This window comes from Puma concolor, chromosome C1 (assembly GCF_028749965.1).
Source record: "Puma concolor isolate L17-30 chromosome C1, mPumCon1.1.hap2, whole genome shotgun sequence".
Taxonomy (NCBI): Eukaryota; Metazoa; Chordata; class Mammalia; order Carnivora; family Felidae; genus Puma; species Puma concolor.
Window position 1 is genome coordinate 204451796 of NC_141674.1, and position 119849 is coordinate 204571644.

Genomic DNA, 119849 nt, shown 5'->3' on the forward strand with positions numbered 1-119849 from the left:
CAACCTAAATCAAAGTTAGAGACACTCTAAAATGAGGTGACAGGACTCAGAAAAGAATTAGAAATGAAAGAAAAAAGTAATTTCAGAAGGAAAGGCTGCATTGGAAAAATGCTTGAGTGAATTAACAAAGCAGATAATACCTTAAGAGAAGTAGAAGGGTGAAAAGGAAGAAAACATTAAATATTGAAATGAAATTTAAAGAGAAAAAGGATTCAAAGAAGGAAAATTACAAATATTGAAGATAAGCAAGTAAGACTCAATGCACAGTAAATAGAAATCGCTGAGGAGGAAAATCAAGGTAAGGGCCAGAACAGATAGATGCATGTGTCCCCTTTCCCCACCCACCCCTACAGTGAGGCCTCAGACCAACCCCCCAAAGAATTGAGGCCTCCTGCCAACAGCCACATTAAATGAGCTTGGCTGTGGGTCTTCCAGCCCTATTCAAGTCTCCAAATGACTGCATTTCCCTCTTTGCAACCTTCATTGTAACCTCAGAAGAGACCCTTCCTTAATCAGGACCATCCAGCTAAGCCACTCCCAAACTCCTGATCTAAGAGGCTGGGAGATAATAAATGTTTATCATTTTAAGCTACTAAGTTTTAGAGTGATTTTTTTTAATGCAGCAAGAGATAACTAATATAATGGGCATTAGGGTAGTTTCCAGTATAAGGCCATTTCAGTATCCCTGCTAAGCTTAATATATGTCTTATCATGAATATATGTGCATTTCTTGGGTATAAACCTAGCAGTGAAAATGCCATTATCTTATGTAAGGGGCAAGGATAGATTTTGGTGGGGCCTAAAGGTTATATAATCTTGGAGTCCTTAAGAAAAAGATTATAAAATTATGAGTATAATACTAGGCAGGAAAGTGAATATTTAGAATAAGAAAATCATAACAAATTATGAATTCTAAAAAGCTGACACAAATATCACAAAATCTAGAAAAATTAACAATATTTTAATATCCTATAATATTTTTGTTCTACATTTCTTGATTGGATACTCTGTGGTCACATGTTTACATGACAATTTTATAGTATCAGTGTCTAAGAAAGACTGGAAAGAATGTAGTCTTTCCTCTAGAATGGGTGATTAAGATAATTTTTTTATTATTCATAGCTTTAAAGAATTGGCTCTGGCTTCAAAACTGATACTGTCATGTCAGTTTTTAAAATTGTTGTCTGATTTGGAAAAACTGCTACCATGTTTCTTTCATATATGAGCCATATGATTTCAGGACATAGTCAAATACATTCCTGACAAGAGGGAAGTTCCATTTTGGTGTCTGAGAACTGAATTCTCCATTTATAGTTTTACACACCTGATTGGAAGAATCTTCCACAGGCAAACTTCTGGGTCCCCACATTTCAAACCTTGTTTGTCTTCCTTACACACTTCTGGTGCTAGGTACTATAGGACATGTCCTTTTTGCAACATAAGCTCTGATCGGACATATGCATTTGTTGGCATAGTGAATGGGCACTGGTCATCGTTCTGGAAGACAGTCTCACACCAGAATGAATTAATAATGAACTATACAGAGAGATGCCTTTAGATTACACAACTATAGTTCAGCATAGGTTGAACAGTACTCCCCCACCAAACGATTTGTCCATACCGAAACCTCCAAGACCTGTAAATGTGACCTTACTTAGTAAAAGGGTCTTTGTGGTTGTAATTAAGTTAAGGGTCTTGAGATGAGATCATCCTGGATTTTGAATGGGCCCCTAATCCAGTAACAGGTGTCCTTACAAGAGAATGGTAGAGGGAGACTTCAGAGCCAGAGGAGAAGTTGATGTGAAGACAGAGGCAGAGATTAAAGTGAAGTGTCTACAAACCAAGGAATGCCAAGTATTGCCAGCAACTACTGGAAGCTAGGAAAGAGGCATGGAATGGATGCTCCCTCTGAGTCTGCAGAAGGAATCAAACCTGCCAACACCTGGACTCTGAACTCTAAAAGAGAAATATCTGTTGTTTTAAGCCAGCAAGTTTGTGGTAATTTCTTAAAGCTGTTCTAAGAAACTAACAGAGCCACTGAGTCCCAAATTTAGCTTGATCCCACAAACCACCATAGAGTTTCAATACCTTCTGCATAAGGGAACATAGAAGCGAAGTTGGAGTGGAAAGAAACAGTAGTCTTTTTTAATTTTTAATGTTTATTTTTGAGAGAGAGAGCAGGAGCGGGGGAGGGGTAGAGAGATGGGGAGACACAGAATCTGAAGCAGGCTCCAGGCTCCAAACTGTCAGCACAGAGCCCCATGCAGGGCTCGAACCCACAAACCGCTAGATCGTAACTTGAGCTGAAGTTGGACGATTAACCAACTGAGCCACCCAGGCGCCACAAGACAGCAGTCTTAACCAATTTGGGTTAGGAAAGGTATATAACTCTGACTACATGATTGGACCTCTCCCAGGACTTTGGAAGGGTCTGGCCAAGTGAGAACCCCTGTGGCTTACATTTAATAAGTTTTACAGGGGAGCTACCTCTGTGTAGGAGGCAGCATAATGTTATAAAGACAAGCACCAGAACCAGATGGCCTGGGTTCAAATCCCGACTTTATGACTGGCTGTTGACTTCAGACAAATAAACTTTCTGTTCCCCAATTTCTCTCTCTGTAAAATGTGAATGATGAAAGCCTTATCTACCCCATAGGGTTATTGACCCAGTTAAGTGACATGATACATATAAAGTGCATGATACATGTAACACATGTAATAGTAGATGCCCTAATGTAAGTATTCAATATGTACTGGCCATTTTATGATTTCCTAGGCAAGGCATTGTACTAGGCATTGGGGCACAAAGGCAAATGAGAAATGGTTCTTGCCTTCAAGAAGCTCACCATCTATAGAGGAAATAGATGTACAAAATGATTATAATACAATACTTTAAATGCAACAAGGTGGGCACTCTGTGTCCCAGATGTTATAGGAGCACAGGGAAGGATCCTCAGCCTAGCTTGACAGGGGATAGGGCTCATTCAAGGAAGGTTTCCTGGAGAGGGTGACATCTAACTCGAGACTCTCATTATGTCTGTATAACTGGATGGTTTACTGAGGTATGTTAATTCTTGTAGTTTTCCTGAGTTTATTGATCCAAATATTTATAGAATGCCTACTGTTTGCCACGCACTGTTCTAGGTGCTGGGAATACTGTAATGAACAAAGCTAGCAAAAAGCCTTGGCCTTACTTATTTTGAAGTGTATTTAACAAAATAAGTTGGATAGAGGATTAATATGTGATAAAGCAAATATAGTAAAAGGTTAATTATAGACAGTAGATGGCAAATATGTGGATTTTCACCATAGCATTCTTTCATTTTTTTTCTGTATTAGAAAATTTTAATAAAAAACATTGGTAAAACAGATACCTGCATAATCAAACACTGTGCATCCATTAAAAGTGTTTTGGTGAGATATTTACTCTAATAAGAAGGTGAGTATTATCTATTACAAACAAAACATACAAAATAGTAGTTACAGTTTGATCCAGCTTTATTTAAGTGTATACGGAAGAATTAACATTGGGAACAGCACATGCAAACGTCCTGGGCAGAGGCTTTTTCTGGAAGATTTGAAGAACTGCAAGGAGGCAGCTAGAACTAGACAGGAGTAAAGGAGGTGAAAGGTAGCAGATGAGGTCATAGAGATCATGGGTAGGCGCAAGGTTAGTTAGGCTCTTTTGGTTATCTGTTTCTGCATAAGAAATTATCTCAAATAATTTGCTTAAAACAGCAACCATTTTTTAAACATCTCACAACTTATAGGTCAGGAATTTGGACAGGACTCAGTTGGGTGATTTTTCTGTTCCACGTGGCATCAACTGAGGTCACTCAGCAGTGTTCAGCTAGCAGATGCGTCAGTCCATAGGGTCCCCAAATGTTTCCACCATCATGTCTGGTGCCTTGGTGGGGATGACTGGAAGCTGGACCCCTTTTCCTCTCTCTGTAGTCTCAGGGCTTTTCCATGTGGTGTCTCCAGAAGAGTAGTTGGATTTCCTGCATAGTGGCTCAAAGTGCCAAGAGCAAATGTTTTGAGAGACAGGAAATAGAAGTTGCCAGTCTTTTAAGGCCTGGCCCCTGAAATGGGTATAGTGGCACTTTCTGCCATGTTCTAATAGAGTAGTAATGGAGCCCACCTAGATTCAAGGGGTGGTGGTGAGCACCAATACACCTCTCGATGAGAGGAGTGGCAAGGAATTTGTGGCCATCTTTAACATAGGCCCTTGTAGGTCATAGCAAGGACTTTGGCTTTTACTCTGAACAAGCAGGGAGCCATTATTAGAGGGTTTTAAGCAGAGGAGTAACATGACCTGGCCTCCATTTAACAGGACCACCGTAGCTGTCATTTTGAGAACAAACTGTAGGGAAGGAAGAAGTAGGAAGACCAGTTAGGAGTCTGTTGCGATAAACCAAACAACAGATGATGGTGGCTTGGGCCAAAGTGGAGACAGAGGGATTGTGAGAAGTGGAATTCTGGATATTTTGAAGACGGAACTATTAAGATTTGCTAGGGGATTACATATGGGCATGAAATAAAAAGAGGAATCAAGGATAATCCCAAAACTTTTGCCCTAAGCAATTAGTAGACTAGAAAGGCTGTTAACAGAGATACGGGTGACAGCAGGAGTAGCTTGGGAGAGGGTATCAGGAGCTGGTTTTTGACGCATCAAGATGCTATACATCCAAGTGGAGATCTCAAGTGAGCTGTGTGTGTGTGTGTGTGTGTGTGTGTGTGTGTGTGTGTGTGTGTATTTGCCTTTTTCATGGGATGCAATTCTATGGGATAAAGATCTTGTCTAATTTGTTCACTGCCTGGCAGGTAGTGCCACTTCATAAATATTTATTTGTTGAATATCTAAAGTTCATATATTACCACAATGAGTTATTTCACATAATCTGCCAATATCACAAGTTGATGAGAATGTGGAGCTACAGGAACCTGCACACATTGCTGGTGGGGGGTGGTGTGAGTAATTACAACTACTTAAAAGAACAATTTAATAATGTCTAGCAAAGTTGAAAATGTGCATGCTCAATACCCCAGCAATTTCACTACTGGGTATATTCCTAGAGAAATGACTGCACATGTACACCAGAGACATGTAAAATATAACAACATTGTTTGTAATCATAAACAATTGAAAACAACCTAAAAAGCAGTCACGAGGAGAATAAATAAAATTTACTCATGCAGTGAAATGTTATGCAGTGGCAAAGGCCAACATCAACAAGGATAAATCTTACAAACTTTACATAAAGCAAAAAAAACAAAAACAAAAACAAGTTTCAGATTAACATAGTATGGTTTCACTTATATAATGTTAAAATATCGACAACTGACCTTCAAGAGATAGAAAAATACATACATACATAGATATATAGGATTCGAAGATGCCTCCATGTTCCTCCTTCTCCACATTACTCCCATGAGTAAGTACATTATACACTATGTTATATGGCACAGGGGATTTTTTGCAGGTGCAACTGAAGTTAATAATCAGTTGACTTTAAAATAGGGGTATTATCTGGGTGAACTAACCTAATCATACGAACCCTTCAGAAGCAGGAAGTTTTCTCCAGCTGGTCAAGGAAGTGGAAATAAGAGACATTCCAGGTGTGATAAGGATTCGATGCACAATTGTGGGCAGCTTCCAGGAGCTCAGAACAGCCTCGGGCTAACAGCCCACAGAGAAATGAGGACTTCAGTCCTGTAACTACTAAGTACCGCTGACAACCTAAATCAGCCTCGAAGCGGACTCTTGCCCAGAGACTCCAGATAAGAAAACCGCCCTTGATTTCAGTCCTTATAAAATTGTATGTAGAAAACCAAGCCAAGCCCGCCTGGACTTCTATCCTACAGAAGTAAGCTAATAAATGGATGTTGTTTTAAGCCTCTAAATGTGTAAGTTTGTGGTAAATGTTATGTAGTAATAACACACACACATTTGCTTAATCAAGGACCTGCACATGTAGCAAGAGAATAAAATATATGGAAAGGGTAAACACCAAATTTAGAATGTTGTTTATTCTCTTGAGTGGTTGGCGATAGGGAAGAGGCTATTGGGAAGGAGAAGATGAGGGGATTAAACTGTGCAGGCAATACTTTATTTGAACTAGGGGGTAGATATGTTATTTTATCTTTTATACCTGAAATTTTTTTTTTTGCTTACAATTTCTTTTAAATGTTTATTTTCGAGAGAGAGAGTGTGTGTGTGTGTGTGTGAGTGGGGGAGGGGCAGAGAGAGAGGGAGACGGAGAATCCAAAGCAGGCTCCATGCTGTCAGCACAGAGCCCCACATGGGGCTTGAATTCATGAACCGTGAGATCATGACGGGAGCCCAGCGCTTAACCGACGGAGCCACCCAGGCACCCCTATTTTTTATACTTTTTGTGTGTCACTTATCACATAACAATTTTAAAGATTTCTGACCCTCAGTCATAGCCTAGAAATGGTACAAATGACAGAATTTGAGATGCTCTTTGGGCTTGGACAATGTGTTCCCCCAAAGGACTGTGCTAGACACCTTTTGTTTTCTGGAAAGGTTTATAAACTTTGGGAGTAGGATGGAGTCCCCATGACAACTAAGACTGAATTTCCTTCCACCCAATAGGATCATGCTACAAGTTGGATTTAATTTAACAAAAAGAAGAAGAAGAAGAAGACGAAGAAAAATTTTGCGTACTCAAATTTGTGTTGAGCGAATGAATAAATGAATGAATGGAGAGATGAATTATGAATGAATGCCCAAGTCTCATAGAATCACCATCAAGATTGTGCTTTTGGACCACAGAGTGGGATAGCAAAATATTGTCCCATTAAAGAATAATCCACAATTTGAAAGTAAAAAACCTTGGAGTTAAAAAAAAAAAAAAAAAAAAAAGACAGGGATGCCTGGGTGGCTCAGTCAGTTAAGCAGGTGACTCTTGACTTGGGCTCAGGTGATGATCTATCTCATGGTTCATGAGTTCAAGTCTCGAGTCGGGCTCTGCACTGAGCCTGCTTGGGATTCTCTCTCTTCCTCTTTCTCTGCCCCTTTCTCTAGCACGCGCTCTCTCTCTCTTGAAATAAATAAATAAAAATTTTTTAAAAAGACAGATGTGAATCATACAGTAACTGAAAATTTTGGTTTGACTGGAGCCCCAGCCCCTCCCCTGAGAGAGCTCCCCAGAGGCAGGACAAACAAAGTTCTGGAGTTCTGGCCAAGAATCCTGGGGCAGCTTAAAGCTCAAGCCCACCCCTTCCCTGGCCCTCCAGAGACACTGTGCTAATGGCCCTGATGATAACAAATGGTTCTATGTGACCACAGCTGCCTCTTACACTGGTTGGAGGCAAACTTGATTCAGAACCACGATGGAAGGTGAAGCATCAAATTTCTTATTTCAGCAGAAAATTGATACCTAAGGAATGCAGCCTGGCAGCAGTCCAGAAAGAAGATTTGACAGTCGTGTGGGCTGTAGGGAAAGGGCTTTCCTGTCCCAGGGCTTTTACTTTGAGGAAGGGCCATGATGAAGAACTCCAATCACCAGCTCTGCTTTGGACAGGGAGGTCCGAGGACTGTAGCAGGAAATAGGCATTGGGGTCAGAATCCACGTTGGGTCAACAGTACCTCTTCCAGATTCAGCCTTTCACTGGCAGCTGGATGTGAGAGACTACCCTCCTCAGCCATTAAGACTAAACATGTATTTCTCTGATGTTACCAACGCATTTCCAGAAGGAAGCTTGTTAGGCAGGATTTTTTTAGCTGGCAGATATTAGATTTGCAACTCAAATTACCTTAAGATTAGGAAAAAAGTGGGGAGGAGGGGCATTTATGGGTCATAGACCTGCATCAAGCCCAGCTGGATACAGCAGCTAAAATTACATCAGGAATGTCTCCCTCCATCTGTTGACTCTATTTTCCTGTGTATTAGTTCAGATGACCTCTCTCCATATGGGGGCCAGAGAGTCACCGGCTCCTCAAGGCTTTCCTCCCACCAGCTTAGGGGGATAAAAGCACCTCATTCCCAGTAGTTCTAGAAAAGCTCCAAGAATTGAGTCTCATTGGACTGGTTTTAGTCCCCAGCCCGTGCCTGATCCATTGTGACCAGGACAGCAACTGCTCAAGTCTATCTTGGATCTAGGCAGGCAAACCACATGGATTAGGAGTGTGGAAGAAGCAGGTTTCCCAAAGGCAAATAAGGTCTTTTGTTGTTGTTTCTGTTTTTTATCAGAGGATGCTTGGCCAGCAGCAACCATAGGGGGCAAAACAGAAAGAACAGGTGGGATCTAGTCGTTTCCCGGCATTTTCTTTTCCCTCATAATAATTTCTGATAGTGATGCCACCTTAAGCCCACCTGAAGGAATTATGATTCCACAGATCTGAAGCAGAGTCCAGAAATAGTATTTTCACAAAGTTCCCCGAGGTGGTTCTGCTGAGTAGAGTAGTTTAGGAACTACTAATTAATCTAGTGGACAACCTTCTTACTCTGCTCCCCACTAAAAATCACAAGTGAGTATATACGGGGCTCAAGCTTATAACATTAGAATTGCCTTTTTACTCAGAGGAGGTGAAAATAAAGGATTATCTTTATATTTTGAGATCAAGGAGATGAAAGTATAAATTAATGAACCTATTCCAAAGCCCATCCCCCACCTGCCCCTAATGCTGGACAAATAGGAGATAAATAGAAGTGGCTCCTAAGATGTTGGACCAGGTAGCAGGCCCATAGGAGCTCTTCACCCACACAGTAACTCATTAACTCTCCTGCTCTGAGGGCAATAATCTGTCACTGCGACCAGGGAGTTGCTGAGGCCTGGCTCTGCCTTGGAAAAGGTGTATACCATCATCACAGCTTAGAGTCAGACCGGGAAGGCCATGGATTGGAGAGACCCAAGACAAGGCAAAGGAGCTGGACCTTACTTAAAAATTGATTTTAACTCCCTGCCAGTAGTTGCTTAACCTTGAGGATTCAGGACAAGCTGGATTAGCTGCAACGGTGGAAGGTGGAGGGGGATGGGCGGGATTAGCCAAATCATCCAATTCCATCCTCTGTAACTGATCATAGGACACTGATCAATTACCACTATTATTATTGCTCACGTCTCTATCATCTCTGTTGTATGTTCTTTGAAGGCTGAAACCCAAACTCACACTTTTTCCTGTTCCCAGCACCCAGCCCAGTTGGTTATACTATAACCTCGTAGGTTATAGTTTCTCAAGTAGTATTTGCTAATATGGATTGTATATTTTTTTAATATTTATTTATTTTTGATAAAGACAAAGAGCATGAGTGGGGGAGGGGCAGAAAGAGGGGGACAGGGGATCGATCCAAAGTGGGCTCCATGCTGACAGCAGCAAGCCCGAAGCGGGGCTCCAAGTCACAAACCATGAGATCATGACCTGAGCCAAAGACCAATGCTCGACTGACTGAACCACCCAGACGCCCCTGGATTTTATAATTTTGCAGGACATTTTCTCAAAGCCACAGTCAAACTATGGGGTCAGCATGGTGCCTGGAACATAGCAGGTGTATAGAGGTTCACAAAATTAGCAAGGCCTGCGTTGGACCAGAGAAGGGGAACTGATATGCTGTCAGGTCTTCATTACCTCAGGAATCAAATCAAACAAGCCCCCAGGGACAGTCTGAGTCGCAGTAGCTGCCAGCACGATAGCCAAAAAGAAAGGACAGCTGTAAACTTGGATGTCAAAAACCAAACCAAAGAAATGATGATACTGCCTTGGCCTCAGTGAAGAATGTTCTAATGAGGAAAAAACAAAACAAAACGTGGTCATGGTACAACTCAAGTAAACCTCTCCTGCTCTGTAAAAATAATGGTGGCAATGTAGTTTGTAATAATTCACATTTTATGAACACCAACCACCATGCCCGTGTAGTGTGCAAGCATTGTGAGATTCAATAAAATCTTACAACAACCCTGTGATGGTCTACTTTTATAGACCTCAAGAGAATTAAGAAATTGTCCCAAGTCTCCCAGCTCATAAGTGGAGAAGCTGTATTTGAATCCAGACCTTTATGACTCTAGAACCCACATAGGAATCCCTACACTGTCTCTTTTAAGGTGACAAATATATTCTGTGCTATTTATGAACAAGTCAGATCTCTCCCTGGTCCCTCTGTCTGTTAACAAAGGAATCTGGCCAGTGAGCCCCTTATTCAATCCCAAAGGAGACCTGGACCCCAGGCTCTGACTCACTCAAGAGACAGCTCCTAGAACTTCAGGGCCCCTGGATGCTTCCTGTGTTTTGAGATAACAAAGGCTTTCATGGTCATGACTAGAGTCTAGGGACCAAGTACCAAGCAGGGGTTGTTGGGGCAGAAGAAAGCACACCTTGGGGCAGAGAGATGAAGGGAACATCTGATCTGGAGTTCCCAAAGGCCCTCTTTTCCCCCAAGAGTCTCCAAGAGCAGAGTTTTCAGACCTCACTGGGGCTAGGCCAGGGCAGACCGAAGCACCTACCCCAGGGCACAGAGGTCTTGTGCTCGCAGAGTGGACTTGAGACATAGAAGGACAGGGAAAGGGACATGGAACTAGATGAAGACCCAGCCACAGCAGCAGCTTCCCTGCAGCCACCTGCCTGGTTGAGATGGAAACACTGATTCCAGCTCCAGCCCCCAGACAGGCTAAGAATATCCCAGAAAAGCAACAGCCACCACCCCCGCCCTTCTTGATCTGCTCCTACATCTGGAGTGCTATGCTGGGTGCCAGCAGGGGCAGGGAGGAGATAGAGTGGGGGGTGATGCTTGGGGTGGGTATGAAAGGGAGGAGGGGGAAAAGGGCTTAGTGGAGGCAGGACAAGGTGAGCTGACAAATAAAGCTGGAGGGAGCTGGGAGGATTGGGCCCAGAGAGCTGTGCTCAGGGGGCAACAAAGGAGGTGAAGGCAGGGGCCAGGGAGCTAGGGAGAGAAGATTGAGGGGTGAGGGTGAGAGGATGAGGAGGGCTGGCATCAGTAACCTGGAAGGGAGACCTTCTTTTATGAAAGAAGGAAGCAGAGCTTATGGCAAGGAAAAGGAGCTCCCAGCTCACCCACATCCTCCCCTGACCCCAATCTTGGGCCTCCAGTATCTAGACATCAGTCCCTTCTCTCCCTGCCCTAGGGCACTTCTTCCTCAGCTGTGCTTTCCAACCCTATTCTCTGTTCTAAAACACCTGTTTTGGGCCTCCTCAGTTAGATCCTAACAAGGGGCCTGCTGGAATGGGAAGGAGGTGAGAAGGTGGGGTCTTCCTCCTGACAGCTGGCAGCACCTCCTTTGTCAGGTTCATCTTTCCTCTCTGCTCATCCCCTTTCCCACTCCCCACTGTTGCCTGGGGAAGTCTTCTCCCTCAGCTGCCTCCCCGGACCTTACTCCTCCCCACACGAGCTCTCCTGGACTAAGAGCTTCAGGAGAGGGAAGGAGGGCTGGGAGGGTGCATATCCTTCCCCTTTGCACACCTCAGGAGGTGAGACCCTGGTGGGGACACTGGATCAGTGAAGGAGTCAGAGGCAGCAGGATCCAGGCATTCAGATGCCCAGGCTGAGTCTCCACCCTGGCTGTTTTAAGGAACTTTATTGCCATCAGCCTCTCTGTAGGGGCCCCCTGGAGACATAGGTTGCAATGACCTTAGGTCCTGGGGCCTCCAGCCTTAATGTTCACTGGGGAGACCCTGGACTACCTTGGCATCCTGCCCTTTGTCTCAGAACCTTTCAGGGGCCCCACTAAAGTTTGGAGGGATCTGGGGAGGGAGACCTGTGAGCCTGAGCACCTCCCCTTCATCTCCTGGGCTGAACTGCAGAAAAGCAGGCCTCACATGGATGCTGTGCACACAAAGACTGAGCCCGTCAGGCAGAAACAGACTAGGGAGAACCAGACAGTGCTGGAGCTAGAAAATGAAACAGATTCAGAGGATAAGTTTTATTTAGAGTCAGAATTGTAGAATTGGAAGAGGATTTAGGAATCATTTTTAAGTCCAATCCCCAAGATGTTATCTCCTTTCATTAATATTCATTTTTTTGTCCAATAATAAAAGTAAGATATATAGAATCCCTGCATTTTAATATGAAGGAAAGGAGGTCCAGAGAGCTGAATGACCAGAACTACCTCCTGCCTCCTGGACTATGGCCTCTCAGAAAAGGAGATAAAAGGGTAGAAGAGTCTGAGCAGCAATGCCTGGAAATGTTCCCTTAAAGATGGGGCTCATCTTCCCGGGGGTGGGGGTCAGTGAAGGGCTCATTTCTCAGGTGAAATTGGCGGTAATCCTCATCAATAAGGCTGTGTTCCTACACAGGCTAATACCCTGGTCTAAGCCCTCCAATTCTTGTTTTGAGGTCTGCAGTTCTTGCCTTAAAGAGGCTGCAGGAATAACCATTTATCTGGACAGGGCACTGTTCTAAAAAATCTACAGAGTGATGGAGACAGACAAGGAACCTGGTCTGGGGGAGGCGGGGTTCTCATCTCTGGGAGTCTAATACAGCCAGCACTGTCCCAGAGGAGCACCCGCATCCATGAGAAATGGACAGAGGAGACGTGACATTCAGATACTAATACAGATAATTGAATCAATCACAGAATATAGACCCTAAACATAACCCAACTAGAAAAGTACACTTGCAGATGCGGTGGGAAAGTCACCACCCTTCTATAAAGCCCATCTTCTCCCTGAAGTTTTTCTCTTTTCACTATACCTATTCCCCTTGGCCTCCACCCTGTAGAGACATAATTTCCTTCTCTCCTCCGTAAATGTTTGTTTTTAAGTTGATTTATTTAGTTTGAGATAGAGTGAGAGCGAGAGAGTGGGGAGGGGCAGAGAGAGAGAGAGGGCAAGAGAGGGAATCCCAGCCAGGCTCTGAGCTGTCAGTGAGCTGGACTCTGGGCTCAAACTCATGACCATAAGATCAGGACCTGAGCTGAAATCAAGAGTCAGACGGTTAACTGACTGAGCCACCGAGGCATCCCAATGTTGTTGTTGTTTTTTTAATAACAGAAATGCTGTTGTTTTAGGATCTGTTTTGATTATTTTGTCTCCTTGTCCTTTAAAAATTCCATCCATAGGGGCTCCTGGGTGGCTCAGTTAGTTAAGCATCTGACTCTTGGTTTTGGCTCAGGTCCTGATCTCTGAGTTGTGAGATTGAGCTCTCAGTCAGGCTCTGCATCGGGAGCCCAGAGCCTGCTTGGGATCCTCTCTCTCCCTCTCTCTCTGCCCCTCCCCTGCTCTCTCTCAAGATAAATAAAATTAAAAACTTTTTCATCCATATTCATTTTGCGTATCTTTGATTCAGGACTCAGAGCTCAGCCTTTAATTAACCAAGTTGTTATGTAGCAGTTGCTGTTGGGGAAAGAGTTTAGAAAGATCGACCTCAGGAAGAGCATTAGGTCCCTTCCGATCAGTCCAAAAAGGCTTCTTGAAAGAGGTGGAGTTTGTCAGAAGAAGGCAAGGTAGTAGTTTGAGGGAGGGTTCTGGCCCAGGGGTAGTTGCTCAGAGATTCAAGAGGGATAACCAAAGGAGGAGGGTGGAAAGTGTGTGAGCCAGAGAGAGGGTCTGAGGCAGGACAAGGTGAAAAATGAGAAAGGGAGTAAGACCTTTTAAAGCATCTGTTTTGGGGACCCTGAAGCAGCGAAGAAAATTCTTGATTCTGACCCAGAGGACAATAGGAAGTCACAACCGGGCCTGGAGTGGAGGTACCATGATGGCAACATCTGTGGGTGCTGCATAGAAGATCTTGTCCTACATGACACCAGTAATAGGCCTTGCGTCAATGAGGGACTCCCGGGAGCAGAACTGGGAGGATCCACGTGCCGTTCAGATCCACGTGTTTCTGCTAGGGCAACTCAGTCTCAGTGGGACCTGTCCTTAACTACTGGTGAGCCTACTGTTCCTTGGGTGCCAGATAAAGGCTGACTCAGAAGCCCTTATAGGAGGAAGTGGGACCAATTATAGAAGCTGAAAAGAGGGAACGCTTTTTTGCAACTAGGGGGAGAAGAAGAGGTTGGGTAGGTCATCTGGGCTGCAAAAGTATAATGATCAGATGTAAGGGAGCAGGAGAGACTCTGCTGAGAAAGTGCTCACTGGGTGCTGAGTCAGGAAGGGGGTACAAGTCTGTGTGCATATGGTGGTAAAGAGATAGGGAAACAAGACAGCCACACCATAGGCCTCCAGGAAGGTGTGCGTGAGCAGGGGCTGTGGGAGAGCAGAGAAAAGCCAGTGCCTCTGGTGGCAGAAACTGCAGCCCAAGGCGATTCTGGAACAGCCTATACGGAACAAACCACATTCACATATACTCATACACACAAACCCTGACAGCGGTAGTCCCTGGAAGTCATTTTGGTGGTCTATGAAGAACATGGAGGTGATTCCAGGGATAATTCTGAGGATTTTGCTGAATCCCTAAGCAAGGGCTTCTCTCCCCATCATACCTACCTCCAAGGCCCACTGAAGACTTCTGTGTTGGGAAGCCACAGGGAGCAAGCCTGGAGAAGAGTGGACACTGTCCCATAAAGCAGACAGAACAGACCCAGAACCAGCCTGGATGTGCAGGTAAGGCCCAGAGGACAAGGCCTTATGGGTGCTGAGGAGGAAACAGAGAGACCCAGAGAGCAATGGACAGGACCTAGCCTAATATCTTGCAGCTGAGAGTGGGGACGGCTCGGACATGAATGGCAGGAAGAATTTAACAACGAAAACCCATCTCAACCTGGACCCAGGGCTGGGCTGAAGGTTGGGCCAAACCTCTTGGGCTTGGGCCTCCCTCTACACAGGAGGCGCTGTCTGCTGTCTGAGCCCGAGGAGACCAATCCATCCAATTTCTAGCATTTACGCCAGGAACCAATCATTCATCACCCACCCAAATGTGGGATCAGGGTGTGTTGGTGAGGGAGAAGAACACAGAGGAGCCACCCAGGGACCGAAGCCTAGGGCCTCTCCCCACAGACTCAACTGCAGACAATCAGGCCAGCAAACAGCAGACTCAGGAATATATATCTGAAGGTCTTGCCATCCCCAGAGCAAAGGCCCCCAAGGAGGGGATTGTGACCTGCTGGAAGGTCGGGGCCCTGCCAGCACCCCATCACAGGCAGAGCAAGAATGCACCTGCTGCACTCCTCCACAACCTCCCCGGTGGTGGCTTCATGGGACAAAGGCAGGGGAGGACAGCGAAGAGATAATCTACCTATGGCCAGATTGGGGAAGCCAGAGCAGTTCGACCCAGCAGGTGCCCAGGCGCCTTAATGAAGGTACTCACTGCCCACCCCGCCCCCCCAACACATAATCAACAGCGTGGAGAGTCTCTTCCCACTGCTTCTCTGCTACCACGATCCAATGCATTAAAACAAGCTGACCCAGGGCCTTAGGACTTGGGGCGGGAGAGAGCAGCCAGTCCCCTCTCCCCAGCTCTGACCCTGAGGAGGCCCTTGGAACCAGGGCCACCTCCTCCTCCTTTCCCCTTTCTGGTGAAGGGAAAGGACCAGAGACAGAGGGTAGGGGGTGGGGCGGGACTTGAGATAGGCATGCGAGCTCTATTGGTCAGAGGAGCTGCCGGTCACAAGGGCAATTCGGGCGAGGATTGGCTGCGTGAGGCGGGGCGCGGCGCTGCTAAAGACCGGGCCCAAGGGGTGGGGCTGACGCTGCAGCTGGCGCAGCTCAGACCCCGAGCAACCGCCGCGGAGCAGCCAAGCAACCACCTTCCCCTGCCCGTTCCCGCGCCCGGGCCGGGGCTAGGCCCCCAACCGCCGGGTCTCCGGGGGCTGCAGTAGCGGCGGCGGCGACAGCGGCGCCGCCCGCGGTTCCCGCCGGGGCCCGGGCGCCGGCCCCGCTCTGCAGGATGGGCACGGTGCTGTCTCTATCCCCCGCCTCTTCGGCCAAGGGCCGGAGGCCCGGCGGGCTGCCCGAAGAGAAGAAGAAAGCGCCGCCCGCGGGGGACGAGGCGCTGGGGGGCTACGGGGCGCCGCCAGCAGGCAAGGGCGGCAAAGGCGAGAGCCGGCTCAAGCGGCCGTCAGTGCTCATCTCGGCGCTGACCTGGAAGCGCCTGGTGGCCGCATCTGCCAAGAAGAAGAAAGGCAGCAAGAAGGTGACGCCCAAGCCGGCATCCACTGGCCCTGACCCCCTGGTCCAGCAACGCAACCGCGAGAACCTTCTCCGCAAGGGTCGGGATCCCCCCGACGGCGGCGGCGCCACCAAGCCACTGGCGGTGCCGGTGCCCACCGTGCCCGCGGCCGCTGCCACCTGCGAGCCGCCGTCGGGGGGCAGCGGGGCCGCCCCGCCGCCGGGTTCCGGTGGGGGCAAGCCTCCACCGCCGCCACCCCCAGCCCCGCAGGCGGCGCCGCCGGTGCCTGGCGGCTCGCCGCGGCGGGTCATCGTGCAGGCGTCCACCGGCGAGCTGCTGCGCTGCCTGGGCGATTTCGTGTGCCGACGCTGCTACCGCCTCAAGGAGCTGAGCCCGGGCGAGCTGGTGGGCTGGTTCCGCGGAGTGGACCGCTCGCTGCTGCTGCAGGGCTGGCAAGACCAGGCCTTCATTACGCCCGCCAACCTGGTGTTCGTGTACCTGCTGTGCCGCGAGTCGTTGCGCGGGGATGAGCTGGCGTCGGCCGCCGAGCTGCAGGCCGCCTTCCTCACCTGCCTCTACCTCGCCTACTCCTACATGGGCAACGAGATCTCATACCCGCTCAAGCCCTTCCTCGTGGAGCCCGACAAGGAGCGCTTCTGGCAACGCTGCCTGCGCCTCATCCAGCGGCTCAGCCCCCAGATGCTGCGGCTCAACGCCGACCCCCACTTCTTCACGCAGGTCTTTCAAGACCTCAAGAACGAGGGCGAGGCCGCCGCCGGCGCCGGGGGTCCACCCAGCGGGGGCGCGCCCGCGGCCCCCTCCTCCTCCTCGGCCGCCAGGGACAGCTGCGCGACCGGAGCCAAGCACTGGACTATGAACCTGGACCGCTAAGGGATTCCCAGGGCCGCGCCCGCCCCCCACTCCCATCCCAGCCCCTGACACGCACTCGGAGCCCCCGGGACCATCAAGCCGCCGCCGCTGTTATCGCCGCTCCGCGCCGCGGCCGGAGGAGGAGCCGCCCCTGTCCCGCAGGGGAAGGTGGAGGCCAGGACGCCAGAGGCCGCGGCTCTGAATATGCTAGGCATAGGGTGGGGGATGCGCGTGGGAGGGGAACCCCCAACCTCACCCTTTCTGTCTGCCTGTGCCCCATGTCTTCAATTCTACCTGGGTCTCCTCCTTCCTTTCTGTGTGCGTCTCTAAGTCCATGTCCCTTGGTCTTGACCATTTCCCGGCCTTCTTCCTCTACCTTCATCCTCCGGTCTGCCTTCGCATCTGCCTCTCTGCCTTTCCATTTTCGGTACCTTGGGTGTGTATTTCCGTCTCCATCTTACCCCCCACCTGACTATCTCTCATTGGTCCCGTTTCTCTTTCTGCACCTGTGTCCCCAGCTCCCCTTCTTGTTCTCTTTTTCTCCTCCCTTCTGGCATGTGTCACCATCTTCCCTCCTGTCTGCTCCCCCCCACCCCCACCTATGTCAGCTTTGCATTTCTTCCCCCGACTGAGCCCTCATATCCCTCTTCCCAGACCAAAGGGACTATTAATTCTTGATTTGAACGGACTGAGGTGCGGCGAGAAACTGCAGCCCTAGGAGCCCAGACAACCACCTGGATGGTCCTTCGCCCCACCCCCACCTCCTCTCCCTACCTTTTCCAACGTGTTGCATGCCGGGAGTTGGGGGGTGGGGGAGATGCCGGCTTCAAGAGGCTGAGGTTTGGGAGCAAAATCAACCTAGGAGGCCACCCCGGCGGCGGCGGCGCCTCAGCGGAAGGATGGGAGGAGACAGAAACTCTTCTTACACTGGGGGAGGGGCACCTCCTCTTCCTTATCCTTAGGTGTTTTTGTTCACCCCACCTTTTAATTTATTTGGTTGTTTCCAGAGGGAGGGGGGAGGGATGGGTGTTGGGCTGGGAGCTGTCTGAGGTGCTGATTTGAGGCCGGACCGGAATCCTCCCGGGAGGGTACCAGGGACTGGGTTGGGCCTGGTGCCGTGTCCAAGGTGCCAATGATGCGGGCCGACGGCGCGGGCTGCACTGTCTGTCTGTCCGTCTGTCCCGGAGAGAACTATAAAGCGCTGGAAGCGCCTGCAGATGGTTTTGCGCCGGCCTTTCTTTGGGCCCCAGGAGGGAGGGAGCGGGAGCAGGAGTGAAACTGTCACAGGCACGGCAGGAGGACCCCCACGGGCCTCGTGGGGAAGGTGGGTACCTGAGAACTGTTACTCTTTCCGTCCCCTCGCCCCCCGCATTGGCTTCCGTTTTACAGAGAGTAAAGTAGCCAAAGGTTGAGGCCTGGTGATAAAGCTGAATCCCCTCACCCACTCCACCTCCATCTTGTCTCATCTAGCTCTTCATTAATGCACAGGCTATTTAGGGATTACGTGATGAGGACAGCAAAAGTGGTTCCCTTTACAAAGTAGTCCACTGAAGCAGAACTAGCTAGTTATGATTGCTGCTTTTCTCTTCCTCCACCTCTCCCCACTATATATACTGTCTAGAGTCCAGTCAGGCCTAAGTCTGTGCTCACCACTCTCAGGTGGGGCCTGACTGTCACACTCAGCTCCACACCCTTCTTCCAACATGCTAGGTTGTTTCAAGGCCGTTTCAGTCACACGCCCACCCAGGACAGCCTTGGGAAGTCCATCCCTGCTTAAGATTCAAACCTGGCCCCTTATCCCCAGGGAGGCTAGGTAGGACACAGGCAGCCTGGGAGACAGGAGCCATTCTTTGGGGTTGAAAGAACAGAAGTAAGCTCTTTAGCCTGAGATTCCTGTTCCATTGCCTTCTTAGCCACGTGGCTAAACGCCCCATTCAGTTTCATTGGCCCGAGGAGGCCTGGCTCCAGTAGAGCGCTGGCGTCTCTGACCCTAGTAGCCGCCCAGACATCAAGCAGCAGGAGTCAGAACCCCGCGAGGCCTGAAAAGACTAGGCCCGGGTTCGCTGTCCGTGGTGCTGACCGGCGCGCTTGGGCAGGGTGGGGGCTTGTAGGGGCAGGAGGAGTTACAGGCTCAGCTTCAACTAGATTTTCCGGATAATTTGGGGAGTAGGTTGTGATCTCTTCTGGTGGCGAGTTGCAGGAGTCTGGCAGGATAACCTAGGATGCCGGCTTCCATTTACCCTCCTAAGAGGACAGAACGCGACTCTCCCTCGACCTCGGCCCAGCGCCCTTGCACCCGGCCTGGAGCCGGAAATCCCCAGTCCAGATTTGTGAATCGAATTCCCGGGGGGGGGGGGGGGGGGGGGGAGAAAAGGGAGAGCAGGCGGAAGGGAAGGCGGGAGCAGCCGCCCATTGGCTGGAATTTGGCGCAGTCAGCGCGGTGCCGTCATCTCTCCGGGTTTGGGAGGAGGGAGGGAGGAGCACTCGGGTCACCCCGCGGCTGTCGCCATAGCAACCAGACTAAGCGGGCGGGGCCGCTTTCCACTCTCCCCACTCTAGCGGAGGAAACCATCCTAGTCTGCCTTATTTGGAACTAGTTAGCAAGACTACTTGGTTGGAACTTCTGCGTTAGAAGAGTATAAAGTGGGTGGGAAAGAGAGACGATAGTCTACCGAGACTCCCAAACATTCTGCTCTCTGTACTGCTCCTGAACCCATAGAAACAGCATCCTCCCTTTACTGCACACACACACACACACACACACACACACACACACATACACACACCCGTCCAGGAACCTGTGGTCTGGCACTTGGAGACTTAGAATGAGAAAAAAAAGCCTCAGTGCGTGGTGTCAAATTAAATCTCACTTTCCTTGCCATGCCCCCGAGGCATGAGACACTGCCATAATCCGATTAGGGGGTAAGCGACAGGAGGAGGATCAGCATGAATACACGGAAGAATTAGCCTCCTGGGTCAAACCTGGTCAGACTCCTGTTTTCTCTGGGAGGGGTGGTCACATGGGGGAAAGGTTCAGTCTTCTGAGAAGGCAAGGTGAGAAGGGAGAAGGTGCAGAAACAGTGTCAAGTGCCTTCTTTTTCTGCTCAGAAACGAACCTCACGACAGTGAGTCCAGGCTGAGGAGAGAAGTGGTGAAGAGGGCTCAGAATTCTAGAGAAAGCCCAGCCTGTGTGAGGGGTGGACTAAGGAAAGAATGGAGATGGAGGGTAGGAGACAAAAACCCAGATGGAGCCATGACTCAGCACTTCCCTTGGCAAAGGACCGGGGTGACTCTCCCAGCACAGGAGGAGCAGCAGAGAGGGGAGGGGAGCAGGAAAGCAAATGTGTGGATAAACAGTGATCTGGCCATTTGTTGCTTTGATATACAACCAAAAGCATACATTTTAACCCAGAAAGGAGATACATAGGCATTTACACTGATGAAGGCTCCTTCAGTCATGACATGTACACATCTCCACTGCCCACTTACTTGCCCCTCTTCCTGGAGCAGAGTACATTCTGTCCTGAGAGATATGCTTGCCTGTCCCTGGAATACCTTGGTACTTAATGGGAAAGGAGAAATGCAAAAAAAAAAAAAAACCAAAACAAAAACAAAAACCCTGCAGACGTGGGGGCGGGGGTGTTGGTTGTCATGGTAACTGCTTTGCCTGCCAGACAGAATGCCCAGCAACCGGAGCATCTGGCAATATCCAAGGGGACATCCTGTGGCCTCTACCCATGGAGACTCTGCCTCAGGCACCCAGATGGGCATCTCTGGAAGATTTCTACAACAGAGGCTGCCACAGCAGCCCTTCTAGCCACACCCCCATGAGGAAAGACAGCTGACAGCCAGGTATGGAGGGCTGACCATCTTCACATGTCCACTTTAAGTGGCACTCCTGACCCCTTTATACATGATAGACAACATTTGCTGTAAGTGGCCTCAAGACAGCAGGTGTTAACAGTTTAAGGACCTTTATTAAGACCATTACCTTCCTTCTCAGAACCTTGCTAAACACCCTACAGGAAGGTCACTTATAGCCCCAGACTATGTGTGTAAATGGGTAGAAAAATTGTTCTAGTTCAATGATGAAAGATTGGGTGCAAGATAGGTAAACTGTAGGGGATAGTCTCAGGATTCAATACATTAGTTGACCTTAGTTTAATACATTGATGAGATTTAGAGGCAGTCTTTCTGTTGCACTTGCTGGCTGGATAGCTAACTTTTCACTCCAGCAGCCTCCACCCCTATTTTTTGTTTCTTCTTCCTTGTGTCTTCAGTTTAACCTCTTAATTCCTGCATTAACATTTTCCCAATCTAACTTAGGCTTTCATAGTTTCCCCCCCCCTCAGTTTTCCCCGCTATTTCTTTAGTAATTAGCTTCTCCTAAGGTCTCTTTCTACTTGGATATATTGCCCACAGCAGTTACCCCCCTCTCTTAAGATTACTCCACTTCCATTTCTTTACGCCTCTTGGTCATAGTCTCCTGTGACAGATATTTAGCTTCAAGTCCATAAATCATAAAGTTTCTCTGTGTGCATTTTTATATATGACTACCTAAAAGGAAGCATTTTTATATATGCCTACCTAAAAGGAAGGTGATGATAAACAATATAAATAGGGAAAGAGGTATTCCATTATAATCTTTCTACATTTAACTCCTTAAAAAAATTACATGTAATCCCAGAAAAGCACAGAATATCAAGAAAGCATAAGAAAGAAGAGTAATGATGGAGGGCTTGCCCTGTCAGATATTTAAACATATTAAAGAGCTAAGGTAGTTAAAATATATGGTACTGACATAGGAATAGACAACAGAACAAAATAGATAACCCAAAGCTAAACCCTGGCATACATGGGAATGTAATATATGATACAGGCATCATTTCAACTCCATTGGGAAAAGATGGATTAGTCAGCATATGGTTTTGTACAACTGGGTAGTCGTCTATATTAAGAAAAAAGGCCAGTCCTTCCTCATTCTTTATCCCCAAATAAATTCCAAATTGGTTTTTTTTCCCAACGTTTTTTTAAATTTATTTTTGGGACAGAGAGAGACAGAGCATGAACGGGGGAAGGGCAGAGAGAGAGGGAGACACAGAATCGGAAACAGGCTCCAAGCCATCAGCCCAGAGCCTGACGCGGGGCTCGAACTCACGGACCGCGAGATCGTGACCTGGCTGAAGTCGGACGCTTAACCGACTGCGCCACCCAGGTGCCCCGCAAATTGGTTTTTTTAATGTAAAGAAAAAAGCTATAAAATCCTTAGAAGAGGAGACAGCTTAAAAGTACCTACTAAAAATTTAAATGCACATAACTTTTATTTAGGAATTCTGATTTCTAGTATTGACCCTAGAGAAATACTTGAATATGTGTACAAAGAGACATGACAAACATATTTTTATTGTGTTATTGTTTGCAGAGAGATAAATTAGAAACAACCTAAATATTCACCAGTGAGTTAGGGGTTAAACAAATTTTGATACAGCCATATTACTGAATACTACAGTATTCAGTTAAAAAGAATAGATTGGACTGTATGTACTGATGAAAGATGTACAAACCATGTAGTATTAAAAATTGCATAACAATGTATACAGTATAATTTATGCAAAAGCAAAACAAAACTAAACCTTAATTTGTGTGTGTATGTGTATGTGTATAATAGAAGCTTGAGAAAAATATACATCACTCTTAATAAATGACTTCTTGGAAGAAGTGGGATTGATTTTGTCCAAAGACATTCACCTTATCTATGGAGTTTAATTTTTACAATAAAAATGTACTAGCACATTGTTTGCATAATTAGAAAGTAGTAGTTAACATATGGCAATAGTCCAATTATAATTTAAAAAAACTTGAGAAAATGAAGAATATTTATTAGTATTTTTACTATTGCATATGAGTTGGGTACAGAACATCTTTTTAGGCATAGACATTGAAGGAAAAGATTAATTCATCTGACTCCATTTTTTATTTTGAATCTTAGAGAAATAGAGAAATTAAAAGAACAACCACAAATAAGATCGAAAGACAAATGAAAAGCTGAGAGAATATATTTGTAGCAAAATATATTTTCAGTAGAAAATTAGTTAAAACTTTAAAGAGGTCATTTACACACAAAATATAAATAATCAATAAATACATTAAAAGAGACTTCACTGTTGACCATGAAATTCAGATTAAAACAGTAATGGGAGATTGCATGTCTTATACTGACAGAGATTCTTAAAATGGAAAATGCCAACCATGATAAAAACATGAAGAGATATGCACTTCCTTGTAATGTTTTATATATATATATACACATGTTAGTTCAGTCTCTTTGGAGAGCTATGTGGCTAGGGATCAAAATGTGAAAGGCAGGGGTGACTGAGTGGCTCGGTTGGTTAAAAGTCAACTCTTGATCCCAGCTCAGGTCTTCTGTGCTGCGCGTACAGCCTACTTAAAAAAAAATGTAAAAGGCAGCGTGTTCTTTGACCCAGCTTCACATTTCCAGAAATTTGCCCTAAGGAAATAAGTGGAAAAGGACCTGACACAAGGATGCTTATCCTAATATTGTTTATAATAATAATAAATTGGATGTAACAGTAGGAGATTAAGTATATTGTACTAAATCAGTATTTATTGGGATATTATGGACCATTAAAATGATACATCAATCTATATTCATTGACATGAAAAATGACCATGATAAAGTGAAAATATCTGGTTAAAAACAATATAATGTGGTCCAGTCCTATTTGTGTGGGAGAGAGAGACTAATCTTTAAATAGCTGTCCTCTTAACGTCATTCAAATCTTGGCTTAATGGCCACCTCTTCCTGATTAATGCATCTCAGCCTGCCCCACAGTCACCTTACTTCACATACCCTTGATTTATTTTCTTCACAGCGTTTGTCACCCCTGATAAATTTATGTTGCTTATTTATCTTGTATCATCTCAATAAAAGGTCTGTCTTGTTCATTGCTAGATTCCCTGCACCTAGCATAGTGCTTGGGCACACAGTAGGCAGTCAATGGGTATATACTGAATAATTCTGTGTGTGTGTGTGTGTGTGTGTGTGTGCAGCAACAGAGACTTTTAAGATGTTTACTAAAATATTAGTGATTGCTTTCCCTAAGTAGTGGAATTTTAAATGATCAGTTTTACTCTCTTCTTAGTATTTTTCTGAGTTTCTAGTTTGTTACAATGAATATTATTATTATTACCTTAAAAAGAAGGAAAATCATTATGAAAGAAAAAGAGAGACAGGGAAGGAAGGAAGGAAGGAAGGAAGGAAGGAAGGCTGGAAGGAAGGAAGGAAGAGAAGAAGGAAAGAAGGAAGAAAGGAAAATTGAGGCTGAGTAGTGTCTGGCTGGCCCAGTCCCCCTCCTCTCTCACTCATCTCCAAAGTCTCTTCACTCCCCTTTCCTCAAGCTCTTTCCAAATCCCAAGAATTTAAGAATGTCCTTTGCTGGACAAGTAAGTCAGATACCTATCTAACACAGCAAACGTGTGTGTACACATGCAACACATGTTTTATACATGAACACAGAGCATGGACATACACATAAACATTCTTGCAAGGATCCATTGAAGACCATTTAGGGGCTCCTGGGTGACTCAGTCAGTTGAGTCATGATTTCAGCTCAGGTCATGATCTCACTCAAGCCCCACATCAGGCTTTGTGCTGACAGCGTGGAGCCTGCTTCAGATTGTCTCCCTCTCTCTCCCTCTCCCCTGCTTTCTCTCTCTCTCTCTCTCAAAAATAAATATCTTTTAAAAGACCACTTAAAGAATACTCCTCTGTCTTTTGGCATAACTGCCATAGAAGGCCCATTATCCCTTATTCAAATAATAAACATAGGGGAAATTTTTTGCTTCACATTAACTCACTGATATCCTTTCTTTTAAAATTTATCTTATTTTTTAATGTTTATTTATTTTTAAGACAGGGAGACAGAGCATGGACAGGGGAGGGTCAGAGAGAGAGGGAGACACAGAATCTGAAACGGGTTCCAGGCTCTGTCAGCACAGAGCCCGACACGGGGCTCGAACTCACAGACCGCGAGATCATAACCTAATCCGAAGTCGGATGCTTAACTGAGCCATCCAGGCACCCCAGTTTATCTTATTTTTTTAAGTAGGCTTCATACCCAGCGTAGATTCCAACATGGGATTTGAACTCACGACGCTGAGATCATGACCTGAACTGAGATCAAGAGTTGGTTGCTTGGAGTGCCTGGGTGGCTCAGTTAGTTTAGCATCCTTCCGACTATAGCTCAGATCATGATCTCATGGTTTGTGGATTTGAGCCCTGTATCGGGCTCTGTGCTAACAGCTCAGAGCCTGGAGCCTGCGTCTGGTTCTGTGTCTCCCTCTCCCTCTGCCACTCACCAGCTCACACTCTGTCTCTCAAAAATGAATAAACATTAAAAAAAAAAAAGAGTTGGTTGCTTAACCAACTGAGCCATCCAGGTGCCCCCACATTCTTGCTTTAAACAATGAGAACTAGCACAGTACCTGGCATTTAGTAGGGTCTCAAGAAATGTAAAATAGTGACAGTTTCCATGTTTGTCTTTGGCTGCCAATAAGTATACAACTATTCGTTGTTGAAAGAAAGATTTCATTCTTTAATCTGTTTTGGAATTTATTTTTGTGTGTAATGAGAAGTAGAGATATAACTATATTTTCCCAAATGAATAACAAGTTGTGCCAACTTTTCAACAGTCTTCCTTTCCCTACAGTGAACGTGATCTTTATCTTTTATGAAATTTCCACATATGCATGGGTCTGTTTCAAGGCTCTACTCAGTTCCACTGGTTTACTTAACTATTTTTATGCCAAATCACACCTTCAATAACTGCAGCTTTGCAGTAAGCTTATTGTTTTTTGGCTAACATTGTCTAGGCTACTCTTAAGCATAGTCCAGAAGAACTTTAGAACCAAGCTTATATTACTTTTATAGACCAATTTGGACAGATTTGACATTTTCTGATATTGAGTCATTCTACCCAGCATCATGCTAAGTGTTCCATTTATTCAGGTCTTCTTTTTTGTTCATTAGTGAAGATTTGTCATTTTCTTCATTTAGAGGTTTCCATAGTTTTCATTAGGTTTATCTAAGAGCATATTTTTATTGCTGTTGTAAATCTGTTATTCCCAATTCTTTTCCTTATTTTTATAGAGTTATAGGATGACCATAAGTTTTTGTATGTTAATCTTTGTATGTGACTGGATACACTAGTTTCATTAATTCTAATTGTGTTCCAGTTGGGTCTGTTGGATTTTCTAGGTATGAAGCTGTACTGTCTGCAAACAAGGACATTTTAATATCTTCCTTTCCAATATTTGCATATAGCATGTATCTTTTCTTATCTTATTGCATTGACTAGGACCTATAATAGAATGTTCACTACACTTGATCTTAGCCAAAAGGCTGAGAAGTAATGATAGAATGTTCACTGATGGCAGTGATCACAAGGTTAGAAGGGATAAAACAGATATATTGACCTTGTCCTTGATTTATGGGAATGCCTCTCATAGTTCACCAACTGTTTTTTTTTTATTTGTCTTTTGAAACTGAATATTCTGTTTTGTGTATATTGCTATACAGTAAGTCTTCTCAAATAATTTTTTGGAAGTTGATAAAACCTTTATCAAAATAATTATTCAAATTGCCTTTTCTGAGGCATGTTGACTTACAGGGTACTGGGCATGCACAATTTGGGGATAAAGGATGGAGTGGCTGAATATTCCCTTGCAACTCCTCCTCCCCCCCACCCAGATATTTGAAGGTAGAATGAGGCGATGTACAGAGAAAAATACCAGAAGTCAGTGATTTGAGTCCCTATTCTACCATTAACTAGCTAGTGATCTAAGTCAGTCATTCAACTTCTCTGAACTTCAGTTTTCTCAACCATCAGATGGAAACAAGGACTTCAGATGTCTATCTGAATTTGTGTCTATCAAATGGCTGTAACAGGAATGACAATATTACTGTTGTTGCGGTAAAACCTTTGCTAAGGTAGTCAGCACTATTAATAAATATTGACAGATGGAATAAGTGACCGAGACAGAATCCAGAAAGGAGCCTGGAGCTGCTCTGATGAGCTCTGCTGGCCCCTGAGGCAGTGGGGAGCTCTGGGGACCTGGACCTCCCATGAGCTATCTATAACCTGGGTGACATGTGTTTACTCCTTGCTGCAGGCAAGGGTCCGGTGGGACCCACGTGCATCTCTCTGGAATGCCAGCCAGGGGACTTGCTTCAGCTGCTGGTATGTAGACACTTGTGCCAGCCAGGCCCAGGCCAGCAACATTCTTGAGTTGAGGCCTTTGGGCCAGCAGGCCAGGTACCTCTTGAAACTCCATACTCCAGGGATCCCCTGGCCCCAGGCTGGTTGGGGTCAGCAAGGAAGAACAGCTGAACCCTGCCTCCATATTGCACCTTCTTTTTGAACAGGGATGGGGATGGGTGCACAGGGGACACTAGGCGTGAAGCACCTTCAGACTGTGAGCATATGGAATTGTGTGCACACATGTGTGTGTAGATGCTTGTATAAACATCCATGCTTCAACAGGAAGTGGAAATATGCTGAGATTTGCAGCAAACCTGGGCCCTGCTATTTCCTCACTGGGACCTTGAGACTTTTCTCTCCTGTCTGTCATATAGGAATTAAAGAAACTGTTGTAAGTATTAGGTGAAACTATGTCTGTGGGTGTGCTTTGTAAACTGTAAAGTGAAGTACACATATAAGGTGGTCCTGAGTTTTAGATACATGGTTGCTGATATGGTCATTGCACAGATGTGTGCAAGATGGACCCAGAACTTGTCTTTCTGCCTCTGTGTGCCAAAAGGGAAAAGGGTAGGAGTATTGGAAAGGTGATTATAGGAAAGTAGGATGAGGCCCAGAGATTGCCATCTGACCTCAGACCGGTTCCCACTTGTCCCATTCATTTCCCAATCTAGTGTTGCCTCAGATCTCTCCATACTGCAAAATAAAAAAAGGACAGCACTGCCTGAAGCCTCCCTGACAACTTCCTGCTGTGTTGCTAAGCAACTTGTCCTCCTCTTTCAGAAAAAATGAACCTGATGCTCACGCTCAGGGTCTGGCCTCCCAGCCTCCTTTTAACTACTTCTTCCTCCCCTAATCTCATGGAAATTAAGGAAGGAGCTCCTGACTCATGGAAGGAGACTTGGGCTACCATTGGAGGATTAGACTGGTGGAAGACTGAGCTCACAGGGCAGGTCTCTGTTCTGAGCTGGTTGATGCTGGGGGTATGACACTTATGAAACAGCTCCCTGTGCTAGATTCTTTAGGCACAGTCTCTGCCCTTGCAGCAAACCAACAAGGTGGGTATAATCAGTATCTCCATTCTACAGATGAGGTCACCGAGGCTCAGAGAGAGTAAGTAGCCTTCTCAATTCTATAGGAAGTAGGCAAGGGTTGGGTTTGAATCCATGTCCATTTGGTCTCCTTCTACTCTATCATGTCATTTGAGATAAATGTAAGGGACACAGTTGGCCACAAGACTTCTCTAATTTATGTCTCACTCTATTTGTCTGGAATCCATGGTGAGTGCTGGAATTGGAACCTGTCCTGGGGTTGGGCTGGGGTTTGGGCATATAATCCTGCCACTTCCTGGGCCTCTTAGAATCTTAGAATCTGCTCCTTCTTCCATCAGAGATGATAGTAAAGGGTGGGGGAAGGAGTGGGTTGGGCTGCTAGGGTTTGAATCACGTCTCTACCATTTAGCAGCACTGTGACCCCAAGCAAGTTCTTTAACATCTTGTGCCTTAGTTTTCCTCATCTACAGAATGGGAATAACACTAGAACCAACTCCAGAGGGTTGTAAGGATTAAATGAATGTAAAGCTTTTTAAATAGTGCCTGGCACATAAGTGTTCAATAAATAGTACCCTTATTATTATTATTTCTAGGAAGCTTTAGCATATAAAGCTCTTTCGCATCCTTAGTGGTTAAGAGAACTCACTGCTTCTGAAATGAGACTGGGTTCACATTCTGCTCTGGCCTTTTTCACTGTGTGATTTCATTAACCCCTCTGTGCCTCAGTTTCCTCATCTATAAAGTGGGAGAAATCATAATGTCTATTTCAAAAGATTGTTGTAAAGACTAAATGCAATTTGAATGTTCGCTATGGTAATATTAGTTGCTGTAACAAGAAAACTTCCAAACTTCAAGGAATAGTCTAATGCATGTGAATGGATGACCTCTCCATGGGTGTTTTAGGAACCAGGATTCATCCACATGGTAGCTCTGCCTTCTTTCAGGAACTAGCCTTCATCTGAATCCAGATGGCAGGAAGGGAAGAAGAGAGTATGAAGAAGGGACATCCACTTCTAAACACTTTGGCCTGCGAGCAACACATAGTATCATTTTGAGTCATATTCTAATGTTTATTTATTTTTGAGAGACAGAGAGACAGAGTGTGAGCAGGGGAAGGGCAGAGAGAGAGGGAGACATAGAGTCCGAGGCAGGCTTCAGGCTCTGAGCTGTTAGCACAGAGCCCGACATGGGGCTCAAACTCACCAGTCGTGAGATCATGACCTGAGCCAAAGTCGGATGCTTAACCAACTGAGCCACCCAGGTGTCCTGCTATTGTCCACTTTTAGAAGAGAAGACTAAGTCTCCAAATAGTATAGACGGATTTCCAAAATCACATTAGCTGAGATCCTATAATTCTAGATTATGTCTCACCCCAAGAATAAATGGAGGATGCACTGGGTATGGGAGGCCACCCCATGTGCCTGCGGTGTGGCTCCATCACCAGTCAAGAGGCTGGTTCTTGATGAAATTCAGCAGGTAGGTCCAGGACAAGGTCTGGACTGGCCTAGAAAAGTAGATGTAGCCACTCGAGTTCCTCCCAGGACACATGGGGGCATCTGATTGGGACTAGAGGGGGAAGAGGCAGGTGCTTTCTTTGTTTGGTGTGGTTTTTATTTGTTTTAATAGAAAACACTGATATATGTACCAAGGTACTTATATAATCATTTAATCTTTCAGCCCTCTCAGGTAGGTTCTGTTATTATCATATTCATTTTGCAGATAAGGTAATTGAGGCACAAAGTAGCAAAGTAACATGCTTGAGGTCACACAGCTATCAAGGAACAGAGCAAGCACCCCAAACCAGGAAGCCCAGCCCCAGAACCCTTGATCCTAACCATTACACTATGTTGCCTTTGTCTACAAAGACAGGAAAGAAGGAAATAGAATTCTCAGAGAGAGAAAGTCACAGTCAATGGGATGGTGGGTCACTTGCCTCTGCATATGAAACCCACCATCCCAAGACAGAGGAGAGTCAAGGAGAAATAACACTGACAAAACTGAGGTAGGAAATGCCACCAAAGCCAAGGTGCAGTCAGACCCCCAGCCCCACCCATCATACCGTGATCTCCAAACTTGTAAGAACATAAGCAGGAAGGTGAAGTCTTGCAAAAGACAATGGGGCAACAAAACAGTCTCTGATTTGTTATCAGAGAGAGGCCCTAACTAAGGGCACTCATAAGACAAGCCATCAATGTGCCCTTCATAACCAATAGTCTTCTGCTATGACAAGTAGACAAAAGTGTATCTGCAGGGGGCACAGCAGCAGGTCATATCTGCATGAGGAAGAGGCTCTCCAGGAGAGAGATGCTGAGGACTTGAGCTCTGGGATCACAGTCACCTGACTTCTCTAAGCTTCAGCTTCCTCATCTGAAAATGGAGATAGTCATCCCCACCTGGCAAGGCAGTGGCCTGATCAAAGGGGATACCACATGAAAAGCATTAGCATAGGGCAGAGCCTGGCAGAGTCAGGTTCAATGAGTGGTAGGGCTCATTTTTATTATCAGTAGGTCTACTTGAGATGAATTACACATAGGTTGAGGAACAAGCTGAAGTTAAGTGCATTTTAGAGACATGTTGAAAAAAAGATGAAGGCTAGAAAAGCAGAAGACTCTAAGAAAAGTACAACACAGAAGCCCATTTTGATGACTATGTTTGGTAACAGAGCCAACATATGGGCAAGTGCTCTGTCAGCCTCGGTGCCCTAGGTGGCATTGTTGCTCCTTGACCGTGCAGGTATCAGGCAGCGTGAGCACAGATGTCCTCATGCCGCATGCTAGTCGGGCTTCTGATTCCATCTGCAAGTGGAGCTTGGTGACATGGAACACACATTACTAGAGGAGACACAGGTCTGTGTAATCCTGGCAGGTGGTGGGAGGGAAAGCAGGCAGTGGGAGGGACCCTAAAAACAAGGTGATCAAAGCCACTCAGGATGATGGAGAAAACTATCGGCACTGAGAAAAGGCTTGGGAGAGAGAAACCAGAAGACAGAGGTCTTAGAACAAGCCCAAGACTGTGGCAAAGTCTCTTAATGTCTTGGGCCTTGGTTTATATATCCTTCTAGTGGGTGAAGCAATCCCTACCCTGTCTTCCTCCCTGACCTTTGAGGGGACCAATAAAAGAATGGATGTGGAAGTGTTTTATAAACTCGAGAGCAAAATATATGGGGTGTAGGGGGCGGGGTGGGGAGTGAGTCATATTTTTACCAGTGACATAAATGAGGAGATTGAGAAAAGCCTCAAGACTTCAGGGAATGCAAGAGGGGCTGGACCCTGGATTGGGAAAGGGAAGAAATGTTGGAATCAGTACCTTGGGAAGGCCAAGAACCAAGGGGTTAATCATTAATGAAGACAGACTTGAATCATCAGGAAGCTAAGTGTGTTAAGAGCTAAGTGTGGCTTCTTTAGGGCTCTGGTGAGAGTAGAGTCATCCCAAGAGCATAGTAACTCAGGCTTGGAAACATCTTGGAGGCAGTGATATTGCCAGTGCCAAGATGGCCTGGAGAAGAGAATACCCATCTATGGGTTGCTGGGGCTGGACACAATCTTAGAAATCACCTTGGAAAGATATTTTCCAACTTTTGGGGGATGGGGGGAACAGAGAGGAACCCAGGTGACCTTTGAGGTTCTACAGAGTAGAATTTGCAAATCCCTGGCTGAGTCTCTATTTAATAAGATAGAATGGAATTCCAGAGAAGAGATGTGATTGTCCAAAGGTCACATAGCAAATTAGTTGCCAGACTGGGACTGGAACTCAGGTTTTCTTGCTCGCACTCCTGTATCTTAGCTTCCCAAACTGGCTCTGCGTGCAGGAAAACACAGAGGGGCAGGGTGAGCTTTAAGGATGTGATTTCATAGGTAAGAAGATCCTCCAATCTAACAACACCTCCCTTCAGCTGCCAAATGGCACCTAAAATCCTGCCTTTACCAAGTCACTCACAGGACTTCAAGAGTCTCAAGATTGGAGAAGTTACCTTGTTCACCTCCCCCTCAACCCCTCAAGGAAGGAGCTACTGAGTACTGACAGAGGTGCTTCATTAGATCAAACTGATGGGATCTGTCTTCCCGTAGCTTCCTACCACTTGTCCTAATACTGTCGCGCACATCCAGGTTCTCTGCCACGGGGCAGCTCTTTGAGTAATTGAGGACGCTCTCATGTCCCTTTCCCTAGTTTGATTTCCAGACTACATCTCTCATTGTTGTTGGTTCTCCAACATTCTTTCTTTTCACTTCCTGAGCCCACTATTCTGTATACTCTCCGTTTGATGTTTTCTTGGAAGTGTTCTCTAACACTGTGTACTGTATGCTGGGGGCACAATCATTAGAGCAAGTGGGTCATTTCCTTCATCCTGGGTGCCATAGATCCATCAATGCATCCTCAGATCACAATGGTCTTTCTGCATTTCATCCTTCAGACTTCCGTTTAATGTTGCGTTGACTAAGAAGCCACTAATTTATACACAGGCTCTACTGAGCCACTTCCTTGCCATGCCTCACACTCCGGCCTCCTGTCTTTTCATTTAAAGATCTAAGAGCAACGGGGCGCCTGTGTGGCTCAGTCGGTTGAGCGGCCGACTTTGGCTCAGGTATTGATCTCGAGATCTGCGAGTTGGAGCCCCATGGTGGGCCCTGTGCTGACAGCTCAGAACCTGGAGCCTGTTTTGGATTCTGTGTTTCCCTCTGTCTCTACCCCTAACCCACTCATATTCTGTCTCTGTCTCTCTCCAGAAAATAAACATTAATATATATATATAAAATAAAGATCTAAGAGCAAGACTTCACACTCCTTGCCAAAAAATTTCACCTTGTTGCATTTAGCCCACAATTCTTAGCAGCCCAGATCTTTCTGGATCCTGGTCTGGCTCTCAGATGAATTCTTTCTCCCTCCCAGCTTCCTGCCCCCTGCAAAGAGGCCTTTTGCGTGTCCCTCCAAGTCACTGAGGCCCTCATCCCCTGGTGGTGGGACTCATCCCCTGGTTCATCTGCTCCATGGAATACATGAGCCTGACCTTCCACCCATGAAGTTTATAGTATATAGAAGCATAATGATGATGGAACATGTTTATGCCAGAATATTAGGCGACTACAGTAGGATACTATTAAATTCTAAAAGCCATAGCAAAAAGAAGGAGATCATGTCAAAGAGTTATGAATAGTGGCCTCTATGGGGCACCTGGGTGGCTCAGTCGGTTAAACGCCCGACTTCAGCTCAGGTCATGATCTCACGGTCCGTGAGTTTGAGCCCCGCATTGGGCTCTGTGCTGACAGTTCAGAGCCTGGAGCCTGTTTCAGATTCTGTGTCTCCCTGTCTCTCTGACCCTCCCCTGTTCATGCTCTGTCTCTCTCTCTGTCTCAAGAAAATAAATAAATGTTAAAAAAATTAAAAAAAATAGTGGCCTCTATGCAATGGGACTGTAGGTGATTTTTCCCCCATGTTTCATTACACTCTTCATCCAACACATGCTTAATGAAGGCCTTATGTGTGTATTTCTCAAATTTTCTATGCTGAATATGTGTTATTCGGAAAACCAGGAAAATATCAAGTGACAATAAAATGAAAAAGAATGAAGACTTTCCCTGGGTGGCCCTTGAGGATTTCATCAGCACTTTTTGGGGGAAAGCATTCCAGCCCTCCCTGCACTTAGCTGTCCTGCCTTCCACCTGCATTTCCCCTTCCTGCCCACAGGGCACAGGGAAGTCTCAGCCTCCTGGCGGGAGCCCAGGGTGTTCTCCCAACAACTTGCCGGAAGCTTGGGATAGAAGCACCAAGACTAGGTGGAAGGGGAACGTTGGCCTTCGTGTGCAGCCCAAGGCCGCGGTCATCACGTCACGCACCTACCCAGGTGTCATTTTCATCTAAGGAAACGCGAAGGAAGTTTTCCTGCCAACAGTTTTTGTAAAAGGCGCAGAAATATTAGGAGGGTTCCATGGGTGCAGCATTCAGGAGGGCCTCCAGGTGGTGAGGAAAAGGGCTCATCCAGAATGACCCACTTGAGCCACTTCCAGAACTTCCTAGGGATGTAGGGCTAGGGCTCCCCCTTTGCCCTCCTCTCTGAAGGTCAAAGGAAGGCTGGGAGCTTCGGAGTCCTCCAGTCCTCGGTTAGGGTGAGACACCTGAGGTTCCACCAAGCTAAGCTTGGGCTTAGCTGCAAAACCTGGCCCTGGCTTACCCGGATCCCACCAGCAGAGGGCGCGCGCCACCCGCGAGAAGGAGGGTGCCGCCTCCAGCCACCGCTGGGAGGGGCGGGCGCGGACCGCGGGCTGGAAGGGGTGTCCCTCTTTCTGAAAATAAGGAGGCTGATCCAGAGAAAAGATGGCGTTGGAGATACAGGGGCGCGGGGTGGGGGGTTGTGAGTGAGTGTGAAAGTCAAAGTGAGTGTAGGCTGGGGAGGCGAGGGGAGGTGGGGAAGATGAGCTGGAGAGACTGAGGAAAAGTTGAGATGGTGTAAATATAACACAGGGTGGGGGGGGCGCTTGAGTGAGTGGCTCAGTCCGTTAGGCGTCTGACTTGGTTCAGGTCATGATCTCCCCGTTTTTGAGTTCCAGCCCGGCATCCAGCTCTCTGCTGTCTGCTTGGAGCCTGGTTCCAATCCTCTGTCTCCCTGTCTCTCTGCCCCTCCCCTGCTCGTTCTCTCTCTCTCTCTCTCTCTCTCAGAAATAAACATTTTTTTAAAAGATAGGTCGGGGGGGCGCTCCTGGGGGGATGCAGTCGGCTAAGCCTCCGACTTGGGCTCAGGTCATGATCTCCCCATTGCTTAGTTGGAGCAGTGCCTAGGTCTCTATGCTGACAGCTTGGAGTCTGGAGCCTGCTTAGGATTCTGTGTCTCCCTCTCTCTCTGCCCCTTCCCCACTCATGCTCTCGCTCTCTCTCTCAAAAATAAATAAACATTAAAAAAAAAAAGACAGATGGGGTGGGGTGACTGAGAGGTGGAGGTGGAAGGGAGGGTGGGGCAGGTGGAAGGGAGGGTGAGGCAGGTTGGGGTCCCCTGCTCGGTGGAGGGTGGGTTTGCCGCAGGTCAGTCTCCCTCTTAGGCTGAGCCCACCCTCCAGGGGCCCCTCTCTCTCCTCTGGTAGCACCCAAGCCTGCTTTGCCTTCATTCTCTCCAACTCTTCCTCCTGACGCTTCTCTGCCAGGCCTGAGCCGGGCATTTCCTTTCCCTCTGAAAAAACCTTCTGGTGCAGCAAAGAACACAGAGAGGAGACAGTAGGGAGCTCGGGAGCTTTAATAGAAGGGAAGGGAATAGAAACACACCAGGCCATCCTGAGCGTGGGGGGCGGGGGCGGAGGAAAGGGGCCCAGAAGCTACCTAGATGTGTCACAGGGGCAGTGGCCCTCACCAAGTCCGATGAAGCCCTGGCGGTGGAGGATCAGGTGGACGGTGTGAGGCCTCCATCATGCTGGGGTGGGGCAGCTTGGTGGGGGAGAGAAAAAATGAGAAAAGGTTTGGAATTCGAAAGAGAGGGGTCATAATGGAGGGGGCTTTCAGGAGCCAGGCCGAAGGACAGGTGGAGGGCAGAAAAAGACGGGGAGGTCCGGGAACCCCCTTCGTGGTCTGGGGTCTAGAAGAAGGAGGTTAAAGGAAGTGGGGGCAGGCCACTGTCACAGCTGGGGGTGGTGACAAATCCAGTGTTAAAAGAAGACTGAGGAGGCTTCAGGTCCCTTCCGTCGGGGCTGGGGGCGGCGATGAAGTAAAATCTGAGATCAAAGGAACGGTGTGGGGGGGGAGGCTCCGGGCCTCTGAGATCAAAGGAACGGTGTGGACCGGATCGAGCGAGGCCGCGCGGCGCCTGGGAGAAGGCGCGCGCGGCACCCGGCCGCCCCGTCTAGTGGTAGTGGCCCCCCAAGTGCGAGGCGGCGGCCACCGCGCCGAAGGGCCCGGGCGGGGGCTGCAAGCCGGGGCTCGGGTAGAGTGCGGCGGTGGCGGCGGCGGTGGCGGCGGGGCCCGGGCCGGGCCAGTAGGAGAAGCCGGCGGGCGCGACTCCGGCCGAGGCGGCCATGAGGTTGAGTTTGGAGAGGCCGGGGAAGGGCAGCGGGGCGAGGCCGGCTGGCAGCTTGTAGAGCGCGCCGTCCTGGGCGGCGGCGGCGGCGGCCGCGGCCGCGGCGGCGGCGTGGGCGTGCGCGGGCGGCGGCTGGCAGGCCTGGGCCAGGCCCTGGAAGTCGAAGCGGTAGGCGTAGCGCTTGCCGTGCACCTTGCTCATGATGTTCTTGTCGTAGTAGTAGCGCAGCGCGCGGCTCAGCTTGTCGTAGTTCATGTTGGGCTTGCTTTTGCGCTCGCCCCAGCGCCGAGCCACTTCGTCTGGGTCCGTGAGCTTGAACTCGCCGTGGCCACCCTCCCACGCGATGCAGCCGGCGTTGGCGCGGTCCGCCAGTAGCTCCAGCAGAAACTGCCACAGCTGGATCTGCCCGCTGCCTGTGGGGACGGGGCTGTCAGCCGCAGGCGGGATGGGGGAGGCAGGAGGTAGGGGAAGAGGTGAGGCGGGAGACCGGCCCGGCCGGGTGGGACCCGGCGTCGGGGAGGGAAGGGGCGCGGCCAGCGGGGGTAGCTGGGCGCAGCTGCAGCGGCTGGCCGGGGAAGGGCTGATCCGCCGAGCGGTCCTTAGCGCTTACCGCGCTTCTGCACAATGGAAATACGGCTCCTACCGAGGAGGACACAGCTCCGCCGGCGCCTGGGTGTGTGAGAATTGGGGAGGAGGGCAGGGCGAAGCACAGCCTCCTTTGCGTGGGAGCAGCAGCGGCTCTCTCGCAGGCCAGCAGGGGCCGAATAGCAGCCCCTACGCGGGCCGCCTTGGCCCTGCGCCCCTATTCAGCAGAGAGGAGCCCACACAACCGCACAGGGTAGTCTGCGCAGGTCGTCAGACTGCCCCGTCCCGGCTGGACCTTGTCCGCAAGTCCAGAGGGAAGAGGCAGGAGTGCGGCAGGATCACCCCCGCCCCTAGACAAGGCCTCGCCCCCAAAGGCGTGCAGTTAGTCGGACTGGCCCTGCCTAAAGTGAAGAGGTGGAGGCTGGCTTTCTTGCGGTACCAGTCAGACAGGAATGGGGGCAGTGGCCCCCAGTGCGCGCGAGGACGGTCAGACTCTGAAGGCTCCCCACCCTTCTCAACTGCCCAGTGCGCAGAGCACAGCTACTCGGGTTGAGTCCCCATTTTCGGAACAGGCGGGATTCTGGCATGTGGAGGTGTTATACTTCTCTGGGGCTTGACACACAGCTCTGAGAGGGGATGAGACTGGGAAGCCGCCGGTGCTTGGCTCCCTGCCTCCTCCCTATCTTTGGCCACCTCCCGGGCTCTTCGGCCCAGTCCTGATTTCGGGATTTGCTGGAAGCGGCCGGTAGGTGTTTCCCAGATATGCCGACGAGGAGACAGAGGGCTGCCCGAGAATTTCCACTCCCTTGTTTCGGAGGCTCCGTCGGACAAGGGGAGAAAAATCTTGATACAATTACTTCCTCGCACTCTCTTTTAGGGGAAAAAAGGGGGGGAGTGTTCCTTCGAGTAGTCTGATGATTGCTTCCAATCAAGTCCGGTGGGACCTCTCTTCTTTTCTCAACCCCTCGCTCTAAACGCAGACCTGCTACTCACCCTCGCTTCAACCCCAATCCCTCCACACCAGCGCAGCCAGTAGCTGCCTGACTTCAGGTCAGGAGCTTTAGGGTCAGAAACAAGGAAAGGTTTGGCTGAAAACGTGCAGCTGGCACTGATGCAGACCGACATCAGAAGCTTGGAAACCCATTCTTGTTGGGAATCACGTTTCCTTTTGGGTAAAGCAGTTGCCAACCTTGTCTTTGTGGTTACCGTGACTTGGTGAGATCTAGGGTACTAAGGTGGGGAAGGGGAGAGGAGAGGAAGGTGGGGGAGGAGAGAGAAACAGGGAGGTGGGGGGCTTTGTGGAGGCTTTGCGGGAGGGCCAGCCAGGCTCTGAGACCAACAAGGCAAAACCTAGAGTAATTTAGAGACGTGCGGAACTGGGTGGGGAAACGAAGCCTAGCAGACTTGGCTCCCACAGCCTCGCCAGCCTGGGCCAGTGAGGCAGGTAGGTGCTGGCCCGGTGCTGTGGTGAGGAGGCTTGGAGTGGCCAGGGAGTAATTATCGGGGTCCCCGTGCCCAGAGGTCCTGAGCCTTGTGCTCCTGCTGCCAATAGGGAAAGGACACCAAGCACCTGGGTCCTGGCCCTGCAGCAGAAAAGGCCAAGGGCTAGGATCCTCTCCCTCTGCCCTGGTCTGCAGGTCCAGCCCTGGGACCTGGAATATGCTGGAGCCAAAAGCCAAGTGCATGCCCCCTCTCCTCGGCCTCCACAGTATGCCTGCACCCTCCCTTTCCAGAGCCCTGCAGTACACATCGCTTCCACCCTCCGATCGGGTGGCCGGTGGCGCCCGTCCTTTTAGGGTGGATGCCCCGGCCTCCATCCACTGTCCTCACCCCCGCCCCCAGTCCGCGGGCCAGCTCACCTTTCTGTACCGCCGGGCTCAGCGGCCCCCACCCCGGGCTCTTCCCATCCTTGAAGAGACCGTCTCCGACGGGATCTGTAGCAGCGGGAAAAAACAGTCAGGAGGACCGGGGCGGAGGTTGTGGACTTGACCGAAAGGGCTCCGGGCCAAGGCTCGGGAGGGTGGGGGTGTTGGGGGTTGATTCCTGGGTGCAAGGCTGGGGGCTCCAGCCGCCAGCTCCTCCTCCCGGAGCCTGGCCTGGGCGCGCGCCGCGCGGAGCCCCTCCATAACGCCCAAGTCAGGAAACGCGTCCAGGAAAAAGGAAATCCGCTTTCCGAACGGGCCGGCGGGAGCCTTATAAAGCCGAGCAGGCAGTGCGCCTGGCGAGCGGGAGCGCCCGGAGCCCATCGGAAAGGAGAGGAGGGCGCCTGGAAGGCTGGGCTGGTGGGAACGCTCGGAGCACGGAGGTGAGGAGCCACGAGGGCGCAGGGGCGACGCTCAGCGGACCACAGCCTCCCAACGCTGAACGCACACGGAGTCAGTCCCCGGCCACACCGAAGACCTCTGCTCCCCCTATCAGGCTTTCTCAGCCCCTGAGCTCCCGCCCTCGGCCTCCCAGGTTCCCAATCTGCTCACTTGGAGTCCTTAGACCTCGCACTAAAACCCCAAACCTCTCCATCTGCCTTTAAGGTCCCCCGTGCCCTAGATTGCTCAGTCTTCCCAGCAAACCTAGTGTCTGGACCGCATCCCCTTCCCTTGGACCCCAGCAACCCCTTCCCATGCCCTAGTCCAAACTTCCGGCCCCAGGTCCCGGTGCCTCCAGCCCCCGGCTGGTCCCTGGTACCTGGCAGGTACATGTTGATCAGCAGGGGCTGGGAGGCGCCGCTCTGTCTCATCGCCGCCAGGGACTGGGTGGTGGGAGGTGGGGGGGGGGGGATGAGAAAGGGGGGAAGCGTCAGGCTTTGCGCTCCGGGGCACGGATCCCCGCCGGAGGCAACCGCGGGTGACAAGGAGAAGAAGACGGAACAGGTCCGACAGGGCCTGGCGGGAGGGGGCTGCCCGGGTGTGGCGGGGGATGGAGGGGGTCCTGGAGCGATGCTCCCAGCTACCAGGCTGCTTGGAACCCTCCGGCCCCCCGCGCGGGCAGGGGCCGCAATTTCCGTTTTAATTAAAGCACTGCTGCCTCGGCCCCCCGGACCCCGCCCCCGCCCCTCTTATCGCCCCATCGCAATAAAGTCTCCGACGCGCCGCGCCGCAGCCAAGCGCACCCAGCAGCCCCCAGCGCCCCGCAACCCGGGAGACGCGCGGGGGATGGGCCTGGGCCTCCCGCTCTGATAGGGGTCGGGAGCGCATTTCTTTTCCGCCTCCGTGACTCTCAGCAAACAGCGAAGGGGCAGAGTACCCGGCCCACCTCGGACCCCCGGGGCCACAGCCCCTCCTTCCGCCCATTGCCGCCCCCATCTCGGCTCCGCTCTCCTCCCCCTTCCTCCCCCCACCCCCGCCCGGGTTCCCGTCTCCAGGCTGCGTTATCTCCATCTTCACTTTTAAATTTCCGCTTCCCTCTCTCTCGCCTGTCGCTCCGCTCCCGGCCGGGCAGCAGTTGCTCCCTTTATCTCCGCCCCCTCCTCCTCCCAGCGCCTTCTCCCTACTCCTCCTCGCCTGCTCTCTACTCTTCCCTGGAGACCCGATCTCCTTCCCTGTTTCCCTCTTGCTTTGGCCTGTTCCCTGCCTTTCCAGGTCTCCCAGGCCTTTAGGCCAGCGCGGGGCCGTCTCCCCCCACAACTTCAAGTGGTTCTCCCCCTTTCTAAGTCTCTCCTTCCTCATCTCGTCTCTTCTATGCCATCCCCCTTCCTGTTTCCTCTCTCTCTCTCTCTCTCTTTCCTATGTCTCTCCTTTTCTCATTCATTTGCTCCTAATTTGTGGCATGTGGTAGGCCCCTCTTCCTCCCCAAACTATAGCTCTTCCATCCATCCCCTTCCCCTCACCCCAGCCCACTATCCACCCTCACAGCTGCTCTCATCCTGGTTCTCTCTGAACAACTGGTACCTTGTTCTAGCAGGAGGAAAGGGGTGGAAACAGTGTTGTGTACTGTCTAAGGCCCCCCACCCAGGGCGGGAGGAGTTGTGGAAGCTGAAATCCATTCCAAAGATGCTGATTGTGTATTAGCAAAGCAGATGTGGTTCCCAAGTGGCCTGGAGTCTCTCTGTGGGGCTTCCTGGCTCAAGAGAGCCTAGCTAAGGAGGGATGCTAGCTGAAGATGAGGCTCTGGTCTAAGAGCCCCCCTGCAGCCATGCAGCACCTGGTGGCTACTGTCCAAACTGACACTGCTTGTGCCCAAGAGATGAGGAGACCTGGGGCTTCAGGTTACACTGATTGGAGTGGGCAAGTCTCCTGCAGAATCCATGATCCAGGGGTGCCTGATTGAGGATGGCTGAGAAGCCCAACTTCGGGGGCTCAGCAGGGAGGGCCCCTGCTCATTCCTCACTTGCTGTAACTGCTGGAGTGTTCATCTTTGCTGATGGAGGGTGCAAAAGTCAGAAGGAGCAAAGGAGGAGTGAGGGAGGCAGAGCCCAGGGGGAAATGGGAGATCTCAGGATGCCAGAGGATCCTAAAGGAAGAGAGATGGGGCTTCAGGATGTGGATGAAGAATCTGGGGGGAGCAAAGATAAGAGGTTAGGATCCTCCCTGGGGACCAAACCCAGGGCTTCACAGGAGGGGAGGGCCTAGGGGTGGGGTTGAGGTCCCAATCTCTTTCCTTCATGCCTTCATATTTCTTTCCTAGATAGAAAATGAGGGGCAGGAGGTCAGAGCTGAGAGAGTGGGGAGGCAGTGAGGTTCACCCACATAATGCTCTCAGCAGAAGGCTGAGACAGAAGGGAGAGATGCTCAGAGTTGGGGGTCTATCCAGACATCCCAGCTCCAGACTGGTGAGGGATCAACAGCTCAGGCTCTGTGCCTCCACCTCACTGAAGACTCAGGTGCTAGAGGGGTAGGTGAGCTCTGGAAAGAGTTTGAGAGGTGTCCCCCCCCCCACCCATCCCTGACCCTGCCCTTGGGTCTTGGCTGCGCCTGAAAGGAGAAGACCTCCTTCATCCCCTTTTGGCCTTGGCCGAGTGCAGCCAATGGATGAGTCCCAGGCAGCTTCTCCTGCATCCTCCTTCCAGCTGGCTGGGTGCCAGTCCCACAGGGTTCTGCTGACCATCAACCTGCCTAGAGTGGGAGGAGGTTGGAAAGGTGGAAACACTCAGTTCTAGCCTGGCCTCTGCATCCCATACTCCTTAGTTTCCAATGTGGGAAGCGGAGTTGGACCCCTAGGTCCAGGAAAACCTAGAAGGTTCGTGTTGACAAAGCCTGAAGCAAATATTAGCTCTCTCAACTCCCAGGTGGGGACACTAAGACCTAGAAATCAGAGTGTCCTATTCAAGTTCACTCTGGCAGTCCCTACAGCTATCTTGCTGACTCCTCCCAGAAGCCACAGACCCTCCTAGAAGGAGGGCAGCTTAGCTGATGGTGGATACTAGATCTCCCTTTGTCCACTGCCTACCCTTGCAAAGCAGGAAGTGGAGAGGTAGACTGCTGGGCTCTGAAGCCAGTTGGTCTGAGTTCTGGGTTCAACTCCAATTCCCCCATTTCTTACTTGTACGGCTTTGGGGAAGTTAGTCCCTTCCGCTGTAAAATGGGGATTACAGTACCTACCATACAGAATTACGAGGCTTATATAACCTGTGCTGAACACTCAGACAGGCTCTATATACATTTAGCTATTGTTACTATTACCATCCCCCAAGGGGACATTTAGGACCAGGAAGGAACCCCAGGCTCTTCTGGGACCCAAAAAGGTTTAGGGCTCTGCTGAGGCTTTTAGCCACAGCTTAGGTCAGCCTCCCCTTAACAGCCTGGATTTGGGGTCAGGAGCCCTGTGTTCAAGTCCTGACTTTGTCACCATTTAAGTGGATGGCCTCATCAAACCTTCTCCCTCTCAGCCAGCTTCATTGGTGAAATGGATGAAGTATGAAAGGTGTTAGGAGAATCAAATGTAACAGGGGCCATGGACTCTATAACTCATCCGGGTATAAAGCAGAATTCATACCCTACCTAGAATTTTGTCCCATGCTCTCCCGACTTAACCCTAGGATCCATGGATCGGGGATGGGGGGGTAGTGCAAGGGAATGAGGGCCCTATGTTGACTGCCCCAGTGCTTTTCCATAACACCACAAGCATTTTCAGTGGGTTCTCCTTGAATCCTCACAACACTGTGAGATAGACAAGGCAGGGATCAGTAGCCCCAGTTTACAGGTGAGGGAGAAGAGGTTCACGGATGCTACATTATTGGGTCCCAGGTGTTCTGACTTCTGGTCCAGGGCTCTTTCTAAGGGAGCAGATGCCTGACTGCACAGCTGGGCCCTTGGGAATGGCTAAGGTCCAAGTCTGTTCTCCCTACCTTCTCTGGGCTTGGGCGATGATCTGGGCCACTTCTCCCCATTGACAGGTCCACTAGGGGCTTGAAAACACAAGCATCCCTGAATGACAGAGTGAGGGGAGTCCCCATGGCCTTGAAGGCCCTGCTTATGAGACTAAGGGTATCATTAACTGGGCCAGTGAGGGAACTGGGTAGAAACTGCTTTGGTGCCAAGGGCTCTGCTACCACACTCAGCCCCAACATGACTATGGTCTTCTGCCACCACTCCAGAAACCAGGCTCATTGTGGTCAGTGGCTGTGGGGTAGACTTTGCAGCTGACCAACCCTCTGAAGAGAGGGAAGAGAGAGGAAGAATGAAGAGGGTTCTTGGGAACAGCTGAGAAGAGGCGCATAAAAATGCTTTGTAAATGTTGGAGCTCAATATCGCAAAGGGATTGTTATTCAGACAAAGGGTCTGGGGCTCCACTCAGAGAAAGTCTCCCCTTTCAAAGGCCCTGGGAGGCAGTGGAATTTCCCACTCATTTATCCTTTTACAGTGTTGCTTCTCTATCAGACAGAGATTCTATAAAGCTAGGAAAAGGGTGCAGGCTTTACTCAGTTGAATAGGGAGCCAAGCTAGAAGACAAACTCCTGGGAGTTAGAGAAGAATCCAACTGAGCTCCACATAGGGTTAAGTAGGTCCTGCTGTGCATGCTGGTGCCTGGCCCAGGTGGGTGGAATTCAGCTATGAGTGCTGTGATAGGACCGTATGCACCCAAACCAGAGGATGGCAAAGGCACCATGTGTGTGCTATGGTACACCTGGACCAAGCTGATCGGCCTTTATCAGGGAGAGGTGTGGGACTGGTTGTCTTTAACAGGATGCCCAAGGTTCTTAACAGCCATTTTCTCAGCCCTGTCAGGATCTAGCCACATACATCCTAAGCCAGTTTATGCTTCATAGTCAACAGTCCCAAAGCCTGAGGGAAGAGTCAAGTTGACAGGGAAGGACCTTCAGAAGGATTAGGATGACGATCACAACGCAAGACACCAAGAAAGAGGCAAGAGGGGCAGGCAGGTTCAGGAACCTTTATTGAGGGTCCTCATGGGAGGTGTCAGGGCTGTGGAGCTTAGTGCTGGACTCTTCGAATGGACTGCAGCAGCCCAGTGTGGGCCTGTGTGCCAAATTCACTGTAGTTTCGGAACTCCCCACTGTGCCGGTCCCGCTCCAATACATACTGGTAGCCTCGATAGCCTGGGTACTGGTAGGCCACCCACCTAGGCCAGTGAGATCACAGGGGTGGTGAGCAGGCTCTGCCCCCACCCCCACCAATGTCCCCCATTAGCAGCCCTCCTTTTGCAGCCCCAGGGCCTAGCTCCAATGCCATTGCTTCAATTTTCCCTGCAATGATCTCTCTCCCCTATTCCCACTCTCCATTGCCTCTTCATCCATCTTTTTAAAAATCCCTTGCTCTATCCCCACATTGGCCCTCTGACTCTTATTCTCCTATTCTCTGCCCCCCCCCCCCGCCCCAGTCTGTCTCCATCATCTCACTTCTCCCGGTCCCCCAGTACTCAGCATCTCTTTACTATGTCTCTTAGCACCCCATCACCTTTCCCAACCCCCCTCCCTGGTCTCCATTGCCTCCCTTCTCTTCCCATCTCCCCTGTTCCAGTCCTGGGACTCACGCTCCAGAGCTGACTTTGAGAGAACCCACATCCTTGCTGGCCCAGCCCATGGAAGGCAGGGATGGGTAGTCATCAGTGAGTTCAAACTTGCAGCCCTGGAAGTTATCTCCCTCAAACAGGGTCACACGGCTGTCACTGTGATTCTGAAGCACAGGAAGGTGGGAGTGGTCAGGTTAGGCCCTCCAAAGAGGTATTAATGGGTACATTCTCAGCCCTACTCTCCCCACCTTGCCACCCAACACAAGCTCTGCAGACACTTTGGCTTCACAAACATTCCCAAAGATCACTCCATCAGGTCCATAGCAGGCTAGGAAGCTGGGAGGCTCAGAAGTCCCTCGCCTAGTCCCTTCTATGGCTTTGGGTTGAGATGGTGAGACTGAGGGTTTCCCAGAAACCCTTCCAGGTCAGGACTAGAGAGCATCTTGTAATCTGGACCTCTTTGCAGAAGGAAAATCAGGGATCCTGAGAGAAATTTGGCCCATGAACCAAGGCAGTTTTCTTAAGGGCCTCATTGACTACTCAATCCCCTGTGCAGCACCTTGGGAACAGCCTCTCATAGGGTAAGGCCCAACTGAGGGGTGCCAGATGGCAGAATCATAACAGACAGGCCAGGCATCAGTGTTGGCTGAGTCTGGGCTTCCATAGTCCTAGGGCCTTCCCCTCCTGGAATATAGAAGCTAGGCTGAGTCAGCATTTGCTCTTTGCCCTCTACCTCTCAGCCCCAGGCCTCAACAGTAGGGTACCTAAATCAGCACAAGTGAGAAGTGAGATCCTCCTGTCCAGTGATTCATTTGATTCATTGCCAACACTTCCCCCACATACATACACACAGAGATTGATCTCTTCTCAACAATGATCCCTGAATTGAGTTCTAGTCTCATCACGTTAACCCTGGTGTCCGAGGGCAAGTCACTTTGCCCTTCTGAGCCCCATTTCCATACCTGTATATGAGGCTAACAGCAGCCGTCCCAACCTTACAGGACTGTGTGATGGCAGAAGCACTCTTTAACAGGTGTGGACGACATGATGTGAGGAACATGGGTGCTCAAGACAGGCATGGGCTTGGCGCTGTCCGTGGTGCTGATTTTTGGGCACCTGACTGACGTCCACTGTCCCAACTTTCAGGGACTCTTCTGGTTCTGGAAGTAATGCCACTACCACTCATCTGGGAACTGTGTTTACACATTCCCATACACTGGATGGACAGCCTTTATGAGGTGCCATCGTGGGGTCAGGGTCTGGAGTGAGGAGGTAGGAAGCAGAAGGGGAAGGGGAAGGCTGTGCTTACTGCGCAGAGCACTGGCCGGAAGGAGAGCAGCTGGTCGCTGTGGTGGCCGCCACTGCCACTCCAGGCACTCCAGCGAGGATAGTCACCCTTCTCCAGAATGAACTGCTGTCCCTGGAAGTCAGGGTACTCAAAGGCCACCCAACTGGGGAAAGACAAAGAAAGCTGGGAGGCATCTGCCCCAGGCTCACTCCTTCCTCTGTCCCCACCTTGATTACTGTGATCGAAAAGACTGAGAACCCCATATTTTTTCTCCAACCCCAAGTCCTTACCCTGACATACACAGCACATGGCAATATGGCCCCTCTAGAAAAACTAAAGACCGTATATAGCTGCTATCTGGGGTTTCAGGGATCCAGGCTTCCAGCTTAGCCTCCCCAGGATGAAAGGAATTTTCCAGGTTCTGAAGATCACCTACCAACGGTTCCTACCTCGAGGATTTAGGTGCCTGCAAAGGTAGGTGTAGGAACCCCCCAACCTGCGGTGGCAATCTGTGATAACAACAACCTGCAATAATCAGAGGCCTCAGCTCTCCCAAGCACCCCAGGCTCTCAGAGACCAGGATGGAGCGAGAGGAAGAGATTTAGCTTCTTTTGTTACACCAAGTGCAGAACTATCTAGCTGCACAGAGAAAAACTCTGGGGAGGAAATAACTACACTGGGAACCCCTTCAGGGTTCAGGCCCATCTCACGGGGCTCCCAGAAAGGGTTGCCTCTCGCCTTTATCCTTTTAGTTCACATGATTTGTCTTGTGGCACGTGGGGGAGTTCTGGGAGGCCAAGGAGTTTCCCATGTTGGTCAGTCTCAGGCAGGGCTAACAGTCTGGGGAACGGAGGGCTGAGAGCTGAGGTCCCAGGCTCGGAGTTTAGGCCAGGGGAGCCCGGCGGCCCCCAACCCAGCCCGGCCGCGCCTGTACCATCACTCACGCGCCATTTTCCACCTTGACGGAGCGCACCCTGCGCAGGCCTCCGCGCTCGGCGATGTTTGCGCAGTCGCTCAGCAGCCGGCAGCGGCGACCCTGGAAGTCCTCCTCGTCCCAGAGCGTGAGGCTGGCGGGCGGCGGGCCCGGCGCGGGGGCGCTGCTCATGCCGCTGGGGAGAGAAGGGTGGGACCAAAGGCTCAGCGTCCCTCAGCCCCCATCCGGGGCCCAGGCTCGCCCAACCCGGGTTGGGGGTGAAGAACGCGAGGCTGGACCAGGGCCGCTAGAGGCTCTCCCTCACCTCGCCCTCCCCCGCCCCGGAGAAACCCTGCCCCAGCACGGAGTATTCACCGGGTGGGTGAGCGCGGTACTGACGGAAAAATGGAGAGGCTGCGCGCGGGCCGGGCGTGCGGGGCTTTATACCCGGCCTCGCCTCCTCTCCCCGCATTCCCTCCCGCTGGGGTGGGGGGAGCTGAGTCAGCGGGCAGGCTGCGGTCAGTTCTGGTGTCCTCTGGGGAGCCGAGGCCTTTCCCAAAGCCACCAATCTGGCCCCAGCCCTCCCTCCGGGATTACAATAGAAAGTGCTGAGGCACACGTCCCGCGCCCGCCACAGCTGAGGCTGACTCCGCTTTTTCTTTATTGGGGGCCTGAGCCAGGCAAGGCGCACCCGAGCTCTGGGCAAAACGCGCCCTCCCTGGCCCGGACACTTAGGGATGGAGATACCAGGTCACCCTGGGGCCGCCCGGCTAAGACCGCCAATTCTTGACCGGAGGGCGCGGGGAGTTCTTCCCAATGTCTAAACTCGGCCTCTTCCTCAGGCTTAGGTCAAGGCCTCTCTTTGGGGCCACGCTGGGCAGGGAGGGTAGACACGACTTTCCGCAAGAGACTTTCCTCACGCCCCTCAGTCCTCTTTTCCCCGGAGGATCGGCCCGTTGTGGCTCCTTTCCACCCAAGCTTGAGTTCCCAGAACCGGCTCTGCGGTCCCGGAGTTTTCACCCACAGGACTCGCCGCGAGGCGGCGCTGAACTCAGGGAGAGTGAACCGCCCAAGGGAGGACGCGGATTTACGAAGCGCTTAGAAATAATAGTAGCTAGGGAAGTGGCTCGCTGTGGTAGGTAGAAAGAATATTTCAACCTTAGCGCGACTCTCCCAATCGCCACACCGAGCTCCAGGGTCTGAGAGCTCTGGTTGGGAGTGAAGGGCCAAGGCTCTTACCCTCATTGCCAGCGCCCTGTGTGTCGGGGAGAAGTGTGGGAGGGAGAGAAGGAGGAGGAAAGGCTTGGCGACCTAAGGGAGGCTCCAGGGAGGACATTTCCTCACAATTGACCGCGGAATGTTCCAACCATCGTAGCTCTCAATGAGGCACAAAGACTTCTGGCAAAATTGTGAGTTTTCCTTAGTGGAGGGGCTATTCCAGCAGAAGTGGAGGGGAGAGTGAGAAGGGAACTAATAATATTTTGTTGCTCCTATGAGCCAAGTGCTTTCTTTATAGACTCAACAACAGTTGAGAGCGGTAAGCTTGGATATACAGATGTGGGAACTGAGGGTCAAGGGTGCGCCGACCTTTGGCCAGATTCACAAAACCGGTGTCGAAGCAAGATTAGAATTTAAACCTTTTGACTCCAAAGCCAGTCCTCTTGCCACTCAGCCTTCTGTGACTAAAAGGACTCATAGGCCAGATGCAGCCACCTCCAGCTCCAGCAGGCTAGCCATGCTGACCGTCCATCTTTTCTCCCAACTGCCCAAAGCTCATTTCCACCTCAGGGCCTTTGCATTTGCTTTTCTTGTTGCCTGGAGTGTCTTAGTCAAAGACTTTGGCATGCTGGCTTCTTTATTACCTCCTGAGTGATGCTGTTCCTGGCATTTACGATTCATCATACCACCCTGTTTTCTTTTCTTCTTCTGTTTTTTAAAATGTTTTATTTAATTTTCAGAGAGAGACAGAGCAGGAATGGGAGAGGGGCAGAGAGAAAGGGAGATACAGAATCTGAAGCAGGCTTCAGGCTCTGAGCTGTCAGCACAGAGCCTGATGCGGGGCTCAAACCCACAAACCCGTGAGATCATGACCTGAGCTGACGTCTGAAGCCCTAGGCTTAACTGAGTAACCCAGGCACCCCTCACCCTCTTTTCTTTACAGTGTTTGTCACTCTAAAGCTGTCTTCATCTTTTGTTTATGTGTGTTTATGGCTGTACCGAGTGTCTCCCTTGCTAGAGTGTAAGCTCTGTTTAAGGAGGCAGGGGCTGTGTCAGTCCTGTTGTTATCCTCAAACCCAGCATGGTGCTGGACACATAGTAGGTGCTCAATAAAACATGAGTGAGTGAGGCAACAAAGTGGTCAGGCTGGGCCATATGTCTGGGGGGAGGGGAAGAGGAGTAGAGGAAATTACCCAGTGAGAGAGCTAGGGTAATGGTTTGCCCACTCTACCAACTCCCCCCCGACACACACACACACAAATTCTGGAGTGCTGAGAACAAGTGCTGGGAGCCACTGGAGCCTCCCTTGGGTCTCTCTTTTCATTGGTAAGGAATAGCTATTGAGGATCATAAGGTGTGTGAAGGTGAATGCCAAGAATAAAGTGCCCTAAAACTGAGAAGTAAAGCACAGTTAGTAATATTTGAGTCACAGCAAGGACGACCATATGGGGTTGACTGGAGACGGGGTCAGAACCATGCCAATTCCCTGATTCCCTACCCTTGGTGGGCGGTGGTTGGAGAAACACAAATAGGGTATACTTTCCCCAAATCCTTAAAGAAGTACAAACTATCGAGGGAGGCAAGAGCCAGTCCTGGATTCTTCGTGTCCTGGCCCTTGGACTTTGCCTGGACATGGTGGGAGGTGAGAACCTGAATCTCTCCTTCTCTCCCTTTACCTCCCTCTTCCTCCATCTCTATCAGAAATTCTGGATTCGGCCACCAGGAGGCGCGGGCGGGACGCGACGGAGGAAGCGGGCGAAGAGGGGTGAAGTGGATGAGGGAGTTGGTCCGGGGCTGAGGTCGGAGGGGCGGTGAGCGCGGGTGGCGAGTGCGTCAGGCTGTGCGTCTGCGCTGTTCCGTGACGCTGGCGCTCGGTGTCAGCTTCGAAGGTGCGCTGGTGTCTCTTAGATGGACAGTGTGTTTGCGGGAGGTGGGGCGGGGGTCCTGGGCGCGGCCCTGAGATTGGGGCTCCGCCTAGGTGGGCAGTTTCCAGTTTCTCAGCTGGCCAGACAGCCACATTCTACAGTAGGGGCGCGCGCTCGCGGGGTGTGTGTTCACAGGCCAGGGAAGTAGTGGGGAGGAATAACAGCTGAGGTCCAAATTAGAATTAGGAATCAGGCTGGGATTTGGGGGTGGAGACCCTTTGGGTGAAAAAGGACACCGCCCCTTTTCTAGTCCTAAATTCGGCTTGTGGCTCTGCTCTAAGAAGCTGTGAGGCACTAGCCAGCCTCTTCCCTCCTGCATACCTCAGTTTCCTCATCAGGAAAATGGTGTGTAGGGCCCATTCATTGCTCCCCCTAGTTGTAGATGTCTGTGCCCGGCTCTCTCAGAAATGGGCACACCCACCAAGACCACCGATAGGCAGTTGCCTAGTCCTCTCTCAGGGTCCCCACATCCCCCAGACCCCTCCCTGGCTCTGGGCCTCAAAGTCATGGAGAAAGGGAAGAATGACCCACTGAGGGGAAGGGGCTGTCAGGTGGCCCTGCCTGGTGTGCTGGAATGGGACTCTGGGATCCCTGTCCCTTTTCTGTGCTATGGACCCCTGTCCCAGCCTCCTTTCTCCTTTCTCTGGTCCAGCTCCAGCCCCCCAGCTTCCCCCCACCCCATCCCAATCCCTTCCTAGCCCCCTCTCAACCCCCAGCAGCTGGTCCTGTTTGTTTTCCCAGCCCAGTTGCGCTCAGAGCTTCCTGAAGGATGGATGCACAGGTGGCTTTGTTTGCCAGCTCAGCACCCTCACCCCTACCTCCTCTGCATCCACGGCCTCAGCCTTTGGGCATGGAGGGGGGAGTTAGACAAAAAGAAAATGGTGTCCCACATCTACACTACCAGGAGACCTCAAGATCTCACAGGGATCTCATCACCCTCAAAGAACTCCTACCCGCACCCTATCCAGCCCTGCCTCTCTTATGAGGACTTACAGTCCCACAGAGAAATCTTCAGTCACCTTCCTCACGATTCTTCAAAATCTCACAAGGCACCTGAAGATCCCAAAGAGAAACCAGCAGACTCAGTCCTGTGTTCTAAGAACCTGTGAGGCCCTCAGACCCCAGTCAGATACCCATCCCATAGGGGACGTGCACGCAGATCTGACAAAGAAACACTTAACCTGATCCTGGGCTCCCACCCAGGTCTCTATTCTTTCCATGTAAAGGCCCTGAGAATCCCCAGGGACATCTCCCTCACCCATCCCTGAACAGCCTGACTTCTCCGTATGGCCGGGCAGCTTAGAGCAAGCACCCAGTGGCCAATGTCCTCTCCTCAAGTTGGCCTGCTCCCACCTCATTTCACTGGGAAATCAGTCAGGGCTTTGGTGACTGAAGATGCAAATTCTGTGACTGGGGCCCTCCCTCCCCTGGGAGCCTCTTCTTTGCAGCCCCACTCCCCCACCCTCTGCCTCGCCCCCCCCCCCCCCCCCCGCCACACTCCCCCTTCTAGAGCCTGGAACTGGCAGAAGGGCACTTTCCCTGGGGCTGTGAGATCTGGTCTCCTGGGAGACAGAGATAAGTGAGTGAGAGATCAGTTCAACTCAGGCAGGGTCCAACAGCTGGCCCTAAAAGAGTGGGGGGGGGGGGTCCTGTCGGGGCGGGAGCCCCACCCACATACCCACTGTCTTACCCTGCTAGAAACAGAGTCCCTCTTCTCTGCCCCTCAGTAGGGTGAAGAGCTGGCTACCATCCGGGAAATTGGGAGGCCCCTCCCACTACCACCCACTCACCAGACGCAAAGCGATGGGGCTCACACAGGGCAGCAGGGAGAGGGCACGCGCATACATGCGTTCACACGGTTGCAGGCACGCAGACAGATCCGGCAGGCATCACATGCGATCACTCTCCTAGGATTCAGTAGACCCCTCCAAATCACACTCATTTATGGGCACACACTTGTTCACTCACTTATTCCTCAAACGTTTAATACAATGTGCTGTGTGCCACTCTGTGCTGGGTGTTGGAGTACAAGTACGCCCTTCGCTTACACATGCACATATCCCATTCCACGGCCACGGAGAGGAGGAGAGAAGGTGTCTCAGTCACCCGCCCCTGATCATACAGACACTGAAGGGTTAAGAGTGCTCTGGAGTCTTGCGCTAAAGCCTGGGTTCAAATCCAAGCTCCCCTGCATATAAACTGCACTCTACTTCTCAGTTTTTCCCTCTGTAAAATGGGGACAATAGTCTTAAAAAATGTGGTGAAGATTTAGGTGCATGTAAAGCACAGAATTGGCGTGCCATATGCACCCAATAAATGTTAGCTGCTCTGTCATTGTGGTTGTGGTTATAACTGGCTTTGCGGCATGGTTTACCCCGCCCCCCACACCCGCAGGCTGGGCTGGGCTGGAGGGAGGAGTCAGGCAGCAGGCAGAGCTCTGGGATCTGCATCCCCTTTTCCACATTGGCCTTGTGGAAGCCAGCCTAGTACTCAGGAGGGAGAGCCTTCCTGCTTCACCCCATTCAAGTTGCTCTGCCCTTGATCTCAGTTTAGGAGATCATGAGTGGGGAGGGTCTGAGGGGGTGTATCTTAATGTCCTTTGTTCTTGTTCAGGCCTCTGCTCTTCTGGAAAGAACACTTGAGAGTGGAACTGGGGACCTGACTTCGGGTCTGAGGCTTTTCTGGCTCTATAGGTGCCCTTGGGCAGGTCATTCCCTCTCTTGAGGCCCCAGTTTTGTACTAACTGCTGACCCTGGAAGGGCCCTCCCAACCCTGACTGCTGTGATCCTGTGATGCCTCAGGAAGGCTCTCTCCCCGCCCCACCCGGCCTCTGCACACCACCCCCCACACCTAGCCAGAGTGAGGGGGCGAGTTGCCAAGGTCGCCATGGGGACTAATCTCTAAGAAGGTCAGTGAGGCTCTGGTTCTGCCTTGGCCGGATGGGGATTAGCACCTGGGTATGAGGCCCCCTCCCCCCCCACTGGTGCCTCCACTCCCAGGTCCCCTGACTCTCACATAGACCCTGGGTACCCTCTGCGTCCAGAGGTTCCAAGGCTGAGTCACAACCAGCAGGTGGGCAGGGGGTCGGTCAGCTGCCACAGCTGTCTGTTTCTCCAGCTGTGGCCAAGACAGAAAAGGGCAGAGACGGAGTCAGACCCAAGCCCCTTGCTGCTCAGTGCCCAGTAGGGCCAGAGCCTTGCCCCTCTTCATCTTTTGCCCTTTAATGGGGAAAGATGGGTTTCTCAAGAGAGGGGTATCAGCCCCACCCGCAGCCTTGGCTATAGAAGCCACTTGTCTCTCCTCTCTTGGGGGTAATTTCCCGCAATGTGGGGTTGGAAGCTGTTTTCACATGGTGGACCCCTACCTCCACAGACACTGTGCCTTCCACCTCTCGATACCCTGACCTTTGACCTGGCACCTTGGAATCGCTCCATCTCTCTGAATTGTGCATCTCTTGTTATGTCATGTTGCCTCTGTGTCTCTGCCTCCGTCCATTTTCTCTGGTTTCTCTCCGGTTGTCTCTGCCCTCTCTCTAGCTCTGGCTTTCACAGGGGGATGATGAGAGGGCTGCAGCTCCCCCCCTCCCCGTCCTGAAATCTTCCCTGTGTCTCCCATCCCTTTGGGCTGCACCCTCTGTCTATCCTTCTGTCCTGCTTGTGTTTTCTGCTCTCCTCCTCCCTTCCACATTTCTCCTCCACGCTTTTCCCATCCCACCGCCACCTGCACTCCCACTGCTCAGTCCCTCTTTCCGCTTCCTCCACTACCTGTCCCCTCCCCCGCCTGGGGTGCTGACAGGGATGACAGGAAGCAGGCTCTGGCTAGGAACAGGAAGGGGGAGGGGTAAGGGGGCCCCTCGAACGCCAGCTGCTGAGCACCCCCCCCCCCCCAAGCCCCGCACCTGCAGGCCAGCCTGGCGCCTGGAGTCTCCGCCCCTGGCCAGGCAGGGAGGAGGGACCTGGACGAGAGGCCCGGTCCCTGGCCCTGGTCTGGAAATGCGGGTCTTGGGGACTGGGAGTGGAGTTCTGGGGGAAATTAGGCCCTGGGGGGTGGGGGGGAAAGGCAGTGGCTCTCAGTCACAACGGCCTCTAGTGGCCTGCCCGCTGCTGGCCTCATTCTTCCCACCCCCCCCCCTTAACTGTGGGGGCAGTCATTTCAGGGGGAGAGCTCTTCATTGTGCAGCCCCAAGATTTGGAATCCCAGCCAAAGGTGGGGAGTTTTCACCCCCTTCCACGATTAGGGAGGGGAAGAGGAAGCCCTCAACGACACAGGGAAGATGTGCCAGTGCTGGGTCAGGCCCCTAACAGGCAAATCATTCAGTGCCAGGCAAGGAGCAGAGGGCTGGGCCCAGGACAGAAGCCTGGTCGGGGGGCCAGGATGGGGACTGCACATATCCCAGCATGGGGACCCATGGATGCCCCCTCCCTGGGGCTGCTGCAGTCCACCCCCTCCCAGAACTGCCTGGAATCTGTCAGAGCCATCTCATCCCCTCCCCCTCCCTTTCTCTGTGCAGAGGACTCAGCAGATCCCGAAGGCCCTGCGGGTAGTTGGGTGGGGGTGACGGGGGGGGGGGGGGGGGGGGAGGAACAAGTGGAGGGGACAAGCCAGCACCTCCAGAAGCATCCAAAATGGAGCTGGAAGGGACCAGTGACTCCTCACCCTCCTCTTTCACTGGGGGCTACCTCTGTCTGGGAGTACAGTTCCTACCCCATGATGCTTCCTCACCCTAAGGGGAAACTGTAGCTCCTTACTGCTGTCCAAGGAGGCTTCCCTCCACCTACGACCCTCTCTCTGGGGCTAGACCAGCATCACCATCAATGTTGAGAGAGGAGGAATGACGGACACCTGGAGTGAAAGGACAGAGACTCAGCTAAGGGCTCACACTGACCTCAGGCTGTGTGTGGAACCCTCAGTTCTAGACTCTCCGGGGCAGGAGGCCAGGGGTCTAAGGCAATCTCCACCCCCCTCCCTCATGTCAGATCTTAACACTTTGACTCCCTGCAGAAGAGGGACCGGCTGTCTCAGGTTTGGTTGTGGCTAATGACCCGTGGACTCCCACCTAAGATGAGGGCCACTGAGACCCACCCTCTCCCCCAGCTGCATATAACAGGAAGCCTTGGGATTATGAAGTTTAAGAAAGGTGGTTGGCTGTGGTGCCTGGGGACCCCACCTGGCAAGGGCTACCAGGCCCCATTTGTCCTTTTCCATCTGTCTGTCTGTCTGTCTCAGACACGGGAAGACTGAAAGAAGGGCCAGGGAGATGGCAGGGAGCGAACCCTCAGGATGTCAGCACCAAACAGATGTGAAGGAGCAGACTTGATCTTCATCTGGTTCTAGCTCCCCCACCCTGATTTTCCACACCTCCTCACAGCTAACACTCCAATCCCTCAAAGGCCTCCAACTTCCCAGGTAAGTGGCTCAGCATTATTGCTAGAAGCCCCGAAACCAGGATCTGGGGACTGGTGAGGCCCTTGCCCAAGGCCAGACCAACCCCTCTGAACATACAGGAAAACCGAGGAAAGGCTGGGAAATGACTTGCCCAAGGCCAGAGAGGTCGCTGGGACAGAGAGGGACTAGAAGCTGGGTTTCCACCTCCAGAAGGGCTCCTGTTTCGGCCACAGCCCCCTATGCCACCCGGTGGAGCCTGCTCAGCCGGCCCATATTACCCGGAATCGAGCCGGGCAGCCCCGGAGTTGCGGGCAGGATAAGGCAGGGCGGGCGGGGCCGGATGGGAGCCGGATCTTCCCCGGGAGCGGCTCGCAGCCTCTCCGACCCGTATGGCGGCGGCGGCGGCGGCGACAGCAGGTGCCTGCGTGGCGGTCGGGCCCGGCCCCGGGGCAGGTGCTGAGAGGCCACCCCTGCCTCACGCGAGCCGAACGAACAAAACGCTCAGGTCCGGTTTGTGCGAGGGGCTCGTCGCGGGGCGGGAGCGGAAGGCCCGGGGCCTGGCTGTGGCCCTTGGTGATCTCCTGTCCTGGTCTTCCGCGAGCACAGTGCCACACAGCGCTCCGCTAGCCGCCGCCCTCACCTGCGCGCATCTGCGGCTGACACGTCGCCCGCCGGGGCGGCCACCGCAGGTGTGCACCTGGTCCGCCCCTCCCTTCCTGGCCACCCTTCACCTGGCCGGGCCGTGCTTGGCTTGGTCCCCAGCCCACTCCCCGGAGCTTGTGCGGGATTCTGGGCTCAGCGAGCCCTTATACGGCCTGCTCAGTCCCCGCCCCTAGTCACACACACACACACACACACACACACACACACACACACACACCTGTCCGGGCGCCCGTTTGCTCCAAGCAAATATTGACTCAGAGGAGGCGGAGCGCCCCCACCCCCTCCCCACCCCTGCCAGGGCTCTGGGGCCTGAGCTCTTTGGAGGCCTTGGCCGCGGGGGTGGAGGGGGGGTGTCGGGGACCTGGGCGCCTCTGGAACAACACCAGATGTCACTTTTCCACCCACCTGCCTGGGGGGGCGGGGGGAGGAGCAGAGGATAGAGGCTGCCGGGAGGAGGTTAGGGGGAGTGGGAGGGGAGGTGGGTATCCTGGGGGACGAGGGACACTCCCTAGGCTGGTGATTCAGATTCACGATGGGAATCGCTTAGTCGGGTCTGTGGCCCGCTAGCTGTGACCTCCACCCGCGTCCCAGCGTCTAGCTCAGCCCTCCGCGACGTGCCTTGGTTTCCTTTCCTTCTCAGCTCTTAGCAGAGCCCCAGGAGCCCGGCAGATGCTGAGAAAGGGCTGGCGATGGAAGGACCCAGCCTCGGAGCAGGCGCAACAGGGAAAGGGGAGGGGTGGTCACCTCGCCGCGCGGCCACCTGCTGCTCGGACTAGGCCGGGAGCTCAGTTCCTGTCCACCAGGCAAAGGCCAGCTAGGCCCCGCCCGAAGCGCCCTCCACTGGCCAAACCAGGTCCAGCGCCCGGCAGAGAGCGGCGGGAACTCTCGCCCAGCTGCGCTGTGGAGCGGAGAGGCGCAACTTTCCAGCACCCAAATCTGCAATGAGTCGCTGCAGTCCACCTCAGCCACTCCAACCATCTGTCCCTCCCAGAACGCGCGCGAGAATTCCTCCTAGGTCGGGGAAATAAAGTCAAGGCAGATACGGGGGGGAAAAAAGGCTATATGCTTTACTGGCAGGGCGGTGGAGATGGGGGTCCTTAAAGCAGCAAGTCCGTGGGGCGGGGCGCTGACACCTGCAGAGTGTTGGTAGGGGGCGGCGCCACCGGGCGGGGCACCTCTGCTTGATGCAGCCCGAGGGGCGGCGCCGCCAGCAAGTCTGGAGTCACAATCCTGGAAGGCAGAAAGCCCCAGTAAGGCGTTGGAGAGAGGCTTCGGGCCGAGCCAGCCCGCCCCTGCCGTCCCTCGCGCCCTTCGCGCGCAGTCGGCGCCCCCACCTGGAAACGCTGAACGGGGGCAGGGCGATGACGCGCGGCCGGGAGGTGAGCACCACCTCCCCGCGGCTCGCCTCCACCAGGATGTTCTGGATCATGTTCTCCAGCAGCGCCTCCTGCAGGTTGGCGAACGCCGGGAGACTGCGAGTGGCGGGGACACGGGTGTCAGCACCGCCCTCTACAGCGCTCGCGTTCTCCGCTTCCTCTGTGCTGTATACTGTGTGCCCTGTGCTCTACGTGGATTCTCATTTAACTTCCTGCCCTTCCAACACTATAAGGCATCCTTGTCCCAATTTTATAGACCCCCAAATTGGGGCTTAAAAGGGACCAAGTTGCCAAACGTTACACTGGCTGGTGCCAGTGGTGAAATCCGAACCCAGGCAACTGTAGGCCCCATCTCATCTCAGGGCCAGGCTTGGGAAAAGGCATCCAGCGGTGGGAGGGTCCTGAAGGGACTAGGTGGGGCCTAAGGAATCCCAACAAAGACAGAAAGCTGCCCCCAGAGCAGCCCCAGGGGAAGGACCTACCAGAAGAGGTGGTGCTTCTCTCTGGCCTCTAGAAACCCATTTAAGAGACTTCAGAGACTAGAACTACCCCCTGGAGATGATGTGCTAGTGAATGTTAATAGCCGGGTCTTGGAGGGAAAAAGTAAATCTCAGATTGCCATTCTGTAAATACCCCCTAAAGGCCTTCAGCTCAGAGAGATGGGAGTGCAGCTGAGCCGGGAAGAGCCTTGCACGCAGATAGAGGCTGGCCCCAGCACACCACTGCCTCCCGGGATCCTTCTGTGCACAGCTGCCCTCCAAACCCTCGCCTGGCTCTGGTTCCTCACCGGCTGATCGCCTCCTTCTCATCCTGCTCTTGCTCCTCCTTCACTATGACCTTCAGCTGCTGCTGCCACCGCCATTTCAGGGATTCCTGGGACATGCGCTGCCGTGTGGGCTCAATCGCCATCCAGGGCAACTTCTCTTCCTTCTCCAGCTCCTCTGCCTCCAGCTCCTTCTTGCCTGTCTCCTTCACCTCTTCCAGCTCCTCTTGTTCCTCTTCTTCCTCCTCCAGCTCCTCCTCCTCCTCTTCGCTCTTCTCCTCCTCTTCTTCCATTTCTTTCTTCCCCAGACTCAGTTCGTCCTCCTCCTGCTCCTTGCCTTTGTCTTCCTCCCAGCTGCTGGAGGATGGAGACAGGACTGGCGCTAAGTGTAGGCTGTTGTTTTGGGCCATGAACTTGGCTGACTGCTCACTCCAGAACTGGCAGAAGTAAGGTATCTTCTCCACCAGGTTTTGGTCCACGGCCTCATGGAAGATCTTGTCTTCTAGCAGACCCCTGCATGGCAGGGAGGAAGAGAAGGTCCTTGCTGAGAGGCCTTGCAGCCCCCTGTGGGTCTCTGACTTCCGTGTTCCCCAAGGGGCAGTGCCTGCCTACTATGTCTACAAATGGGTGCTAAGCGGGGAAGGAGACCTCTTAGTTGCCCCCTCTATCCCTTCTTTGGAGGAGGGCACCTCTGGGCCCTGTGGGTTCTTAGAGGCAGAGCCAGGAGGTCAGAGTCACACAGACAAGGGACAGGAGTCCTGGGTAAACAGTGAACTGGCTTGGACCTTATCTACCAGCCATGGACAGGGCAAAACTTAGGATCCAGCCCTGAGGATTCCTCTAGCCAGCTCCATTAGAGCTGCCCTATCCTGGGGCCACCAGTGGAAGGACCTTGTAAGGAAGTTCTAGTTTTCAAGAAAGGAAGGGACTTCAGGGCCCATGGGGGGAACCCAGAGTTGGCTGAATGAGTTCAGAGAGATGAGGGGGTTGATGAGGGTCCGGGGGTGGGGGTTGTCACCTGATGATGGCGGTGAGACAGTCAACCAGGAGTTGCTTCTCCTGCTTGGAGACAGGGGCCCACTTGTCAGGGGATTCTTCCTCAGAAGCCACCAACTCCTTCCTGGGGCATTTTCTCTTCGGCAGCTCCCTGGAACAGGCCATGACATTCTGAGTGGTCTCGGCAAGCCACCATGCTGGGGGTGGGGTTATGAGCAATGGTGGTGGTGATGCAGTCATGAGAACATAGATGAACTTGGGGCAGGCCCTGGCTTTGGCCCAAATATAGTGCTACTGCATTTGGGGAACCAAGCCCAAACCTGAGTCGGCACAGGATCTGAAGAGGCTCCAAGTTGGCAAGGGAAAGAAAGTGGTGGGGCAGGAAGCCTAGTGAGGTTCCCCAGGGGGCAGAGACCCCTCCCTCCCTGAGAGTTCACCGGTGTAAGAAGTGGCGGGGAAAGTCGGAGAAGAAGTTGTCCAGGAAGTAGTCGGTGGCGTGTGCACGGGCAGTGAGGCCCAAGCACAGTATGCCTGGTGAGGGCAGCTGGGGACACAGCCAGGATGGCTCCTCCTTTGAGATCTTAAGGTTCCAGCTGGCAGGCCGGTTGAGAGGCTGCTGATTCTTGATGGGGGGCAGCGTCTTCGAAAAGGGGGAGATGTGGATGACAGGGGTTTGGGGACTCCATTCCCATCACCAGTGGGTCCCTAGCTCCCAACCAGGCCTTTAGGGCCAAATAGGGGTGTGACCCCTTCCTTCCAGGAAGCTGGGCCAGCAGTTGGAGGTATCTCTGGAAGCAAACAAGGATCTTTCAATTTATCCCAAGGAGATGGGGTTAGGACCTCACCTTGTACTTCCTCACAGGTTCACAGGCTGTACAATATGCCCTTCTCTGTGGAAGCAAAGAGACCTGTGCTTAGGATATAAGACGCCTAGAGGGACTCCCCTCTTCCTACCCTTCCTGCTGACCCACAGAGGGCCTAAAGCCAATGCCAGGATCTGCCGCCCTCTTGATCCCACCCAACTCCCAGTCACACCCTTTTCCAGGACCTTCCCTAAGGAAGGTCTGCCTGCAGACAAGGAAAACCAGATAACCCAACTGAAGGAAAGAGAAAGAACATGCCACCAAACATGTGCAGGCTGTCCCAAGGGAGCGTGTCCTTGTGCCTTGGAGCTTTGTGGTTTGGTGTGGTAAGAAAACACCCTCCCTCATTAAGATGTAATTCAGAAATCCCTTCTCCCATACCCTCAAGACATGATTTGCGTTCACAGTTGGGCCACAGTTTCAGAGGGGAGCAGTGCTTCCCTGGGGGTTCAGTGTGGTGAGGACAGAGGTGATCAAGGTGCACAAATACTAGCACAGGGGGGCTGTGAAACCAGAGGAAGAACTAAGATGGATGTGTAGTCTCATGCTTATTATCAGTCTCTTCCTATAAATACTAATAGCCATGTTTAGCACATGCTTACCTGGTGCCCGGCACTGTTGGAGGCACTTTTCTTGTATGACCTCATTTAATCCTTACAACAATGCTGCAAAGCAGGTACTATTTTTCTTGCATCCAAAAATATTTTTTAAACTTTTATTTTTAACCTTCTTAATATGGAAATTTTCGAATACAGGAAAGGGGAGAGAATGTACAAAGAGTCCTCCATTATCCACCACCCAGCTTCAAAAATCAGTAGCTCGTGGCCAATCTTGTATCATCTGGGCCCCACCTCTGGGCTATCTTGAAGCCAATCCCAGATGTCATATTATCCCCATTTTACAGTTGAGAGAACTAAGATAATTAAATAGCTTGACCAAGATGCCAGAGCTAGAAATCATCAAAGCCAAGCATCAAAACTCAGCAAATTGTCTCCAGAGTCTGCACCTGAACCCACTATACCACACTGTCTTCCAGCAGAGGGTGAGCTCTGTCTTGTTTCCCCCGGGTCCCAGCATTTAGCAGGCACCCATTAAATACTGGGGCTACATGAGGCAGGGAAAGGTCAGCCAGGTTTTTGTACCCAGAAGAGAGTCTCCTGGGGAGATGCTATGTTTCGTCTAATGAAAGAAAGCTAATCTAGGGCAGGCTGGCCAGTTTTGCATGTAAGACTACCTCAGATCACTACCTCTGACCCCTCTGGTAAGGTGGTCAGAAGATCTGTGGTGTTCAAGGCCCACTCTGGCCTCCTCACCTTTACTTTCTTATCTGTGATGGTGAATTCCACTTTCTGCCGCACCTCCTCACTCTTCCACTCTTGTAGCTCCTTATGGTACTGATTCAGGAGCTCCTGCTGGTGCACCTGTAGCCCAGGATGAGGACAGTGAAGGCCAAGGTCTGGAGGGTCTATGTGCTTTGGGCCCCCCTCATCCAGGGGCTGGCCCCTGCCTCTCTCTGGAAGTCTGGGGATCTCATAGCTCACCCCACACCCGAGGACTGGGAGCTCTGCCATCCCAGCTTCTCTCTGGTGCTGGTCCTACCTTGCACACTAGGTCCAGGCTGTAGAAGCTGGCATGCACTGAGGTCTGCAGGGTCACCACAAATGGGATTGTCTCTTCAGGAGCCACCTTCCCTCTCATGGGACTCACAGACACCTGTTTGGGGAAGGGAGGTCTCTGGAGATTTTCAGGGATGGGATGGGGTGGGTAGGATGAGGTGGGGTGGAGCAGGTTGGACGGAGTGAGATGGTGGGACAGGATAAGATGGGATGGGATGGGGTGGGATGGAATAGGGTGGGATGGGATGGATGGGATGGTGGGGTGGCCTGGGGTGGGATGGTGAGGGGAAGTTGGGTGGGATGGGGTAAGATGAAACAAGATGGGATAGGATGAGGTAGAATAAGGCGGGTCTGGAGCTCTGTTAGAGGCTCTGATTCTGTGGAAACAGGGGACTCTCACCTCCCCAAAGTCTAGAGGCTTCAGCTGCCACTCAAAGACAATGGTCTCATTCTTAGAGATGTTGTTGAGGAACAGAAGGCGGCGGCACTTGCTCTGCACAGGAATGTTTCCCAGAGAGATATGAGACCGGGACAGGAAGACATTCTGTTGGTGGAGACAACACAACAGCCACCTTGGGAGGTGAAGGAATAATAACCATAGCAACCACTACCAGTTAGTGAGTGCTTTCAACAGGCCAGGTACCGTGGTAGGCAGTTCACATGCATCTGATCCTCACCATGGTCCTGTGATATAGGTATTATTATTGTACCCATTTTACTGATGTCCTGCTAAGGTTTAGAAAACATAAATAATTTTTCCAAAGATCTCTTATAGGCACAGCTGGGAGAAACCCAGTCTCACTCTAAAGCCTATGATTTTGACCATTAAAATGGGCTTGGAAGGGCTGAGAAAGGATGGCTGTAAATTAACTGGGGGATCAGCTGTTGGCTTCTTCACTGGGAACAAAACGGGGTGTCTGGAAAAACTGAGGCCACATGGAAGGGGCACTTTCTCTCTGTCTAGAGCCTGAGTGCCTCCAGGGCTAGGACTTTGCCTGGCTCTTCTTTGTGTCCTCAGGGCCTTCATAGTGCTTCTCATGCAGTTAGAGTCCAAAAAGTGGAAGGGTGAACAGGAAGATGTATGGGTGGATAATGACTGGGTGGCTGCATGGAAGTATGGATGGTTACATGGTTGGGTAAATGGGCATGTGGGTCAATGGAAGGAGATGGGTGGACGGGTGGATGAATGAATGGGTCAGACCTCCCAACAGTGAGATGTGTTTGAACTAAAGATGGTGTTACTGACCCTAGATGTCTTATAGCAAAATCCATCTAGGTCAAGGGGAGGAACTGTTCTGTATGAAGATAACACCTCACAGCCCTAAAATGGGAGAGCTTCCTTCAACCCCTTCCAGAATCCCCATCCCCGTGTCCAGAGAAGAGGGCAGGATGCAGGGCCCTGCACTAGGTGGAGTGGCTTGAGCAGGAACTCCTGTGGGCACTAGGTGGCAGGGTAAGCCTCTCTTTGAACCAGTGCTGCCTCCTAAATCTGGAGGAGGGCTGTTTCCAGGCTTCACCTCTCTCACCTCCATCGCATTTCCTTCCTAGCTTCCCTATCCCTCCACTGGCCACCCCAGGGCCCTCAGGCTCCTCCTAGGCCTCAGGCCTTCCTACCTCCCTTCCCCCTACCTGTCCAGGAACCATCAGCCTAGAATGTATGGAGTCGTTGTCCCAAGAGGAGATGTTGTGGAAGGGGGCTGTGTCCCCCATGACATGGGGGTCATAGCCCACTCCCTGGAAGCAGATGATGGCTGAGTTCCATCCTAGGATATGTATGGGCACATCCACCTGGGAAGTTAAGAGGATGGGGAAGGGACTGGTCAGAGCAAGGCTTGCTGAGGAGGCCAACTCCAACATCCACCCTCAATTAGCCCAGGCTGCTGCTCACTGTGTAGGTCTTGGCCTCAATCGGTGAGAAGATCCACAAGACCTGAGCCGTTGAGCCTGGCTGGATCTCCCCTTGGGGGTTGAGGCAGCTGAAGATAGGGTGATCAAAATTCTTTTCCTGAACCTGTGACAGGATGTTGGTCTGGATCTCATATGTCACAGGCACTGAGCCACCGTTATACAGCTCATAAATCTGTAAGGGGAGGGGCAGGAAGAGTGAAGTCTCCACACATCAGCTCAGGGCTGCAATGCAGACAGCCTGGGATTCTGTGTCCGCTATAGGAGGGCAGGTTGATCTCCATGACGTCACCCTTACAGCCCCAGAGCCCCCTAACTACCTTGGGTTTCCCTTGTGGCTTGATCACCCAAGAAGTACGTAACTGTATTTTCAGACTGTGACACTTTAGGATACTCTGTAATCCTTTTTTCCCCCTCTAAATTTACCTTTGTCAAGGCATAAGGGGACACTAATGCTTGTGTCTCTAGTGTTAAAATTGATATAATTGGCCACGCATGCACCCTTCACTCTTTAGCATTTTCTAGGTCCTCTTTCTAACCACCTAACACTTTCCCTATCCACCATTAGAGGCAGTCCTGCTTAAAGGCAGATAAGGGAGTGTAAGGAAGGTATAAGGTTCCTCAAGGCTAACTCCAAAGTGTGGGAATCACAGAATGTCCTGGAAGAAACCAGACATCTTCTGGTCCAATCCTTCATTTTAAGAAAATGGAAGCCAGAGAGAATAAACAGTTCATTTGGATCTAGGTCTTGCCCCCTCATCTTTATCAGCACCTGCTCCTGAATATGCTGATTTTATTTTTCTTGCTTGGGTCACCTTCTGAGCTCCATACCTGATATCCAACCTCTTCCAGACAAGCCCCTTCCCCCCCATTGTCTCATAGGCATCTACAATTTGGTAAAAAACCAAAGTCTTCACTACAAAGCCTATTTCTATATGCAGTGTATCTCCTTTCAGTAAATGCTCAAACTAGGAATTCAATACATCCCAATCCCTCCTTTTCTCCTACTTTCCAAGTCTGGCCCCAGCAAGTCCCAAAGATTCTGCCTCCATAATGTAAATTAAATCTGTTCGTTTCTATCTCCGTTGCCCTCTTGCAGGTCCAGACCACCATCTGTCACCATCTCATGAATGACAGAGGAAGTTTGGCCATGGTTGTGGAGATTGGCTGAGGGCACAATTGGGTCTCCTGGCTCCGGATCTGGGGACATTCTCCATCATCTATGTTGAAGGCCATGGGGGAGTGGTAGAGTCTCTCTGGAAAGCTCTCCAGGGGGCACAAGAGTCTTTGCTTCCCAGGAAGCCAGTAGAGTAGAGGGTGGTATAGGAAATCAAACAGAGCTTGGGGCTCGGGGTGCCCCCCCCTTAGGTCCAAAAAGCCCATTCCTCTGACTCTAGGATGGATGACCAGAGGCCTCTGCTCAGAAATACAAGGACTTCTAAAAGGTTAGAAATTTCTCAGCTGTGGCATGTTTGAGAAAACACTATGTCCTGCTCTGGGAGATTTCCAATGTACATTTTCAGAGCAAAGGAACTCAATTCCTTCCAATTAATATAGAAAATTCTATAGCTTTGCAAGTATTCACATTTGTTTTTCACACTCCAGAAAGAGGTCCTTCAAGGAGAGGGAGCCAAGATGGCGGAACAGCATGGAAGTTTTTTGTGTGTCTCGCATCCATGAAATACAGTCAGACCAACACTAAACCATCCCGCACACCTAGAAAACTGATTTGAGGATTAACAGAAAGAGGTCCTTCTTGGGAGCAGTGATTTTCAAACTGGGGCTGAGACCTATTAGTGAGCAGGTCAGGAAACTAATTTAGCAGGTTGTGTCCAGTGTGTAAGAAATGGAATACAATAAAATAAAAACGGAAGACATCAGAACACTTTGCATGTAGTAGGGTACATATGGATTTGTGATACTATGTTTCAGTTGGTATATGATGTACGTACTTACTGGGTTATTATCCAAAACACGTTAATGTGATTCATGGGCAAAGAAGTTTGAAAAATCCTCTGCTAGAGGAGAGAACCCTCTGCTTTTGCAGGGGAACGAGGTCTGGCAAAGGGCTTAGCACTAGGCACCAGGAAGCAGAAACGTCTCGATTTGGCTCTCTCCCAATTGCCCAATCTCAGGGTTCAAACTTGGAGCCCCACCTGGTAGAGTAAGGACTTCCGGAAGGTAGGGTCTTTGTCACCTCTATACATGCTGATGTATAGAGATCAATGCTTAGGCTTCTTGGTAACCAGGACAATGTAGACTACTGACCTGCCTTGGGGGCAGTGTGTCGTCGATGGGGACAGGGATGAACTGGTGGCTAGTGGAGGTGAAGTGCACGTACTTTTGCTCCAGCTTCACTGTCACACCTATGAAATTTAGCTGGAAATAGAAAGCCCATGAGTAGCATCCTTCCCTGGGAGGAAGTGAAGCACCCAACAGAGAGATCTAGACCCTAGCTCCCCAGGGGGGAGCACGGTTCCCTGCTCCTCTCTCCGGTGTCCAGGGTAAGAGGAGCTCTAGGGTCTCACCAGGATCTCACGGCCATAGGACACCTTGAAGAGCACTGGGAGGCGATCAGTGCCGATGAACATGTGGCTGGAAGGGAGGAGACAAATCTGGGATGAGTTATTGAGCCCTGGTACAAGTGGAAGAGCAAAGTACCTGTGACTTTGAGGCAGCCAGCCCCTGGGAACCTGTGGAAACCCCTGAGTTGTGATGGGGCAAGAGGAAAATCAAACCTCCCCACCAGGTGGGTGGGCAGGGTCCTCCCAGGGTAGCAGCCACTTAGGGTACCCTGGAATCACAGAGTGCAAGGCCAAGCTCTTCCAGGAACCAAGGGAAAGAGGGATCTCCAGGACAAGAAGTGTAAGGACTGGCATGGGAGGAGCACCTGTATTTGAACTCCACCATCTGCTCTTGCCCAGGACCTAGGCTCCCAGCCTTGGGGCTGATGGAGAATATGCAGTTGTCCTGTACACGCATTTGGTGCAGCTCAGTGCAGTCAAACTCTGCTTGCTCTGCCCACAGCTCCAGGTCAATCTGCTGGTCACTTGGGAAGAGGAACGCCCTGAGAGAGGGGTACAGAGCAGGACTGAAGCCTCTTAGAACAGAGAGGTGGGACCTCTGAGCTCCAGATGGGACGGATGGAGGTCTCCCCCACTCCCTCCCCCAATTTGGTAAGCCATCCCATGCACAGCTGAGCAAACGTGGCTACGGTTGATTCTCATTTCATAATAGCCCCCAAACTTGGGAACAGCAGCAGGTCCCTAGTGACACAAAGTGTCAGGTCAGGGCTTCCATTGTGGGTGACAGGGGTCCAGGGGGAGTGCCTGTGTAGGTAACTTTGTGTAGGTAACTTTGAGTTAGTTAGCCACTAACCCTGGAGGGGTTGGTGTGACACAGCTCTTAGGAAGGGCCATTTGAAGCACCTAAAAATGCTGGCAGGACCAACCAGAGGCCCCTAAGAGGTAGGGTCTCCAGGATGGCATGGGCACAGGGGCAGAGAACTGATGGACCAGCAGGGCTGGCTCTCTTGAATCTGGAGCAGTTCTGGGCATAGAATTGATGCCTCCCCAAATGCCTCACATTGTGGGAAAGTAGATATTACACTCTCACTAGCTGACAAAACAAGTGGCAAATGGGTCCCCAGGTTACAATCTGAAAAGACGGACCCCTTCACTCACAAAGGCACAGCACAGAACTGGGCTCAACCTGGGCCATGACAGGGAGGGCACGGACAGGGAGCAGCCAGATGGGGAAATGCTCAACAAAGAGTGGAGGAAATGCAAATCAAGACTCCCTTGAATCAACCTGAAATATTTTCACATCAGAAACATAATAAACAGTTCCACTCGGGGCATCCGGGTGGCTCAGTCAGTTAAGCATCCAACTCTTGGCTTCAGCTCAGGTCATGATCTCGTGGTTTGGTGAATTTGACCTCACCCTTGGGCTCCAGGCTGAGGTTGTTCAGCACGAAGCTTTCTTGGGATGCTCTCTCTCCACCCCTCTCTCTCTGCCCCTTCCCTGCTCATTCTGTCTCTCTCAAAATAAATGAATAAAACTAAAAAAACAAACACATACACACAAAAACAAACAAAAAACCAGTTCCATTCAATGCTGTGTAAGTTTAGAAAGAACAGACACCTTCAAACATTGGGAAGGAAGGAACCGCTACCACTTTTGTTGTAGGGATTTTGACAGGGCCGACTAGAATTGTAGCAGCTCATGCCCTTTGACTCAGAAATTCCCTCCTGGGAAACTAACCTGTAGGAATAAATGCATGCTTGTGCACACGTGTGCACGCATACACAGATGTTTATTACAACTTTCTTTGTAGTGGCAAAAAAAAAAAGGGCACTGGGAACAACTAATGTCATCCAGTGTGAGATTAGCTTAATAACTTAAGGGCCATTCATATTGGGGAATATTATGCAATATATCAAAAAGAATGAGTTAGAGTTGTATGCATCGATCTGTATTGAGCTGAACAGAATGTTACTGGCATCATGTTGAGTGAAAATGTTATTGGTGTAATGCTGAGCAGAAATCATTATGTATAGTATTGTGCCATTACTGTGAAAAAAAGGCAAGAGAAATATAATAACTCCTGGACTGTGTTTGTGTGTACGTTGTCCAAGCGCTGAGTGTGAAAGCCCACTCCACACCCCTCATCACCCCAGCACAGTGGACGTGGAATGGGACCTGGGGAGTTTCTCACTTTTCTTCCATCACCTTTGTGATTTTTGACAGGTGAATAAACTGCTTTTGTCATTTCATTAGTGGGGGGGGGGGCATACTGATCAGCTGCAAAACTGGAGATCTTGCTACTTTGGGGTTATCTCGATAGTTCTGACACTTCCGTTTCCCTTGCTGCCTGCACCCAGCCCCCATCCCCATAATCCCACCCCCCTTTCCCTGCCAGTCTTCTAGTGTGTGTCTCCCTTCCTGTTCCCCCACCTCAAGCTGCTAGTCCGTTTCTCTCCCTGCACCCTGCACCCCAGACCAGAGTGATAGGTCATGGACGTAGATCATGTCTTTGTCCCCCATCCCCGCTTACATCACCATCAATGCCCTCAGGAAGAAGTTCAAACTCTTAAAAAGATGCCAAGGTCCCGACGCCTTGGCCCTTGCCTGCCTCCCAAGCCACATCCCGGGCCCCTTCCTCCCTATGAATCCTCCAGCCACTCTGAGACCTTTTCTCTTAGCCACGTACGTGCCAGGCCCTCTGTCTGGAAGGTTCTTTGCAGTCTCTCTGCCTCATCTCCCTAGGCTGCAGGTCTAGCTTAGTTATAGCTTTCTTTAGCACACATCACCCTGCATCAAAAAGTTGGCCTGCCCCAGACCCCTATCGCACCCAAAGGGCCAGGCCTGGAATTGTTGGCACCTGGATTCTGAGGGCCAGGTCTGGAGCCTGGACCTAGGAAGCCCCCCGTAAACATTTAGCCAGGACTTAATGAGTGCACGAGAGAACAGAAGATGTTAACCAGCATATCTGGTGTCCCTAAGGCCTTCCGTCTCCCTGGCCAGGAGCAAAGGCACCAGAGGAGATGACCCGGAGGGAGAATGGCTGCTATGGGGCTTCTATTTCTTCTGATGCTCCCCCTCCCACTTGGGGTTCTCACCCTGTCCTGCTTGCTGCCACCTCTAGGCCAACTCCACACTCCCCATTTCTCACTGGTCCTGGCAAGAATAAAACCTTCAGTCTGTTCTTTATGAGCTCAGCAGAGACCAGCTAGAATTTTCAAAAATAGCCTTCTAAGAAACTGAAAGGAAACACAACAACACAAAAAGCCTAGGAGAGTCAAGCCTTCCAAGGAAAGTCCGCTGTGCTTGGAATCCTGGAAGAAGCACGGACTGCCTTCCTGGACCTCAAATGATCTCCTGACGGATGGGCCCAGCTCAGCGGGCACCTTGCCTGGATTTCCTCCCACCTCGGTTTCCAGCAACCTGGACTCTCTCCACAGAGAGTATGAGCTGGCTTGCTCCTGCACAAACACACTTGCATGCATAATCCCCACCAAAATACCCTGTGCCGTGCCAGGACAGACTAACGCCACTTTTCCTGTAGGACCTGGCTTCTGGCCACTCGAAGAGCCCAGTGAATGGCAGATCTGGAGCTCAGGCGGGCCCCGGGCCTTCCCCACCAGGCCAGCAGTCCTGTCTGCCAAGCTTCCTCAAGTCACCAGGGCCAGGAACCCTCAGCCACTCATAGTCCTGGCCCTTCTCAGACAGGAGCCACCTAGGGAGCCATCTTCCCCAGCTGCTCCCACTGCAGGGAGGGGCAGCATGATCCAGAGAGTAAGGACGGCCAGTGCACCCCTGATGATGCAGGCCCCACCCCAACTTTGCCCCCACACACCCCAAGACTCTGCTCAGGCAGGAAGTTTCCCGAGATCACAGACCCCCCCCCCCCAACATATTTTCCCAGGCTGGGCCCCTGACTGTCTCTCCCAAGCTTGACCCAGATGGGTACACTTCTTTCTCACCTCCGCTTAGCCAAGAAAAGTTAGAAGTCATCAAAAGGAAGTTTACTAGGAAATCAAGACGCGTGGCAGAGACAGGGGGGAAGAACAAGAAACAGCCTTGGCATGGAAACAGGATGTTTACTGGACCCAAGTTCGGGCCCCCAGTGGGAAGAAAGTCGAGCACAGCAAGGGCCAAGCTTGGCAGGCTCAGAGCCCCAGGCCGGTGCCCATGTGACCTGGAGAAGTGCAGCCTGCGGCCTCAAGCCTTCCTGCAGCCCAGGTGTTCTGGCTCAGCCATGTCATCCTCCCAGACACTGGCTCGGCGACAGCCTGTCTCTGTCCTTCCCTACCAGAGATCTTCACTCGCCCCCATGCAGGCCTGGCCTCCCTGGACTGAGGCTCTGTCCCACCCTGGCCTCCCCATCCCATCAATGAGGGGATCCACTGTTCACAGAGATCAGGCAGCCAGGACTACCACCAACAAGAGAAGGCCTCCAACACCTGTCTCCCAAGCCCTTCAGAAGCCCCCTCCGAGCCCACCATACCAGTCCAGGGGTACTGCTCCAATGTTCTTCAGGGCCAGGAGCACCACAGAGGGCCGGGCCTCTATCGGTGCTGCTCCAAAATTGAAGTCGAGCTTCAGAGGGGTGAAGACGGTGGGGATCTGGCTTGTGCTGTGTGGAACAGAGAAACAGACTCAGAGACAGGTGGGAACAGTATAGGGCCCTCCCGGGGGGTGGGGGGTGGGGCGGTGGCTAGCTCAGCAACTCCTCTTTCTGCAGGTGGGAATTGGAGAATCTGGGCCTCAGGGGCAGGGGTGGGCTAGTGCTTTGGACCTTGAGCCAAGCCCTGACTTCTCCTGGCCCCTCCAGGGATGGGCAAGAATTCAGGGGGAGATGAGAGTGTTCATGGGCAGGGCCTGGTGCTGGGAGTGCAGTCAGAAAGCTCCAAGAACATCCCCACATGGGCCCTGCCCCTTCTGTCCGCCCACCTCACCTGTGCCGGGTAGGCACCTTATAGGTGAGCTCCTCGGGGGTAGGATCGCGCTCCAAGTAACTGTTGAGCCTGTCCAGGGAGAAGAGGCGCCACAGGTGCTTCCGGGTGATGCCCTCAGCGCTGCCCATGGAGCAGACGTCCAGGATGGAGAGTAAGGGGTACACAGCCGTCAAGAAGACGTGACACAGCTCCTGCTTCTCCCCAGCCTTGTTATCTAGGCGGAAGACATGTGGGAGAGAGGAGTGGCCTCACCTCCCAGCTGCCCTGGGGCAGAGCAGAGCACGCAGGCTAAGGGTGTAGGAAACCTGCCTGGGACCCTTGTCAGGAACAGCAGGTGTCTCCCAGGCTCTGGGACGTTTCCAGCCAACAGTGAAGCCTTGTCACATACTTTCTATGTGTCAAGCATTGTCTTTTTTTTTTTTTTTTAATGTTTATTTATCTTTGAGAGAGACAGAGCTCAAGCAGGGAAGGGGCAGAGAGAGAGGGAGACACAGAATCTGAAGCAGGTTCCAGGCTCTGACGTGGGGCTTGAACCCACGAGCCGTGAGATCATGACCTGAGCCAAAGTCGGAGGCTTCACCCACTGAGCCACCCAGGCGCTCCATGTCAGGCATTGTCTTAAGTGCTCTTCATGCATCACTGTATCTAATGTGTACCGTTCATTACTGTTTTCAAACTAACTTTCACTAACAGCTTTATTGAGATATAATTTAGGGGCACCTGGGTGGCTGAGTCGGTTAAGCGTCTGGCTCTTGATTTTGGCTTTCTGCGCTGATCCTGTAGAGCCTGCTTGGGACTCTCTCTCTGCCCCTCCCCTGCTCATACTGTCTCTGTCTCAAAATAAATAAACTTAAAATAATTGATTAAAAAAAGAGATGTAATTTATATGCCATAAAATTAACCCTTTTAACACATACAATTCAGATTTTTCGTATATTCAGAGTTGTGCAACCATTACCACTGTCCATATTACAGCATGTTCATCACCCCAGAAAGAAACCTGGTACCAAGTAGCTGTCGGTCCCCATTCTCCCCTCCCCCCGTCCCTGGCAACCACTGATCTGCTTTCTGTCTCTACAGATTTGCCTATTCTGGACATTTCATATCAATGGAATCATACAATATGTGGCTTTTTTTGTGACTGGCTTCTTTTGCTTGCCCTAATGTTTTCAAGGTTCGCCGATGTGGTAACATGTATCAGTACTTTTTTTTTTTTTTTTTTTGGCCTGTGCACCATTATTATTCCCATTTTACTATGAGGAAACTGAGGCAGAGGGTGCTTAATCAATTTGCTAAATTACACAGCTAGTGAATGCTCGGACCAGGATCCAATCCCAGGCAGTCTGGCTCGAATCTACGCTCTTAGGCACTCTTCTGTGCTGCCCCAGACTCCTCCCAGTGGGCCCCGGAGCAAGCTGGTAACAACTCCATTTTATAGAGGAGGAAGCTGAGGCCCCCACGTGGTTGGGGATTTGTCTTAAGATCCCACAGTAAATAGGCACAGCTCCAAACCCTTCACACTGAGCCCTCCACGGCTCAGGCACACACAGGCACACATACAGACGCATGTGGTTGGCATGAGACATACATGCCATTCACCCAAAGGCACACCCTTGCACGCTAACACTCACTCTGCTTTCCCTGTCCGGAACCTCAGCACCCTTCCGACCCAAGTCCTGCTCACACAGCCCTCCCCTTTTCCTCCCTGACCCTGATTCTGCCAGATGGCCCAGGTACCTCTGTGTGAGAGGAGGGAGTAGCTGATAATCCAGGAGTACTGGGACCGGCGGTTGGGACATGCCGACAAGCAGATGGTGTCCTGGGACCGGGGTGGCATTCTGCCCTCTGTACGGTCCATTTGCAAAGCTGCTCAGGGATGACCCAGGTGGGGTCAAAGGTAGAAGAGGCCCTCAGTGCAGACCAGAGAGTCCCGGTCTCTCCTCCTGCTCCTTCCCAGATACCCTCTCCCGGACCAGCAGAGAACTGGTTAGAGAGCAGGCCCAGAGCTGGGAAGCGGGAGCAGAGTCCCTCCTCCCAGACCAGACAGAGGCAACCAGTCTTCATGTCATGGGCACCTGCTAAGCACTTTGCGCCACCCAGCAGCCCTGTGAGGTAGGTGCCAACAATAATCCCATTTTACAGATGAGGAAGCTGAGGCTCAGAGAGTGAACTGCCTAATACCACACATCGAAAGGTAGAAACACCAAGTTTTAAGCCCTGCTCTGCCTGCCCCCAAACCATGATCTGGTTAACCTTTTTTTTTTTTTTTTTTTAATTTGAGAGAGTGAGTGCATGCACGAGAGCGAACAGGGGAGGGGCAGAAGGAGAGAGACAGAATCTTAAGCAGGTTCCCTGCTCATTGTGGAGCCCGATGTGTGTGTGTGTGTGGGGGGGGGGGTGCTCAATGCACAACCCTGGGATCATGACCTGAGCCAAAATCAGGAGTCAGATGCTCAACTGACTGAGACCTCCAGGCGCCCCTAACCAGTCTTAACCAGTGCCCCTCACTGCCTGCCTCCCTTGCCCCAGTCCAAGCCCAGGCCTGAGTACCAAGTGGGCTGTCGTCCATGACCTCAGGGCTACACTGCTCCAGGAACAGGCGATAATATAGGGTGCAGTTGCCGTCGTTCAGAAGCACCAGCAACCTGGACTGCTTGCTGTTCACCAGCAGGTTCCCGAAATCCAGCTCCTTTTCCTTTGCCTGAGGGCCCGAGTCAGCCAGCCACAGCCCTGGCTTTCCCACCCCTGGCTTCAGGGAATCTCCAAGGCAGGGCAGGGCCAGAGGGCTCCCATCCCCTGCCCTCTTGGGAGTCGGGCACCCCGGGGCCTTCCCCCTCTCCCCCGCCACCTATGCCCTGGCCCCCAGAGCCCCAGCTCCCAGCCCCACCTGCCAGAGTTCCCCTACTCACAGAGAGCCTGCTGGTGATGCCCATGCCCACCAGCCGGAGCATGTAGTGGGTGGTAGCGGGGGGCTTGGTGTCTGGGGGCAGACCGGCTTCCCAGACCCACATCCCCACTCGGAACAGGTACTTGGTCTCCTTCAGCGGGCTGAAGGTCCACGTCACCGTCTGGGGTCAGAGAGATCATCCCTACATGGGGCTCTCCAGAACCCCCTGCCCAGGCCCCTGGCATCTGAGAATATCAAGCTACGGTACCCCTTTCTGAGTGTTTACCCCATGTCAGGCACTTGTCACACATCATATGTTATGTTATCTCCCTCAGTCCCTCAATCCTTTATCCCCACCAGCTAAGTGGTATTATTTTAGTGCCTCATTTTCTTCCTTGTTTCCTTTCTTTTTCTTTCTTTCTTTCTTTCTTTCTTTCTTTCTTTCTTTCTTTCTTTTTGAGAGAGAGAGACAGAAAGCACTCTGGCACATCAGTGGGGGAGGGGCAAAAGGAAAGGGAGAGGGAGGCAGGGAGAGAAAATCTCAACCATGCCCAGCTCGGAGCCTGACTCAGAGCTCATTTCTCATGATCCTGAGATCATGATCTGAGCTTAAATCAAGAGTCAGACGCTCAACCGACTGAGCCATCCAGGCGCAGGGAACTTGCTCAAGGTCACACAGCTGGTGAGAGTGCTTGGTGGGAGCTGGGGTGTGAACTCTCAAAGCTGACTCCAGGGCCTGTGTGGTCTCTCACCTCGCTACTACCTGGGTTCTTCCAGACACTGTGTGTTGGTGGCCTTGGCCCAAATTTGGTCCCCCAAATGGTCTATAAGACCCTAGACCAGGGAATGAGGCTCTGCTAGTTTGGGCCCCAGCCTGTGTCCCCCTCCAGACTGCTGCTCAGATCTCAAGGAGTACCCTTCCTCATGACTTAATGACACCCCACCCATTTGGCCCCAAATACAGCTGCTCCAAACCACCTCCCAGCCATCTCACGGCTTTGGGGACCGTGGAGGGAGAGTGGACTTGCCCCTTGAAACTCTGGTTCAAGTTCCAGCTTTGCACCTCCTAATTTACAATCTTAGTAAATGACTTTTTCTGCTCTAAGTCTCAATTCTTCTTTGTAAAATGGGAGTTATGACAGGGGTAACTGTCACACCTACTTAGAAGGCAGGGGAGGTGATTACAGATTGAATGGGAGGGTGCACACGGTAAGCCTGGTCCCTCACAGGCAAGAGTAACAGATGGTGGTGAAAGTGAGGATGACCTTGGATGTCCTTGGAGACGGCCCACCATAGTCCACATAGACTTCCCCCAGTGTGTTTATTAGCTGGGGGTGGGAGGAGCATGTAGATAGGAGCATGGGTCCCTCTTCCCTTGAATCCCAGCTATTTCCTTCCCTCGGGCCCCCAGCAGTGGGGCAGGGCACTCACAAGGCTCTCACTGGGCTGGATAAGTCCCCTGGCGGGATTGACGGCCAGCATCTTCCGGTGTTGCTGGGAAACCCTCCATTCAAACTCCAGTGGCAGACGTGAGGGGTTGCGGAAGGTGAAGAGGCTGCTGGATGAGGAGCCCACCCAGGTGGGCTTGAAGAACACGCTCTTACAGGTGTCCAGCTTCAGATGTAGGGGCTCCTCCCGGCTCTGCATGCTTACCTCCTGGGGCCAGAGGAGGGAGGGAAGAGCTCTGACCTCACCTGGCTCCCCCAAACGTCCAAGAAGCCAGGGTGGGCAGCTTTTCCCCCTTGGAGAGGGCAGCAAAAGGCCCTCCTCCAGTCTGGGCATAGACAGCTTCTGTCAAAGCCGAGTAGGTAGTGTCTGACCCAGGAGATGGCTCTTGAAAAGAATTCGGAGACCAAGAGAGGATGTGCAGACCATTCCATGGGCCAGATGGGGCCACCACCCTGGCCCCTTTCCCTGGCCCCGCCCCAAACACCCTTCTACTATCTGCAGATATGAGTCTTGTATTGACCCCACTTATTCCTTTGGGACATCTGCACCTCTTTTCTTGTTCCAGACACCTTGAGGTGGATATGCTGGGCCCTGGGGTTAGGAGAGCTGTTCACAGATGTGGCCAAGGTGTCCTCTCCCTGCTATGGCACTTCCTGGGAGAGGAGCAGCCCCCTGACTACTTTAGGGGAGCTTTAGAGGTCAACCCCAGAATTTGGCTTTGAAAAGGGAAGCCCCAGACTGTGGCTCGCTCCTCAGGACCCAGTCCCCTAGCTCTGCCTTTTACCTTGAGATACTGGGGACAAAAATTGAACTGCAAGTAGAAAATGTGCTGCTTCCAAGCGTTGCCCTTCGGGTAGGTACAGATGAGGAAGATCTGGTGGGCTCCTGGGGCCACAAGGCCTGAACTGGGCCTCAAGGAGATGTCTGAGCTGCTTTGGGGGGCCAGGTTGAAGGTCAACAGCATGGAGCCTTTGTTGATCAAGAGCAGGCTGCGGTAGGAAGGTTCGCTGGGGGACACTGCAGGAAAGAGCTGGGGTGCGAGACAAGAGGGACCCACGCTCAGATCTATGCACCCGCCTCCCTTACCCCACTGATATACACACTCAGGAAAGTCTATGTGGGCCTGTCTCCAAGGAGATCCAAGGCACCTCCACACATCCCAATCACTACCCTGGGAGCAGGGAATGGAGGGACACAGCTTGGCACCAAAAAATGCTTCTGTCCTCCAGAAACCTCTGGACAGTGAGATGGAATGGCCATAGGAAGTGGGCCCAGGAAACACAGGCTTGAGATCTCCTCAAAGTTAAGAAGGTCTTTCATTTTAGGGTGACCTCAAATCACCTTTTTTTTCTTAATGTTTATTTACTTATTTTTGAAAGAGAGAGAATCCCAAGCCTGATGTGGGGCTCGATCCCATGAACTGTGAGATCATGACCTGAGCCAAAATCAAGAATTGGACACTCAAGTGACTGAGCCACCCAGATGCCCTCAAATCATCCTTTGGAGAACTCACTTTCAGAGATCCTGGTCCAGAAACTCTGGGATAAACAGCCTTTTCTTTCTTTTTTTTTTTCCAATATATGAAGTTTATTGTCAAATTGGTTTCCATACAACACCCAGTGCTCATCCCAAAAGGTGCCCTCCTCAATACCCATCACCCACCCTCCCCTCCCTCCCACCCCCCATCAACCCTCAGTTCTCAGTTTTTAAGAGTCTCTTATGCTTTGGTTCTCTTCCACTCTAACCTCTTTTTTTTTTTTTTCCTTCCCCTCCCCCATGAGATTCTGTTAAGTTTCTCAGGATCCACATAAGAGTGAAATCATATGGTATCTGTCTTTCTCTGTATGGCTTATTTCACTTAGCATCACACTCTCCAGTTCCATCCATGTTGCTACAAAGGGCCATATTTCATTCTTTCTCATTGCCACGTAGTACTCCATTGTGTATATAAACCACAATTTCTTTATCCATTCATCAGTGGATGGACATTTAGGCTCTTTCCATAATTTGGCCATTGTTGAGAGTGCTGCTATAAACATAGGGGTACAAGTGCCCCTATGCATCAGTACTCCTGTATCCCTTGGGTCAATTCCTAGCAGTGCTATTGCTGAGTCATAGGGTAGGTCTATTTTTAATTTTTTGAGGAACCTCCACACTTAAACAGCCTTTTCTAGATGATTCTCATCTAGGTGGCTGAGGGGAACCCCACTTTGAGAAAGGGAAGGCCCCAGAAATCCTGGCTTCCAAACATCCCTTAAGCGCATAGGGTGTGGCCAGCTCCAGGCTACATAAAACACAAGGCCTGAAATTGCTGGCCAGGGTGGCCTATCCAGCTGGGGCAAAAGTGCACGTATGTGAGGCAGTGCGGGGGTGACACAGGCCCAAAATCTGGTGGATGGCAGTAAAGGCCACAAACTGCTGGGATGAACTGGCCAAGGGAAAGGGACAGGGGTCAGGGAGGGGAACCTCATGCAGTCAGGGAGGGATTTGAGCTGAACCTTGGAGGTGAAGTCAGTCGGGGGATTGGAGAGCAAATGTGCAGCTGGGGAGGGGGGCAGGATCACCCCCTAGCACAGTGCCCCAAAGCAGCACCTTTCCAACAATATGAGGTGTGAGAGGGTAGGGGAGACAGATGAAAAGGGCAACAAAGGTAAGGGAAGCTGGGAAGAGGTGTCGAAGGAACTTGGCCGTCTGGCTCCAAGGCCTGTGCTTTTAAACCATCTGTCATCTGGCTGCCCAGGTCATACAGGGCCTCCAAGAGCCCTTCAGAGAGGCCTGGGAATTATGACTCAGGAAGCTGAGGGACCAGCTCTGTGACCCTCACTGGCCTGCCCAATGTCCAAGGGCAGGGGCTCATGGTGTGAGTGGCCATACCCCTAGCAGGTGCTCAGTAAACAAGCACAGACAAATGAAAGAGCTAGAGAATTTTAAACCTCAGCATGAGAGGCCCAAGGAGTATCTCAGATGGATCAGGGAGGGGACCAGTGGTCCAAGCCCCAGTCCTCCATGCCCAGAGCCCCAGGGGCTAGTGGTGGGGGAGGTTGAGATGGCCCCGGAGGGTGCTGGGATGTTTCTCAGGGCATCAGAGTGCAGAGATGGCCAAAGCAGAAGCCGAGCTCCCCTGTCCCACCTCCCACTGCTACTGGGGCCACGCTCACCTTGGGGGCGTCCAGAGAATATTGAGGGATGTGGGGCTCCAAGGCAGCAAAATAGCTATGGCCTCGTGTGCGGAGGGTCAGGCACCAGGAGGGGCACACGGTACAGTCCTCCTCGATGTTATGGTAGTTCTGGAGGACCTGCAGGGGGGCGGACCCAAGGACAAGCTCAGAATTCCTGTGTCTGACCCTGTGGGGCCCCCTAGCTCCTCCTCTGCACTGCAGGAGTCCCACATTGGGCACAGAGAGAGGGGTTCCCTGGGAAGGCAGTGCAGAGAACAACCATCCTGACAGTTCCAACTGCAGCGTGCCAGGCCCACGCTGAGCACTCAGCAAATATGCTCTTTAATAACCACAACAGCGCAAGGACAAGGCTGGGGCTGGGATGTGAGAACAGCATTCATCCTGCAGGAATGTGCCTGGAGAAGCGCTGGCCAATCAAAATAGAACACGAGCCACAAATGCAAGCCGCAGACGTAATGTTACATGTTCTAGCAGCCACGTTAACAAAGTGAAACACGGGAAATTAATTTCAGGGATAGGTTTTATTTACCCTAATAGATCCAAAATCTTATCATTTCAACATATAGTCAATATCTAAGTGACGCGTGAGCTACTTCACACTCTTTTCGTGCTGAGTCTTTGAAGGCTGGTCTTACGACATATGTCAGTTTGGACTAGTCACACTTCAGGTGTTCGGTAGCCACATGTGGCTGCTGGTTGCCCTATCAGACAGTGCAGGCTATAAAGCCAGCAGCCTAAAAATCTGGAGGGCTCAGCCTTGGCAAAGCCAGGTGTCCACAGCCTTATTCCTACAAAACTCTGCATTTTCCCACTGCCAAGATATTAGAATGGAGGCAATTAAAGACTAAGCTTTGGAAGTCCTTCTCAAAAGTTCGGATATGGCCCCAAATTTTTAGATGAAAAGACCAGGGCTCGGGGACATTAAAGGACTTGCCCAGGGTCACATAGCTGGTAAGGGACTCTACTCTTCTCTCGGCCCCAGCACCTGGCCTCTGGGAAAGAACAGCAGGGTGGGCAGAGCCAACAAGGAAAGGAAAAAGCAGGACCAGAGATGAAGAGGGTGCGACCAGCATCTGGGACCAAGAGGCTGGGCTGGGCACAGCCTGTGGTCTGAGTTCCCCAGCCAAAGGAAGTTGTGCTAGAAGCCCCTCCCCTGACACACACCTAATTACCCAGCACCCCTGACTCAGTGCCCCAGACCCTGATTTCTCCTGCCCATGGGTCTTTGGATGGACCACCTCCTAATGAGCCCTAGGGAGATGCTCCTTGTATGACAAATTTTCCCAAGAGGCTTGACCCCAGCTGGGTGCTCCCTCTGGAGTGAGTGGGAGGCCACATATGAGTGAGACATAATCAGATGGGCCAAGAAACCCCTTGTCCAAGGCAAGCCCATGAGTCTGGGAGAAGGCAAACCAGTAAGGACCACTATCCAGCCAAGGAGGAGCTTGGCACAGAGAGGATGAATCCCACAGCAGCACCCCCCCTCCAACCCCACCCTGCTGTTCAGGTTCCAGGGAAGAGAGGCAGCCCTCCCCACCCCCATGTTGTCTCCCTGCACACACCTTATAGACAACGAAGGCCTCCAGCTCCACAGCGTACAGGCAGTTAGGGTAAGGCGGATGGAAGTGCAAGCGCATGGCCATGGACTTGAGTGGGGGCACATCACAGGTGTCTGGGGTCACCCAGAAGGGGCAGTCAGACCTCCGTGTCCAGACCACTGTGATCTTGCCTTTGGTGTGGTTCATCAGGCACAGGGGGACAGGGTTGGGGTCCCCGGGCCCAGGGCAGGCACCGAAATCCACATCAGTGGGCTCTATGCTGACAGGTGGAGGGAAGATGGCTATGTCGCTGGTACCATCGAAGAAGTACTCATTCATGGGGGAGATCAGAGGATACTCTGGGGCTGACACGTTCTCTGGGGCCTGTGTGGGGAGAGACAGGTGAGCAGGGGCCCAACTGCCACTCCTCTCGCCACTGCCCCTCATCCACACGCCCCTTCCTGGAAAAGGCCACAAGGGCTCCACACAAACAATCCCCAACTACTGATGGCTCCCACAGGGCTCTGGGGGCACAGGGTTTCCCAAGAATTTCTAGAGAAGGGGGCATGAACCTGGGGAGGGTAGCCTGTCTGTGGGGAGCCCCAAAGGGTCCATCAAACCTCAGTAGGAATCAGGAGGGCCCCATTCTTATCCTGCTCCAGCTTCTTCTCCCTCAGCATGGTGCCCAGGATGTCCGGAGGGTAGAGCGTCAGGCCCCGCGCCAGGTGTGTGCGGTACCAAGCAAGGTGCTGAGGTCTCAGGATGGCTGGCTTGGTGCTGTCCGAGTGGCAGGTCCCAATCAGGTCCAGGAACAGTGGGTCCTGTGACATGTGTCTGGGTGAGGCTGGATTTCAGCCCCCACTCACCACCTTGGCCAGGAGTCAGCTGGTCAGGGCACAATTTGTATGACTTTCCCCAGGGCCCTGAGTTGGGTCCTCACTTCAAGGCTCTCTGCCCCGCACATGCTGTGAGGGGTGAGTCCAGTCTCCCCTCTCTCTTCCCAGCCTATTAGCAGCAGCAGCAGCAGCAGCAGCAGCAGCAAAGCCTTCGGCCTGGCAGTCGTCAGGGCGAGACTGGCATACCTGCCTGACTCCGAGTGAGCCTTTGTGTGCCCCTGGCCAAGCTCTGGCTCCAAAAGCCAGGCTGGGGCCCTGGCAGAGATGATCCAAGGAGAAGTTCCGGAATACAGGGCCGTGATCACCAAGCATTGTCTTCATCACTGGGCCTCAGGTTGCCTCCTCCAGCTCCCAGCAGAGCCCCTCCACCCTCCCTCCCCCAACGCTCACCTGGTGGTGGATGAGACAGGCCACTCGCCGAGAGTAGATGGTGGGGTGAGTGGGCTGGAAGGTACAGTGCAAGGTCATGCGGGCCTTGCCCACCAGGGTCCCAAAGGCAGGTCTGATGTCGAAGACACTCTCTTGGCAGTCAATGGCAAACTGGAAGTAGGCTGTGCAGTCTGACTTGTTCTCGATCCACAGGGTCTGCTCCAAGGTCTCCCCGAGGTTGACCCAGCCGAAGTTGACGCAGCAGTGCTGCAGGGACACCTCAGGGCCTGGGCATAGGAGATGGGGCTCTTGTGAGCAGGCCCTGCCACCTGTGTGGGGCTGGGGCATCAGTCTCCTGGAGGATGTCTCAGAAAGGGTCCCTCTGGTGGAAGGCAGTGCTGCCTGGAGACAGAAGGCTGGGCTGGAAAGGCCCAGAACCCCAGCAACCTGAGCTGACCTCCAAGGCACCAGGGACGACAGGGGGAACCTTATCTCCAGGTGTCCAAAACTGATTCCGCATGGAGCCCACCAGGGGGCAGCAGAGACCCAGGCTGAAGGGCAAGGAGGCGTCACACCCTTAAAAGCTGGCAAAGAGCCCTGCTCTGCCCTAAAGGCTGGCTGCTCTGATCCCCAGAGGCCGGGCAGCATTCTAGGGTTGCCAGTACCTCTACAGAAACCGACGACTTTGAGCAATGTGTGGGAGGCACAGCCAGAGGGCATGATGGACAAGTAGTCAATAGTTCTGATGTCCAAGGTCTCGGGGTGAAAGAACACCGACACGAATTTCTTCTCTCCTGGAGGCACAATGCCATTGGTAGTGGGGCAGGAGAAGGTGTGATCTTTGGCCAGCATGTCTGGGGCCACTTCGATCCTGAAGGGGGCGCTCACCTGTGGGGCCAGGCGGGGGCAGGAAGGGTGAGGTCACAGAGTGAGGCAGTTGTCCTTACCGAGGTGCCCAGCTGAGGGGGTGAGGGCAGTTGAAGTCCAGCCTATGCCCCTCTTGTCAGTTTGAGCATGAAGCCACCTCCATCAGGAGGAAGGACGAGGCCAAGCTGTGTGCCCTGCACCGGGACTGCCTGGGGACACTCTTTTCTTTCCCAAAGGTATCATAAAGGCTGGTTGTGCTCCTGGGGTTAGGACAATCTTAGGGCTGCTCTTAGAGTTGCTCTGGGGGTGGTCAAGGGATACTCCAGCCCAACCCCCAGCTGAGAAGGGAGGAGGACACCAGCTGACACCTGTTGACACATGTGTGTATCAACAGACATGGTTCATGCGAGGCTTGGGGCCAAAGGTATGGACAGGAAGAGGGCATTTTGTAAAGGGGGTGGGTTTTAGGAGCAGCCAGCCCTGTGGTCTGCCCCCTCCTTATACACAGGACGTTCCCTCCCCCCCTTATACACAGGACACCCCCTCCATCCCCTTATACATGGGATGCCCCCTCCCCCCTTATACAAAGGATGTTCCCTCTCCCCCTTATACAAGGACGCCCTCTCCAGCCCCTTATACATGGGACACCCCCTCCGCCCCTTATACACAGGACACCCCCTCCAGTCCCTTATACACGGGATGCCCCCTCCTCCCCCTTATACACAGGACGCCTACCATGCATACCATGGAAGGGTTATAGAGCTTGATCTGTCTCTCAGCAGTGCAGCCCACAGCAACAGAGCCGAAATGCAACACTTTCTGGAAACCTTCAGCATCCTGGTCCTCTGGTCGCTTCTGCTTTATGCTCACCAGCAGCTGGGCACATTTGGCTGGGATGGAGATGAGACAGTCTTGGGAAGAAATCCACCTGGGGCCTCTGTGGCCCCACATGAACAGCCCCTCGAAGAAGGTAGGTGTGCCCAGGGAAACACTGGTCTGCCACACCAAGGAAGGCAAAGCAAAGACAGAGCCTGCGGGGCTGGGGGAGAGTGGGAAACTGGTGGAGGACAGGCCGGCAGGGGAGGTGGAGGGGGCACACTGAGGCTTTGAGACCCAGGACGGGCAGCAGGTGGGCTCTGGGGACAGGTGGGAAGTCGGGCCTCACCCACGGCCTGCAGCTGCATGCTTCTTTTCTGCTTGCTGCCTTCTCCATACCAGCATGTGGCCTGAATTTCATAGATGGTGGCCATAAGGGGATGAAAGGTCACCTTGATGCAGGAGGCCTGGCCTGGCTCCAGCAGCCCCGTGGTGGGCAGTATCTGGAACGGGCTGGGGAACTCCCAGGTGAAGAAGGTGGGCAAGTCCCTGGAGGGGATGTAGATCAGGGTCACTGAGCTCATTCTGTCTGCTGCCCCTACTTCAGAAAGGTGGTGATGCTGGGCCCCACCGTCTCTCCCCCTTCCCCCTTCCCCCACCAGCTCCCTGGGACCCTCCTTAAAGCGCTCACTCTCCCTGCCTCGGACCTCAGCCGCTCCCCTTACCCCACATTTTCCAGGCGGAACCAGGCCTCAGTCACATCCCCCACGGCACACGTGGGCAACTGCAGGGATCGTGGGCAGGTCAGACTGTGGCAAGGAAGGGTGGCCCTCAGGTCCACACAGAACATCCCTTCTGCTTTCTCAAACCACAGCTGGTCCACATACTCCTTCTGCAGGTGGGGCGGGAGGAGGTGGGGGGAGCAGGCAGTCACTGATCGGTGGTACCTACATGGTATTCAGGGACCACACATCCCGCCCCAGCTCTTGGCCATGCCCCCAAGACAGTCACTGAGGGGTGGGCTGGGCCATGACCCTCGCTTTTTGTCTTGAAGGAAAGCCGGTTGCCTGTCCTTCAACACTGCCCTAGTCTCAGAGATATGGGGCCTCTTTGGTGAGGAACAAAGTATTTGGGGGAGTGTTTTGGGCTAAGGAATCTAGGGCTTTCTTGTGGCTAATACAGTAGCACAAATTTTAGCCCCCAACATCCAACTGGGAACCCCCTTCAGTTTAGCGAGTTTATAGTGTGAGTTTCTCCAGGGCTTCACTAGCTGGAGTTTTTGCTATAGCTGGCAGGACGTGTGTGTGTGTGTGTGCGCGCGCACATGCACGCACACACGCACAGGTGCAAGGGGGGTGGGGTGCTCCTTGCTGCTGTGCCCTGCTCCCTCTTCCAAGGTCATCGTGCCTGTGTCCCTCCCTGCCCGTGCCCTCCAAGTGGCAAACCGTACCTCCTCCAGAGGCCGAAAAATAATGGGGAGCGTGAAGGTTATGCCCGGGCTCAGCAAGATGGGCTGGGGGATGACGGTGAAGAAGAACTTGGTCTTGGGGGACCTGCAGGAGACAGCCAGGGCTTAAGCACTTCGGGATCAGGGCCCAGAAAACAAGAAAAATCCATGAGCACCGAGCTGGGGGAAACCAAGGCTGAGAACAGACCCATCAGGATGCCTTTCAAACAGACCTAGGCAAGGCCGGAGAGTTCCAGTGTGGGGCAAAACCACAGACATTGCAAACTTCAAAACTATTCATAGGAAGATGATACTGCCAATAACTCTATACCAATAAATGTTAAAGTTTAGAGCCAATAAGCCCATTTCTAGGGAAGTATAAATTACCAAAACTGACTCAAGAATTAGACAATACATTTTATGGCCACCCTACCTAAAATCATCAAAACCAGTGAATAAGTAGCAAAAAATCTTCCCACAGAGAAAACACTAGGCTGGATGGCTTCACAGCAAGTCCTACCAAACATTTGATAAAAAAAAAAAATCCCAGGCTTTGGGACGCTTGGGTGACTCAGTAGGTTGAATGTCCGACTTCGGCTCAGGTCATGATCTCACGGTTCATGGGTTCAAGCTCCGTGTTGGGCTCTGTGCTGACAGCTCAGAGCCTCGAGCCTGCTTTGAATTCTGTGCCTCCCTCTCTCTCTGCCCCTTCCCTGCTCATGCTCTGTCTGTCTCTCTCTTGAAAATAAATAAACATCAAAAAATTTAAAAAAATAATCCCAGCCTTAATTTCCCAGTAATATGAAATGTGGCAACACACTCCCCTACATAGTCTATGAATCTGACTTGATGTAACTTTGGTATGTTGGTAACTTTATTACCCAAACCTGACAAAGGCAAGAGAAGAATGGAAAATTACAGGCCTATCCAAAAACAAAAGGAGAGAACCAAACGAATTTAGCAACGTTTAGAAAGAATACTCAAGTATGACAAAGGTGAGCTTACACCAGGAACACACAGTTGGTTTAACAGAGAAAATCAATTAATGTAACCCACCAGGTTAACAAATTAAGAGAGAAAAAATAAAATGATAATTTCAATAAAGGAAAATAATAGACAGCCTTCAAGGTGTTAGGAGAGAAACTCTTAGCAACCTAGGAATAGAAGGGAATGCCCTTAACCTGATGAAATCTTAAAAAATAAAAAACAAAAACCAAACCAAAACAAAAAACTACAGGAAACATCCAAACAAATAGTGACACACTGGAATTTTTCACTTTGAGATCACAAATGAAACAAGGATAAACATCAGTGGTGGAAGAGATCATCAGGGAAAGTATGAACTTTTCACTAAATGGCTTGGAGATACTTGGCCATTTGTTTGAGGAAAAGTGTTATCGTACAACCATTCACAAAAATTAATTCTCTATAGCTAAAAGGCAAATGTGAAAGGCAAAGCTATAGTCTTTACAAGATACTATAGAAGACTCTCTTCATGACCTAGGTAGGTGGAGAGAAGGACTTCTTAAGCAAGATACAAAAAAGCAGAAACCATAAAAGAAAAAGATTGATTCTTTTGATTCCTTTGAAATGAAGTAATTCTATTCTTTGAATGACATGGTAAAGAGGAAAAGACAAGTCACAAGGTGGGAAAAGATATCTATAACACCTGACAAAGGATTGGTAGCCACCATAAGAACTTAAAAAAGGTGGGGGGGGGGCGCCTGGGTGGCTCAGTTGGTTAAGTGTTCGACTTTGGCTCAGTTCATGATCTCATAGTCCATGAGTTTGAGCCCCACATCAGGCTCTGTGCTGATAGCTCAGAGCCTGGAGCCTGCTTCAGATTCTATGTCTCCCTCTCTCTCTGCCCCTCTCCTGCTCATGCTCTGTCTCTCTCTGTCTCAAAAATAAATTAAAAAACATTAAAAAAAAACATTAAAAAAAAAAAAAAAAGACGTGCCTGGCTGGCTCAGTCAATAGAGCATGTGACTCTTGATCTCAGGGTTGCAAGTTCGAGCTCCACACTGGGGGTGGAGTTTACCTAAAAAAAAAAAAAAAAAAAAAAAAAAAGGCAATCTGATAGAAAAATAGGCGCAGACTTTGACAGGAATTCCAAAAATGAAATGGTCGATAGCATATGAAAGACACTCAGCTGTATCTTACTAGCTGGAACATGCAAATTAGAACGACAAAAAATTACTGTTATTAGCAAAACTTTTAAACTCTGGCAATAACAATTGTTGGTAAGAAAAGTGGAGGAATGGGAATTCATGCATGGTTGGCATGGATATAAATAGAAACATATATTTTGGAGAATAGTTTGGCTTATCTATAAAAGCAAACATGTACATGTCCTAGATCACAGCAATTCTACTTCTGTGTATCTACCGTAGAAAAAACTCTTGCAAGTGAAGATCTATGCATGAATGTTGACAATAGTCTCAAACCAAAAACAACCCAAACATCCCTCAACAGAAGAACGGATGAGGGCATCTGGGTGGCTCAGTCAGTTGAGCATCCAACTTCGGCTCAGGTCATGATCTCACAGTTTGTGGGTTCCAGCCCCAAGTTGGGCTCTGTGCTGACAGCTCAGAGCCTGGAGCCTGCTTCAGATTCTACGTGTGTCTCTCTCTGTCCCTTCCCCGGTCACACGCTCTCTCTCTCTCAAAAATAAATAAATAAAATAAAAAAAATACAACCCAGGGGCACCTGGGTGGCTCAGTTGGTTGAGCATCCAACTTCAGCTCAGGTCATGGTCTCGCAGTTCATGAGTTCGAGCCCCACGTCAGGCTCTATGCTAACAAACAGCTCAGAGCCTGGAGGCTGCTTCAGATTCTGTCTCCCTCTCTCTCTCTCCCCCTCCCCTGCTCATGCTCTGTCTTTTTCTCTCAAAAATAAATGAAGGTTTAAAAAAAATTTAAAAAAAAAAAACAGAAGAATGAATGAATATACTACAATATAAGCATCTATTGGGATATCATCCTGCAGTGAAAAAGATGAACTATAGTTGCATGCACATGAGTCTTAAAAACATAACAGAACAAAAATAAAAGACATATATAAAAGACAGATATATACCCTATTATTCCACTTATGTCAAGTTCATAAGAAGGCAAAATTAAATGATATCATTTAGGGATGGAAATGTAGATGGTAAATCCATTTGAGAAAAGCAAGAAAATCATTATCACTAAGTCCAATCATGGTTACCTTTATGGGTAGGGAAGGTGTTCCAGTAGGGATGTGACACGACATGGGAGGTGAGATTCAGACACATTACTCTTATTGATTTGGTCCCATGGGTTCCCCTTTCAATAATTATTCAAACTGTGCATGTTTTATATACCCTTTTCTAATTTTATATGATAGTTTTAAAGGTTTTTGTTTTTGTTTTTGTTTTCAAAAGAGCGACCGTTTGAGGGGCTTGAGGACTCAGGGGCTGGGTCTCTGATCCTTCATTCTGATACCTGTACTTCATCTTCTGGATTTTCAAGGATAGATTTTTCAGAGTCAGGTTCTTGGTGACCTCCTTCCCCAGTGCCCAGCCTTTCCATTGCAGCTCCTCAGCCACCTCAATGCCCCAGATGACCCTCTTCTTCACTTTGTCTTGCCTCTTTGGGAAGCATATTTGGGTGCCCGTGAAGCTGGCAGGCTGTGCAGTTGGCAGGGAAAAGGGGGAGAAAAAGGATGCGTTAGCCAGGTAAGATTCAAATACCCAGAGAACAGATAAAGATCTCCCATCTCTGGAAAGTGAGGACTTACACCACTGCTGGCTCTTGGGGGATGGTCTGGAGACAGAAGGTGAGGGGCAGGCAGGCCTTGGAGTGAGGTATTACCATTTCTGAAATCACTACAATGCTTTTCCAACTAGATTCTCTGTGACCCTGACCCTGAAGCCTTCCCTGGACCGTTCCATCCAGCACTGAGTGATCTTGGCTGGTCTGTTCTGTTCCTCCATGCACCCAAAGATACCACGCCCTTCGGGTACTGCCTTTTCCTTTTCTTCCTTCCCATCCTGCCCTTTCACTATGGAAGCCTCTCCTAGCTGGGGTGGTCTATCCCAGGCACTTTTTGAGACCACAAGGATACGCCACCACTCCCTCTTCCTGTCCCTCAACTGGCTGATGGAGCAGGGGAATGAGTAAATTTGCCTGAAACAAGCCCTCACCCCCCACCCTGATGTGGGGGCCACTCCAAGCACAGCTCCTGATGATGCTAGAGGTGCAGTGTGCCAACACTTCCCATCTATAATGGAAAATCCTTCATGACCTGATCCCTAGGAGGGTGGAGGCGGATGCAGGGGAAAAGGCAAGGAGAAGGGAAGATGAACCAGTATCTCTTCCTACCCCAGCCATGGCTATGAACACTCCACTCATGGCCATTTTATTTTATGTTTGGCCAAGCATTGCTTCTATGTTGTTACTTAATGTAAAGATATATTCATCCATTTGACAAATATTTATTGACGGCATATTATGTGCCAGACACTATGCTAGGTGCCAAGACAAGAGCGAACAAGATGGACACATCTCTTCTCTGTTGGAGCTTACACTCTCAGTTTAAGTACGTACAGAGAGTGTCAGATGGCCAATATAGTATTTCCTTTCCTGGTTCGCCCACAGGGGAAAGGTGACATGGGTGGGCAAGGGCAATTTATTATAAATATTGGTTGGTGCATCAGTCAGGGTCAGGAAAACAGAAGCCACTTCGGGTGTTTGAAACAAGGAATTTCATGCACAGCCAAGGCATAGTGAAGTCACTCAGAAGCTGGCAGCATCAGGAAGTCACTGCCACACTAGGTTAGGGGAGGTGGTGGGCTTCTCAGAGCCCTGAGGCCTGTCTGGTGGGGGTTCGAGTCATGGGGAAGTGCAGCTTCTGTTGGAAATACTGTTGGAAAAGTAGAGATGGAGGGAGAGAAATACCCTGGCTTCTCCCTTCCTCCCCGTTTCCAATCTCCTGCCCGCACAGAGCAGAGTGGGGAAGGGCAGTGAGTGAATCTGGGGCACATAGGCCCAGAATGGCACAGGTGGAAGGGTGAGGTGACTCCCAGTCCTCGGGAAGGCAAATGCAAGCACCATCTCACCTAAGGAGGCATGAGAATCCACACACAACACAGACACACGCTGCACCAAACACATTCCTACCCCATAGGCACCCTGTGGGACAACTGCCCCCTACCCCTGCCATGTCACACAGAGACAGTCTTGAGAGCTGCGAATAGTCAGCCACATCCATATATTGGCCAAACACTTGGTCCTAGGGATCAGGACCAGAAGAACTTTCTGAGGGAAGAGAAAACCGCTGGCTACTCTCTCAGCTCTGATGGGCACCTCCCTAGAGTTCTTCACATGCACACTCCCATTCCCCACAGCAGCCACTCCAGTCGGCTTGGTGCCCAATCTATGCAGGAGAGTCAGGTCCTTGCAGATTCCTACCCCGCTGCCCTGCCACCTCTCCCCGGCCCTGCTGCCCCTGCCCCGCCCACCCGGAACATGTCCTCACGTGGGCACTGGTGTTGCTGCTACTGCAGGCACTCAGGGCCGCGCTGCTGCCAGTGATGGTGGGGATGGCCATGGTGCTGGTACTCAGGCAGGACCCGGAGTTCATGGTGTAGTCACCACTGTCCCTGGTCCTCATCAGGGGGGTTGGGGCTGCCTGGATGAGCATCACACACCTGGAACACAAGTCCAAGGGGAGCACTCTGGCTAAACCAGGAGTTCTTGCCAATTTGGAGTTAGGAAAAGACCACAGGGGAGACAGGAGGGACATCAAAAAGAGAGGCTGATGGAGTAGACTTGCTGTGGCCATCATGATCATGAAGAAGGGCCAGCTTGCCGGCTTTGGAACCAAGGTATGAGTGACACCATGAGGAATGAGCCTGAACACAAGATCCAGCACTTTGCCCAGGAGCCTAGAAATTCACCATGCAGGAAAGGGACTTGGGGATGAGGCCCGTGCAGCTCTGCCTGCCATGGCCACAGTTGGCATTTCTCAGTCAGTCCCCAGTGAGTGTGACTAAAGCATTCGCATTACCTTTATCTGGATTTTGCTCTCTCCTTGTTGCTTCTGAGCATGACTTGCCTCCTATGAGGAGGGGCAAAGAAGAGGTAAATGAGACTGGGTGGTTCTTAGTCTTTGGGGTTTCTTCCATCAGTATGCAACCTGTAGTCCAAGTTTAAAGTAAGCATTCACTGAAATAATCACTCAATCCAAGGATAAGTGAATCAACCTCTAGAGCAGAGGGATCCCTGGATAGACTGCAGCTGGAAATTATATGCAAATACATGTGAGTGTTATATGCAAATCATATGCAAAATGTCATGTATCTGGAGAAGTGCTCTTTTCCAGGGAGAGAATCCACAGTTTTCACGGAATACTCAGAGGGTGTTTGGCCCTGCTCTAGGAGACACACATGGAGACTAAACTCCAAATCCCCTCTTCCTTTAGCAGATTTCCTTCAGCATACACACCCCGGTGTGGCTCCCATATTGGACAGCATCAATTTAATATCTTTTTGAGCATATATATATATTTTTCAGACTCCACAGTGTCCTTCCCCACTTCTTTGAATAACAATCTCAAAAATGGTAACAACTTCTACTGACATTCACTGAGAACTTATGTGCCAAGCAGTGTTGTAAGGCCTTCTCATGAATTTTAATCTTTACGTCATTTATGAGTAAATGTAAACTATCTTTTATTTGGCCTAAAATTACTTCTTTTCAAGGTGGGGGTTCAACTCCTTATTATAACATATTACACTTTAGTAAACAATGTTATGGTCACCCTTTAGAAATTTATACAATTTCATCAGACACTCTCCATACTCTCCACACCACCATCCAAAGCAAAAGATTCCGTTGACTCAGTTTTTCCTAACCAGCAACACCTCCAAACCTCTCCAGAAGAATATCTCAGGTTCATTCACTCACTCACTCATTCATTCATTCACTCACAAAACATTTACTGAGTGCCTGTTACGTACCAGTGCTAGGCAATGGACAGGCAAAACCCTTACCTTCAATTGTAAGGAGGACGGTTCAGGTGGAATCAAAGAAATGCAAGCTGGGGAGACAGGGAGGAGAGTCCCATTACTTTTCTGCTACTGGATGGCTTTGTAGTCCTGCCAGACTCATTAATGTCTGTGACCTCAGGGGATTCTATAGATAGTCACTGCCTTGAGGCTCTGAAAAAGTCTCCAATCATCACATATAGAAGAAATTAGAGACAATGGAGTAGAAATCTGGTCCAGATCAGGTCTTAGGGTTTAGGGAAGTGAACGATGATCTTGAAGCAAGGAGAGCTGGGTTCCAGCACCTGCTCAGGTTTGTTGAGATGGGCAAGTTTCTCAATCTCCTTGAGTCTCAGTCGTCTCACCTAATGGGGATTATTTTATTTCATAAAGTTGATGTGAACCTGGAATGAAATAGGGAATTTGAAAAAGCCCTAGACAAACCAATGTTACAATCATAATTACAATCGTAACTAACAATCATAACTTCCATACTAGCTTGAGCTACTCTTTCAAAACACACACATCTGCAATCATTGTGAAGACACGGGCCAAGGTAGGGGTTGTTTTTAAATCCAATTTTCGAAACTTGAGGACTTAAAAACTACATATACATAAACTACATATATATATATATATATATATATATATATATATATATATATCATCAGCTTCCTTTATCTGCTTCATTTCCAACCTAAACAATCTTAATATGATCAGTGGGAAAAGTGTTGGGTCGTCGTGTAGTGTGGAGTGGGAAAGAAATTGGTAAAATGAAGTGATCAAAATACTTAAAGCTGTTCCTCCTTTCTCTAAGAGATCCCAGGCTGATCTCGCCTCAGTCTCGGTCCCACAGGGGGGTCTCTAAGGGACATGGAGGGGACCCCTGGCCACAACTTCCCAAAGGAGGCGGTCTTCCAGGACAGATACCTTCTTTGGCCGCTCGCGCTGTTCCCCTGGTCCTGGGACCAACTCTCAGAACTCACTCCGCCTCCATGTTGTCGTCTCCCTAGATACAGGACGCTCAAAGCACCGCGTTTCTTGGTATCCCAGGACAACGACGGCAAGCCGAATGAGTCAAGGCTCAAAGAAGGCGAAAGCGCAGTCCAATTTTAATGTTTACCTTATTTTTTATTCTCTGACTTTCCCTGAATAGTAGTCACCGCGCTTCTACCAATCGCAGCATGTAATATATAGTCTCCAATTGTCGTGACATCCCTGCAATCCTGATTTAGTCGACGACCAAATTCATAGGAGGTAACTCCATTGGCTCCTCACTGGAGTAGGAGCAGTTCCAGTTCTTTCCGGACGCGCGATGGTGACATAGGGTCAGAATCTCAACCGGAACTTCAGTCTGTGATTGCGATTATTAACTTAAAAACACCCCGTAGTCATTTCTCATTTGTCTATTACTTTACAACTGGATTTTTCTTGCCAGTGGGAGAGAATGTGTCCTATCCATTTCCTGCCGGCTTTTCCTCCTCCCAAGCACCAAGCTAACTCTTTTCTAGGGGTCTGGAAGTTAATGTATGAAGAAAGCATTGTTGTACTAAAGTGATTTTTGGAAGCCCATTTGTTGATTTGTCTGCATTTGCTTTGGGGAAGGTGTCTGTTAAATAACAAAAAGCCAAGGGAGTAAACTTTATTTTTTTTTTAATTTTTTAAAATGTTTATTTATTTTTGAGAGAGAGAGAGACGGAGACAGAGCTCCAGAGGTAGAGGGGCAGAGAGAGAAGGAGACACAGAATCAAAGCAGGCTCCAGGCTCTGAGCTGTCAGCACAGAGCCCGACGCGGGGCTCGAACTCCCGAACCGAACCGTGAGATCACGACCTGAGCCGAAGTCGGCCGCGTAACCAACTGAGCCACCCAGGTGCCCCAGGAGTAAACTTTAAAGATCCACTTGGCTTTTTTAATCGATTCGAGAAGTGGGCAGCATCCCATAGACCAAATAGAGAGGAGCTCTGAGGAGTTGTGCAAAATGGAAGGTTTTTTTTTAAATTTTTTTTTTTTCAACGTTTATTTATTTTTGGGACAGAGAGAGACACAGCATGAACGGGGGAGGGGCAGAGAGAGAGGGAGACACAGAATCGGAAACAGGCTCCAGGCTCTGAGCCATCAGCCCAGAGCCCGACGCGGGGCTCGAACTCCCGGACCGCGAGATCGTGACCTGGCTGAAGTCGGACGCTTAACCGACTGCGCCACCCAGGCGCCCCAAAATGGAAGGTTTTTAAAGACCGGAGGGTGGGACAAGATGTTATTAGCAAAAAAAAAAAAAAAAAAAAAAAAAAAAAAAAGGACTGTTTCAGGCAAGATCACCTTCCCTTATGGGGAAGGACAAGGGGTCTTATTGCAAATTACTTAATCTTCCTTTGGGGGTTGAGGAAGGCACATGTGGCATGACATATTACCTCATTGGTGCTGACCAGAAAGTTCCTGTCTTACATGTTAGAACTACATTTCAGGGGGAGGTTGAAACTTGGCCTAAGTGACACCCATTTTGGGCCTGCGGTTTTCTTTTTCACAGAACTCATTTGCTGAAGACTTCTTAGGTGGGTGAGCTGAAAGCCTCAAAGTTCATTCATGGACAATTAAAGATGTTTCACTATCCAGGACAGTGATGGGGGGTGCGGTGTTAGAGGGAGAGACTTTAGTGAGTCTGGGGGGTGGGGAACCCAGAAAATAAATTCTCATTTGGGAAAGTTGGCATTTGCTTGTGAAAGTAAACAATGGACTCAGATGACAATGTGGCCCCAGTTGGCCTGGGAGATCACATGGCCAGAAGCTGGCTGAACTGGAGGGAAGGGGCAGGCCACAGGGCTCATTAACTTATGTCAGCACCATTAGATTTGGAATTTTCTTGGGATCAAGGAATGTGGAACTCAGTGAGTTTTTCAACAGTTTTAACATTATTCTCAGAATCTGAAACCTGCACTTTGGACATGACCACTTCTATGCTATTTGTAGTTTCTGTAATGATTTCCTTTTTGTTTTCCTCTAAACACTTTTTGAAATGGTCAACCTGACTCAGCTGGACCTTAAGGACAGGGAAAGGGACCTGTTTTTCCACTCTTGGGCCAAAAAGAAATGGGAGCAATGACTCTGGGGGCAAGGCTTGGTAGTAACCTCAGGAATCCCAGCAATAAAACCTCAAGAAGGTGAGAAAGCGCACGCTAGGAGCCATGTGTCCTTATGCTTCTTCACTGAAGGAGTGTCCCTCCAGAGCTCTGGTGTGCCCAAACCTTGGTAGGTTCTGGGCTTGGGATAATGAAAGGATATTCTTAGTAGGGCTCCTGTGGGTTCCTCTTCTGTGGAGCTGTGGCTGCCTCCTGAGAGCTCTGCTGGAGAGTGACCTTGACTGACATAGTGGACTCCCAGGGAGGGATCCAAGCCAGACTTTACTCCAAGAGGCAAACGACATGGAAAGGGGTGTGACAAATGATTGAGTCTCAGGAGGAAAGAGGAAGCTGGGTTTGCTTTGGAAGTCCCACTTTTCAGGAGCTCAGAACCCATGGGAAAAAATGGGTTCTAGGTCCTGGTTACTGTATCTTCCAGGGACCCAAGAAAGACAACAGGGTGGGTGTTGTTTGGTTCAAGACTGTGAACAGGGGGTGAGTGATGATTCAGGAAATTGATGAAGACCAGGATGAAGGCGAAAAGGAGGAAGGAGGATGGATAGTAGACAAACTTGCATCCTTTTGTTTGGAAACTGTGGTTGGGTGTAATAAAGATAAAGCACAAACTCAGTAATTTTGGCTTTAGCACACTGAAAAATATTTTTTCTAAGCACCCCCCCCTTCCCTAGCTGAATAGAATAGAGGAGATTCTGGGCCGAGAAATGTCAGGCTGAGATTAATCCTGATTGTGACTGTGTGACTTTGAACAAGTCACATAACCTTTCTGAGCCTCTGTTTCCTCGACTGTTACCTGGCGATAATGATCAAAAGGCTGGTGTAGTGATTGAATGATCTGGCATGTAAGAAGTATTTGACAGATGGTAGGCAATCAACAAAAAAATGGCATACATGCACAGAGGTTGGTCACTGACACTAAGTGGAAGGCCCGTATAATTAAGCCACTTGGTTTTCTGTGCACCCTCCCCTCCTACCACCTCCCAGCCTCTCTGCTACATACTGGAGAGGCAGAAAGTTTTTCTCCTCTCCACATCTCCCTCATTTTTTTCTACAGAAGGAGGCTGCCTTGGTGCTCTGGGATGGAGAAAAACAAAAGGAGGTTCCAGGGTGATTTCCTGTCCAGCTGGCAAGTCAGCCCAACTCCAGCACATGCAAAGTCCTCTCCACCTTCCTTTCCTGCAACTCTGATTCCATTTCCAGTGTTGGTTCTGAAATAAGGTCTGAATCCAAGATATACTTAACTTATGGAGGGAGAGGAGGAGGTGAGTCCCCCCACAGAAATTTCTGACCTCTGAAATTAGTGAGGTAAGTCTTCCAATCCCAGCCTGATGGGTGAAGAGTGAGAGAAAGCTGTAACTAAGAGGGTCATTGGAGGTAGTTTGGGGGCTGGATCTAGGAGCAGGCATGGAGCTCTCTCTGTATTAGAGTGCCATGGTCCTCTGAAGCTGCTAGGGGTGGGGAGCATGTGTTAGGAGGTTGATGGCACCTCCAGCCTGAAAGAGCTGCCAGAGCACAAAACTGACAGGGACGTGGGAGAAGACTATCATATCACAAGAGAATTCAAATGAAAGAGTTCCATTTTGCCTAAGACCCCTCCCCACTTCCCACATAGGGTTTTCTAATTCTTTTGTGCCAACCCAAACTCCCTAGATAACTTCCTCCATTTGTTGTCCCTACCAAATGGTAGATAGACATAAAAGTCAGCATTAGGGGGATGGAGGGAAAAGGACATGAGGCTTAATTCCAGAAGACTCAAGTTCAAGCTTGGGCTCTACCATTTGATAGCTGAGTGATTTCAGGCAAATTATTAAATATTCCAGATGCTCACTTTCCTCATCTGTAAAATGGGGGCAAACAGGGATAGTATTCAAAATTCTTAACAATTGGAAAGGTATGGATGCTGACATATGAGAATGGATATCAGCTGGCCTTAGAGCTGAACAGGTCCTGGTGGCTCACATTGTGCCAGGCTTTAACCCTTTAGTTGCTGGGTCATGGGGAAACATAGCGAGGGGACAGGGAAAGCAGCCACAGCAGTGGAGGACTCAGTCAGTGACTATTTCCCAACTGGTACAAAAGTATTTCCAGATTTTAACAGCCAGTATAACTATACTGGATAGCACTGGTTGCAAATGAGACCTGAGGAGGAGTATCTACCTCACTGGATACTGTACACACAGTTACTTATTTCAAGCCAAAACTTGAAGTGTCTCCCCCTCTGGTTCCTCCTCATTGGTGAAGGATCTGTCACCACATCTAACTGCTCTTTCTTTCTAGTCTGAGCAGTGTTCCTTCTCTGTTAGCTTTCCCACCTGTCTTCCCCTAGACCATCTCCTACTCTCCAGCTACATGCCTGTCTGGCCAGCACCATGGACAGCTCTGGCTGACCAGCCCATCCCCTTCCTCCTGCCTTCTATGCCCGCTTCTCTGCCCCACCCCAGTGGGTCATCCCTGAGGAGACAGTACAGTGCAGTGATTAAAAACAAACTCTGGAGTAAAGAAGTTTGGCTTTGAATCCCAACTCCACCAACTCTCAGCTGTATGATCTTGTTCTTTTGCTTCTGCAAAACCCAGTCTGCTCATCTGTAAACAGGGAAAACTAACAGCTACCTGAAAGGTTGTGAGGTATAAGTGTGATAGAAGATTTAAAGAACTCAGCACAGTGCTTGCCTTATTATATGTTCTAAATAAGGGAAGCACATTATTTTGTGACTTTCCATTCTATTTAATTCCTCAAACCCTTTTCCAATCCATTTCTGACCAGGGTTCACTCTCAAGTGCAAGTGCCATAACGTGATCACTGGCTCAGTACAGCTGGCCTCCTTGGGACTTCAAGGATGGTAAGGGAGCCCATCTTTGACTGATCCATGATGTTATGACTTTGTTAGAATTTTTTGTATGTTTAAATTTTTGAGTTAATTTTAGATGTATAGAAGCATCACAAAAATAGTACAGAGTTCTCATAAACCCTTCACCCAACCTCCCCTTAGGTTAACATCTCACATGACTGGAGAACACTTACCAAAACTAAGAAATTAGCCTTGGAACAACACACAGTATTCATGAAAGTAGAGAATTTATTTATTTAATTTCATAAGTTTGTCCACTAATGTCCTTTTCTTATTTTAATATCCAATCCAGGATCTTACCTGGGGCATTTCTGAGTCTTTCCTTGTCTTTCATGACCTTCACTCTCTTAAAGAGTACTGCCAATTATTTTGTAGAATGTTCCTCAATTTTGGGTTTGTTTCTTGTGATTCGAATAAGGTATGTATTATAGGGAAGCCTAATACAGAGGTGATATGCCCTTCTCAGTGCATCATATCAGAGGGCACATGGAGTCAATATACATTATTGGTGATGTTGACTTTGATTACTTGACAAAAGTAGTGTCGGGATTGTTCACTGTCAACTTGCTATTTTTCTCTATTTATTAGATTTTGCGTGTCCATCTCTAGGATTAAGAGTTCAAAAACCAAGAAGCCTCTCCTCAAGTAAACTTTCTACCCTTACATTCCCAACCACTCCCCAAAACACACCATTCCCTATCATCTGCCTGGTCACTTTCTTCTGAGTTTTTTTTTTTTTAATGTTTTTTTCAATGTTTATTTATTTTTGAGAGACAGAGATACAGTGTGAGCAGGGGAGGGGCAGAGAGACACACACAGAGTCCAAAGCAGGCTCCAGGCTCCGAGCTGTCAGCACAGAGCCCGATGTGGGGCTCAAACTCACGAATGGTGAGATCATGACCTGACCCAAGGTTGGACACTTAACTGACGGAGCCACCCAGGTGCCCCCTCTGCATTTTCTTAAGTTGGGCATTTGGAGGCAAGCTCAGTAGCCAAATCCAAACACACCCGGAGTTTATAAGGACAACAGGGTGCTTCCAGTCCATTTTCAGGGACTTTTTTTTTTTTTAAAGATTTTTTTAATGTTTATTTTTGAGAGAAAGAGTGAGCAGGAGAGGGGCAGAGAGAAAGGGAGACAGAAGATCCAAAGTGGGCTGCACTGTCAGTGCAGATCCCAGTGCAGGGCTTGAACTCATGAACCATGAGATCATGATCCTAGTCCAAACCAAGAGTCAGACACTTAACCAACTGAGTCACCCAGGTGCCCCTTCAGGGACCTTCTTGTTGAGACCCTGTAAGTTTCTGTGTGCAGGGACACTCAAAGAAAATGTGACCAGCAAATGCCCATAGAAATGTCCAGACTATCTCTCAGATCTGGTCTCAGCTCTTGAGAACTTTATTCAACACCTAACATTTTGGGTTTTTAAAAATCTCTAATACCATGCTTCTTATTTGGCGATGAATGACTCCTTATTACCCACTAGCTCAGATCCATGAGCTTCCTTCCTTCCAAAAGGCTCTTCACTTCTCCAAGAATTTGCTATCATGGGAGATCCTGCCCCTAAAGCAGATACATAACATTCTTCTAATCAATTGACTGTGGAAAGATCTATTTATCCGACACTTGAGTTCAAGCCCCATGTTGGGTGTAGAGATTACTTAAATAAATGAAAAGAAGAAGAAGAAGAAGAAGAAGAAGAAGAAGAAGAAGAAGAAGAAGAGAGTGGGAGGAGAAGGAGGAGGGGGAGGAGAAGGAGGAGGAGAGGGAGGAAGAGGAGGAGGAGATGATGATTAAGAGGCATCACACCTCTTACAGCCCAATGGTGACTCCATTTTTAAAAACTTTTGTGTAAAAGTGTGTTTAAGGCTTCAGAAGATGCCTTCATAAGTTCCTCTTTGCCCTTTGTTCTGGTTACTATTGCTGTGTAAGAAATCACTCCAAAACTTCAGAGTTCCAATCACACATTTTATTTTGCTTATGATTTTTTTTTTCAGGAATTCAGGAAGGGCTTGGCCAGGCAGTTCTTACTTGGACTCTCTCATGTAGTTACATTTAGATGTTGGCCAGGGCTGCCACCTGAAGGCTCCATTGGGCTGGACACCCAAGATGGCACACTCACATGGCTAACAGTTGATGTTGGCTGTGGTCTGGAAGCTAGTCTATCTGTAGCCTCTCCAGCTAGGCAATCTCAGAGTTATATGGCCTTTTCCTGACCTAGCCTCTGGCCAGATTCAAAAGGAGAGGAAGTGTCAAACAATTTGTGGACATATTTTAACCATTGCCACTCCCACCATGAGATCCTCTCACAGCTTCTAGAACATTATTCCTCCAGTTCTTCCCTGGCCGGTTCTTGGCCACCCCAGCCCCATCAAATCTTTTAGGTTGAGGCTGGAAATGCCTTCCTCCCATTCCTCTAGGATTGATGACTCATCGGTTCCCACCTCCTTCAGTTTGCTGCTGCAGGGCTATCTGGGTTCTGGTCTGGACCCTGCTACTGTGTGACCTTGGGTAAGTAACTTCACTTCTCAGGGCCTCAGTTTCTTCTCTGTAAAGTAGGAATTAGAAACATCACTTCACAGGCTGTTAGGATTTTATTTTTTATAAGCTTTTTAAAAAGTTGAGAGAGAGAGAGAGAGAGAGAGAGAGAGCAAGGGAGGGGCAGAGAATGAGGGAGAGAGAATCCCAAGCAGGACACGATCCCACCAGCCGTGAGATCATGACCTGAGCTGAAATCAAGAGTTGGATGCTCAACTGATTGAGCCACCCAGGTGCCCCCAGGCTGCTAGGATTCTAAAAGATAATGTAAATGGAAAACTTAGCACAACTGATGCTCTTAATTAGGAAAGAAATAACTGTGGGCAAGGCATTTTCCCTCTTGGAGAATTTATTTCTGAAATGGGGATAATTCTCTCAACCCAATCTCCCATGCGGATGAGAGAGGGTCTTAAATGAACTGCAGGAAGGGTCAGCCCAGAGGTGGAGATTTCCTGACTCTAACCTGGCCAGGAAGCCCCCTGCATCTATTCCCTTCTGGGGCCCCAAGCGATGTGCATGCGTGCGAGGTGGCCGGGGTGTGGCTTGGGGTGGTGCAGCACACAGGGCGAGCCATTATCTGCCCCACCGGCCTTATCAGATCCGGGCTGGCCACAACTCAGCCCCATGGAACAAAGAGGCTTTGAGATCCAGGCTGGGGTGTGGGACATGGGGCCAAGCCCCAACAGGCACATTCCACTCAGGGGGCAGAGGGCACGGGGTAGGGGAGTCGCCGCCAACCCCTACCCGAGAGGTTTCCCCATGGAGGCAGGGCCCCCTCTGAGGTGGGGAGCAGGGGCCTCTATCCTCCACCATGAGCCACCATTCAGACTTCTTTGGGGCATTTCCTGCTCCAGCACTTTCCACCAGGCCCGCAGCTCCGCCCCTTCCATGGGGCACAGTGTCCCCTACCCTCGCACCCCATCCCTTCACTCCCCACCCAGCTCCCGTTTCCCTTCCTGGCACCTTTAGTCCCAACCACACCGTCTCCCAGTTCCTGAGCATGCCCTGCGCCTCTCCACAATCTGTTCCCAATAATCCATCCATTTACCTTTGCCCCAGTCACTCGAGTCCAGAAGGCAGCAGCCCAAAACCACTTCCAGGAAGTCCCCGGTCATTGCCCTCATCCTGTCACTCATCCTGTCCCCACCCCCGTCTAGGCACTCTGCTCTGAGCTCCTGTGTGACACTGTAGGGAACTCCTCTCCAAACTTTAATCACTTTTGGAATCAGCTGAGCCTGGCAGAGGCTGTCGGAATACATTACGTACAGGCTCTAGGCTGGGCAGGCAAGCCAGGGCTGAAATCCAGATGTGTTGGTACCCCGTCTGCCCCCTGCACTAGGCTCTCTCCTAAATGGGCTTGCTGGCACCACGCCAGAAGAGCTGCTGTTTCTAGTTGGATCTCTATGGGGGGCAGGGAGGGATTTGCTAAATTTTTTAATGGAGGGGCTCCTATTTCCAGTTCACACACACCGGCTGCAGAGGAACCAGTGCTAGCAACAGGCCTGGTTGCCTAAAGGATTGATGCGTTCAGCTCCAGCCTTCACAGCACAGCAATGCAGACTATCAGAAACCATCCCCAAGGCAGTGTCTTCAGGTGAGTGCAGTCCTGCGCAGCTTGGGAAGAGCCATGCCCAGGATGACTGGGTCTCTCCAAACAAGAGAGAGAAGGCTGCAGGGACAGCTAGGGAATGGGTGCCTGAGAGGGCACGTCTGCACAGAGAAGTAGGAGACCAGGGTGCAGTGGCTCTGTGTTGAGGGCAGTCTGTCCAGGCGGCTCTCTAGGCCTCTCAGCCAGGTTCCCCCACTTTGTCTCCTGTACCCCAACACTCCAGGTCTCCCTATCTTCACGTCTCCCAGAGGACTTGTGGACTCAGGTACCAGTGTTGCATTTGCTTAGACTGGGCTATAAGGGCTACTCTGAATCTCCTCCCTATGCACTCCTGATTGGGGGGTGGGCAGGCAGAGACAGCAGGAGCCTGGAGGGTTCCTAGAACCTGGTTAGACCAGCCTGGGGCATTGAGAAGAGAGGATATCTATATGGGAAAGCCCTGGATATCTCCCTTACAGGTGCAGACACTGAGGCCAGAGAAGAGCCACGGTCAAGGGCTCTGGGCACGGGGGGAGCTAGATCTCATGTTTAAACACCTGAAGTTAACTTAAGCCCTTTCTTCAACCTCACGGCTCACCCAAACTGGCTTCAAGTCCTGGCCATTCTACTCCTAAAATCTACAATCCATCACCTTCTTTCTGACCCCCGAGCCACCTCTTCAACCCAGGTCACCAACTTCTCTCCCCAGTAAATGGACTCCCTGCTTCCATAGCTGCCTTCTCTGACCATCCTCCACACTGCACCTGGGTGAGCTCTCTGAAACAATCTAGTCATGAGCTTCCCCAGCCTCAAACCCTCAGGCCCTCCCCAAGCCCTCAGGATGAAGTCCAAATGTGTGGCATACAAGGCTGTGTGTCATCTGATCCCTGCCTACCTCTCTACCTCAGTTTTGTCAAGCCCACATAGCTTTGTGAGGCTGACCTGGTGGCAGTTCCTCCAAGCCCCCAGGCTCACTCAAGCCCCCACATTGTTGCATTTACTGTGTCCTCAGCTTGGATCCCTTCCTTTACTTGCCTGCCATGCAAACCCTCCTACCTACCTGCCCAGGAAATCTTCCTAGCCCTCAGCCTCTTCGTGGCATTCCCATAGCCCCTGTGAGAGGTCATCCAAAGCACTCAGCACACAGCATGGATATGTCTCCCCATGCTTCTTCCTCCCACCCAAGAATTCACTGATGGGGGGACTACTGCTTTCCCTCACTCTGGCACAGGACCTGACACAAGAATGTCTAGTAAACAATGACTGAACAGGTGAATGCAGGTCACAATTGTAGACACAGCAGGCTTGGGGATTGTACTTGACCCTGAGAGGAGAGGCAGGCATTGGGTCAGTAGATGTCTGGGCCTGGGAAGCACAGTTGACTCTCCTCTGGGCCTTGGCATTACAGACATCGGGGTGAGGTAGGCTCTGGTGGGAGGGATTGGGACTATGATACTGCAGTGCTGGAAGATGACTTCCCTGGCTGTCTCCCCATGTCTCCCTGCTCACGCAGTCTACTCAGATCTGGTCCCAGGGTTCCCAGAAAAGCCGCTGGGCCCCCACTTCCACTCCAAGTTTGGTTTTTGAGGGTCTGAATTCGGATCAGTGTTGGGTTTTTTTTCTGAGTCTTTGCAGCCTTCTCTATCTGAAGAATAAGTGTGTTTCCGAAGGAGGCCCATCTAGAACAGAAAGATTTGGGGACACCAAATGGTTCTGGGTCTGCAGGATGGAGAGTACTCAGGCTCAGTAGGAGAAGCAGCTGGACGCCCATAGGGGAAAATCTCTCTCTCGTCTTCTCACTCACCAAATGTGTGGCATACAAGGGTCTGTGTCATCCTTCCCCTCCCTTCACCCCCTCCCCCACACCCATGAAGAATGTCATTAAGGGAGAGAATGTAAAAGTGAATAGACAAAAGTATCTTGACCTTAATCTTCCATTTTTCTGTTTTTTACTGTAAAGGAGTTCACGGACATTCTGGTTCTTTTGAGCCTTGTCCATGAACCTCTGCCATGGGTCCATTCTAGATGTGCTGACAAAGCTGACTTCCAGGCCTGAAATGCTGAGAGGACCCAAGTTCACCAAAGAAAAAGCCTTGTGGTCAAAACAGTGGGCCCAAAAGCCAGATGGTGGGGTGTGAATCCTGCCTCTTCACTAGCTGTGTAATCTCAGGCAAGTTACTTAACCTCCTCCAGCTTCTGTGTTCATCTGGAACATGGCAATATGAAAACATACACCACATAGTGTTGTATGAGAATGAAATAATGCTCTAAATATAAAGCACTTAGAACAACATCTGGTGATAGTTGGTCTTCATTGAATGACAGCACTTGTCATTATAGCTTGTGGGGGCCTATTTCCTCCCAGATGACACAGTCTCCAGGGCAACTTCTCTGGAGTTTTCCTCCATGGAGGTGGGGGAAGGAGGAGGTAAGAGACTGAGCAGTCATCCCTAACATAGTAATCTCTGTAAGAGGACAGAAGCTGGGCAGTGGTATGTTTTAGCAACGGGCTGTTCACAGTCGGGAGAACTCTACTTTGTAGCATACACCAATTTTGACTGTGTGAATACTCCCACCATGCCCTATATCAACTGGCTTATGAAATTTCTGAGAATTTAACAAGTATAACGCTGGACCTGGGACTCTCAGCTGATCTGTAGCAAGTACAGAAAAACCTGCCTTGGCATAGAGAGACCCAGAAAAAATGAAGAAGGGAGTCACCTTGTCTTGACAATAAACTGGGCCTTTTCTAGACTAAGCAGTGTTTCTCAAAGTGTGGTCCATGGACCATCCGCCATGTTCGGTATTTGTAAAAATTTCCTGGGCCTCGCTCTGGATCTATTAAAGCAGAATTGTTTGAATGCACCCAGGAATCACTTTTAAACAAACTGCCCAGGTGATTCTGAGGTTTGAGAACAGCTAGGTTAGGGACTCCTGAGTTCTCCAAGAAGTCAGAAGGGGCCACAAGGCAGATGTGAATTCTACAAAATCTGCTCGTACCATTGGTCCGTTATTCACACTGAAGGATGAGAAACAGGCCCCGAGAAAGACTTGAGTAAGCAGGAAAAGTGCCTCGACAGGCCCAGTGAGGTGGTTCTAGATGAGTGAAGTGACCATGGGCTAGTTACTTCCATTCTCTCTCTGGTCCAACAGTGTTTAGGGCAAACTTTGAGATCAGCATGGGAAGGCCTTGCCTGGCACAGAGCCCAGTTCTCTGTGGCAACTTTGCTGGGCTTCTGGGTGAAGAAGGGCCTGTAGTAAAGGTGGGAGCATGGGAGTTTCTGTCCTTGGAGGAAGGTGAGCACACCCTTGAACTGACCCACCCGTGGCTCCAGACTCTGTGTTGGCCCTGCTCAGCATCCTAGACTCTATGGCTCTAACAACTTAAATAATTTTTATTACAAAAGGAAGAAAAGACCAAAACATCCCCAAAATTCTCCCATGGGCTTCCCCCTCCGAGCCAATAAATAAGGTGGGGGAGACTGACCGGAGAGGGGGGTGAGGGTCATGGTTCAGCAGAACAGGGAGCGTAGCCTGGGCAGGGGCAGAAGGACATCCAGCCTGCTCCCCTGGTCCTGGGCACTATGATCACATTGGCTGGAACAAGGAACTCTGCCCACTGACAGCAACAGCCTCTGTCCCGAGGAGTGTGGCCAGGGAGGAAGGTCATGCCTCAGGATGGCCAGACTGGCTGCCCCACCCTGCGGCCTTCTCAGTTCTGGGCAGCAGGTGTTGAGTCCAGCCAGCTCCCTGCTGGCTCCCAGGGAATCTAGCAGCATCGACTGAGGTGCGAGCCCACCTACGAGGGGCCTCAGACAGATGGAATGGGCCCTCCCCATTGGGGGAGGCAGGTATGAAAAATCGAAGTGAGAGCTGGCCAGGTGGGGGAATCCACTGTGCCAGCCTCAAGAGGTCTCTAGAATAGAAAGATAGACCACTCCCTCCCAACCAGCTTAGCTTGTAGCTCTGTCCCTACATCAAGGTGGGGTGGTCAACACTGGCATTGCCCAGTCAAGTCTCCATGGTGTGTCTGTGAAAGAGGAGATGGTGGGAACCAATGCCCCCCGCTCGGGTCCCTTTCAGGGCCAGTGTCCTCTCGGCGGGAAGGCCTTTGGACCACGTTAGGCAGCTGCAGGAGGGCAGTGAAGGGGTCTTCTCAGCTCCCTGGCCCAGCCATGCCCAGCGAGTGGAAGCTGCCCTCTTCCAATAAGAGCCGCCCCAGGCGGTAGAGCAGCTGGGGGTACCAGTGCACACCCTCCCCTGGGGTCCAGCTGCCCCACGCCAAGCTGTGAAACAGTCGCAGGGGCCAGAAGGCCAACTGAGCCAGACGGTGGTCAGCCACGGCCGCGAAGCAGGAGGCCACCACATCCTCCACCACCAGCGTCCCATGCCTTGTTAGTGGGGCATAGGCCCCCAGGGCCACGTGTGTGGAGACAGCTGCCACTCGGGCAGGTTGCAGGCCCGGCACCCCGGCCACCAGCACGTACTGGCCAGGCTGCACTTGGCTGGCAAATGTGGCCCGGAAGTGGGCCGCTGGTTCTGTGTGATTATTGGCGGTGAAGAGCAGGTGGGCGGGCGTGAGTGCCAGGCGGCGTGGGGGGTCCTGGGTCTCGATGACCCGGAAGGCCCTCAGCCTGTCTGGCTCGCGATCCAGGAAAATGAGCACGTCACTGAAGGTGGGGTTCCCATCCTCCCCCATGGCCAGCACCCGGTCTCCGGGTCTCACAGCTGACAAGGCCACACGTGCCCCGCTCTCTAGGCGCACCTGGGCTCCAGCAGGAAAGCAGCCACCTGTCTTGGCCGCAGCAGAGTGCTCTGTGGGAAGAAGGGACATGAAGGTGTTACTGCTGTGTCACAGCACCCCTCCCCAGAGCTCCTCTCTCTCCCAAAGAGCCCTCCCATCACCATATTCTGGCTCTGCTCCCCCCTTCCCGTGCAGCCTTGAATACACCCCAACCCACGATGTGATCTGTCCTCCTCCCCCGTCTAATCCTTTGCCAGTGAGAGGAGCATATTGTGGCTCCAAGACCCATGAGTGAGAAGGAAAGGGCCCTGCTGAAGCCCAGGCCAAGCCCCTGTCTGCTTGCTGTGAAGCAATGTTGTGGAGCAGTCAGAGAGGTCAGGGGTGAACTAAGCCAGGTGGTGGTCAGCTGTGGCTTGAAACTCGAAAGCTACAGTCTCGTGGAGAAGGCACTTAGCTCCTCTGGGGTCTGGATGTCCTGTCATTTCTCACTCCTTGCTCAGACACTCCCCAAAAATTGCACTCTCAGGCTGACACCCCGAGTTCTGTCCCAGAGCTGGGCCCTTGGAGTCCATGGCAAGAGGAGGGCCAGCCGTGGGCAGCTATAGACTTCTGGGGAGCCTCAGAGTGAGTGGTCAGGCCAGGGCGTGACTCAGTGGCAAGGGTAAAGTCACCGTCTTCAGTTCATGTGCTGGGTCCTTGTGCGGGGACAGGACACGGTGGCATTGGTGGGCGGGATGGTGAGCAGTGTTGTGGGTGGGAATAATGACGGAAGTGGCCACTCAGGGAGCTGGTGTCGGGCCAGTGTTCGCAGGTGAAGGGTGGACGTGACTTGAAGTAGATACAATTGGCAGGAAAGTGCTGGAGGGGAGGATGGGGGTGGGTCACCACAGTGTGCCCAGGTGGGTTCGGGAATAGTAAGCAGTGGGCCTGGTCTCATGTGCCAGGTCTTCAGGTGTGACTGCTACGTGGTGCCAGCATGGAGGGCTGTGCCCGAAGCCAGGTGGAGCCAGACTGGCAGTCACACGGGAACCATCTGAAGCATCCGTGATCAGGTTCAGTGTAGGTGACAGGGATGCTGACAAGATCTGAGGGAGGGGCAAGGCCCCAATGCCTGCCCATTCGGATCAACAAGGCGGCCAATCTGGGAAAATCCATTTTATTGAGTCCACGGTTTATTCTGCCCCTCGTGGCTGGCTTTGCCCCAAACTGTCCAGCTTCAGGGCCCTGAGGGAGAGGTTGGGGATGCCTGCACCCCCTGGAGGAGCATACAAAGTGCCCTAAAGGGCCTGACCTGCAGCAGGGTTGTGGGTTCTGAGTCTCTGGGCTCCCGGCTCCTGGTGAGGCATGCTGGTGTCTGGGCATAAGCTGGCCCTTGGCCCCTGGCCCCACCGCCCGCCTCCATTCTGAGTCATCTGAGTGGGAAAGCCATCTCTGTCCCAGCCTGGCTTCCTCCATCTGTCCAGCTTGCTCTGTCTTGCACCTCCTGCTGCAGGCTCTGGACTGTGGACCACGAGGTCGGCCCCCAGCAGTGCTGGGACAGGGCCCTGTCTCCCTAGGCTCCTGCCATGACACTACCAGGCAGGGGGTGAGCAGGTGGTCACAAGCAGCAGTGGGGAGCGAGGCGGACGTCCTCTTCCCTGGGGTCCCCGCCTCCATCCCCTGGCGGGCCTCTTCACCTTCTGGGCAGCAGTGAGCCCTGTGCCTGCCCATGCCCTGCGGCCCCGGCCCCGGGCCCAGCCCCCAGGCAGCGGCTCACCGGACTTGACGGAGCAGTGCACGTGGGCCTTGGACTCATAATACACCCAGTCGAAGCCGGCCTCCACTGCCAAGCGCGCCAGCAGTCCATACTTATTGCGGTCGCGGTCCGAAGTGGTAATGTCCACCGCGCGGCCCTCATAGTGCAGCGACTCCTCAGAGTGGTGACCGTCCTCATCCCAGCCTTCAGTCACCCTCAGCTTCACGCCGGGCCACTGGTTCATCACGGAGATGGCCAGCGAGTTCAGGCGGTCCTTGCAGCGCTAGGAGAGGAAAGCCAGCAGAGTTAGGGGGAGATGCCGGCCTGCGTGCAGGTGGAGGCGCGGCCTCGCCCCGGCCTCTCCCAGAGCATCCACTGGAGTTAGGAAACCAGGGAGGTTGTTCTGTCCCTCTCTTTTAGGAACAGAGAGCCCTAACTTGCTTCTTTCCCTTCTAGCGTCTGGCTGCTCCAGGGACCTGGACCGCACGGTGGCGCCACAAATCTGGAGGGCGTGTTGGGAGGTGCACCCTTGGGGCGACCTCCTCTGATAAGTGGTCCCTCCCTCCCACGCTCTTTCCCCTCAGATCCGGGTACTGATCCCTCCACAGACCCGGCTACACTGTTCCCGTGCCCAGTCCCTCTGTCCCACCAAGGCACCTGAAGGCCAGAAACCACCCTCTGCCCGCAGGGTGGGGGTGGTAGCGGAGCCGACCGCCTGCGGCTGGCCTGCTAGGCGTGCAAGGCCGGAGGTGCCCAGTAGGTGTCACCGTAGCCTCAGGGCTGAGGGCCCCCGACTCGGTCTGGAGGCGCGGCAGGTGCAGAGCGCCCCAGCAACGTGGGGGCGTGTTGGGAGGGGAATCCCGGCCGCCTGGATCTCTCCAGCGCCACAGAGTATTCCTGCTGGGACTTAAGATCCAAAAGTGACCCACACCCAATCCGAGGATGCAGAAGCCTGGAAACCAGAAGCCTGTGGAAATGCTAGCGCCCAGCCGGGCCAGATGGAGGGCGACGCGGAGCGTCCCCCGCAGCAAAGGGCGCACGCAAGGCTGATAATCCCAGGCAAGGTTCTCCCTCAGTCCAGAGCCTTCAGCACCTCTGCGCCGCCCCTATCAGGGAAAGGGCTGGAGAAACCGAGACTCTGATCTCAGCGAGCCGGCTCCACGCTCTGTCTCACACGGGGTGGGAGTAGAGCCGCGCCTTGCGGGAAGGAGGAGAGAGATCGACGGTCTGTGATGACTCCCCGCGTGCCTGCAGCCCAAAGGACCCTGCAGTTGGCTGGGGGGAGGGGACTGCGGGAGAGCCGGCCCTTTCACAGTCCGTGACTCGGGTGCGAGGCGCCGCCAAATGCGGACAGCCCATGTCTCAACCTACCCCCATCCCGCACAAAGGGGGCCCCACAGACCCTTGGACTCGGTCTCCCAGGAGCCAACAGCGGCTACAGCCCAAGGTCTGGCCGTCCTCTGGGCGAGCAGCCTAGCTGGGGAGCACACTGCCCAGGAAGGGAGCTCCGTGTGCTCCTTGCCTCCAGGCTTCTAGCCGCCCCCCCCCCCCCCAGCTAAGTCGGCCCCGTGGGCCCCTGCTCCCCGCCCCTCTCCCCCTCCCCCGGGTCCAGAGCTGGGGAGCGCTGTCAATGATTGCCCAGCCCGTGGCCCGGATCCTTATCTGCATTCCTCGGCGCCCGGCCCGGCCCGGCCACCAGCCAACCTTCGGCCCCGACACCGGCCGGCCAGCCCCGGCGCCAGGGCGCAGGCTGAGGGCTGTGGTGGAGCTGTTCTTCCCAAAGCACCTAGGGAGCAGGCTGCCTGCATGCGGGGGAAGCCCCGGGAGACCACCGAGGAAGGGGACGTAGCTTTCTGATCCCTTGGGACCCCAGATGCAGGGAAGAAAGTCTGCTCCCCAGTGCCTGGGTTGAGCGGGTCCTGTTCGGAGCTTGCAGAAACTAGCTAGCGTTAGTTCTGCTCCCTCCCTCTCCCGGCATCCTAGCTCTTCTCTTTCAATACTCCCCGTCCCTGCCACCAAGCCCAGGGGTCCCCCAAGTTAGGTCCCAGAGCTCGAAGTTCTCGGCACCCCACCCTTAACCGCAGCGGCGCGGCTCAGCTCTCCGGGACAGACACGTGGGCTCGCCGGGCAAGTTCCCTTTCCCACCTCCGCCTCCCGGCTCAGCTCTTCCCGGCTGTCCCTAACCCCAGACCCGGGAGGGGGGTGGGGTGGGGTGGGGTGGGGAACGCCGCTCCAGAGAGGGCAGCGCAGCGAACCAAGAGCGCGCGGGGAGGAACGGCCCTCTGCGCCCGCAGCTTCTTCGCCCTCAGGGGTGCCGAATGGAGAGGGGGCGCAGCGGTGCGGAAGGTTAGGCCAGGAGGGACTGCGTGGGTCCCGAAGGCGCGGGAGGCGGCCGGGTCGAGGTACCTCCGGGTGCGGAGTCTGAGCTCAGCTGCCGGCGCTCTGGGGCAGTGGGGCTGCCGCCACCAGGCTCGGCCGTGGCGCTTGGCAGTGCGGCGCTCTTCTCCCACCTCCGGCGGGTCCGCGGGTGTCCGCACTGCCACCGGGACCCCTGGCCGGCCCATCTTGGGCAGCAGGCGGCTGGGCTTGGCGAGAGGGGCAGGTGCCAGGGGGCGTGCCAGCCAGTCGAGAAAAGGTGCCAGGGGGGCGGGGAGGGCCGGGCAGGTGGCGGTGCTTCAGCGGCGGCGCCCTGCGAGGGCGGGTCGCGCTCACCTGGGTCATGAGGCGGTCGGCGCCCGTGTTCTCCTCGTCCTTGAAGATGATGTCGGGATTGTAGTTGGGGGTGAGCTCCTTGAAGCGCTCCGAGCTGCGCGCGATCTTGCCTTCATAGCGCCCGCTGGCGCCCAGCGTCTTCTCCGGCACGTTGGGGCTGAACTGCTTGTAGGCGAGCGGCACGAGCTTGCGCGGCGGCCGCCTCCGGCTGCCCACCACCCGGCCCGGCCCGCAGCCCCGCGCCGCCGGCACCAGCAGCAGCAGCAGGAGCAGGCAGAACCGCAGTCGGGGCCGGAGCCGGGCGGGAGACATGGCAGGGAAGCCCGGGCGAGGGGCGGGCGAGGGCGCCTGGTGGGCTGGTGGGTGGGCGAGTCGACGGGCGCGCTGCGGGGGCTCAGGCGTCCGGCTGGCTCCGGGGGGCTCCAGGTGGGGGCGCCATGGGCTGCGCGGCGCGGCGCAGGGCCGGCGGGACTCAGGTGCGGGGCGGGGGCCCGGGGCCCTGGCTGGTGGCGGCGCGCTGTCCCCCTCGGCGCCTCGACTCTGAGCTGCCCGGCTCGCCGGCCGCCAATAAATAGGCCGGCCCGTTTGTTTTGGCAACGCGGCGGCGGCGGGGGGCGGCGGGCGGCGGGGCTGCGGGCCGCCGGGCTGGGCTGGGCTGGCCGGGCCGGCGGGCTGGCGGGCCCCGCGGTTAGCACCCCGGCCCGGCGGTCAGGCGGCTCTGGCGGAGCGGGAGCTGCTGCCGTCTGCGGCGCAGCTCGGGGCCGAGTGAGAGGGGAAATGGAAGAGATCCGGGCTCGGGCCCCGCGCAGACCGCACCCTACCCATGTCCCTGCCTCCTGTGCGCTCGACAGCGAACCTGCAGCAAGGGCGGCACAGCCTCCTCCCCCTCGGGCGGGCGGCCCCGGCACCAGCCAGCCCTCGTCCCGCTCGCTCCTCCGCCGCGTCCGCCCGCCCGCTGCCCTCGGCGCCCCCTGCACTGCCTGAGTTCGCCCTCCCCGCCCGGACGCGCCCCACCCCGCCTGGGCCTCGCCTCTGGGCTCCCCGCGGCTCCGGGGTGCCCCGCCAGGCGCAAACCTCCCGGACAGGAGCTGCCACCCCCACAGAGACCGCAACCCACGGCGCGGCCGGACGCGAGGGGCGGGGGGCAGTGGCCGGACCGCACAGCCGCCTACGGTGTCCCCTGCGGGGAAGTAAAGCCAGAAGACGGGAGGCCGCCCCTAACCTGGTGCCCCACCCTGGCCCGGGAGACGCGCCCTCTCAGCGTGGTGGACTGAATTCTGTATCAACCCGGTGCACATCCCACGGCCACCGGGTGTGAAGCTGGGAGTGGGGCACCCAGCCTCATGAAGAGTCAAATCGGGCTTTTTGGTGGGTTTTGTTTTTTCTTTTGAGTTGGAAACACTATTAAAAAAGAGCAAAATGAAGTTACAAAGGGATGGGCCAAGGTGTGGAGAAGAGCCGCTAAATGATGACATCAGCTGGAGGAACTGACCACGTTAAAGACCCGGCAGCGCGGGTCTGGGGTTGGGGGGGGGCAGGGGCTTGCTGAGAACCGCAACAACGACTCACAGCTGCTGGCGTGCAAGGGCTGCTACACAATTCCTCTGTTAATTCTACTTTACAAATTCAAAACCATAGAGAATACGTAGAGGCAGCTAGAGAAGTAAACACGGACGGTGTGTTTATTTTGATATGCCACTCAGGAAAGCTGAATGAATTAGGATTTATTCTGCTAAAACAATAAAGGGCAAGGATGTTGAAAACAAATGCCGCCATCACAACAAATTATATGATTTGGTCACAGTATAGTCTACCGATTCAATACAGATAGAAATAAAAGAATGAGAAATAGAAAGATTTAAACATTTTTTTCATTCCAAGAATACTGACCCAGTTAAGTACCACTTTGTTGATTCTTACGTGCCTGGTACATGGGAGCTCTTCCATATGATTATACTAAGTATGCTACTTGCATTATCTAATTCAAACTCACAACCTCAGTTGAGCTCTCATTCCCGTTTTACAAATGAAGATTTTGAAGCTCAGAGAAGATAAACAACTAGCTTCTGGCTGGGGAGCAGAGAGAAAATTCAAATCCTCTACCCTCTACGGGGGTCTGACCCCAGAGCCCCAGCTCTCACCTATGCATCGGTTCATTGGCCCTCTTTCCTGGGTTTTGAGCTGTGGTGGCTTTTCACAGATGTCCTCACGTTTTCTCTGGATCGATTTTGTGAACATAAGTTCGGAATTAGATGGGGACCTATGATAGTGCTTAATCCAAGCACTTCGTTTACAGAAAAGGCAACTGAGGCCCACAGAAAGGAAGTTAGGATGATGCCACCAGGAGGAGAGTATGGCATGTCACTTGGAAACACAGTGGATTGTTTCTTTTTTCCTCCCCGCCCCCCCTCCATCCTGCCCCCCATGTTCTCCACTTTGGGTCTCTTCCTTCCTCAGTATTTGAATTCCATGTCTCCCAGTCACAGGTCTCTCCAACATTGTTTCTTTTCCTTGAGCTCTCAAAGAGCTTTAAGGTACCTTTTCCAGGGTTCAAAAACTATCCCGGCACTATTCCCCACCCGCCTCCCTCTCTACTGCTCAGATTTCTGGAGCAGACCAGGTCAGTGCCTCTCCCAATCCAGACAAACGGGGGAGGGGAGGGCTCTTCTTAGGGAGCTCAAAAGAAGATAATCCCATAGGTTCCCAGGGTCATCTATTGCAGTGTGTTATAATAATCTTCTAGAGAAGTTTTGCCTTAATTTCAGTCTTTCTTCCTCCCTCTCTAATGCAAATTCGACTCCTTTCCTCTTCTTCTGGTCTTAGAAATTAGGGTAATTATCCTGCTTATTATCCCATGTGCACAGTCCTGAAGAGTTCTTTAAATTCACTTTCAATCTTCTTTTCTCCGAGTAAAAGACAATTTAAGATTATTTTAGGGGCTCTAACTTGTAACCATTTATTAACGTTGCCATTCTTTCTCTCATTTCTCTTCTTAAACTGTGATCCCGTTGAATGCAAATCTCTGGTAAAGATCTGATCCGTGTCAAATCAGCATTAGAGCAGTGCTAAGACCGCTTGGCATCAGGGGTGGTCCGACAGCAGTGTGACCTCGTTGGTTTAGATAGCGCTCCACCAAGTCTAGCCCCTCCTGGGCCTGGCTAACTTTGGAGCAGTGATCAGGGTGTGTTCTGGCAGCAGAACATAACACTTATGAAGTCTTTCCTCTATAACAGGTACTTTAAGCACTTAGTACAATCTTCACAATAACCCTCTGTACACAGCAATTACTATTCTCATTTTACAAATCTACAACTCCAAGGCTGTACGAGTACAGTAACTTGCCTGTGGTCCCCCAGTCAAGATTTGAACTCTGGAGCTTTTTCATTCCAAACTTACACTTTTTTTTCCCCCTCAGGACACCTGATGGTTCAAGATCTGAATCTCAGATTTAGATCTGCGTGAGTCCAGTCTCATTCAGTGCAGGAAGGGGGAGAACAGAGCAGAACTGGAAGCATCATAATTTCCAGGGCAGTGACCCTGGAGCATTTTGAATCCAAATTGGGGCCTGAAATCTTGGGTCATTTCTTGCCTGCCTATATTCTTAGCTGTTCAGTAGCTGTAGGGTAGATTTTGAGCTGGGCTAATCCATTAGACCTATCAAACAAAGCCTAGTTCTTTTTCTAGTCACTTCCAGGCTCCTGCGGCAGTAAACCTGGAGAACTGAGGTGTGCCCCTCTGGGAGCACCAATGGCCTGGAGTTTGAGCAGCAGTGATAGAGTCTGATCGGTGGTGGTGGTGGGGGGGGGGGGCACCTGACATCTGAGTCCTGGGCCTCTTGGTAAAATCACTTTTCTTCTCCCACCTCTAGACCCCTTCTACCCTCAATCATCTCTATTTTGAAGAGAACAAAGTAAGATCTATTTCTTTAGATAATATGATTCAGCTTTTGCACACTAGAGTAAACGTTGGAAAAATAGGTGGAAAGGAAATGGGGGGAAGAAAATATACCATAGAACCTGATCATTAAATATCTGTTTATTAGACTACTATGTTAGTATATTTACTCAATCTTGATTTGAACACTACATAGTTCAAATAAAGTGTACTTATAGTCATATATTCATATGTGTGTGCATGTGTATACAGATATGTGTATATCTACAGACAAATACATGCATACATACTGTGCTGGTCCATACTTCTGTAATCAACTAATCTTTTTTCTCTTTATCCTGCCACTTGGCCAGATCAGTCCTGCTCTAAATCCGTGGGTGCTGAGCCACAACCAGACAGGTTGCTGGAATGCAGTTAGCCAAATATCTTCCAATGACTCGGAGCACAGCAGCCTTGGCTCATAGAAAGAGCTCTAGGCCTGGAGTTGTCAGATCTACGCCTGAACATGGTCTTTGATACCTTCTACCTTTGTGGCCTTGGGCAAGTCACTTGACTTCTCTAAATTTTAGTTTTCTCATCTATAAGGCGAAAATATTATCACTTACCTCATAGGGTTGTTGCGAGGGTTAAAAATATAAGCTGTGAAGTACAAAGCTTATGTGTAATTTGTTTTTTATCCTCCACTGGGCTCACTAGCAGCAGTGGTTCTATGATTCCTATCACCCGTCTCGGGGGAATAATATACAACAGGTTGCTCATACATGTGTGCCCCAAGACAGTAGTGGGATTAGGAGGATCCTTTCTATTAGTGAGCATCTATCTTGTGAACAGTAGTGTGCTAGGTGCGTAAGGATAGAGAATACAAACAGAAAGTAAAAAAACACAGTTGTTGTCCTCAAGAAATTCACTATTTAACCTTAAAAATAAATCATGAAAATAAAAGACAGTTGCAAAGCTGTGAATGCCATTTATGAGTGAGTACAGAATAATGCATATATAGTAAGCTAGATAGGTTAGTAGATAAGATGAACTTGGCCTAGAAGGATATGGAATTAAGAAGAGATTAGCCTGGGATCTTTCTTCCCATTGAATTGTTCCCATTAGTTGTCCAAGTTACTTAATTGTTGAAATATTTTCCATCATCTTTAGATTTTTTTTAAGTTTATTGGTTTACTTTCAGAGGGAAAGGGGGAGGGGCAGAGAGAGAGGAAGAGAGAGAGAGAAAATCCCAAGTAGTCTCCGGACAGTCAGCGCAAAGCCCAACATGGGGCTCAAACTCATGAACCTGGAGATCTTGACCTGAGCCCAAATCAAGAGTTGGACAATTAACTGACTAAGCCACCAAGATGCCCCCATCTTTAGGTCATTTTGACATCTGTTTCATACGTGCTTCAATTCCATCTGATGATGGGGTTAGACCTCTTGGAAGAAGTCAGTTTTGAAGGAGGGAAAGGAATGCCTGAAAAGAATGAAGGGGATTCTCAGTGACGGGCAGTGGCCCAAGCAAAGATGATGGCGCCAGTGATAATGAAAACCCAACCTGGATGATCTAGTAAAGGGGGAAACCCCAGTGTTATCTGATGTAACCTTCACAAAAGCCTTATGAAATTGACACCATTATTTTCACTTTATGGATGAGGAACTGAGGTTCAGAGCTTGTAAGTGAGCGAGTTGGAGTTGGAATCCAGGCCATTTTGACTCCATAATGACCCCATTTCTTTGTAAGTGATTCCTAGGGCAAGCGTGCTGGGTTGCTGACCTCTGTTCAGGTCACTCATTTTCTCTCCAAATCTAGGGGACTCTTTTGTTACTTTCATCTTGGATTTTTAAGACCTCATACTCTTTAATTTACCATTTCCCCAGCTGGTTGCAATCACTCTCACTTCTACTGTTGATTTTTGAGAGAGAGAGAGAGAGAGAGAGAGAGAGAGAGAGAGAGAGAGAATCCCAAGCAGGCTCCACACTCAGCACAGAGCCTGACACAGGGCTCAATCCCATGAGATCATGACCTGAGCCGAAATCAAGAGTTGGATGCTCAACTGACTGAGCCACCTAGGTGACTCTATACTGTTGATTTTTTAATTCTTTATTTTTTTAAAGTAGGCTCTATGCTCAATGTGGGGGTTGAACTCACAATCCCAAGATCAAGAGTCTCACATTCCACCAACTGAGCCAGCCAGATTTCCCTCTGTTGATTTTTTAAGAGGTTAGCAACTCCACCAAATTTGGCCCATATTCAGAAATGGAAGCAGGCTATCTTTCAAGCCTCAGACTAGTCCAGAACACATTTGGAGATCCAATTAGAGCCACTCAAATGCTTTGAAAGCTGGCTATTGATTAGAAATGGGAATGTCAAGTTACCTTGCCCTAACAATAAGCTCATTACGAGGCACTTCAGAGAGATTCAGGCATTAAAGATTTTGTTTTGACGACTTTGAAAAGGTAGGAAAAAGTAGCCAGATTGTTACATAGAAGAGTTTTTGCCCTCAAATCAGAAACTAAAGATTGTGGGAAACTCTTATAGACAAAAAGACATATATACAAATATATTTTTTGTGTATGGTTACTAACATGTTTACTAATACTAATGCGCTTTATTTCCACCCCAGCATCTCTATTAGGAAAGAAATTAGTTGCTTAAAGAGAGTCTTGGAAAATACAAGTTCAATGAATGGTCAGTAAAGGGGAGGGTACTAATCTTTAATACTCAAACCATGCTCCTCGGCTTTCTGTAACAGGGTCTGGATTGGTCCACCCACACCCTCTAACCAGTCTCTCTTGGTACATATAACATCCTAAGGATGCTGGGGATGTATAGCCAAAGAAAGCAAGAAGGTATCCTGTCCCTTACTTTTAATAACTTGTATTCTTAGTTTCTGCAAAATGACATCATTCCATTATGGTCCTAGCTAACAAAATGGCATTTAACCACCACTCTGCCTTACTACTGGTTGCTGTAAACAAAAAATATTACAGTAACTTGTGTCTACAAATTTCTAAAATCGCTTCAAGATACTGCCAGTGTTGGGGTGCCTGGGTGGCGCAGTCGGTTAAGCGTCCGACTTCAGCCAGGTCACGATCTCGCGGTCCGTGAGTTCGAGCCCCGCGTCGGGCTCTGGGCTGATGGCTCAGAGCCTGGAGCCTGCTTCCGATTCTGTGTCTCCCTCTCTCTCTGCCCCTCCCCCGTTCATGCTCTGTCTCTCTCTGTCCCAAAAATAAATAAACGTTGAAAAAAAAAAAAAAAAGATACTGCCAGTGTGGAGGGTGTGTGTGTGTGTGTGTGTGTGTGTGTGTGTGTGTGTGTGTGTGATCCTCTTTCTTCATATATACACTCACAAATATTTTTGAGCACCTATTAAGTGCCAAACACTGCACAAGATTCGTGGGATGTGACAGAACCCGAAAAACAAAAAAAAGATTCCTGCCCTGATGGAGCTTTAGTCTAGTGGGGAGGCATTAGGGAGACCAATTAAAGATAATGTAAAAATCAGGAAAATGCATAATGTGTTAGAAGGGGACCCGAAGCCCTATGAGCACAAACTGTAAAAAAAGGGAAGGAAAGGATTGGGAGGGCAGCCACCTGGCGGGGAGGGTGTGAGGCTGGGAGGCAGGTTCTGGTAAGCGGGGCGGTGAGTGGAGATCTCATTGAGGTGTGACTTGAGCCAAGACCTGAAAGAGGTGAGGTCTTCAACCAAGAGGATATCTAGGGAAAGAACATTCTGGGCAGAGAAAAAGGCATAGAGCAAAGGCCTAACGTACTTGCATATTAAAGAAATAGCAAAGAGACGAGTATGATGGAAGACGAAGCTGGGGAAAATGGAATAGGTTGGCTTTCTGCTTGCTGACCACGAGTATGATTTTCAAACTTTTTATATAGCTCATAATGAAGATAATTTGCCCTTTAAAGAGATTTGTGTTTGACATGTAGATATGGACACAACATAGTCAAGTAAAAATAAAATCAGGGAACAAAACAGTATTTATACATAGGATTCTTTTAAACTTTTTAAAACAGACATAGGCATGGCTCTCGCTTTCTACTTTATACAGTTGGGAAAAAAAATCTATCTTTTAACTATCATCTTGGGATTGCAGACTTCTTGAAAACAGAAGATATGTCTTTGTGGCCCTGTTGGTGGGGGTGCTGATGTGTAAGCTCTCAGTATGTACAGGATTTGAATTAAATCACGTTTAATTGTATTTGTTTCTTGTTGGATATGGGTTTTTCTGTTTCATTCCTGACACATTTCCTACAAACCTGTGCCTTTCTTTGAATTCCTTTGTGATGATCTGAAGCTTCCCTGTTGGACTTCCCCATTTATAGTTCCAGTCTACGTACAGCACAAGGTTTAACCCACCAACCTGGCTCCTTACATCCCCCTTCCTGGTCAGAATTTTCTGGAGCTTCCATTAGGGATCTTTCTTGCCATTGAATTCTTCCCGCACTGGTTGTCCAAGTTACTCAACTGTCGAAATGTTTCCCATCATCTTCAGATCATTTTGACATCCATTTCATAACCTGCTTCAACTCCATTTGATGATGGCCATTAAGGTGTTTTTAAGATTCTTATCCAGAAGCTTACGTATGTCTTAGATTCTCATTCCCAAGAACTATTTTCCAGATGTCTTTCTGGTGGTAAGGTCAGCTTCCACCAAGTGGTTTCTGCTTCAAAATGGTTTTGGTGAGGGGCGCCTAGGTGGCTCAGTCGGTTGAGCATCCAACTTCGGCTCAGGTCATGATCTTGCGGTCTGTGAGTTTGAGCCCCTCGTTGAGCTCTGTGCTGACAACTCAGAGCCTGGAACCTGCTTCAGATTCTGTGTCTCCCTCTCTCTGCCCCTCCCCCACTCATGCTCTGTCTCTCTCTCTCTCTCTCTCTCTCTCTCTCTCTCTCTCTCTGTCAAAAATAAATAAACTTTAAAAAATAATAAAAATTTAAAAAACCAAAATGGTTTTGGTGACTGACCCACAGGAGCCATGGCCATCCCTGAATTATCACATGGCACCATCGGTGAGAAACAGCAAATGCTCTCTGGTATTGCTTCACCCTCACCCTACGTGAGTAGATTAAATATAGTTTCATTTGGCACGGTTCTGTTTTCATTCTTCAAATCCTAAAAATGCAC

The 119849-nt window shown here is 51.1% G+C and overlaps 5 protein-coding genes and 1 long non-coding RNA gene across 14 annotated transcripts; 1 reads left to right on the plus strand and 5 right to left on the minus strand.

Annotated features, from left to right (window-relative positions):
• The first annotated feature begins 15632 nt into the window (after window positions 1–15632).
• CDK5R2 (cyclin dependent kinase 5 regulatory subunit 2) lies at window positions 15633–18108 on the plus strand. Its single transcript, XM_086719666.1, has one exon. It carries the CDS (start codon window positions 15801–15803, stop codon window positions 16911–16913), a length of 1113 nt encoding a protein of 370 aa, XP_086575792.1. The 5' UTR covers window positions 15633–15800; the 3' UTR covers window positions 16914–18108.
• A 17932-nt stretch (window positions 18109–36040) lies between these two features.
• FEV (FEV transcription factor, ETS family member) lies at window positions 36041–39533 on the minus strand. The gene is made up of 3 exons (XM_025930054.2): window positions 39482–39533; window positions 38659–38733; window positions 36041–36627 (listed from the first exon to the last, which is right to left on the minus strand). The coding sequence occupies exons 1-3, from the start codon at window positions 39531–39533 to the stop codon at window positions 36041–36043; spliced, it is 714 nt and encodes a 237-aa protein (XP_025785839.2).
• A 4576-nt stretch (window positions 39534–44109) lies between these two features.
• CRYBA2 (crystallin beta A2) lies at window positions 44110–47101 on the minus strand. Its single transcript, XM_025912100.2, has 4 exons — window positions 46937–47101; window positions 46014–46155; window positions 44726–44868; window positions 44110–44314 (listed from the first exon to the last, which is right to left on the minus strand). The coding sequence occupies exons 1-4, from the start codon at window positions 47095–47097 to the stop codon at window positions 44167–44169; spliced, it is 594 nt and encodes a 197-aa protein (XP_025767885.1). The 5' UTR covers window positions 47098–47101; the 3' UTR covers window positions 44110–44166.
• Window positions 47102–52004: 4903 nt separating this feature from the next.
• On the minus strand, window positions 52005–56228 carry LOC147578683 (uncharacterized). Of its 3 annotated transcripts, XR_015255567.1 has the most exons (4): window positions 55216–56228; window positions 54771–54890; window positions 53064–53165; window positions 52005–52274 (listed from the first exon to the last, which is right to left on the minus strand). It is a non-coding gene; the product is annotated as an uncharacterized LOC147578683 (long non-coding RNA). The 3 variants fall into 3 exon arrangements; XR_015255566.1 differs by having other exon boundaries at window positions 53079–53165; window positions 54771–56228; XR_015255565.1 differs by having other exon boundaries at window positions 54771–56228.
• Window positions 56229–57140: 912 nt separating this feature from the next.
• Window positions 57141–92568, minus strand: CFAP65 (cilia and flagella associated protein 65). 7 transcript variants are annotated; one of them, XM_086719669.1, is made up of 36 exons: window positions 92466–92556; window positions 91901–91939; window positions 91542–91588; window positions 90557–90607; window positions 90026–90197; window positions 87991–88175; window positions 84527–84629; window positions 83802–83968; window positions 83426–83625; window positions 83005–83150; window positions 82059–82281; window positions 81415–81680; window positions 80749–80949; window positions 80153–80512; window positions 78570–78707; window positions 76196–76441; window positions 75394–75618; window positions 73985–74143; window positions 73626–73776; window positions 72813–72941; window positions 71076–71289; window positions 70625–70753; window positions 66506–66682; window positions 66144–66210; window positions 65884–65994; window positions 63599–63790; window positions 63340–63498; window positions 62111–62254; window positions 61694–61807; window positions 61408–61515; window positions 60077–60121; window positions 59669–59871; window positions 59254–59382; window positions 58260–58748; window positions 57431–57568; window positions 57141–57326 (listed from the first exon to the last, which is right to left on the minus strand). In XM_086719669.1, the coding sequence occupies exons 5-36, from the start codon at window positions 90188–90190 to the stop codon at window positions 57194–57196; spliced, it is 5616 nt and encodes a 1871-aa protein (XP_086575795.1). In that variant the 5' UTR covers window positions 90191–90197; window positions 90557–90607; window positions 91542–91588; window positions 91901–91939; window positions 92466–92556; the 3' UTR covers window positions 57141–57193. The 7 variants fall into 7 exon arrangements, 6 of the variants coding, with proteins under 6 accessions (XP_086575795.1, XP_086575794.1, XP_086575797.1 ...); XM_086719668.1 differs by lacking the exon at window positions 91901–91939 and having other exon boundaries at window positions 92466–92568; XM_086719671.1 differs by lacking the exon at window positions 90557–90607.
• Window positions 92569–105015: 12447 nt separating this feature from the next.
• On the minus strand, window positions 105016–111475 carry IHH (Indian hedgehog signaling molecule). The gene is made up of 3 exons (XM_086719673.1): window positions 110832–111475; window positions 108141–108402; window positions 105016–106455 (listed from the first exon to the last, which is right to left on the minus strand). Exons 1-3 carry the CDS (start codon window positions 111141–111143, stop codon window positions 105797–105799), a joined length of 1233 nt encoding a protein of 410 aa, XP_086575799.1. The 5' UTR covers window positions 111144–111475; the 3' UTR covers window positions 105016–105796.
• Between the last annotated feature and the right edge of the window lie 8374 nt (window positions 111476–119849).

What these genes read in the sequence shown, in the direction of transcription:
- CDK5R2 (XM_086719666.1), top strand. Translation starts at nt 15,801, where the DNA reads ATGGGCACGGTGCTGTCTCTATCCCCCGCCTCTTCGGCCAAGGGCCGG.
- FEV (XM_025930054.2), bottom strand. Translation starts at nt 39,533, where the DNA reads ATGAGACAGAGCGGCGCCTCCCAGCCCCTGCTGATCAACATGTACCTG. An exon ending in GATCAACATGTACCTGCCAG is followed by an intron (nt 38,734 to 39,481) that starts GTACCAGGGACC and finishes CCGCTGCTACAG; the next exon opens with ATCCCGTCGGAGACGGTCTC. An exon ending in GAGCCCGGCGGTACAGAAAG is followed by an intron (nt 36,628 to 38,658) that starts GTGAGCTGGCCC and finishes CCGTCCCCACAG; the next exon opens with GCAGCGGGCAGATCCAGCTG.
- CRYBA2 (XM_025912100.2), bottom strand. Translation starts at nt 47,097, where the DNA reads ATGAGCAGCGCCCCCGCGCCGGGCCCGCCGCCCGCCAGCCTCACGCTC. An exon ending in GTCAAGGTGGAAAATGGCGC is followed by an intron (nt 46,156 to 46,936) that starts GTGAGTGATGGT and finishes GTCTTTCCCCAG; the next exon opens with TTGGGTGGCCTTTGAGTACC. An exon ending in TCCGGCCAGTGCTCTGCGCA is followed by an intron (nt 44,869 to 46,013) that starts GTAAGCACAGCC and finishes CCTGTGCTTCAG; the next exon opens with AATCACAGTGACAGCCGTGT.
- CFAP65 (XM_086719670.1), bottom strand. Translation starts at nt 90,190, where the DNA reads ATGCTCATCCAGGCAGCCCCAACCCCCCTGATGAGGACCAGGGACAGT. An exon ending in CCCTCCTGATTCCTACTGAG is followed by an intron (nt 80,513 to 80,748) that starts GTTTGATGGACC and finishes CTCCCCACACAG; the next exon opens with GCCCCAGAGAACGTGTCAGC. An exon ending in AAGGTGCCTACCCGGCACAG is followed by an intron (nt 70,754 to 71,075) that starts GTGAGGTGGGCG and finishes TGTTCCACACAG; the next exon opens with CACAAGCCAGATCCCCACCG.
- IHH (XM_086719673.1), bottom strand. Translation starts at nt 111,143, where the DNA reads ATGTCTCCCGCCCGGCTCCGGCCCCGACTGCGGTTCTGCCTGCTCCTG. An exon ending in CCGACCGCCTCATGACCCAG is followed by an intron (nt 108,403 to 110,831) that starts GTGAGCGCGACC and finishes TTCCTCTCCTAG; the next exon opens with CGCTGCAAGGACCGCCTGAA. An exon ending in GCACTGCTCCGTCAAGTCCG is followed by an intron (nt 106,456 to 108,140) that starts GTGAGCCGCTGC and finishes TTCTTCCCACAG; the next exon opens with AGCACTCTGCTGCGGCCAAG.